The sequence below is a fragment of the Scardinius erythrophthalmus genome (assembly GCF_964197995.2).
Source record: "Scardinius erythrophthalmus genome assembly, chromosome: 1".
In the NCBI taxonomy this organism is placed as follows: domain Eukaryota; kingdom Metazoa; phylum Chordata; class Actinopteri; order Cypriniformes; family Leuciscidae; genus Scardinius; species Scardinius erythrophthalmus.
Window position 1 is genome coordinate 46,909,459 of NC_138221.1, and position 142,423 is coordinate 47,051,881.

At 38.6% G+C, this 142,423-nt stretch overlaps 11 protein-coding genes across 21 annotated transcripts; 9 read left to right on the forward strand and 2 right to left on the reverse strand.

The window, feature by feature from the left end:
• Positions 1 to 7,544: 7,544 nt before the first annotated feature.
• slc1a9 (solute carrier family 1 member 9) lies at positions 7,545 to 26,158 on the forward strand. The gene is made up of 11 exons (XM_081367448.1): positions 7,545 to 7,671; positions 11,763 to 11,906; positions 12,639 to 12,791; positions 12,921 to 13,174; positions 19,605 to 19,710; positions 19,920 to 20,046; positions 21,410 to 21,643; positions 22,286 to 22,480; positions 23,215 to 23,349; positions 23,537 to 23,969; positions 25,641 to 26,158. Exons 1-11 carry the CDS (start codon positions 7,551 to 7,553, stop codon positions 25,854 to 25,856), a joined length of 2,118 nt encoding a protein of 705 aa, XP_081223574.1. The 5' UTR covers positions 7,545 to 7,550; the 3' UTR covers positions 25,857 to 26,158.
• A 2,670-nt stretch (positions 26,159 to 28,828) lies between these two features.
• Positions 28,829 to 32,245, forward strand: fgf21 (fibroblast growth factor 21; the record flags this gene model as incomplete). The annotated part of the gene is made up of 4 exons (XM_081369523.1): positions 28,829 to 28,982; positions 29,274 to 29,351; positions 29,639 to 29,742; positions 31,792 to 32,245. 4 exons carry the CDS (start codon positions 28,829 to 28,831, stop codon positions 32,089 to 32,091), a joined length of 636 nt encoding a protein of 211 aa, XP_081225649.1. The 3' UTR covers positions 32,092 to 32,245.
• Positions 32,246 to 32,382: 137 nt separating this feature from the next.
• kcna7 (potassium voltage-gated channel, shaker-related subfamily, member 7) lies at positions 32,383 to 38,872 on the reverse strand. The gene is made up of 3 exons (XM_081369518.1): positions 38,637 to 38,872; positions 36,807 to 37,516; positions 32,383 to 34,048 (listed from the first exon to the last, which is right to left on the reverse strand). Exons 2-3 carry the CDS (start codon positions 37,500 to 37,502, stop codon positions 33,152 to 33,154), a joined length of 1,593 nt encoding a protein of 530 aa, XP_081225644.1. The 5' UTR covers positions 37,503 to 37,516; positions 38,637 to 38,872; the 3' UTR covers positions 32,383 to 33,151.
• A 3,398-nt stretch (positions 38,873 to 42,270) lies between these two features.
• On the forward strand, positions 42,271 to 45,710 carry hsd17b14 (hydroxysteroid (17-beta) dehydrogenase 14). Its single transcript, XM_081383404.1, has 9 exons — positions 42,271 to 42,757; positions 42,844 to 42,882; positions 42,975 to 43,078; positions 43,403 to 43,469; positions 43,633 to 43,724; positions 43,830 to 43,934; positions 44,488 to 44,555; positions 44,717 to 44,813; positions 44,898 to 45,710. Exons 1-9 carry the CDS (start codon positions 42,670 to 42,672, stop codon positions 45,039 to 45,041), a joined length of 804 nt encoding a protein of 267 aa, XP_081239530.1. The 5' UTR covers positions 42,271 to 42,669; the 3' UTR covers positions 45,042 to 45,710.
• Positions 45,711 to 46,208: 498 nt separating this feature from the next.
• Positions 46,209 to 61,093, forward strand: bcat2 (branched chain amino-acid transaminase 2, mitochondrial). 5 transcript variants are annotated; one of them, XR_014031412.1, is made up of 12 exons: positions 46,432 to 46,655; positions 48,113 to 48,187; positions 48,684 to 48,884; positions 49,475 to 49,585; positions 49,739 to 49,858; positions 50,960 to 51,123; positions 52,248 to 52,390; positions 53,431 to 53,516; positions 57,653 to 57,729; positions 57,850 to 57,990; positions 59,351 to 59,425; positions 59,806 to 61,093. XR_014031412.1 is itself a non-coding variant. In XM_081383355.1 (11 exons), exons 1-11 carry the CDS (start codon positions 46,638 to 46,640, stop codon positions 59,845 to 59,847), a joined length of 1,176 nt encoding a protein of 391 aa, XP_081239481.1. In that variant the 5' UTR covers positions 46,209 to 46,637; the 3' UTR covers positions 59,848 to 61,093. The 5 variants fall into 5 exon arrangements, 4 of the variants coding, with proteins under 4 accessions (XP_081239481.1, XP_081239483.1, XP_081239482.1 ...); XM_081383355.1 differs by lacking the exon at positions 57,653 to 57,729 and having other exon boundaries at positions 46,209 to 46,655; XM_081383357.1 differs by lacking the exon at positions 57,653 to 57,729 and having other exon boundaries at positions 48,521 to 48,884.
• A 757-nt stretch (positions 61,094 to 61,850) lies between these two features.
• ifi35 (interferon-induced protein 35) lies at positions 61,851 to 66,421 on the reverse strand. Its single transcript, XM_081383413.1, has 10 exons — positions 66,377 to 66,421; positions 65,844 to 65,873; positions 65,668 to 65,733; positions 65,423 to 65,581; positions 65,214 to 65,330; positions 63,891 to 64,035; positions 63,013 to 63,119; positions 62,704 to 62,890; positions 62,502 to 62,608; positions 61,851 to 62,429 (listed from the first exon to the last, which is right to left on the reverse strand). Exons 2-10 carry the CDS (start codon positions 65,853 to 65,855, stop codon positions 62,226 to 62,228), a joined length of 1,104 nt encoding a protein of 367 aa, XP_081239539.1. The 5' UTR covers positions 65,856 to 65,873; positions 66,377 to 66,421; the 3' UTR covers positions 61,851 to 62,225.
• A 3,553-nt stretch (positions 66,422 to 69,974) lies between these two features.
• grna (granulin a) lies at positions 69,975 to 84,315 on the forward strand. 6 transcript variants are annotated; one of them, XM_081363139.1, is made up of 25 exons: positions 70,019 to 70,042; positions 70,396 to 70,483; positions 71,156 to 71,293; positions 71,993 to 72,130; positions 72,207 to 72,335; positions 72,556 to 72,640; positions 73,118 to 73,224; positions 73,489 to 73,639; positions 73,742 to 73,837; positions 73,942 to 74,039; positions 74,162 to 74,315; positions 74,400 to 74,509; positions 74,625 to 74,778; positions 76,945 to 77,054; positions 78,163 to 78,319; positions 78,405 to 78,502; positions 78,619 to 78,772; positions 78,857 to 78,966; positions 79,083 to 79,236; positions 79,324 to 79,433; positions 79,556 to 79,798; positions 80,369 to 80,641; positions 81,778 to 82,020; positions 82,102 to 82,350; positions 83,342 to 84,315. In XM_081363139.1, exons 3-25 carry the CDS (start codon positions 71,156 to 71,158, stop codon positions 83,492 to 83,494), a joined length of 3,414 nt encoding a protein of 1,137 aa, XP_081219265.1. In that variant the 5' UTR covers positions 70,019 to 70,042; positions 70,396 to 70,483; the 3' UTR covers positions 83,495 to 84,315. The 6 variants fall into 6 exon arrangements, with proteins under 6 accessions (XP_081219266.1, XP_081219265.1, XP_081219268.1 ...); XM_081363138.1 differs by having other exon boundaries at positions 70,021 to 70,042; positions 70,396 to 70,482; positions 71,154 to 71,293; positions 74,394 to 74,509; XM_081363140.1 differs by lacking the exon at positions 80,369 to 80,641 and having other exon boundaries at positions 69,975 to 70,042; positions 74,394 to 74,509.
• An 8,344-nt stretch (positions 84,316 to 92,659) lies between these two features.
• On the forward strand, positions 92,660 to 96,825 carry rundc1 (RUN domain containing 1). Its single transcript, XM_081367488.1, has 6 exons — positions 92,660 to 92,808; positions 92,918 to 93,332; positions 94,531 to 94,689; positions 94,787 to 94,985; positions 95,593 to 95,688; positions 95,776 to 96,825. The coding sequence occupies exons 2-6, from the start codon at positions 92,952 to 92,954 to the stop codon at positions 96,645 to 96,647; spliced, it is 1,707 nt and encodes a 568-aa protein (XP_081223614.1). The 5' UTR covers positions 92,660 to 92,808; positions 92,918 to 92,951; the 3' UTR covers positions 96,648 to 96,825.
• A 2,202-nt stretch (positions 96,826 to 99,027) lies between these two features.
• rpl27 (ribosomal protein L27) lies at positions 99,028 to 103,773 on the forward strand. The gene is made up of 5 exons (XM_081364723.1): positions 99,028 to 99,228; positions 99,815 to 99,897; positions 100,028 to 100,197; positions 102,665 to 102,775; positions 103,682 to 103,773. Exons 2-5 carry the CDS (start codon positions 99,817 to 99,819, stop codon positions 103,728 to 103,730), a joined length of 411 nt encoding a protein of 136 aa, XP_081220849.1. The 5' UTR covers positions 99,028 to 99,228; positions 99,815 to 99,816; the 3' UTR covers positions 103,731 to 103,773.
• A 1,389-nt stretch (positions 103,774 to 105,162) lies between these two features.
• On the forward strand, positions 105,163 to 120,919 carry slc25a39 (solute carrier family 25 member 39). Of its 2 annotated transcripts, XM_081387706.1 has the most exons (12): positions 105,163 to 105,356; positions 110,080 to 110,189; positions 111,407 to 111,466; positions 112,601 to 112,651; positions 114,167 to 114,276; positions 114,363 to 114,430; positions 115,066 to 115,190; positions 117,370 to 117,543; positions 117,621 to 117,730; positions 118,446 to 118,527; positions 118,915 to 118,998; positions 119,525 to 120,919. In XM_081387706.1, exons 2-12 carry the CDS (start codon positions 110,093 to 110,095, stop codon positions 119,641 to 119,643), a joined length of 1,080 nt encoding a protein of 359 aa, XP_081243832.1. In that variant the 5' UTR covers positions 105,163 to 105,356; positions 110,080 to 110,092; the 3' UTR covers positions 119,644 to 120,919. The 2 variants fall into 2 exon arrangements, with proteins under 2 accessions (XP_081243832.1, XP_081243833.1); XM_081387707.1 differs by lacking the exon at positions 112,601 to 112,651 and having other exon boundaries at positions 105,239 to 105,356.
• A 2,635-nt stretch (positions 120,920 to 123,554) lies between these two features.
• On the forward strand, positions 123,555 to 128,086 carry rpl3 (ribosomal protein L3). Its single transcript, XM_081380206.1, has 9 exons — positions 123,555 to 123,685; positions 125,127 to 125,319; positions 125,566 to 125,734; positions 126,089 to 126,224; positions 126,388 to 126,574; positions 126,804 to 126,964; positions 127,051 to 127,152; positions 127,241 to 127,456; positions 127,961 to 128,086. Exons 1-9 carry the CDS (start codon positions 123,683 to 123,685, stop codon positions 128,003 to 128,005), a joined length of 1,212 nt encoding a protein of 403 aa, XP_081236332.1. The 5' UTR covers positions 123,555 to 123,682; the 3' UTR covers positions 128,006 to 128,086.
• The last annotated feature ends 14,337 nt before the right edge of the window (positions 128,087 to 142,423 follow it).

Below are 142,423 nucleotides of genomic sequence, written 5' to 3' on the forward strand. Positions count from 1 at the left end.
GGGTTCTCTGTTCATATAGACATAAACTGAAAAAAAAAAAAAAAATCGGATCATAAAAATTTCATAGTGAGTAATTGATGTCTTTTGGAACTAGTCAACATGCTACTAGATTCCATGCACATAATGTCAAATGGGTAAAACCTGCGGCAATGTTTGTTTTGATACAGTTTAGCACACAGAGTGCCCATTCTTCCCACATCAAATAATTTGAGGTGAGTGGTTGGAGCTTAAAAGAATTGGTTTTGCTACTGATTAAAGCCTTTAGGGCAGATTAAGTAGTCAGTGCAAGTAACGATTTTTTTTTATTTCTATTTTTTTACTTCTCAGCAGTGAATCTGGACATGTATGTTTGAACCATTACATCCAAGAAATCGAATGAATCTGTGTTTAGTATTATCATGCCAAATTAAAACTCTGTCATCATTTCTGAACCTTCATGTCATTCTAAACCTGTATGACTTCCTTTCTTCTGTTGGAAATAACTGAAGACATATTAAAAACAAATTTTATTTAGTTTATACTGTGAAAGTGTTTGGACCCCTTTTATTTTTATTGTATGGACAAAAAAAAAAACTAAAAAAACTTCTGATTCTACAAAATATTGCTGTGAATCTGAAAGATACATCAATCACCACCACATATTTTTATGAGGTTCTCAGCAGCCAAACGCAGCCATTGAAGTAAAGATTTCAGGTGACAGGAAAGAGAAAGATTGAGTAACTGTCATCTCCTATGACTAAGTTGTGAGGCATCTGATGTGATTCCTATTATGCAAATACCTGTACTAAGCCCCGCCTCCCTTCTCATCATACATATGGGGAAACAGAGCCACATCGCCATCCAGTGGGTGGAAGTGGGACACATTGAGATGAAATCTGTGCTAGATTGTAGATTATTCAGGCTTCCTTAGTTCTCTCTCCATCTTTCTTCATCACTTACATATCCCCATAAATGCTGATGTCATGCATAGTATCTATCTATCTATCTATCTATCTATCTATCTATCTATCTATCTATCTATCTATCTGTCTATCTGTCTATCTGTCTGTCTGTCTGTCTGTCTGTCTGTCTGTCTGTCTGTCTGTCTGTCTGTCTGTCTGTCTGTCTGTCTGTCTATAGTAACAGGATACTGGAGGATTACAGTTTTTCTCAGTTGCTTTGGTGCATTTCTCAGATCAGAAATGAAATTCTCAAAACTTCTTGTTCAACCTACACATCATCTAGTCACTTGTGCACATCATAAAAGCAGTTTCTCATTCTTTTGAACAAGTTGCGATTGCTTTGGTACATTCATGCATTTGATTATGTGCAATTGTCTGTGGTTTCCTACATTATCAGTTGCTAATGCCATGTTGCTCGAAATTTATTAAATAGTTCTCTGTGCAATAGTCTTACCCCTCAAAACATCTAGTCATTAGTTCATCGTATAAGTCATTAAATGCAAAATGGTTGATCTAGTTGTCATAAACAGTCAAGCATATTTTCTACACATTTCTATTAGACTTTTTGTAAATGTGCAACCAATGAGAAACCAGTTCTCTGAAATGGCTCAAAGTTGCTTCTCATGAACCTTCAATTGGCTAGCATATACAGTGCTGCATGCAAAAGCAAAGTTGGTAACACTTTATTTCGATAGTCCACTTTAGACATTCTATACTTTTCAGCTACATGTCAACTAACTGTCATTAGAGTATTAGTAGACTGTCTGCTTAATATCTGCTAACACTTTATTCTGTTGGTCCCCCAACAGACATTCTACTGACTATAAGTAACTTGGCAACTACAAGTCAACTTATTCTCCTAACCCGAACCTAACACCTAACCATAACCTAACAGTCTACTGACAGTCTACTACAGCCTACTAATACTCTAATGAGAGTTGACATGTAATTGAAAAGCTACTAGAATAGTTAGTAGAATAGCTAAAGTGGACTATCAAAATAAAGTGTAACCGCAAAGTTTCCTGTGTTTGCCTGTTTCTTTTCTATATCACAATAATATTGTAATGTTTTTTTTGTCAGACCACTAGTAAAAGTGTAACTGTGAATCCTATCCATTCTCTTTCAATCAATAACTCATGTACAGTAGTGTGTAAATTTGTACTTTTGAAATTGATGTATGGCATACAGAAGAAGTGCAGATTTGTACATTTCAATACAGTAACTGTTATCCAAACTGTTGCCATAGTTTACATACTAACAGAGTGCAGTGTTTTATTGACAACATCACTAAGCATTTTGACTATCTTGTTTGTGAACAATGACACAATGAGAGAGAGAGAGAGAGAGAGAGAGAGAGAGAGAGAGAGAGAGAGAGAGAGAGAGAGAGAGAGCGCAAGCCAGGCTCAGGGAATCAAAGCGTCCTTATTAATCTGAATTTTCTGTGACTCTCACTCCATCTCTCTCTTTCTCACCCTCTGTCCATTCTTTCCACATGTCTCTTTCCTAATGCCTCAATCTTGTTGGATGGGAGACGCCACAACAGAACAGGTAAGACTACGACAACTGCACATCACTGTTTCTGTTTAAACTTGTCCTTAGCCCTCTCAATATAACAGAACTTTATATTTTTGTTCACACTGCTTCATTTAATTCAGCTTGTTATATTCTGAAATGCTTAAACAATGTATTGGACATAAAGTCCTCTGAGTTCATGCACATAACTATATCATTGATCGTCCGCGTGCGCATGGTCTCTTCTTTTGCCTTTAAATTCCTCTTAGTCAGTGGTGTTATTGTAGATGTCATTGCTGCAAACTTAACAGCACATATCAGTTAACAAATAGCCCAAGTCTGGGATACTCTGAGTGAAGATGTAGTGTGAAGTGTCAGAGAGATGATGATGGATGGTTTCAAGAGTGCAGATTATGAATGTCCTCATGCTTCATTAGAGGCACTTCTCAAACAGGAGTCAATCAGCTGTGGATAGATCGCTAGTTTGGGTCATATATCGGTGAGAGATGATTTATCACAATGAGACCTCTGTGGCTTCAGAAATGAAATAACGAAAGAGTTGATTCTGCAGACATGGAGCTTAAAGACAGATTGACAGGGATTTAGGAAGGTAAAATGAGGGTTCCTCCGGGGCTCGATTAGGGAAAAACCTGCAGGACAGAAACAGAGAAAGACAGAGAGAGGGGGAATTGGGGATTTATAAATAGCAAAGCTTTAGCAGGGTGAGGCGAGCAGATGTGATACACAGTCTGTGCTTAAGGAGTTCAAACAACAGATTAATACACTCAGATTATAGTCAGAGATGTAGGGGTAAGGGGGGAGGGTGTGTGCAAGTGCGTGTGTGTGCGGATGTGGTTAAGCAAAGATGACCCCGTACAAGTCGTCTGCACATGCAGAAGAATAAGCCCCCAGATGGACTTACACACATACAGTACCTGCATGTTCTTACTTCACTGTGTACTTACTTCTCTTTACTTTACATCAGTTTTCTAAACATATTGCGATGTATATGATCATATTCTGAAGGAAAAAAAGAATGAGATTGGATAGCTTGAAAATAATGTGCAAGTTATCTTGAAAAAGTGTATGTGAATATGTTTGTATTAGGACTCTGGCATTCAGACTGCAGAACAAATTCTTAATCAATATTTTGATACTTTTGTCTAGTTAAACATACTTAAAATAAGATAAATCATACTTAAGACTAAAAATTTCATACTATGTTTTACAGAATATATCTAGAATTATATATTTTTTCTTACTTCTGCTATTTCATCTCCATATTTATTTATTTAATGATTATAGTAAAGCTGGATATATGCTCCGCGTCGGGCCTGATTAGCCTGTCGGTTTGATAATTTTGCAATAATTTTCTGATCCCATATTGTCCCGTACATGCTCCATCTGTGCACTCAAATAATGATGCAAGTTTAGCTAAATATAATACAGATTGTTGAATTATTCCAGTTACATTTTGCACAAAATATATAATGGAAACTCAACCAGTAGTTTCTGTACGCCACAGTGACCTTTATTAGAAATCTCTAGGATCAGTTCTAATCTCAGGCATGAAATAGCTAACTACAAAATGAATCATCAAAAATGATCTAAACTTCACCTTTTGCTTATCAGTTGAATTGATATTGTTTTAAGGCTGTTTTGTATTCCTGCAGCTCACATAGTAGACTAGAGCATGGGATGTATGCACCAAGGTCATAGGTTTGATTCCCAGGGAATGCATGAACAGATAAAATGTATACATTGAATGCAATGTAAGATGCTTTGGATATAAACATCTGCCATTGCTGAAAATACTGATTAAGAGAGCAATTTATTGCAGTGGATAACTGGAATGTAGTACAATATGATCTGCAACACAAATAATTCATGTAGCTCAAACAGTAGAGCACAGTAGGTCATAGGTTTTGATTCGTTGGGAATGTAAGATGCAACTGATCATATATAACGTATATATACATTTGATGCAAATTTTCTTAAATATAAATCTGAAATATATTTGCTATTGGTTACTGCGATTATATGCATGGTTGGATGTAGTTTGCATAGTTCATGTGTGAGGTTGAAAGACAACTGTGGTGTCCAGTCCGTCACTGTGTTGCTTCTGTTTTCTCACTAGCAGGGAGTTATAGGATTATATCTCTATCCCTTTGCAAAGCCCACACCAATCAACCTCAGAAAATAATCCTCACTCACACTGACCACACAATCAGACATCTGAACACGTACCCTTGTATTAGTGATTCATTGATGGTGGGTAAACCTCAAAATCAGTGGTGATTCTGGCAGTCCATATAAAACAATGACTCCCCCCTCATCCTCACAAAAAGCATAATAACCCACCTGCTTTGAATTTCTTTTGTTTAATACTATGTTCAAATATTTATCTTTAGAAAAAAATTTTTTGAATGAGTGATAAAATATAGACATATATAAAAATACAGAAACAGATCTTGAAGTTCGTATTCTTCAATAGTTCTCCTGTTTAGCTTTAGCCACTAATTGGACATTTTTATCTGCAATGTGACAGAAATGTGGTTGTTCACAGTATACTTGTTGCATAACCTAATAGCTGTCTGTTTGGTTTGAAATTGCTGTTTTCCACACCATCACTGACGCTCCTGCAAATAAGGGCAGCCAAACCACAAGAAAAGCATTCTTATCTCCTCCAGTTTACCCGCTGAAAGCCTAAGGTGGTTAGAGCAGGTGTCCCAGTCTGGTTTGTTTTGATGGTATTAATAATGGTTTTGGACACTTGTCAGCTGAGACTATCTAAACCATCTTAAACCAGGCTTGGTCAAGGTTTAGCTCCATCTCACTAATCACTTTCTCACTTCTTAAAGCTTATTGTGATTATTGGCTAGCTTTCTAAAGAGATTCCCCCAAGCCTTCAAGTCTTCTGATTGAAGGAGTGAAAATGATAGGCCTATCTCTCCATCTCAAAAACATCCTCTGGCACTCTGTTTAACACCCCAGACAGAATCTTTCCTTTCCACTCTGTGTGATCTAAAAGGAGGTCGACCCAGATTGGTTTTTTTTTTTTTTTTTTTTTGGTAAGCTGTAGTTTTGCCTCTGGCTAATCGTTTCATCCATTCCATTCCTGAGCATCCTGTTCTGTCATAAAGAGCTTGCCAGTGTAAATCGAACCTGTTCTGTTTGTTATGGCTGAAGTCCAGCAGCTTAGCTAGGCTAGGCTAAGCTTCGGGGCGGGCATTTGTTTGGTTGCTTGTTTGAGGAATGATCTCAGGTAATGTTCGTCAATTGTCAGTAAGTGGAGAAAATAAATGATGTCTAATGCTGTGTAGAGTACATAGTCCTAGCCTCGGGATGCAGAGCAACCAGCAAGTTGAGACTTTATTTTATTCTATTTTTGTGATTAAGGTTTTGATGTTGTTCACTGGAAATTATAACACTGAGTTGCTATGGGTTTTTAAACCCTTCAATCTTTAGTTTCACTTTGCACCCCCAAAACTATTATTTGAATAAATTAAAGACAAATCCAGACCCCTCTAAAATCCACCGAATGCTTGCTTAACACGCATGTTCATTTAATTTTTACACAGCTCTTTGGAATGCTTCATTCTGATTGGTCAGTTGTGGAATTCAGTGTTCACCGTGGCAACGCAGTATATCAGACTTTCATGTCTCTCACTGTGGATTCGATCTTTCTTGTTTCGTACCATCTTGTGTCTAATCGATTGTAAGAGCTGAGAGGACTTCAGTATTTATATTACTGTAAAATCGTTGCAGTGTTTGTCTTGTTGCTAGGCTGATTGATTTGTATATTGTAAAGAACAATTTTTGTAGCCTACATGTATAAGTATAAAACAATTTAAACACAACTTAGTATTTCATCTCCATTTGTATTTATTTAATGATTATAGTAAAGATATGTATAGATATGCACCGCGTCTGGCCTGATTAGCCTGTCGGTTTGTATAATTTTGCACTAATTTTCTGATCGCATAATATCCCTTACATACTCCATCTGTGCACTCAAATAATGATGCAAGTTTAGCTGAATATAATACTGATTGTTGAATAATCCCAATTACAGTTTGCACAAAATATATAATAGAAACTCAATCAGTAGTTTCTGTACGCCACAGTGACCTTTATTAGAAATCTCTAGGATCAGGTCTAATCTCAGGCATGAAATGGCATGTTTTAAAAGGAGAGTTGACTACAAAATGAAAATGATGTCCTCATTTACTCATTTACCGTCATGTGGATCCAAACCTGTATTACTTGTTTGTTGTAATACAAAAGAAAATATTTTGGGATATTGTGAGTGAACTATCCCTTTAATGTCATCTACTGACTGACAGCCAAAGCTTTTATATTTAGTTGGCCAATCCTTTTCACAATGTTATTCATAAATCAGTCTGGAGAAGAAAAACAGTCACATGCTATTTTGGGGGAGGGATGCATTGTGACACTAGCTGATCTTAAAACATGGCTTAAGATCACAAGAAATTATGTTTCATTGTAAGAAATAATAATTGCTTCTTTGTGTTACTACATCATTGCAAAGGCCATCAAGTTTTTTTTTTTTTTATTATTATTCTTCTGAAGTCTTTGTGATTTACTTGTTGACTGTCATTGCACAGCAATGTTTCATTAACATCCTGGCCTTTTTGAACCTGTGACCTCCCACTAGTGGTGTGCCTGAAAATGATGTATTCAGTTACAGCCTGTTACCTCCAAAAAAAGGGATTAGCAGAATGTAGCAGCGCTTCATTTTTATAGGCGCAGTTCTGGCATGTTGTTGCCTGTGTTTGAATATGAAGACCTTCGTGAAAACTGGTTTAAGCTCATGACTTTAGGGGAAATTGTGAGGTATTGTAAAAAGAGATGCAGAATCACAGGTCATAAGCTTCTCTTTCTCACTCTCTCTCTCTCTTCAAATGAGGCTTCACAGAGGATTATGTGTGTGCAGTTGAAACTTGGCAAATGACTGTCCTCCCTCCCTTTCCAAAAAAAAAAAACAACAACACATTTTAGCAATGCTGCCAATCCGTCTTTATGTCTGAGCAGCAACTGTTGTTTTAGTTTAAATCTGAGATGAAGAACAAACAGATGAACAGGACAGGGAACATCCAGAAAAAGAAAGAGAAATGGAGGTCAAAGAGTAAGAACCACACAGCACCAAAAAACAGCAAGGACAAAATGGGCAAAAAGGCCAAGACGGCGAACTCGGGTAAGTATTTCTCTCATCTAATTATTTTAAGATAAAAGAGACAAGCATTATTCTTCATGATGATGCAATTCACTAATGGTTGTTCGCAAATATAAATGTCACTCTGTCTTTCAGCTCCTTCTTTCTTCTCAACATGTGTGTTTATTCTATATGTCTCATTACTCAACCAGTTTATCTTATTTAAATCAGTGTCCAGTTTCATGCAGATGTTTTTAATGGGGCGAGGTTGATAAAATGTTTATTGGCCCCATTTGGCAGTCATATGGTTTTGTAAAGGAGCAGGAGTTATGTATTATTCCCATGTGGAGGTTTGTGTATGTGGATGTGACTGTATGTGCGTGTAAGAGAATGCTTGAAAAGTAGCAGTTTAGAAGATTAAAAGATTGGAAGGGGGTTATAATGTTTCCTTTGAGGCTTTGTGGTTTTGTTTCTTTGTGATTAGTGATCTCTGTGCCTTTCAAACCGAAGAAGGCTTTCATTTCAGCATCATTCGATTTCTCTTTCGAGTCATCGTTCGATTTTTCATTCGGAGCCTTAGGAAAAACAGCTGTAAGATGCGCATGACATGAGGAGGTGAAAATCTCTTGCTTGACTGTTTCGGATGATCATACGGATCACAGAATTGCCAACTGCTTGATGCGGATGAGAAAAAGTGGCATGTTGTGTGGTGCAGATGTCCTGGGAAGCTTTTAGTAAAGTGTTGTTTATTTCTTTTAGCAATTTAAATTGTCACTACAAAGACTTGGTCATAGTCTGTCATAAATCAATAATTTAAAGCATATAAGCTGTTTGACAGTCAAATGAGGCCTTGCAGTACATTGGCCTCCAGTGTCATGAGCACAGACCTCGACAGATGAAAATAATAATGGCCAATTATGGTATAATGGTTTGTTATGTGTCAGCATGCTCACGTAAACACAGCAGAGGGTCATTCAAGGCTTTCAGGTGCAATTTCATGAACCTATCACTCTCCAGCTGTAATATTCACCTATGTTGCTGATGCGAAACATTTGTGGCTAATCCATTCTCGTAAGGGTGATAATCTCATCCACAACTACAATGTATCATTCTCAGACATCTCTAATACACAAACTAGTTTGTTGTCATTGTGGTGAATTGTTTTGCCACCTCTGCTCATTAGCATGATAGAAAGAGAGCTTGGGGTATTGGGAAAGATACTTTTCTTTGTAATTCATCTTTGCACTAGTGTATATTTCCATGCTTTTGAGAGTCCTCCATTACTGGTATACCATATGTGTAACAAAATATTTTTAACACACTCTACCAATTCAATTTGGGGTCAGTAATATTTAAATTTTTTGAAAGAAATTTATATTTTTACTGAGCATCAGTGCATTATATTGATTAAAAGTGACAGTAAAGACTTTTACATCTTGATACAAAAGGTTTGCTTTTAAAATAAATGGTGTTCTTTTAAACGTTCATTTCAACAAAGAATGATGAAAAAAATTGTAGCAAAACTGTTTTCAACATTGATAATAATGAAAAATGTTTCTTGAGCAGCAAATCATCAAATTAGAATGATTTCTGAAGGATCATGTGACACTGAAGACACTGTGACACTGAAGACGTAATGATGCTGAAAATACAGCTTTGCCACCACAGGAATAAATTACATTTTAAATATATTAAAGCAGAACAGTTATTTAAAGTTTACAATATTACTATTTTTACTGTATGTTTGATCCAATTGAATCATTTGACTCAAACTTTTGAATGGTATTGTTCATGTTGCAAAAATTGCCAAATTCAATCTGCCTCCTAGGACGCTGATGGGAAATGCCTCCGGCTTGACCGTTGTCACTTGTCAAAGCACGACAATAACATTGGCCGGCGACAGCCTATGACGCCACTACTGGTGTGACCATAGAATAAAAAGGGGGGCTGTAGTACACGTTATCCTCTTTCTTGTCTTCAGGAGCCATTTGTTTGTGACATGTTGAAGAAATTTATGGCAGCGAAATCTTTCAGGAAGTGCATACATCTGTGTCAGTACTATCTGACAACTGATGATACATGCGATCTGTGCCTGATTTGCTTGGGTGAGGAGCTTGCTCGCTCAGTCCTTGAGGGGTCTGAATGTGAGCATTATGAGAGTTCATCAATGAAGAAACTCTGCTCTTGTTTGTCCCTTTTCTCAAGGGAATTGGGACAATCTTGGATCAGGACCTGCTGCAGCTGAGGCGAGGAGGAAACCGAGATTCTGGGACTCGCAGATGGAGCTTGCCGAGGAATTCGAGAAAGATACGGATCTTTCTCATTCTTCAGTAGCTGACGAGTGCAAGCTGTTGGATGAGGTTGTGTTATTGCTCACATCCTCTGAAATGGTAGCGAGTGTGCTCTTGGTTTCAAGCCAAGAAGAGTAGGATTTGGCTGTTGAGCTCGATGACGTCTCTGAATGAATGTCTCTTTGCCTGCCCAGTGTACGATGAGTAACTGGAGGTTATGTCCTGCTCCACATTATATGATTATATCTGCCATGGCGATGTTAGAGATGTGAGCTCGCTCACAGCAGGTTAGACGAGCGATATCTATCTGGTCATAATCGTCCAGCTCTCATGATGCTGGCCCGCTATCTCTCGCTGGGGGAGGCATCGACTTTGAAGGTTCCCACTCTGCTGACCAAACTGCTGCATGTGACGTCATGTTTAAACAGCAGAGCATATGCGGCAGCGGGTCAGCCCGGAGCTGCCCTTCGCACAATAACTGTGTTGCAGGCTTACCAGACCGATCTGCTGAAAGACCTGAACCGGGATCAGGGGCTCCCCCCTCAGGCGGTAGTAAACTGCTGAACTAACCAAGTAAACTGCTGCCGTTGTCAGCTGATTAATGGCGGCAATGGTGGCTACGGAGAGGCATCTCTGGGTGAACCTGGCAGACATCGGGGAGAAACTGTCTCCTCTGCGCCGGTTTCACCCTCTAAACTCTTCCGCACACCTGTTGAGACGGTGGTCAGGAAGTTCAGAGAGGCGAAGGTGCAGCCTTCAAGACCCTTTTGTGCCTCCTTGATAAGCAGTCATAGCATAGACCATAGTTAGGCCTCCTCTTGCCTAGAGAGTCATTTTTTGTTGTTAGGTCTCCTCTCACGTTAGAGAGTCATCCTGCTGAGGCCTCTGCTCTCTAGGGCTCTGCCTGGATAGCAGTATTTAGTTGTTAGGCTTTTTTCTGAGCCTCTTTGGTAAGCGGTCCTTAGCATAGAACGTAGTTAGTCTTCCTCTTGTTTTAGAGAGTCGTTATGCTGAGGCCTCCCTTCATAGAGCCTCCCTCCAGTTGAAGTGGTCGTGCAGGATTGTATGTCTCTCTGTGAGTCTCCTTGGCGGAACCACACTTAGGGAATTATTGTTAGGTTTTCTCTCGATTTAGAGAGTCGTTATGCTGAGACCCCGGCTCCCCAGAGCTCCTCATTAGATAACATGTCCAAGTTGTGTGGCTCTCTGTGAGCCTCCTTGGTTTGGTAGTCTTTTAGCATAGAACATAGTTAGGCTTCCTCTCTCTAAAGAGGGCAATTATGCTGAAGCCTCTGCTCTGCGAGCTCCGTGGAGGCAGTGCACTGGGTTGTAGGCTCTTTTTTGAGCCTCCCTGGTTAATGGTCTTCAAGGTGGGCCTTGCTAGGCTTCCTCTCGTTTTAGAGAGTCCTACTGAGGAGTCCGTACCCAGGGCTCTGGCTAGATAGCAGTATCAAGATGTCAGGCTTTTTTGAGCCTCCTTAGTTATTAGTCCTTAGTGTAGAACGTAGGTAGGCCTCCTCTCAATGTTATTGTTCTGTTTAGACACCGGCATTCCCCATTTGCATCCCAGGACGCAATGTCTTGTTCCCCTTCTCAGGGAACATTCGTTTGGTTACATTCATTACCCAAGACATTTTTGCAGTCGAATTGTGTAATTATGGCATCAACTAGTTGAGGCTAAGTCTAACTGGGCCATGCTAACCAGAAAAACCTTGACCCCCTGACCCCTTACATGACGGCCTGAGTTCACTGGAGACATAGAGTGAAGAGTAGGATGTTTAAATGATCATCATTGTTTATTTACCTTGGCATTTCTCCCTTTATTTCTCTTAACTCTTGCAGATAGAATGACGAATAAGCATTTGGACAACCAGACAAGGGCAGCATTGCACATGGATGATGGAGTGCAAGCAGAATTAAAAGACTCCACACACCAACAATGCGGCTGGTTTTCACGCAACCTGCTCCTTGCCCTCACTATTATAGGTGCGTGTGTGTGTGTGTGTGTGTGTGTGTGTGTGTGTGTGCGTGTGCGTGTGTGTACATGAATGTGTGGGAGTGTTTGTATACAACTTCAGACGTGTGTGTGTGTCTCCTTCCTTGGAAGTTCAGAGGAGTTTGCCGGTTAGGTCATAAAGCCAATCAAGTTACAGTGAGGTGATAAGCAGGAGACACTGTATTATTGCTAAACACTGTTGATAATATACGGGAAGAGATAAGATTATTTCATATGTGAAAGGGGGCGTTTATTAAATGCACAGCAGCTTGAAAGAGGATAATAAAAAAACTTAAACATTGTTATTTTTGGCCCAAAAATTTCTAAGTGGACCCTAAACTTATAAGTGGGTCCAAAAACTTTTAAGTTGTTTATTTTTAAAAATGTATGATATGATGCTTTAATCTTAGTCCCAGTCAGGCTTTATCTTTATCTTTCATCTACTATTTCCTTATACTTGCATTCATATAAACCTTGTCTGTGGTTTCATAACTGTGGTCATCTGTCAAACCACAGACAAATACCAAAATAGAAAGAATACCAAAAATGTTTTGGCCCCATGTAGTGACACTGTTTATACAGCAGTAGTTTGAGATGTTGCAGATGCAGGACAGTTATGCAGTGGTGCATGTGAAAAACCAAGAATTCTACAATGCTATGATCCATACACCTTTTAATAAGCAGGCCGAACATAACCGGTGTAATCGCCACACTCTCCACAGGTGTTATAGCAGGCACAGTGATGGGAATGATGCTGCGTTATGTTCCTGATCTGGACACAGACAGTCTCATGCTGGTTTCCTTTCCGGGAGACCTACTGATGAGAATGCTGAAGATGCTTATCCTGCCCCTCATCATCTCAAGTCTCATTACAGGTTAGGTCATGAACACATGCTCTGTTTTTTGCTTGTTAAATGCTGTTAAGTGTCTACAGCACAAGAAAGTAAGCCGTTTATCTTTGTTGACGCAGTATCTCTCTCTCTCTCCTTCTTCCTGGCTTGCAGGCCTGGCTGGTCTGGATGCTCGCTCCAGTGGAAGAATGGGCACCAGAGCAATGGTGTACTACATGTCCACCACAATAATTGCTGCTGTTCTAGGTGTCATCCTGGTGCTTGGCATACACCCTGGCAACCCAAAACTCAGATCTGGTCAGGTCACCTCTTCCCCCAAGAACCAAGAGGTCAGCAGTCTGGATGCCTTTCTGGATCTGATCCGAAACCTTTTCCCAGAGAACCTGGTTCAGGCCAGTTTTCAACAGGTAAAAAGTAGTGTCTGTGCTTTGAGAATTTATGTCTCTGATGGACAATTTATCTTTTTTCATCTTTTTGCTTTTCTGTCATTTGGAAAATGTAAATCTTTCAGAACAGTGGCATAGAAAGGAGCTGGTTGCTGGTGGTGTGTAAGGAGCTGTGCTTACGGGAACCTAGGTTTGAGTTCGACCAGGGTCATATTTCATTTGATCGATGGTTTCTGTCTGCAGCCAATGATTTATAGCTGTTGTTGTTGATTTTTTTCCCATTGTTTGTTCATGGTTTTTGAGCGTGAGGACGTCAAACAATCTATCCTCTCCATCTGCCTAATTTTTCTAGCTTCTATTGACAGATGAATTTGTGTAGAGTTTGTACAACAAACAATATGAGAATCTTTTTCTCTTCTCTTTTAAAGTGCCCCTATTATGCTATTTTAAATGTTCCTAATTTTGTTTTGGAGGTGATCTACAACAGGTTTACATACATCCAAGGTAAAAAAAAAACACTTTAATTTTCTCATAATATACATTGCGCATCACTTCTTTTCTTACAGTGTCTGAAACAGCTTGATAAAGGATTCATTATTTCTAAACTCCTCCTTTCCGAGAGCCTACTCTGCTCTGATTGGTCAGATGACCTCGTCTGTTGTGATTGGTTTATTGCTTACAGCTATGTCAAAAACAGAACGCACATGGCCATATTTGAATTTCAGCTTCGGATACTTCCTCAACACTTGTATAGACTATGGGTGTTTCTCAAAACCAAGAATGCAAAGAACGGACTTGTGTTCTTGGGGAGAACGCCCTTCCTAGTTGTTCTTGGAAGAATGAACTCACAAGGTGACGAGCACACAGAACGCTGCTGACAGTTTGAGACGATGTGTTCTTGCTGGTATTACGCAATAATACCCCCGCACAGACGCCGTCTGCAGTACCCAGACATAACGAGAATTATTGACGATAACAGCCAGGCTTTATCGCCTAAGCCTACCCTCAGCTCAAGGGATTACTCTACAACTGTACACTATGTAATGTATATTCATAACAATAAAGCAACCTACGCTGGAGATTCTCACTTCCGAAAACGTTTGAGCGCATTTTCGATTTGCCATAAATTTTCGAAAAATGACAATATTTGAAATATACACAGTTGATTTCACGCATCAAATGTTCTCAGAAGTGAATTTAGTGCTGAAATAGCGAACGAAATTGTAGAAAAACAACTTGCTGTATTGACCTCTCGTTCCTCGAATGCCGAAATGAATGCTGGGATATTTCTGCCGTCAAGTTCACACAAGTTACTAACCTATGCATCCTCGGTAAAATGGGCGTGTCAAGAACACTTCTGGGATTTTTAACCGTTCTTGCCAAAATGCAAACTTGTGTATTGGGACAGTACTTGGGCAGCAACTGATGACGTTTCACAAGTCCACAAGAACACAAGTACAGACAAGAACGCATATTGAGAAACGGCCCTTATGTGCCAGAGAAATGAGGGTGCAGCCATCTTTAGAATATTGTCTTTGAACTTCCGTTTTTGCGGTCGCTCTGTATATTTCTATGGCATTGCTGTCCAGGAGTAATTAGATTTTGAAGTGGATTTACTTAATGTAAAGTTAATGAAAGTTATCATGAGGATTGTAATGTTTAAAGCAGATATCTTAACAAATCTCAGTAGACCGGGAAGATTTTTAAACGAGCCGTTCATTTATAAATACGCAAGATCGCTGTGAAAATACAGACTGGAAGACAAAAGATAACGAGTGCAGCGCTGAAAAGGGGCGGGGCTACATAAGGTCTATACACAGTGATATGAACAGTAAAACTTTACTATCAATTCCTGCACGAGTTCTCATCCTTTGGAAGTGCATGCAAAGTTGAACGCAGAAAAGTGTTCTCAACATGTTGTAGCAATGTGGTGTTGTCGACATGTTGCTTCTTAGCTACAACTACAGTTTTTGAGGGTGGGTCAAAGTACTTAATGTTTTTTTGCAGGCAGCAAATGTAGACCTCAGGCTGGCATTATGCAAATTTGTTACAAACCTTAGATATGTTATTTAGATATGTTATAGAAGTGAGATTGGAGTTGCTGACGACTTGTTTCGGCAGTTCAGAATCTATTCTTTTTTTAGGAGACAATGACTTTAGGCCTATTAGTTGTGCACTTTGATCTTTAAAACTTTGCAGACATTTTACATTCATAAACAGATATATTACAAACTACATAAAAGGTAATATAAAAAAAGCATAATAGATGGCACTTTAAAGGTTGCATATTTATTTGGCCATCCCACGGATGCATCATTATGTAAGCCCGACTAAAGGCCCAGTGGCGGTTTTCCAATAATACGGGTGAAGGTTTCTGCGCGTTACTGTCTTTTCTTGTACGCAACACAACAAGATTAAATGAAATGCATGTTCTCATATGTATTACCTCGTTATTTCATCTGACTCCATAAATGAAAAAAGGTTTTAATGATATCTGAGCATCATTAAAAGTGAGCGAATGTTTGATTATTCTTTTTAACTCTATAAGTATATTTTACCCCGTTCAGATTAGGAAACTATGTCGCTCAGAGGTCCTCACGTTTTATGGTTTTAATGCGGGTCTCACAATCACAATCTCGTCAGTTTTTATCATCAAACAGAGGTAATTGGTATACACCTGAGATCGGTCACATTCACGTTTACACAATCAAAGATACTTTGGTATAGCCCCCATGGAATTGCATACATTTGAATTTAATTTAAACATTTACTTCAGTAGAGGAGGTATGGCCACTATTACAGATATAAGCTGACCAACATTACTTCTCATATAATAGCTTTGGATTGGCCATGTCATGGTTTTTCACGTACAGTTATCTAAAGTAACATTAAATTAAAACAGAGGTAAGACACACCGAAATTTAGATTGGTCAAGCAGCATTTGCTGTTCTAAATGGAAATTCACTTCTTGTCTTTGCAAACCAAGTACACTTGAATTGATGCCAAATATTAGTCATCACTAATCTGATCAAAACTTGCAGGAACATACGAATCCGTTTAATCTACTTGGGAAAACAGTTTCAGAGTCAGTCAGAATAAAATCAAATGTAACAATTTATTATGTCAGGTAAATGTATCATGCCAATTTCATAATCAGTTCAAAGATAATAAATACAAAACATCAAATGCTCTGGAATAAAGAGAAAAGATGCGAACCTGACATTAGAAAGTACATGATGCTGAGAGTCTCGGCCACTCTCAGCATCACGGGCTAATCTGAGTTACAAATCGCCACGAGCCTTCTTCAGCATCTCCCTAAATACTCAGACCAAGGCAGAAACCTCTTTTCAAACGTAAACATGAGTTCACAGTGGGAATTTGCATTAATCACCGTCCCAGACTTACTGGGAACAGAGTGTTGATTTACATGGAAACATTTGCTAACAATGGGAATTTGCTTTGAGTTTACACCTTTGAGAGCAGGATGCCATTTTCCTTGAAGACACACCCTCCTCTGTGTGCGAGTTATCTCTAAACTCTTAATTAACTTATTACCTTTTGGTTTACTTCTTTGGGAATGAGACATTTGTACCAGTTGCACTGAGAAATTTCAAATGATACCAAACATGGATAAAACTGTATGATAATAATTCACATTTAAACCATATAGATTTTTGGGTGAATTTCAGGTGATCTCAGCATGAGAGAGAGGGAGTGGGGGAAGAGGGAAAGAGATGTATTCTGTGGTGAGACTTGCATCTCAAATGGTGATGCTAACTTCACAAGAGAGAGTTCAAATGTTAATTTCCAGAAAGGTCTTTTGTCTTCTCGGGGAGTGGTTGTTCCTCAACCAGACTGCCCGGCATTTTCTTACAAGTCTTACAATTATTTTATTATTTGCATGTAAGCATATTTTTTTTTTTTTTTTTTATGTGACCTACAGCAGAAGATACAGTCAAATTATCATACTTACATTGCAAGTTGAACTATGTGTTGAGTTGTATTTCCTAAAAAGTTATCAGTTAACTAAAAGAGCCAAATTTTACTTGCATTCAGTGCTTCTTGATTTTTAATTTTGTAATGGTGCAGGCGTTCGGGTGTCATTAAAAAGTGACAAAAAATGGTGACTAAAAATAAACTATAAATAGTTAAAAAAGTCAAAAATCTCAATTTCTGTTCCGATGCTCTGCAATCCAACTATTGATGGCTGATTTCGAAACACTGCTTCATGAAGCTTTGAAACCTTTACAAATCTTTGTGTTTTGAATCAGTAGTTCAGACCATGCATCAAACGGACAAATTCACTTGATTTCAGTAAACGAGGCTTTGTTGCGTCATAACTGTTTCAAAACATTTAAAAATGTCAATGAATCACCACTGGAGGGCGATGATATTTGTGAACCCGTGAACCCATGAACCCCAGCGGAGAACCATTCAACAAGTGTCTATTGGTTTTTACCTGATCTCTGATCAGTTTTATTAATTTGTTGACGTTTTAATTTGACATTAGTATAATAAAAAGGAATAATAGTTTATAGTCTCTTATTGGCCTGTTTAGCTGAGCCATCCATGATGGAACAAACAAAACAAGCCCTGAAAATTGATAAAAGAACACATATTATACAGACACTTGATATTTAATCGTATAAGATGATCCGTCAATTGCATTTGATAGATTTTACTTTCAATAAAATATTTGCAATGGGTTTATAAAAGTTTTTTAAAGCATGTTTGGCCTGAGTTTTTGCAGGTGCCGCTAGTGTGTGGCATTTCAAACACTTTTCAAAGCTTTGTTTCTCCCATCACTAAATCCAACACGAATGTCTCAGAATGATAACTTCAATTATCTTTAGTCCATGAAACCAAAACACTGAAGAGATACTTCGGTTAATAGAAACGCACAATACACATTAAACAATGTCAGGAACCAAAAAGAGACAACAGAAACTCAGGGCTATATATACAAGGAACGCTAAACTAGACACAGGTGCAAATCATATGTAACCATGGAAACAAACAGGGACACAACAGAGAATGTCTAATAGGAAGAGAATTGGCACTCTCTGCTTACTTCCGGTTTCTGGACTGGCTGCAGTAACACGTCTCTGTCCATGCGGGGGCGCTCGCAGGCGAGTGCAGAATGAATGGAGGTCTATGGCGAAAAACCCTCAAAATCCACTTTTCTCAGGATATAATTTTTTGTCTAGTAATTTGAATGTTGTATTCGAAAGGAGATGCAAAGAAATTACACATTGCTGGGTGTTAGATTTTTTTAGAGTCACTTATTTGGTTTAAAAAGTCTTTTAAAATGTCAATGACGTCAGAAAGCTGACGTCATTAGCAGAATGCTAGCGTGTTATGGGCAACAACAACTCAACCTGTAAGAAATCGATAAGAAATAAGTACTTTCAACTTTCGACCTATAACCCATGTTGAACTTGCAAAACTTACAATAAAATCTGCGATTTTTCAAAGGCAATCGGGTGAAAGAGACACATTTAGCCGCCTAGCCCCATAGACTCCCAGTCTGCACTCGCCCGCGATCACCTCCAGTGGAATTCTAATGGAACTGCAACCAAGATCGATACAATGGGGATAATAGGAAGTGCCAAGGCTCTCCGTAGACGGGCTCTGGACACAATCAGTAACCTAGGAGACAGTTAAGAAGTGGGGGGAAAAGAAACAGGAATGCAACACAAGGAAACAATGTAATACAACCTAAACGTTAGTAAAAACAGAACAAGCCTGACACGTTCACTCTTTTTAAAATTAATTTAAAGATACTGTATGTTCACACTGTGCTTTATATTTAGTATTGCAGAAGCACATATTCTTCCATTTACTCTAATGCAGTGAGGCTTTTGAATACTTAATCTGATCACAGTGATGGTCCCTTAACACAGCAGATGATAAACTTTACTGCAATGTGTATGAGATTGATTCCAAATAACCAAGCTCTCATCTGAGGAGTCCCTTCCAGTGAATGTGTTTCAGTGTTTTAAATGCACCATTTCACAGTTAATGGTTTAAGTGGATCCACCTGAATCATGAGCTCTTTCCCTAAAAGTTTGTTTGCTTTGAGCGTGTTGGACATTGCATTTTTATTGAGCAACACCACACTAAAATAGTTTTCACAACACTGTGGAGGATAGAGACCAATATGATAAAATCAAATGTGATGTGCCATGCAGGGACTTTTGGGAACATCCTTTTCCTGTTTTTCCACTGTGAATTATTAGGGTCATATTTCTTACTTCCAAGAAAAAAAGAAGGGGAAAAAATATATATTTTACTTTAAACATATCTGCTAGACTATAAATTATATGGTAATTCATACGTTTTACTTATACTTAGCCTATAATATATTTAGACTAAAATATTCTGTCTAAAAGTGTTTTGCTTTTTACAGTGTTTTACAGAATGATCATCTCTATCTTGCTTCTCTTTTCAGGTTCAAACAGTGCTGAAAAAAGTAGCTGTGCCAGTCCAGAACCAAACAGAACCGATCCTTGTCAGTAGAAAGAAACTGGAAATGAAGTGGGGAATGAATGTTTTAGGTTAGAGAATATCCAGTTTTTCTGTATTTGAAAAAAAAAATGCAGAAAAAATGTAATTAAGTACCAAACAAATATAAAAAGTGTTGTTTCAATTCTAAATGTAGCTGCATTACTGTAAATCCAAATTATGTCACAAATTATTGGTAGAAAATAGATAGATTTTTTTTCCATTTCATTGTTTTTAATTGTAAATTTGATTTACTTGTAAGGTTTGATTGGGTTCTTCATCACGTTTGGAATCTACATGGGGAAAATGGGAGAGAGGGGGAAGCTCATGTCTGATTTCTTCAACATCCTTAATGAGATCATTATGAAGATGGTGTCCATGATCATGTGGTCAGTATTCTGCATTTATTTAGAATTGCAGTTATATATCTATTACAACTGAAAACAAATGTTGTTTTTGCCATTTTTGAGTGTCATCCACTCATAAATAACACTAATTCAACTCTGTATGTTTTGATTCCTAATACATAGAATAAAACAGGCTAGAGAAGTGTCAAAGGTTTTGTTTAAATCTGTCAAACATTGAGCGAATTAAAGTATAAAAAGTATAGCGTGTAAGAAAGAGAGAGGGGAATTTGTCAGGAAGAGAACAGGACAAGAATCTGAGAGAGAGAGAGCAGAATCATATTTGTGTTCCCATGAGGAAATATGGGAGTTTTATTCTGGATGTAATACGTCCTCCGACACACAGACCGCAGACAGATACCCACACACTGACAGAAATAACTGAAAACAGAGACTGCGCTGAATTTTTGAATCATGTCTGCAGAAATGAAAAGCTTGATCCATAAATCTATCAGGCCATTTTACAGCACAAAAGGAGTGAGATGGGATGGAACGTGTTCATTTCATATTCTAATACATTTTTAACATTAAAAGAACAAACACAGAATAAGTAAATACCCCAAAGCAAAAGCATATGACAACAAAGACAGACTCCACTCAGCCCTGAGACCGTCCCATCTGTAACTAACTGTGTCCTGTGTTTTCCGCTCACAGTATGTAAACTGTTCAAATGCTACAATAAACATCATCTGTTGCTTACCATAACAGACGATGAAATATTTATACATAGCAATTAAGATGATGAACTAAATTTAGACCACAGAAGAAGTAACATCTTCCCATTTGCTACTCATGTTGCGAAACTGGATAAATATGATGATCCTTTTGTGTGAGAATTTCTCTTTCTAAAATATAAATGCAGCTATGTAAAAATATATAAATACCCATTTATTCTGTGGACGGAAAAAAGTAAGTGTGATTGGCTTTTATATTGTCTTTGTACTAAAGGTAAAAGAAGATATTAAAATATACATATATTCATTCTCTATAAACAGCATTATTCTAATACAAATATTTTTAGAGAAATATTTTCATTGCAACTCAGGTTTATTTGTATAATACTTTTCACAATAAATATTGTTCCAATCATGTAGCTCTACAGATAATATTGCCTCAACCCCATTGACCAAGACACAAATACATTTAATAAAAAAAATGGTCACAGATTTATTGTCTGTCTGTCAGTCAAAAAACGTTATTAAAATTAGTTTTTATTTCCTATTAATGCTAGAAAAACAAAAATAATTGCTCAGCAACATAAAAAAAACCCACTTCAAAGTCTAACTCTAAACAGAGCAGCTAAAACCCCATAACTGACCTCCAAGTAACTCAACTGGCCTATCCTCAGGTACTCTCCATTTGGCATTGCCTCCCTCATCTGTGGGAAAATTGCTGCCATCGGTGACCTGGAAGTGGTAGCGCGACAGCTGGGGATGTACATGGTCACGGTCATAGTTGGACTCGTCATTCATGGCGGGCTCATCCTGCCACTGATATTCTTCGCCGTGACTCGGAAAAACCCCTTCACATTTTACTCTGGCATCTTCCAAGCTTGGATCACCGCTCTGGGAACAGCCAGCAGGTACAGCCAGCAGATTCACATCATGTGTTTATGGAAATATGCTGATTGAAGAGTTCTGGCTGCACAGACTGAGGAGTTAAAGAGGTCACATTTGGTTAAAACATTTTTTGACTTGAGTAGAGCATTACTGCAATCAATCTCTGTTTTACATATAGCACAGCCAAAACACATTCTTATGTTAAAAATATATAGGCCTATATATTTTGTACTGGGTATGCGGTCTAAGATGTTTATTATAAACTCAAACATAACCCAAAAAATCTGATGCATGACTTGATATATTTTAGACATTATCATAAATCACATTATCTAATCTGGCCAAAATAAAACACATTTTCTGAAGTTCTCCAGAATAGAGGTCTAAATGATTAATCAGTCTAAATGGAAGGGAGGGGATATTATGAAAACATATTTTACGGAGTTGTTTATGAATAAATCTGAGTTTGTGGGATTACATCTATTAAGCCAAACCGTTTACTGAATGTTAAACCAACTGTCAATTTGGCACAGAATATCCATGCAATCCTATCCTTTTTAAAATATATATATAATTACTGTTGTTGTGGGTTTTTGGACACATGCTAGTCAGGGCAGTTTTTCAAATGACAAATGAACATTTGTATATAACTTTCTCTTTCTCAGTGCTGGGACATTGCCAGTGACATTTCGATGTCTGGAGGAGAATCTAAAAATTGATAAGCGCGTGACTCGTTTTGTGCTGCCCATTGGAGCCACCATAAACATGGATGGCACTGCACTCTATGAGGCCGTGGCTGCCATTTTCATTGCCCAGATGAATGACATTGCCTTAGATGGAGGACAGATTATTACTGTCAGGTAAGGAAATATGGAACTATGGAACTGAAACCAGACAAACCGTGGCTGCTTCTGCTGTGGCTGCAATAAAGAATAATAACCCTTTCATCAGCAAAATCCATTTCTCTTTGAAGAGAAATACTTTTAGGTGGCTCCTAGTTTGTAATTTTTAAAAAGATTAACAATTAGTTTTTAAGTTGCTTATTCTGCAAATTTGTAGTTTTAAATTTTGTAATTTTATTTGATTTTATTTTTAGGTAAGACCACTCCTTGTAATCCATATACTGACTGCAAATTTGTTGTCATTTTATTTTGTTTTATTTGTTCAGATAAGAATTGATTCCATATAAATGCCATTTTTAAAATGCCATTTGTTGTCTCTTTGCACTCTTCTCACACGCAGTCTTGATTTATGAGTAACATGTTTGACTTTACTCTCCTTTGTATTGTTGTGCCTTAACAGTCTGTTTTTATTACAGTTATTATAATTTATTTTTATTACAATGGCTCTATAATTATGAAACATTTACAAAACCTGCAGATACATCGCATGCGTTCCCCTTTAACTGAAGCTAACACTTCTTCCAATCCATTTTCAGTTTACTTTTGTTGTTATTTTCCTTCTTTGCTCCATTGAACTCCATTTTTTTTCATTCTTTTCACTCCTTCATAATAGATTATATCTGTCAGTGCCGCCCCATAATGTCTCAGTCGTCATTGTAGTATCATAATCCCCTCTCTTTCTTTCTCTACAGTATGACAGCGACTTTGGCCAGTGTGGGAGCAGCCAGTATTCCCAGTGCAGGTCTGGTCACCATGTTGCTAATATTGACCGCTGTGGGCCTTCCGACTCAAGACATCAGCCTGCTCGTTGCTGTCGACTGGATTCTGTGAGTTCAAACAGCTCTGTTTGGGTTATTTACGGGGCCGTCTCTTACACCCCCAACCCCGCCCCCCCGACGACGGCCCTGGTTTCGTGTGTGGAGTCCTGACTAATTATCAACTGTCTTCGTGAACATAAACAACTGTCCTGAGCTGTTCTATATCAGCTTTTAGAGCTGTCTTTTGTGTCTTTAGTGACAGAATGCGCACCTCCATTAACGTGGTGGGCGACTCTTTCGGGGCAGGCATTGTGGACCACCTTTCACGGGCAGAGCTCGCTTTGATCGACGGGGAAATCCCCCTATCAGACGAGGAGTTTGTCCCCCCTCCACCTCTCCTCACTGAAATGGACCTTATTGATCCTCTCAAACCACCTGAACTGCCCCCTCGATCCCCACGCCCCCCTAAGCTTAATCATCACGCCCCGTCTCTGACCCCTTCACAGTCTCAATCGCACTCCATCCCGCACTCTCCCCGTTCCGTCCGCTCTCCATCACCTCACTCCATCCGTTCGCCTTCCCCTCGCTCTGTGTGCTCTCACTCCCCGAGGCCTTTCCGAACACATTCCCCTCGTCTTTTACGCGGGACAGAGCCTGGATACTGTGCCCTGCCCACTTACGACAACCAGGTGAGGCTTTAAGTCATTGTAGATTTCTTTTGATGATCAAAGTTTTTAAGCTATGATGTTCTCAAATAAATGTCCTCACACTTTGGTCTTAAAGGTATCGAAATTTCGTTCATGTTGTTCCAAACCTGCATGACTGACTTTCTTCTGTGGAACATAAAATGAACTCTTTTTCTTTTCCATATACCACAAAAGTGATCCATACAACTTGCGTGCTTTATTGCCAAGTCTTCTGAGCTAATATTTCAGAATTGTTTTGTGCCAGGAACAGAACGAGATCTAAGTCATTATTCACTGTCAAGCGCTCCTTGGCATGTTTTGGAATGCTTATGAGAGAAGCTATACTGTCCAATCGGTGAAGAAATCTTTCTTTTGAGTCAGATCTTGTCAGTGATTTGGTTTACCCAGTTCACAAAACCTCTGAATGATTTGTTCACAAATTGGACTGATCCATGAAGTCTGTTTTTGCATGCTTTTTGAACCTTTTGAATGTTTTGCTTCGGGTTGAACTGACAGAATGGGAGCAATAAAAGTCGACACCATTATGACTAAAAGTTTGCTGAGCAGCATTTTCTACTAAAGCAAGATACTTTATATCTATTTACTACTTAACTACTTTCTACTGTATAGACAGCCAGGTTTTATTGAAAGCCCATTTTTGCAAACGGTGAAGTACCCCTTTAAACGTACCTCTTTCCCCGCCATTGACGGAAATTTCCGTCAATCCATGTTTTCACTGTTATATGGTAGGGGCGCTATTATGCATCTTCGGAAAGAGTATAGAATCTCCGGATCAAAACACAGGCGAAGATGAAGCAGAAACAAGCAATAAACACGTTGATTATGCAAATTTGAAAAACATTTCTTTTGAAAAAGTCTCTATTTTCTCAGCTTTTTGTTCAAAATATTGCTTTTTTATTAAGCTTACCCACATTCAGTTGTTGATAAAGAATGCATGAAGCTAGAATATATACTGTATATGCACAATATATAGTTATTTTTATTTAATTTTTTTAAAGAAGAGGCTCTGTACATTCTTTTGATATACTGCATGTTCAGATATTCATACAACTAAATATGAGCCATTAACATGCAAAAATGCTGCCGGTGGCTGGCATAAAATCAGCTAAAAATGTACTAATAACCACTATAATAATACAGATGGTACAATAGAAGGCCTCGTGATGAATCAGTGTTCAATGTAAGGGGCCTGTCCAAAAAAAGGCATGCTTTTTTCAATGGTGCACAGAGTCATACACACAAGACAAAACACCATCAGAGTAAGAAAAAAACAAAAACAAGCATAATCAAAAGTAGTGGTATAAAATATAATGATATTTGAATTGGCACACAGGGACTGTTTTATTATTATTTTTATTATTTTACTGTTTTACACCAGTTCACAGTTGTTCCTGGCAAAAACATAAATTTTACAGTAATTTGACCGCAATGTTAAACTATTAACAGTTGTTCACTGTATATTGTACTGTTAACCAATGAACAGGTTTTTACTGTAGCATTTTTGCAGTCTTTTTCTTTAAAAAATGACAAACATTTTTTTACAGTGCGGTTTGTAAAGACATGAGTGTGAGTAAACTATACATGTCAGTCTGATCAGGTTTTTGTTGTGGATATGCTGTTCCATGACTCTCATCATCTCTTTATATCCCGCAGATTACCACACTTCCCAGAGGTTTCCGAGAGAGAGGCCGAGACCGGGAAAGAGACAGAGAAAGACAGAGACTGCGAGAACGGGAGCGCGATAAAGGGAGCGAGACTGAGGAGGATGAGGAGAAAGAGCGAATGATGGACGTGGCGAGTGATGGAGAGGAAAGTGATGACACGGCGTACGATAGACGCCATGCCATCCCACCTTGTGACCTGCCCTGAACAGGAACAGACAAAGCTTTTCCACATTTTCACAATACTTCTTCAGTATTTCAGCATCCACCTTGCTGGATGAAAGTTGGTGTGTTGATGTTTGGCAAAGACTTTGAGTACCTACGTGTGTTGTGTGTTTGTTCTGCTTTGAGAAACTTGACATAATTGAATAGAGGGTTCATTGGCAAGTATGTTTCTTAGTGTCAGCTTTATAGTCTAGCAACACAACATAGTCTAGTAACTTGTAAGTTATTTACTTTTATTGGTTATTTGCTTTTACAGGATTTCAGTAATAAATTGGAATCCACCGGACGAGTGCTTTGAGCGTTTATTGCACGTGCTGTGCCAGTCTTGATTTTATTTAGTCTTTGACTTCCCTGTCATATAATGTATCCAGGTTACTGGGAGACTGGTTATTACACTGGATGTCACTGCCCTGCACTATAAAACCCAGACTTACTCAATGATGAGCCTTGACTCATTTGAGCTAGCCTAGATGTCCTCTGTTCGCTGCCAGTGCAACATAAACAAAGAAATGACAACAGGCCGTTCAAATGAGTCGAGGCAGTTGGTTCCCATAAACAGTCCAAAGTTGTTCCGAAACTCCCGTTTTATGATTTGTTGGGTTTTTCTTTTGTTGGTGACAAGGACGTCACGAGCAGCCGTGAGTAACACAAGAAAGTTTCTCCCCGTACCCCTCATGTTCTTTCCTGTTCCTCAAAAAAGTGAATCATATACTGAAAGCATCATTTGCATTCATGGATTTACTAAAACACTGTTTAGATTAGTGGGTGTGACGTCAGATTTACACACTTCAAAGTTACTAGGCCAAGTGCAGTTACACAAACCTGACGTAGTACGTTATTGTCATTGTGCAAGTGTAACCATTAAGTTACAATTGAATGAATAATTGCAACCACATTTATAATACACCTTTATAAAGTATAATACATTAAAAAATGACAAACAACCAATTTCAGATTCAACAAAGAATCTGTGATTATTATAATGCGTTTTCACTTTGACACTTTCAATTATTTATGAAACGATATGATGCATTATAAAGTACATTATGAACACCTTTATAATGCATTACACACAAACGCTTTAAGTGAAGTATTACCAAAAAAATCTTACAGACTCCAAACTTTGAACGGCTAAAATATTGATATCTTAATTGTTTGTCCCATGAAATAAAATGGAGAGAAAGTGGAGACTTTTGCTGAAGTCAGGAAAGAGAAGAGCCTAGTAGCCTGCAGATCTACATCTCAAATGATGCCCAGATTTGATACAATAATACCACATTTCAGTATGAACTCACAATAAGCGAATCATAAGCAATGAACAATATAGTTCTGCAATCTTACTGTACGTCAATTATTGTCTCGTTTGTCTGTATTTATTTATCTGAAAGAGTTGATACTTAAAGCATAACTACGAAATCCATTGAGCCTCTTAATCTATGTAAGAATCTCGGAAAGAGCTATATGTTTTTTCCTTTACAATTTAAGTATAACTTTGTTAACATTGTTGTCATTTGCTATGATGGATTATCATTGCAAATTTTAGCTGTAGTTTATGATGTCTTTTGTCTGACTGTATTTATTATGATAGACTTTACTTAATTTCCCCACTAAATGTATCTCTGAAACGCCTCACGGTGTCCCCTTGTCCCTCTGAGTTCAGACTACCACATCAGCTGCTGTCTGTGGTGTGTGTAATAAAATCTTAACAATTTATTTGAAACTTATTGGAGTGGTTTGTGCTTTAATGCCTCTTGTGTAAGAGTCGATGTCAACGTGAAGCGCATTTAAATCCCGTCTCGCTCTCGCATTAAGACCGGTGGACGAACGAAATCCCTTCATGCACACAGAGTCAAAATTTTCTCGCACAATGATGAGACAAAGACCTTTAATCCGCTCAAAGAAGAGTGAAGGAGAGAGCAAAGGATGGGAGAGAGCAGCAGATGGCCAGAAAGACGTCAATCCTCCTCATTCTTCCCGGGACAACAGTGAGGCAGGGGACAGATGATTACAAGGGACACTGACGTTATTGTGGGGCCCCGGGACGTCAAAGACACGAAACGGGAAAGCTTAAGGGAGTTATATTAGGATGAAAGGGCAAAATGGCAATTGGAGGAAAGGATGTGAGCCTTTAAGGGCATCGGTCATCACTTACTGGAGCCCAGCTGTCCAATTGCACCTCAGTCTTTAATCATTTACAGGGACCTAACAATTATTGACAGACTAGCACGTTTGTTTTTATCTTTTCTTAAGATAAGACGTGCACACTTTAACTTTTTCATTAAAAAGATTAACAGATCATAAACTGATGCCACACTGCCCTCTCTAGCTGACGGGACGGTAGTGTAGTGTCCTCGCATCCTGTCATCTCCTAGGTGAGAATGTACAGATGAGCACGAAGTGCTTTTTATGGCCTCTTATCTGTTCTGTTTAAACTGCCACCTCCACTCCCATTTCCTCTCAATACTGGGGAAATAACTGACACATTTTATGTATTGAATAAACATTGATTAATCTCTTATATGCACACTTCTATATGTTCTCCTCTTTCTGAATGTGATCCTGAAGTCGGGGGTCCCCTGTTCGCTGAGATCAAAGGCATGACTGGCATAGCCTTGTGAGATTTACCATCATCCTCGTTCATTTCCTGAAAACAAGTTTGTTATCGTTTTTCCTTTTCGTACTTGAGTGACTCATGGATTCTCTGTCGCTCTCTCATAAATACCATATAAATACAAGTTTACAGGGACATGTCTTTTGTGGAGACCATCATATCTGGAGGTCTTGGAGATATCGCTGCTCAGTTCTTTGCACAAACTGGAGCTTAACTTAAGATTTAACTTAAGAACTTAGCTTAAGATTTATTATTACAGTTATTTAATTATTTTGAGGATATTTTTTACCTTTGGATATCACCAAACTTCTATTTCTGTTCAATCAAGTCATCAATTTCTATTGATGCCCACCTGGTCGGCTTGGTCAATCATGCTTTTTGCTTGTTTTTTCATCTTTTTTGCTCTGTTTCCAATGCTTCATTGGTGTATGTATATTCCTGAACAGAATGTGCTTCTGCCATTCAGCACACAAGTCAGGGAACGCCTGCTCTACACAGGTAATCCTAACCTTTAACCTACTGCAATGTGCTTTTTGTTGTATTTGCACTTCTTAACAGTGGGTTTCTGTTTCTTTTTTAGCTGCAATGTTTAGATGTTACTATCTGCTTAATGTGGGTTTCGTTTTTTTAGTTGGTGTGTGGTGATGTTACTATAAAACACAATGTGTTTAATTTCAGGGCAATCCTTTGCACTGCAAGTGTACTGTGATTTGTTCCTAAAGTGTCAATTGGCTTGAGGTAATGGCATTAAGTGTGTTCATGTGTTCTGTGTGTTTTTGTTCATTTTAGATAACACATTTCATGAGCTGTTCCTTGAAATGAATCCTGATGGCTCCGTCAGAGGGTCTCCGGAACCGAGACAAAACTGTAAGCAACTTCTGCAAACATGAGTTAAAGAGCACCGTTTACTTGAAGAGTATATTCATTAAGTAACAGTCAAGATATGTCCTTCAAATAAAAATGCCTCATCAGAAGAGATAATGAATTCGTAATAGCTATGATAGCAGTGATTATGCAAATAATAACACGTTTGTTGGCATTTTGGTTTTATTGTTATGAAAATATTTCATGGTGGCAGTGGATATTAATATTTGAGGTCCAAAGGTGATGTATGTGAATTATGGTAGTGACAGAGGTGTGGTGTTTGTGTGCAGGTGTGCTGCAACTGCGTTCAGTGAAAGCGGGCGAGACGGTCATCCAAAGTGTGGCTACATCTCTCTTTCTTTGTGTGGATGATGAGGACAACTTGAAAGGACAGGTCTGAAAATGGCCTTTATTATATGCATTATTTACACACAGTGAATTTTAGGAGTAATGAGTTTTGATCACTGCCGTTAAATGCATTAAAATTGATCAGTAAATGCATTTATAATTTTACAAAAGATTTTTATTTCAGATAAATGCTGTTCTTTTGAACTTTTTAATTCATCAAATAATCCACAAAGATATTAAGCAGTTTTTCTTGAGCATCAAATCAGCATATTAGACTGATTTCTGAAGGATCATGTGACACTCAAGACTTGACTTCACAGGAATAAATTACATTTTAAAATATATTGAAATGGGAAACAGTTATTTTAAACTCTTATAATATTCCACAATATTACTGTCTTACTGTGAGCATAACAGACTTCTTTCAAAAACATTAAAAACATTTACCGGCCCCTAAACATTTCAACGGTATTATAGTGTATTTTTAGCGCAATTTTCCACCGGACAAAATTGCGATTGTTAACGCATGATTTCTGTTCTGTCTGTGCGCACCAAACTTGTACTTCTATCTACTCCTCAACCAGACCACCTAGAGACTTCGGGTTTTCGGCATTATGTTAAGGAAGGTCTAATCTCGGGAACGCACAAAAAAAATCCAGGAAAAGATGTACTATCTCTTTCGCCGCCTTCACACTGGCAGTTGAAATCAGCTCCGTAAAGGCCCTTTCACACTGGACGCGATTTTTACGCACGAATAATTCGCGCAATGGTTTTATTTTTTGATCAGCTGTTTGTGTAATGAGTGCTTTCACACCGAACGCGAATGTGCTGCGGCGAAAAAACGACTTTTTTTTTTTTCGTTTCGGTGTCGATTTTTTTTTCCTTTTGCGGCGACAGAAAAGACTTCAGCCAATCATATACTACAAGGACAATGATTGTGTGGCGTAGCATTGCCAACCAACTCGGTTATCACGACTGTGAGTATGTTGTGTGATAGTTTTAGTTGTTGTATAGTCCTGTGCTGTGTAGGCTAGCAGGCTAAACTACATTTGGGATAGAAAGCTAATCGTCAAAGATAGAGATAGAGACCGTGTTTACGCGGCTCATGTGATGGGTTTTGACGCGAACTATTCGCACACGAACTATTCGCTTTTTCGTTACGCATCCGGTGTGAAAGGGCCTTAATACGCAATACGCCCCCAGCGGACGTCGTACACAACGGTGAAAAGCGTCGGAAGCACTGATCTATAGAGTGTCATTAGATATAGATCAGTGGTCGGAAGCCTCGGAAGCGAGTATAATTAAATATTGAATTATTTAATTGTATTAACTGCCCTAATAACGTTAAAACGTCATGAAAATAAAAAAATGACATGACAACTAATCGTTATAAAATCATTATTTATTTTATTAAAAGTTAAGAATCCAGGTTTGTTTATCAGTACCAAAGCAACGCTAACTTCCGTTGGGATTTTCGGAGAGAAACCGTCCGTAGCCTTTCGCAAGAGTTCAATTTTTTGAACGCATCCGGATGACCAACGGACACGATTTTTTTCGCACGGCACTCGTTCGTACCTGGTTCGGACCCATTCGCATGCGGTCTGCGAATCTCCATAGGAAATGAATGACTTCCGGTCGTTTCGCTGCCGTATCGGAGCTGATTTCAACTGCCAGTGTGAAGGCGGCGTTAGTGTTGTGATCCCATGACGTCAGAAAATTGCGCTAAAACACTCACTGAGTTTTTATTACTTGTTTAATGATTTGTTGGCAAAAAACATTTAAAAGTCATTGATATAAAATTTATTTATAAATGACGATTTTATAATTAATAATTAGCCTACTATTTACCACTACTCAAATTGTTTTTTATGTATATTTTATATAATAAAATGTATATTAATCTTGTGTTTCATATTTGTTTTCACTGTATTTCATTCATATTAAAACATGTAGAATTGCTTTGGCGTGGTTTGCAACACTTTCCATAGTCAACAGTGAATGTGCTGTTGCAGTATATTAATGAATTTAATTTACTTTTATCATTTTTATTGGAGACTTGAACACATTTGGTACTGAGTTTTGTTTTCTCTTTTAGCTGCATTACTCTAAAGACGACTGCACCTTTCAGGAATTGCTACGGGAAGATGGATATTCTTCTTTCCTTTCTCCACACACTAAGCGTCCTCTGGCGCTCCTCTCAAAGCATTCTGGACAGAAACACAAACCACTTTCTCAGTTTCTCCCCATTATGAAAAAGGTGGCAGAGGACAGCCAGATACAGGAGGTGAAACAGAAAATTCAGGATTTAAACCTGGACTCTGATGACCCACTTGGAATGGGACATCGGTCACACATACAGACTCTCTTCAGTCCAAGTCTGCATACTAAGAAATGAGGACGGGTGAACGTCAGTTATGGAGGCACACTTTATATTATCACTGGACTGCAAGGTTAAAAATGTTTTGTTACTGTATTTTGTTGCCTGAAACTGTATTTATTTGAATATATTTATTTATTTACTATGGTCTAAAATTATTTAAATTAAAATATCATTATTAACTTAAACATTGTTATATTAAACATTAAATAATTATTACTGTAAATTAAACATTACATTTTAAATAACGTGATGGATATCTGCTGGAGCAGATTCCACTTTCAGTTTGTTTGAGTCACTTCAGTATGATTCTTGTGTGATTAAAAATTTTAATAAATAGTTCACCAACATGGCTCAGAGTTACATAATTCATAGAGCATGCGCGCACGCACACATTGGATAGTACATATTTTCCTTAAAAGCTGCTTTTAAATACACACACAAGCACAGACACACACATCTCTCATCCACATCATGTCAACAGTGTCATTCAGAACAGCAGTAACATTAAACTGTTCCAGATGAATGATGCTTAAGACTTTAGCCATCCGTCGGGCACACAAATCCCTGGCACATTCATGGCTGCAACCCGGGTGACAAAATACATGACATTTAAATGACACCGCATGGCGCTTCTTCCTATGAATATGTCCGATATATATATATATGTCGAGAATTCCAGTAAAGCAAAAGTGCAAACGCTTGTATTGCACAACACAGCTCAGCGACTTTACCAAATGCATCCAAGCATTAAGGCGCAACTCTCTGAATAGATAAAAATGTTGAACAAATAAATACATACAGTGTAAAGGTTGTGAATAAAAGTTTTGTAACCGGAACGTTAGAAAAAACGTTTTATGTTTTTTGTGACTTCTTCATACTTTTCCTCTTCTAATGGCTACTGCATTTTGTACCTTCTCAGCCTCTGTGTCAGCTGTTTTCTGTTTCTTGCATTTATTCCTGCATTCCTCCTTCCCATCGTACCCAGATATTCAGAGAGTCACAACGATGCAGTGTCCTTTAAACATGGCACAGGACCACCTCCATCTATCATTCCCCCTTTTTGATCTCCAGTCTCTCAGACTTGGGTGACCAGCGGGTAAACGCTCCCTATGCTTTGCTCTCCGACCTGTCCCGCACACAGCCCAGCCAGGAGAGTCCCATTGAGAGGGGCACAGATCCCCCTGTAGGTCGTGCCTCCTTCGAGAGGAACGCAGTCTCCCTGTTCCCCAGGCTCTTCCTCTCCGTCTTCTCCTTCTTCATCACCCTCTTCCTCCTCCCAAAGGGAGGTGTTGACGTGCGTGTACTCCTGGTTGTCCACACACTCCGTCTCGCGGTGGTAGAAGTAGCTGAAGTTGGAAACGATGACGGGAACGGGAAGCGAGATGGTGAGCACGCCCGCGATGGCGCACATGGAGCCCACCAGCTTTCCGCCCACCGTCTCCGGGTACATATCACCATACCCCACTGTCGTCATGGAGACCACAGCCCACCAGAAGGCTTCTGGGATGCTGGTGAAAGCCGTGCCCGGGTTTTCCGCCTCAGCAAAGAACACGGCTGAGGAGAACAGGATGACTCCGATGAAGAGGAAGAAGATGAGCAGCGCCAGCTCTCTCAAGCTGGCCTTCAGCGTCTGGCCCAGGATCTGAAGGCCTTTGGAGTGGCGAGACAACTTGAAGATTCGGAAAACTCGAACCAGACGGATGACCCTTATGATCGCCAGGGACATGGACGGCGCCGTATCTTTAGACTTGGCCAGCTCGGTGCCGAGCGTGACGAAGTAAGGAATGATGGCAAAGAAGTCTATGACGTTCATCACATCCTTGAAGAAGACCATCTTACTGGGAGAGCAAGCGAAACGCATCAAAAGCTCAAACGAGAACCAGCAGATGCACATGGTCTCCACCAGGAAGAATGGATCGTGGAAGATGGAAGGCATCACGATGTTCGTGGTACTGTTTCCAGCGAGGTGAAGCTGGTATGCATATTGGTGAAAAAAGACAGGAAAGAAAAAAGAGAAATTAGATGCAGAAAATGGAAACCGATGGCTAGAGAATAAAACACATGTTGCATATTCAAAGTATAGTAATATTCAATATTTTGGTGCTTTTGACATTTTCTTCTTAACAACTTAATACTTTAATTTACTCTGCATCTGTGTGTGTTAATCATATTTTGAGGACAAAGTTGTACCCAGAAGTGAGTTCAATTGGACAAAACCTTTTGGGACAACCTAATTCATAATAGTTCAGGTAGTGTAGTTGTATAAAAATTGTCTATAGAATGTACCCAAGTTAAGTCTGATTTTCAAATCATTTTTTGCTTTAAATAAAAGTTTGTAATGTTATCATTTCCATCGTAGCTGGTTGGTTTATTTCATGGCTTATAACTTTTTAACAATTTTTTTGTTTTTATTTCCTGTGGGGAAAAAATTCATGGCAACAATACTACGTCACTAAGACTGGTTAAAAAAAAAAAAAAAAAAAAAAAAATTTTGAATGGACCATTGAACTCTATATTCTGCAGCAAGAAACGTTAACTACTGTGCGCCAGTCAGTTCAGGTATTTCTGTTTAATGGAAACATACCGGTTCTCAGTTCCCAACCCTAATAAGAATATTTCTTACAGACATGCTTTGACTAACAAGTGTCTGACAGAAACAATTTGGTTGTTCATTTAACAACCACTTGAGTGAAGTTGAAGGTCCCATTCTGCTTGTAAGGCCACAGTATGTGACCTTTCACTCAAAGGTCAGGTTGGTCATTATAGCTCTTTATCACCACGACTCCATAAAGAAATGACTTAGTCTAACATGTACACAAGGGCATCAGTATGTGAGTATTATGTGTCCATAAAGATGTATAACCCTACTTTAATGACCAGTGGTGGTGTGTTTGCTTGAAAAACAGATTTTAAAAGAGTAACACAGGAGATTAGATGGTATGACATGCGAGATGTGAATGTATATGCACGTGTGCTTGTGTGTGAACTTGTGTCTGGCTAGCTGGATCTTAAGTGTTCCCTATCGTAGTGCTTATTTTGATTTTTGCTAAAGTCATCATAAGATGTTGTGGGAGTGTGTCTGTTTATTAATACAAGCTCCTGTATCTGTGTTAATGTGCACTGAAGGGTTGTCCTTAGTCTAAAAATAACACCTTAGATCTCTAAGGTGAAACTTGAGAATGTAACTCCACGATCTCTCTCTCACCCGCTTTAGTTTGCTTGTCGTTAACTGTCTGATCCATGTAAAATTACTGAGCTGCTTTGGCAGCGCGTTGAGGTTGCTGGGTTGTGGGTCGCTGCTGGGAAACTAATTTGATACTCTTTACTAACTTTCCCTCCTCGCACCCTACCCCACCCTGCATTGCGTCTCACTATTTTCCCCTCACTCGATCAGGCACAGACGCTCTTTCATACTGTCACCTGTCATCTTGTCATTTCTCATCTCCTTCCCTTTTTTCTATCTGTGTATGCCGGTTGAATCTCTCCATGGAAGCGTCACTTGACTGTTTTCCAACCCCCCAGAGTCTCTGCTCCCAATCAGTGTATCAGATTTAACGACACTTCTAAAATAATCTCAGCAATAACCCTACACTCTCTCCTGCTCCCGAACTCTTCATCTGCGCTTTCTTTCCTTTTAATGTGACTTTGCACACTCTAAACTGACCTTTATTTTGTGATTTTAAAATGTGGTTTTGTAAATGAATATGCATACAGTGAAAATGCCTTAAAAAAGTTCAGCATTCAGTATAACATTGTTTTTACAATTGATAGAAATTCAGTATTCAGTGCGCATAAACATATTACACATGGTACTTGGACGATTTTGCGAAATGCTCTAAAACAGATATAATACAAACAACACTAGCCTAAGTGTTATTTCCCATAATTCAAAATGGCAACAAACCAACATGTCAACCTTTAAAAATGTAAACAACTGGGGTTTGCTCACTGGGTCACAAATGCTACAAGAACGGGAATTTCCTCATTGTTTTTTGTTTGCTTTGTTCATAGTCTAATTTCAAGGATTGGTAGATATCCACACCTGTCCTGTAATCAAAAATGACTGATTGGCTAATCCTGTCCATTCAACGCTGAAAAAATTCAAATGTGCTACTATGTGGCAACTCTGCTCGCACATGTCATCCAGTACACTGTTGAAGTGAGGAAAGTTCACTGAGAACATTTAATAAGTTGTGGTCATTAGCAAAATTTTGGCAGAATTTAGAAGACAAAAAATGTCTGTTGTCAACAGAAATGACTTTTTCACAACAAGCCGCTTTCTGTTGGTCGACGTGACAAATGAATGTGACCAACCAATCAGGTAAATCGTGCAATTGTGTGGATTCTTTGTGAAAATACTGAACAACAAAAAAATAGGACTGCACAAATAGGTTTCAAGTTAATAGCTCAATAGTATAGTATAGTATTAATGTATACTGTGTAGTATTAATAGCTATTAAAATGTAAAAAATATACAAAATAAAGAAAGGTAGCGGCTATTTCCATAAATTGTAATTCATTCAATTCATGTTGACTTTACACAATATATTAATAATAATAAATGAAGTTTAATTGAATGCATCCTCATTCATCTTAAAATGCTCAGGAACCCATCTGCTTCATGCTAACTGCAATTCTACCATTCTTTCTCATACTATGACCATTACAACCGAAAACAATTTGTAAATCCTGTTAGCTACATTCTGGTCAAATCTTTTAACTCCTCTCACCCTTTCCGTTTCCTTTTTGAATATAGGCAGCGTTTCCAAACAGAAGATCAGAATGGAGACCACAATCACCATCACACTGATGATGGCGATGATGCGGGCGCCTCCAGAGGATTCTGGGTGTTCAAAGAGTATCCACAGCTTGCGCTGGATCTCATTGTCTGGCAGGGGCCGAGGTTCCTCCTTGGGGAAGCCCTCGTCCTCCTTGAAGCGAGCCATGATATCCTCTCCCAGCTCATAAAACCGCAGTTCGTCCATGAAGACGTCCAGAGGCACATTGGCAGGCCGCCGTAATCGACCTCCAGACTGATAGAAGTAGAGGATGGCATCAAAGCAGAATCGGTTGCGGTCCAGGAAGATCTCATTGCGGAGCGGGTCAAAGTAGCGCAGGCGACGCCGAGGGTCTCCAAGCAGAGAGTCAGGGAACTGGGCCAGGGTTCGAATCTGTGTCTCGTAGCGCATGCCCGACACATTGATGGCCAGTCGTTCAGACAGCGCCCAACCTCCTCTCCCCATTGAACCAGATCTTCGATTTTCTCTCTTCTTCTCACCCTTCTCGTTGTCACCCTTTTCCGCCTTGTTGCGCTGGTCCTTGAGTTTCTTGTCACTCTCATTGACCTCTTCCTCTACTTGTTTTTTGCCCTCGATTCCACCATCAGATCCTCCTCCTCCTTCTCCTTCTCCTCCTCCTTTGTCCATATTTTTCACTCAGTCTGTTATATGGGGTAGAAACAGAATAATTTCAGCTAAACATGAACCCAGCAGTCAGAGGATTGTAGAAATGTATAATTGGTGTTAGACCGATGTATCAGCTATAGGCTGACTAACAGAAGTGGTCATTCCTCCTGGTGTCAGTTCCAATATCACCTGAGAGCCTTGTCAATACAGAGATCGATTTAAATATTGAGTATAGAAATACATTTAAAAATGTTAAAAAAAATGCACTTATTTGTTATTTTTTTAGCATTATATCATTCCATAATTATTGTGTACATCTTCACAGTAATGTTTTTACAGTGGTTCATGCTGCCTTAAAATGTCAAGTTTTAAGTAAAAATTTAACTTCACATTTCAAGTTGACTAAACTTAACATTTTAAGACAGCATGAACACGTTTTAAAGTTGAAACAAATTTTTTTTTAGTGTTTCTTGCTATCATTATAATTGTAACTAAATTACATTAAATTATACTAAATTATAAAAATCAAATTAAATATTTTCATATTTGAATGATAGCAAACTATGCACATCTGGAATGGTATGGTATATGGAATGATGTAATGCTAAAAAATATGTAATACATATAAAACATTCAATTGAATAGTTTATTCAAAATTAATTACATTTATTACTGTATGTATGTATATATATATATATATATATATATTTCATAAATGTAATGACAGCAAAAAGATTTACACAATAATTATTATGGAATTATATATTGCAATGCTGAGTATGTGTAATATATTTCCAGTTCCAGGTAGGCTTTGTAACTGAAGACGCCATCCTAACTTAAATGATTCTCCCATGAAATCATATACAAATATTTCACGCACTCCATCCTAACTCTGTGTTGACTGCACTACCACTTTGACCCACACCTCGAGAATAACACTACGGTAAATTACCAGAGCCAGTTTATATGAAGACACCAACACAACCCAGGAACAAGTATGGAAACAAGCCTTAAATGAAGGTTAGGGGTGAAAAAAAGTGTCAGAATCCCCTGAAAGTAAATATCTCCCGTTATTCTGAAATCCGGTATTATAAATACAGAGGTTTGTGTCTCTGAAAAGTTTTAAGAAAACACTCTGTTTGTCTTTCCACTTACCCTCTGTCACTGGTGACCGTAGATCCAGAACAGTTACCCCACACTATCCGTGTTTCTTCCCAACCTGCACCACACCATGAGCTGTGTATCTACTGTCCCCCCTTCTGCCAGGCGGTCTACCCTATGAGTTCAGCAGGAGGTGTTTTCTCCTGTACCCTAAACCATAAACCCTGTCCTTCCCTCCGTCAGTGTAGTAAAGGATAGCTACTTCAACCAGTTTGTAGGTCACTGTCTTCACTCCCTTTCACGCTCACTGCAGCTCTGGGGAATGCTGTCATGCTGAAATTCAATCCAGAGCCCCTCGTCCCCTCATCAGCTCACTGTCCCAAACATCTTCACACCAGCTTAAAATGCCTGTCTCACTCATTTTCTCTCTTTTATATTTTTTGTTTACAATACCAAGATTTGCAATATGTTTATTTATCCCATGCACCCCAACACTTCTGCCAGGAAACAATACAAATAAATATTCAGAATATAAAACAATTCTGAACATAACCATCCATAATAATTACTCCATAATAATTAAATTATATTTATATAGATAAATAATATGAACATTTAAATTACAACAATTATTCAGAACATGAATTAAATTTCTTGGAAAATGAATCATAAATCTTTCACCATTTATTCAATGTTTTCAAAGTAACTTTTTTTGTAATTCTTTTGTAGTTCATTAAAATAAGGCAGCGTGCAAATACTCACATTAAGTTTTCGCTTCGGGGCCGAGTTGACCGGGTTTTCACTCTGCTCTTCGATCACCGCTCCAGAGTATCAGAACGAGATACTGTTCCGGTGTTGGTATGACGGCACGTTCCAGCAGAGGTCGCGGTTGCTGAGAGTGCACAGTCTGGTTCAGACGCTCTTCCCCTGGGCACTTCAACATCTAAAAGAGCAGTTTCCCTAATAGAGTAAACACGGGTTTGACGTTACGTCTTTTTAAAGATGTCATTCCACCCGTGTGTTTCTGGATGCGGTCGTTTCCTGGCCCAGTCTGAAAGCCACGATCTCTGTCTCACGTGTCTGGGCCGTAAGCACGCTGAGGCGACGTTCGTTGTTGAGTCATGCACCCACTACGGGAAGATGACCATCGCGATGTTGAGATCAAAACTAAGATACTTAGAAACAGGTGGAGTCCCCTCTTCTATTCCCTAATCTGGATTTGATGCACACAGGGCCACTTCGGTTAGTACACAGGGTGACCTGAGGATTACAGTGGGGGTTCGCTGGTTGAGTCCCCACAGCCCCCCCACTCCTCTCATCCATCGCAGGCTGAGGAGATTCCGGCTGGGGTTGCTGGGCCTTCTCATGGAGGTCCCAGTATCTCATTTGGGGCTCCCACAGAAGACCGGATGTCGATTGCTGCATCGGAGGTCGGGCTAGAGTCCTCTGGGGATGAAGTCTCAGCTGCATTGCCCGCTTCGGGAAAAGCGTTGTTCGAGTCCGACCCGGAGCTGACTGCCATACTTTCCTGGGCCGCCGCGAGCATTGGGCTTGAGTGAAACCGTTTACCGAAAGATCGTGGCTGGACGATTGATTTCTCAGGGCGGAGCATGCTGAACAGCAGCATCCTGCTCCAATGCCTTTCTTCCCGGAAGTGCACGAGGAGGTCATGAAGTCGTGTAAGGAACCTTTTTCTCCCTGAAGCCGCTCCACTGCCTCTTCCGCTCTCACTACCCTCGATGGGGTACGTAGAGATCCCTCAGGTGGAGGCTGCAGTTGCGGTTCAGCTGTGCCATCTGGCAGGGTCGTCCACGTCTCCCATCCAAGGCCTGTAAGTTCTCAGCTACACTTGCGGCAAAGGCTTACAGCACCGCTGGACAGGCCGCCTCTGCCTTGCATGCCATGGCCCTCCTGCGAGTTTACCCGGCTAAGGCACTAAAAGAGCTACACAAGGGTAGTTCTGACCCAGGGTCGGTGCAGAAGCTGTGTAAAGCGACGGATCTCGCCATACGGGCTACGAAAGTCATTGTGCGTTCCCTTGGGCAGACAATGTCCACGCTAGTGGTCCAGGAAAGCCATCTCTGGCTGAACCTGGCCAAGATGAAGGAAGTCGACAAGGTTCACTTTCTCAGCTCTCATCTTGCAGACCGGCCTCTTCGGCGACGCTGTTGAGAATTTCGCCCAGCAGTACAAAAACAGACGGAGGAGATTAAAGACATCCTGCACCAACGGGACGCTGCTGCCAACACCCGTCCGACTGGGGCTGGCCCCCGCCTGCTCATCACCGAGGGTGTCCCTCTGTGGCCTCCACATCTGCCCAGTCGCAGCAGCAGACTTTACCTAGGCCCCAACATCGAGCTCCCCGCAATGAGGTGACGCCGCCCGTCTCAGCGCCTGCCAAACATTCCAAACGGCAGGCGAAGCGGCCCTGAGACGGGCAACCCAGAGATGGAGGGAGCTGCTCCTCAGGAGATGGTGAACTGGCTTTCTCCAAACAAAGGTTGGCCCACTGGATAGTGGATGCCACCGTCTTAGCATACCATTCCCAAGATGAGCCATGCCCCCTGGGAGTGAGAGCTCACTCAACACCGATACATTATTTGGCCCGAACTGGTTCTCTTAAACAGTTTCAATGAGCTTGTTAAAAAAAACAAAAAAACATTCACTATAGTTTTTTACCTCATCACGCAATTACTATTACTACAGTCACTAACAGGCATAATACTTCCATCCTGCCACTGTTGTGGCAAAAACAATAACTAACAAAACAGCATCACAGCATAAGAGACATCAGGGTTCAAATTGTCCTTAAAATATATTTATTCTTGCAAGAATAGTTCCCAGTCCATCCACAGTCCAGCTGCAGGCAGAGTGAGACAGGTTGATCAGCATTTTTATAGTGTTCTTTTCAAAGCTATCTCTTGTCACCCACCCCAAACACAAGGAACAAAGGGTCTTGACCCCTCCCCAGCCCTGGAATCTTCTCACCTCTGAAGTCTCACACACACCCTTCCAGCTGTATCAACATCATAAAATAAACTCAAAATACAGCCAAAGAACGCATGGCATTCATTTGTTAAATCATTGAAGATAAAATACAAAGAAAAGATACATTTTTCCAAAACACCACATTTAATAGTTAGCCTATATCATGTGTAACTTGCGCGCATTTGGCTAATATGCATTTTATTAAATTAAATAGCCTATTAATAACAATAGGCCAAATAATTATTCATACATAAAAGTTTATCAAAGCACCCAAAACAGGCAATGATGTGCAAACGCAAATGTTTTAAAAATAAACCTAGAGTAAACGCATCATTTTACAGAAACCATAAAAAAAATTACATTTCGCCCCCAAGTCCTTGATTCACGCACCATCAGCTCATCGGCCGACTTTTGTTCAGCGGAAGTCAACTTTGAAATATTTTACATTTTAGGCTACATTGATATAGGCTAGTATAGATGTTTCTATATTTGGTCATATCGTTTGAGACAAAGTATGGAATAAATAACATACATTTTATATCAATAATAAAATTAAATAAGTATGTTACAAAAAAACAAAAACAAGAAAAAAACAAAGAAAAAGTACATAGGATGTATCCAGTTAATCATGTGCTATTTGCAAACCAAATTTGCAAACCGAATTTTCAAAGCCCACACACTAAAAAAACAAAACAAAACAAACAAAAAAAAAACGGACCCCACATGATCAGTTAGGCTACAAGCAGCAGCTACTTGGACATTGGACGCTGTTTTGAGTTAAAAAAAAAAAAAAAATGGGAAAGAAGGAATAGGATATTTCAGACGATTCAGTCGGACTTGGTAAACTGGTTTATTCAATTCGTTAAAAGCTTTTCGAAACAACGATTCAACCAGGAAGCGAACTTCTCTATTTGACACACGCAAGCACGCACACGTGATATCGGGAGCTACTTCTCTATCATATGATTTCAGTGCATTAGTAACCGAGCAGACGCTGTCAGTTGTGTGCAGACACAGACACCATTTTTTTATTTTTTTTATTTCCTGCATTAGTAGGGTAACGTTACGCATAAGTGGACGCATAGCGTACAGTAGTGACATGGCTTGTGCTCAGCGGTATGTCAACAAAGTTGTCATCGTCACTGGGGGCACTAGAGGCATTGGAAGGGGCATCGTTAAAGTGTTTGGTAAGGATTTATAGAACATATCTTTCCATTAATAAATCGAAAGTAAAGGAAGAGTAAATAAGAATATTGTCCTGTTTGCTTTGCAGTTCAAAATGGGTCCAAAGTTGTGTTCTGCGCTCAAGAGAGTATGTGATTGATTTAAATATACTTTTGAAGAGATAGGTTGATTACAGCAATGAATGCAATAACGTTTCCTTCTTTTACCTATAACTGTCAGCTGAGTTTCCAGCTGGACAGTCTCTTGAGTCTGAGCTGAATAAGGAAGGGCCGGGATCATGCATGTTTGTGTCATGTGACGTGACAAAAGAGGATGACATCAAGGTATATGCACAGGCGTTCATTTTAGGGTTGCATAACTTGCATTCATAATTGTCACTCACCTCAGTCTCTGTCCTACCCCTTTATTTTCTTCCTCTCAAAAATATAATTTTTAAAATATAATTTATAAAGGCTTTATATATACATATATATATAGGCTATATATATATATATATATATATATATATATATAGGCTATATATATATATATATAATTAAATAATTATGATTGTGTATGATTTTTCATTTTATAATAACCTATATAAGAACGAAAAAAAAGTTATATTCTAAATGTTTTTTTTTTTTTTATCATATCTTACCTTGAAGCGATTAATAAGTGAGACGATTGAGAGATTTGGGCAAATCGACTGTTTGGTGAACAACGCTGGGTGGCGTAAGTCAAAGTTTGTTCTACACTATTTTGTGGTGATTATTTTAACCAAGGACTTTTACTTTTATTTAGAAAATAATAATAATTTATTTCCAAATAATGATTCAAAATAAATAAATAGTTTACTAATACTGATTTAATTTGAAATCCCTAAATGACACATCAGACCCCCCTCACAAGTCCACAGACGAAACCACTGCAGAGGAGTTTAGAGACCTGCTTAATTTGAACCTCATCAACTACTTCCTTGCTTCCAAGGTAAAATCTCAAGTAACATAACACTCTGGTCTCCTTACTTTTGCATTATGACTGATTTTTTTAATTTTATCTTTTAACTAACCTCTTTTTATTACCTCGGGGCAGTATGCACTGCCGTACCTGCGCAAAACGCAAGGAAACATCATCAATTTATCCAGCCTTGTCGCCTCAATAGGTCAGAGAGACGCAGCTACCTACGTGGCAACCAAGGTGAGTTTTTCTGATTGTGCCAAATGCAAGTGGTCCAATATTAACCAACTGCAGAACCATACGTCATAGCAGTGTGAGGATGACAGCGCCAGCCTAACAGTCTGATGCCGGAAGTGGGCGGGGTAAAAGCATCTAAGGGGTGGAGATGGGTAGGTTTAGGGGTGGGTTTAGGGATCAGGGGGTGGAGATGGGTAGGTTTAGGGGTGGGTTTAGGGGTCAGGGGTGGAGATGGGTAGGTTTAGGGGTGGGTTTAGGGGTCAGGGGGTGGAGATGGGTAGGTTTAGGGGTGGGTTTAGGGGTCAGGGGGTGGAGATGGGTAGGTTTAGGGGTGGGTTTAGGGGTCAGGGGGTGGAGATGGGTAGGTTTAGATATGGTATATGTAAGGTGGATATGTATGGTATGCGGTTCCGGCATCATTTAGTCATTTAGCAGACTGTTAGGCTGGCGCTGTCGTCCTCACACTGCTATGACGTATGGTTCTGTGGTTCTGCAGTCAGACCTATCTCAAGTGATCATCTTGAAAGTAATAGCAATACTTCCATATATCCACAAGGGGGCGGTCACTGCCATGACTAAAGCAATGGCTGTGGATGAGAGTCGCTATCAAGTGAGAGTCAACTGGTGAGTGAAATTATCACCCTGCCATCTAAGCAGTTCCTTGCCTTTTTTATTTATACCTAAACTATTCATTTATTTTCTCTGATCCTACTGAATTTCCATCTGTGAACATTTTTTTATTAATTATGTTTATTACCAGGCTTAAAATTCAAACTCTTTTATAGCATCTCTCCAGGCAATATTATGACATCTCTGTGGGAGGAGCTTGCTGGCCTAACCGAAAACCCTTCTGCCACTATTAAGGGGGGAGAAGATGCTCAGGTAAGTGTTCATAAGGGCAAATGAGCAATAGAAGAAGCTGGTGTTCTGCTGGATATGTTATAGTAACAATTTTCTACTCAACAGTTGATTGGTCGAATGGGAACGGAGGCTGAGAGTGGATTGGCTGCTCTTTTCTTGGCAGCTGATGCCACTTTCTGTACTGGGATAGATTTGTTTCTAAGCGGAGGGGCCGAACTGAACTACGGCTTCAAAAGCCAAGTTCCATAACTGAACAATGATGGAAAGGTCCTTGAAATGATAATATGGTTTCATTCCTCCTCTCAGACAGCTTGTTTGATGCTTTGGAGACAGTGCTGCTTCAAAATGCAACTATTTGCAGACAAAATATGAGATTTTAGTTACATTTTTTAAGGTGCCTTTGTTACAGTGTAACTATACAAATAAGTACTGTTGGTAATATTAATTAACAACATGTACTATATGATTAGGGTTTGTTTTAGGTTAATTTCTTATAATTATGTATAATGGTCAGGTAAATGATGTATACCTGACCATTGTTACATTTAAAGCCATCTGCAATTGTTTGCATTTCTAATAGTAATAGAATATGTGTGTGGTGGTGGTGGGGGTGTTATGCTATGTTTGAAATTTTAATTAATCTAAAATCTATTTCATTTTTATTAATGCAGATATTACAGTAGTTAAATATTATATGAAAGGGACCTGAACTGTAAATTACAGTACCATGAATGTGCTTGCAAAGACTGATGTTTACAAGTAATCATTTCCAGGCCAGTGTGTCACATAATAATCAGATTTGAACTGTGTAGTGTAATTTAGTGGTTTTGAAACTTGATAAATGACTCTTGATAGGTTGCGATTTGTTTCATACATTGTATTTCTGTAATTTTTTGTACCAATTAAATGAATTATTGTACATGTGTTGTCAAATTATTTTACTTCATATTAACTAGAAAAAGTATGACAGACCTTTAACATGTCCAGTGCCACTCAAGGGATTATTCTGAGATAATGTAAGAACACACACATAATGTGTTCACACTGTCGTGAGTCCTTTGATATCAAAATGATACAGCGATTAAAAGAGCTAGTAAATCCTTCATTTGAAAGTTTGAGACAGAAAATTCAATCAGTTAAATATGTTAAATGGAGTTCTGTTCAGGTGACTGACAGACAGCCTATATTTATTTGTATGACATCATCATCTGAAGGTATTGACATAAAACATATTTCTTCGAATTTCTAAAAGCCAATCATTAAGGCGGATCGGACCAACGCCTCACATACTAACCCATGACTGGAATGTTTCCCTCATGACCTTGTTTAACTCAGTTGATTTGACCACAACTCTTTTTTATCCAATCAGATGCGAGAGATCCGTCACTCCTACCCGCGGGTTATTATTAACCCTTTGATGGATGGGGATTGTTTTGTTTGTAATATGAATGCCTTTTTAAATTCATATAAAGACGTAATGATATAATCGATTCATACTTATGTATTAAAGATTATGGAATGAGTGGTCAGAAATATAAAAGTGTTCTAACGTTACTCGTGTGTTCTACTCATGTAGAAAGTATCTGCCTTTTGAAGGCTTATCCTAGTGGCATAACAAATAACAGCATCAAAGATATTTAGAACAAGAATTTTGATGCGAATACCACACTGGCTTGTGTTGAAAAGGATGAGAATAAGCTCCCCCAAAAATTAAGCTTTACTGTTTTATAACCCGAGCACATTTCCGTTGTTTCTTCTTTGGGCTCCAATCCGGAACGCAGAGATCCGTCAGTCTGGGGCAGTTGCTCCCACTCGGACTAGTTTACCATTCATCTCTCGGCAGCAATGGCAGCGCTCAGGACGGTGAGTTCAAAGATCATTTCACTTATCTTCGCCACCACATCTCCAAATCATTCTATTAATTATTGATGGCTCCGTAAACACACTCGACGTGTGTCTGGAGTATATTTAACAGAACTGTATTAACATAATCAGCTTTAAACTGCGGATCATCGACGACGCTGCAAATCAACAACACGCAAGTTTCAATTATCACAAGTGCAGGAGGCATACTTTTAAGTGTTTGTTTTTACATTTAGGTTAAAACGTTTTTATTTTATTATTCTGAATTTCTGTTTTCAAAAATGCCTGCAAATCGCGGGTCAACGCTTGCGCTATGAATGACTGCAGCTTTCCACGTATTTCCGGCATTCATATTTATTTATGTTGCCAGCATGTTTTTTTTTTTACATTTTTTATTACTAGTATTTTAATACTATGAGGCTGCATTTTTATTTTAAACTTTCAATTTAACTATTTGTTAGATAGAGAGACTTGTAGGCTATTCATTACAGTAGTAGTGACCCATATAATTTGAGTTGATTATTCACTAGTGTTCCTTTGCTTCTAGTCACTATCCAACAAGTAGCCTAACTTTTACTGGTTCAAAATTGCAAATAAAATCAATATGGATCTGTGATATCATCTACTCATTTCCAACTAGTAGCCTATGTAGTCTAATTGGTGCTGGTCCCTATTCCTGTTTTACTTGCGACGTGTCATTAGGTGCGAGTACTTATTCTTTAGTTACATTTTACTAAATGTTCAATCTTACTAGATTTTTAATATTCAACTAAAAAGTTCTGACTAGTATTCATTACATATGTTGGGGTAAAGATATGTTAACAAGTGAGATAAGAAATCATACTGAGTTAGATACTAAGAAATATGTGTTACTATAAACAATAGTTAGAAGTAAATATTAGTATTTATTTATTATTGTGAAGGTTATTTTTTGTGAAGTTGAAAAAGATACTAGAAACTATTAGGTTACTTGCTATTAATTAAAATAAATATTAGTTGCAATAATATAGGCTAGGCTAGTTAATCTTTCCGGAACTAATGGCCACGCATCTTTCCATAAGACGCATTGTTTGCCAAATTATGCACGGAGTTAAGAGGGTTTACCTAACAGATCGATTAGCAAGCTATCGTGTAGCCATGCTACATTATTTATTAGGCAAACAAATGCCTAATAAAACATGCAAAATGAATTAGAAGAGGAGCTGACTGGTGCGTGTCTTAGTTTATTAAGGAAAAAAAGCAAAACTTTCCTTTGCTTTGCTGATTCACTCTGGGGTTTTAGCTATTAAAAGCACGGTTACTGTGTGACCCAGCTGTCTCCTTGTGCGTAAATGCAGGTATATACAGCTAGTACATACATACTCAACCTTCACATCTCATGAGGGCTAAAAAGCAGCTGTCAGAAACAACACATGAAAGGAAATGGTTGAAGTCACACTCTGTTTCTGTGTTTTAAGGCACTAAATGGACGCTTTCTTCATCCTCTCTCCCTGTCATGTGGGCCGTTGCGGTTCGTCAGTTCCTCCTTCAAGGTATTAAAACAAACCTGTCGAGCCAGGTTCACAGCACCACTTTTATTTCTGTTCCACCAGTCTGGTCAGCCTGGGCCTCAGGTCTTGTGAATTTGTGCAGTGGTTTCAGTTTTACCTCAGAGTCGGGGCAATGCAGATCTTTTCCAGACTTGTTAAGTTTTACGGCTCATCCTGAGTTGCAATTTCTGAAGTGTTAAGCAGGCCACGGTGTCACCTTGTGGGATCTGACGTATCTTTTCTTTGTGCCTTTGCCCTCTTGCACGCTTTCTTTCTTCCAACAACCCCCTTCCCTTCTTCTCACTGCAACGTAATTGAATTCAATTTCTATAAAAGCTTGACTGGCATGATGAATCCAGATTCATTTTTCAAATGCATGTGCAATCAATGATAATGAATAAACACCTGTCCACATGCCCGCTTTACTCCCCCGCCCCTCTCTGTCTTTTCGTTTTCTCTCCCTCTTTTTTTGTCTTTCTCTCCTTTTTGTTTGTGTCAGGCTGCGGATCTTACTATAGAGAGGAACCCTGTACTGAAGCCAAAGCCGGACCCTTCAACCCTTGTGTTTGGCAAGCAGTTTTCGGACCACATGCTGACCATCAGTTGGTCTGCTGCAGGAGGATGGGAGGCACCTCAGATCAAGCCTTTCCAGAATCTGTCCCTTCATCCTGCTTCCTCAGCCCTGCATTACTCCATAGAGGTAAGGGAGTTTGTGAACCACATGGTTCTTAGCATCTTTTTTTTCTCATTTAGCCAAAAGCGACTAGGTTTTATTTTCCAACTCAGCTGTTTTTACCTGAATTCTGTCAGATGCTCTGCACCAAGACATGTAAAAATGTTGAAATATAATGACAATTTTCTCCTCTATATTATAATTGCAATTATTAATTTATAAATGTACATATCTCATTTATTATTGTCTTTTTTAAAGAAATTAATACTTTTATTCATCAAGGATGACTTTTATTCATAAGTGACAGTAAAGACATTTGTTACAATAGATTTCTATTTCAAATGTTGTTCTTTTGATTTTCTTTTCATTGAAAGAATCCTGAATTTTTTTTTGATCATATCATCCTTTCCACAAAAATTTAATCTGCAAAAAAAAATTCAACATTGATGATAATAAGAACCGTTATTAATAATTGAGCACCAACAAATATATATATATATAGAGCGAGAGAGAGAGAGCGATATATATGTAATGTATGTATGTGTATATGTATTTATTATTATTATTATTAATTTTATTTTTGTCTGATCTTTTCTGTTCTTCTGTTTTATTCTCAGCTGTTTGAGGGCATGAAGGCCTTCCGGGGAGTAGATAACCGTATCCGTCTCTTCAGACCTATGTTGAATATGGAGCGCATGTACCGGAGCTCTGAAAGGAGCTGCCTACCTGTTAGTCTTCATCTTATCCTATTAGGCATTTACAGACCTACTTTAGTTTATTGACTGATGCTCTTTGATATTATCACATTTCAAATGAGCCAATCTGTGGACTGGATCTCCTTCCATCACCATCAACATATTCTCCCTGTCTGTCTCTTCTAGTTGTTTGATAAGGTCGAACTGGTGAAGTGTATCAGTAAGCTGGTTGAGATCGACCAAGAATGGGTTCCTTACTCCACAGACGCCAGTCTGTACATCAGACCCACGTTTATAGGAACTGAAGTAAGAAACCTTAAATATTCAAATATACACTCACTGGCCACTTTATTAGGTACACCTGTTAATCAGCCAATCACATGGCAGTACCTCAATCCATTTAAGCATGTAGACATGAGCAAAACGATCTGCTGAAGTTGAAACTGAGCATCAGAATGGAGAAGAAAGGTGATTTAAGTGACTTTGAATGTGGCATGGTTGTTGATGCTAGATGGGCTAGATCTACTGGGATTTTCACGCATCTCTAGGGTTTGCAGAAAATGGTCAGAGAAAGAGAAAATATTCTCTTGTTGATGCCAGAGGTGAGAAGAGAATGGCCAGACTGGTTCGAGCTGATAGAAAGGCAACAGTAACTCTAACCACTCGTTACAACCGAGGTCTGCAGAAGACCATATCTGAACACACAACACATCGAACCCGATGGGCTACAGCAGCAGAAGATCACATCAGGTGCCACTTGTGTCAGCTAAGAACAGGAAACTGAGGCTACAATTCACACGGGCTCACCAAAATTTGGCAAAAGAATATTGGAAAAACATTGCCTGGCATCAACAGTTCAGGCTGCTGCTGGTGGTGTAATGGTGTGGGGGATATTTTCTTGACACACTTTGGGCTCCTTAGTACCGTTGTTTGAGCATTGTTTAAATACCACAGCCTACCTGAGCACTGTTGCTGACCACGTCCATCCCTTTATGACCACAGTGTACCCATCTTCTGATGGCTGCCTCCAGCGGGAAAGTCATCTCAAACTTGTTTCTTGAACATGACAATGAGTTCACTATACTCAAATATCCTCCACAGTCACCAGATCTCAATCCAATAGAGCACCTTTAGGATGTGGTGGAACAGGAGATTCACATCATGTATGTGCAGACGACAAATCTGCAGCAAGTGTGATGCTATCATGTCATTATGGAGCAAAATCTCTGAGGAATGTTTCCAGCACCTTGTTGAACCTGTGCCATGAGAAATAAGGCAGTTCTGAAGGCAAAATGGTGTCCAAACCAGTATTAGCAAAGTGTACCTAATAAAGTGGCCAGTGAGTGTAATCTGTTGAATGATTTTGGTCTTTTCATCTTTAATTGTGACCACCCTTCTTTTTTTCAGCCTTCTCTAGGTGTATCTCGAGCTGGTCACGCTTTGCTCTTTGTCATTATTGGACCCGTTGGACCTTATTTTGCTACTGGAGGCTTTAGTCCGGTGTCTTTGCTGGCAGATCCTCGATACGTTCGGGCCTGGAGGGGCGGCGTTGGAGAATACAAGATGGGAGGGTGAGTTTTCACAAAGACTTTTGTATATCACATATACATTCCTCATAAGCATATGAGCATAAGCATACATTATAAGAGTTGTACAACCGTGAATAAAATGAATATATTTTTTATTGATGGAAAAATGTTGGTGTTATTTTTTTGGTGTTAATAAAACACATTTGCCTAATTAAACCCTGCTAATTTAAAGCAGAAATGTGTCACAAATTACTCTTTTTGGTCACACTTTATATAAGGTTTTTTTTTTTTTACAACTATGTACTTGGCTAGGTACAATGTAATTATTGTGTTCATGTTGTACAGCAAAACACTTGCTGCTATTGAGACCGGTTTGGTGGTATGGCAGATTTAAGGGGTAAGGGAAGGGTCAACAGTGTGTTAGTACATAGCAGTTTTATATTAAGACACTTAATATAAAGTGGGACCTTAATATTTGTCACTGAACTCTTTGGAACCATTATCTCTGGTTTGTACTATTTCTACTATTATTGAATAAGCAAAAGCATTTCAAATGTTACTTATCTGCATTAAACTTGTATCCAGTTTCTCGTTGTTGCAGGAATAGTGATGCATTTTCTTGTTTGTTTAAATGAAGTCATGAATTGCAGAAGAGCAGTTACACTTCGGCTGCAGATTATTTGTTTGTCACACTTCATTGCCCTTTGAATGGTTTAAAGCAAATGTTGTTCTTGTTTTGCACCAATGTGGAGTCTTAAGAGTAGATGATCACATTTAGGTCATTCAGAGAATTTCAGCCTTGCGCGGGCTGCAGTAAGCTAGTCATGTGCTTATGTGGATTGTTGTAAATCCTCAGCGGTTTGCTGACCCTTCACACTAATGCAGCTCTGGCTTCTGTTTATATGCTGTATCTGTCTCAACTCTCTTATCAGTCCTTGTCTCACTGTCCCATCAAGTATTTGAGGTCCACTTTAGCAAAGCTTTTTGCTGCTTGTCCCGTAGTGTTCAGATAATGTGTAGACAGCATATGTCTGTTTAAATTATGAATCAGTGTTTTCACTCTTTGTTATAAACTTCTTCCTTTTCAAATGTTTGGTTTAAACATACTAACCCATTGTTTTTGTGCCCCGAATGCAGCTCTGTAATTGTGGCTTTGTGTTTCCCAGAAACTACGGACCGACAATCGCCGTTCAGAGCGAGGCGGCCAGGCAGGGCTGCCAGCAGGTCCTCTGGCTGTACGGAGACAATGAGGAGATCACTGAGGTCGGAACCATGAATCTCTTCATCTACTGGACCACAGAGAAAGGAGGTGAGAGTAACTTCTACAGGGTTTCTGAAGGTCTTAAAAAGTCTTAATTCATCCTTACACAAATTAAAGGGATAGTTCACCCAAAAATGAAAATTAGCCCATGATTTACTCACCCTCAAGTCATCCTAGGTGTATATGACGTTCTTCTTTCAGACGAATACAATCAGAGCTATATGATAAAATGTCCTGGCTCTTCCAAGCTTTATAATGGCAGTGAATGGCCGTTTCTGTTTTGAAGTCCATAAAAATGCATCTGTCCATCATAAAAGTGCTCCACAGGGCTCTGGGGGGTTAATAAAGGCCTTCTGAAGTGAAGCGATGCATTTACTCAGTCTACTTACACCTAAAGTGCAACTCGTGACGTCGGAAGTAGCATAAATATTAGCAGTACGTCGCATTACTCGCATAAGTTTTTAGGGGTAGGTTTAGTGTAAGGGGATAGAATATACAGTTTGTACAGTATAAAAACTATTATGCCTATGGAGAATCCCTGTAAACTGTGCATGTGTGTGTAAAAAAATCCTTTTTTTAAAACTGGGTTTCTGCAGTTCCTGTCAGGGATATCAGGAAATTAAGATATGCAGATATGTCCAGAAAAGTCTTAAAAATGAATAAAATCTTAAATTTTAACATTATATTCATTATAGAAATCTATAACTTAAATTGTGCTCTTTACTTAGCCAGAACTTGTTCTTTGTTTGTTTAAAATCTGTTTTTTTTTTTTTTTCTATCCTCATTTGATAATCATGAAGGAGCGGAAAAGCTATGGAAATACATTTATAAAAAGGTGTGAGCACTGAAGAGATAAAAAAAAAAAAAGCAAGTGTTAAAATCATGGATATTGCTTTTGGTTCATTTCTCACTCTCAGAATAGCCAGGTCAATTCAAGTGCATTGCATTGTGGGATACAGTTTCTCATGCAGTGAGCCCTGCTGTATATTTTGGCAAGATGTTAGTTGATAGTTCAGTATTCCATGTGGAATGATGATGCTTGTCTCCCCCTGCTGGTGATATTTGTGGACATTTATGTGTCTTTGTAGAGAAAGAGCTTGTCACCCCTCCACTTGATGGCGTCATTCTTCCAGGAGTCACCAGGCAGGCGCTGCTGGACCTCGCAAGAGAATGGGTAAGAGAAATCTATCTGTCTATCTGTCTATCTATCTGTCTATCTATTATCAAAAGGTTTGCTTGATTTAAGAACTATATTTATACACTAATAACAATGTCAATGATATGACAATGACACATTAAGGACATGTGCCATGCTAACACCATGCTATTCTTTTAAATACTGTGGAATACTATTAAAATACCATAGTATATGACCGGAGTCGGGAAGAACAATTTTTATTTTAAATTTTTTAATTTTTGGTCAATGCATTTTTCCCCCAAAAAAAATAAATAAATAAATAATATATATATATATATATATATATATACAGTGCTATGCATAAGTTTAGACACCCATGCTAAAGTTGACTAAAAAGAGGAATAAAAAATCATCTTTTGGAAATTGAACTTAATGCCTTAATTAAAAAAATTAGGAAAAATCCAACCTTTAAAGGTGCCCTAGAATGTGAAATTGAATTTAACTTGCCATAGTTAAATAACAATAGTTTAGTACATGGACATGATATACATTGAGTTTCAAACACCATTGTTTTCTCCTTCTTGTTTAAATCTCGTTTTTGAAAAACACCCCTGAAAAACGGGCGAATCTCCACATAACACCAACTGTGACGTAACCGATGGGATCATTAATATGTACGCCTCCAAAATTTGCATAAGCCAAGCCCTTTCAGAGCTACGGTGCTACACGGAACTGCGCTGCGCAGGTAAAGAATCCATAGACAGTATATAAACTGGACACAGCGACCCCATTGGATTCAACGGAGGCAAGTGAAGTCAATTAGAAGCACAAACTTCCTGATGGTCGAGCGTACTGCGCAGACTCAAACTGAGCTTGACGACGTAGATGTGACGTGAGCAACCCGTCTGTCTTCTAGTAGCTGTGCCAAGAGAAATCTGAATCATTCCCTTCCGAAACTTGCAGAGACGGAGAGTGTGAGTAGGAGGTGTCCATGAGCTGGAACAGGAGAAACTTTTGCTAGGTATTCTGATTAATTACTTTGCCATTTTGCCTCCACGTCCCCCCGATTGCGAGCGAGCTTCTCCTCCTGTCCATACGGTAATCTCTCTACTGTGCGACAGAGAGTCGCGTTGGTATGACGCAATCGTTAGCCTATTTTTACAAAAACTGCTTCTACGGGGCCATAACGTAAGATACAAGGTAATGGAGCCTTTTATACATTTTCGTGTTTCTTTAGAAATAAATAATGGACAAATGGAGTCTTTAAACGCCTCAGATGTAAAGTTATTCGCTGTCAAAGTGACGCCAAAATGAATGGGAGTCAATGGGATGCTAACAGCAGGTGATGGTCTGATAGCCAATGGCGGCGCCCGGGGAAACTTCAACATAATATAAAACGCTGCCCCCCTGAAAGAATCAAGCGAGCATCGTAGGGCAAATGGCTGATCATGGACATAGATGTTATGTACCAGGCTGTGCAGGGGATGTGACGGCTTTTCATACACTTCCCACAGAAAAGCAATGTCAACAGGCGTGGCTGATGTTCATCTATAATCGGATCCCGCAAGAGTTTAATTCTAAGTTGTTTGTTTGCTCTGCTCATTTCACCACGGACTGTTTTGCTAACCTTGGACAATATCAAGTAGGCTTCAGTCAGCGTGACATTCAAGTTCAGTGCCGTTAGAACCACAACATTGGTCGGTGGATAGCAACAGGTTCTCTGAAGAGAAAAGGGCAGAGGCAAATATGTTCTCATTATCACATCACACGCATAGCTTTTAATGGTGCGTTCACAACGGACGAAATTTCGCTTCAAACTTTTGTTTTTACGCGCGTCAATTTAGCTCTTGACGCGTAAATTGATACAAAAAGTGGTCAAGCGTATCACTAGACGCGGCAGGCGCGAATTTCACATAGGCTAATCCCTTTTTGAATTTGACGCGCTATGATCGCGTCCGATGTGTGAACGCACAGGCATAGGCAGTTTATATGAAACGAAATGTTTATAAATGGAATGAATAAGGCCTGTTATTATTTTAATTTCCAGTTAGTTTCTTGATCTTGCGTTTCTGAAATATTTTGCAGATGTGCTGTTAAGTGGACAAACTTTTTGAGGACTTGTAAAACTCTAAAGATTAATAATCCCCTAAAATCGCCAAAGGTTTTGCAATGTTGACTATATTCCAATGTTCTCATTACTGTATAGATTTCATACTACATTGCTATGTAAATAAGCCTGTTGTTCAAATGAACCTGATTATGCCCTTGGGCGCTTGAGTTGCCTAAATAAATAAATTAAATATGTGGCAGCCGTTGTGTGCAGTAAACTTTCCTTTAACAAGCCTGTGATGTGATGACCAGTTATAGTTTTAGTGCTAGTAAGCCTATTTAGAGGTGCAGATTAATTCAGGTAGGACTGTGTGTAGACATATTTTATTATGTGTATTATGAGGTGGTCCGCGAAAATTCTTGATTACAAATAGTGGTCCACACACTCAAAAAGTTTGAGAACCCCTGGTCTAAACAATGCGCGCTGCCATGACGACGACTCCGGTTGCCTACTTCCGTTCGTAGCGCTTGACCTGTACTGGCAGCGAGAGAATGAGTTCAAGCTCCTCATGTGCTGTTGTTATTTGTTTTAACAATTCAAAGAAGATTTCAAACTTTTTAGAAACTGAGTGTTTCGAGCATAAGATAAGAAGGAGATCATGTCCATGTCCGATTCCGTATCAGATGCATTCAATAAAGTAAACGTTTAGAGTGGTTAGCGTTAAAACTGAACTTCTCTCGCTACTAGTACAGGTCAAGCGCTACGAACCGGAAGTATGGAACCGGAGTCGTCGTTATGGCAGCGCCCATTGTTTAGAGCAGAATAAGGTGGATAGTCCAGCAAGTGGTAAGTAGTGATAATTTACACTTGTGTTATCTGAATCAAGCGTAAGATCCTAGTAAATTACGGCAACAAATAGCAAACTCAAACTAGCATACACAACGTTAGCTAAATAGGCCTAGTATGACAAAGTAACTGTTACGTTGAGGTTCATATTTATTGCCTGTATTGTCATATAACGTTAAATGTACAAAGTAATACTGTGGATGCATGTGTAAATTCCCTATTTTTTTTTTCAAATGTTACTTTCGTTTATTTCATGAACATGTCAGGGGCTAACGTAACTACGCTGTTATAGTTCCTCACAGATAAGCAGATAACTTAGCTCACTCAAACCTGCAGCCCGCAGTGAAAAGAGCCAATCAGAGCAGAACTCCTCATTACTATTCATGACCCTTCCAAATAAGGTAAAAACAGACCATTTCATTCTAGGGCCAATTTATAGGGTTGGAAATTGACCTGTTAAACATTTTCTGGACATTTTAAATGGCTTTTTAAGCCACATACCCTCTATGTAGATATCAGGGACAAAATTAAAATATTATTTCAACACATTCTAGGGCACCTTTAAGGACACCAATCTTCTTTGTGAATGAATAATGTATCGTACATAAATAAATGTTCTTCCTTGAAATACAGGGTGCATAAGTTTGGACACCCCTATGATAAATTCCCATAGAGGCAGGCAGATTTTTATTTTTAAAGGCCAGTTACTTCATGGATCCAGGATACTATGCATCCTGATAAAGTTCCCTTGGCCTCTGGAATTAAAATAGCCCATATCATCACATAGCCTTCACCATACCTAGAGATTGGCATGGAGTACTTTCCATAAGATCATCTCTCAATGCAGATCAAACCAGCTATTAGGCTAACTGAAATAAAACCATGCCAATCTCTAGGTATGGTGAAGGCTATGTGATGATGTGGGACTATTTTAATGTGTATTTGTTGTGTGTGTGTGTGTGTGTATATATATATATATATATATATATATATATATATATATATATATATATATATATATATATATATATATATATATACATACACACACACACACACACACACACACACACACACACACACACACATATATATATATATATATGTATGTGTGTATATATATATATATATGTATATGTGTATTATTTTAAAAAGTTTTTTTCAATACTAGTGATTTTTTTTTCCAGGTCCATAGACAACTAAAAACAAACAAATATACAACAAATAATAAATGAGCAATATGGAATTAATTGTGCATGGCTTTTTGTTGGTAAAGAGAGCGAGACCTGGCGAGACGTGATTTTTGTCAAAGAGCCATGGTGTGACTCACGAGTCATAGGTTCCCAACAGCTGGTAATTGTTCCAAAGCATGTTATTAATCAAGTACCAAGATATCTGTTGCCATACCTGTACATGATTCGCGCACAGTACGTTTTGTAACAGTTGTGTGTCTTTTTAAATGTTTTTTTCTAGGGGGACTTCAAAGTGACAGAGCGTCAAGTATTAATGCAGGATCTGATAGGCGCTTTAGATGATGGACGGGTTCTGGAGGTGTTCGGATCTGGCACTGCGTGTGTGGTGTGTCCAGTTGGTAGTCTGCTCTACAGAGGAAAGGTAACAGGAATGCACACTTCGGCTCTCATGCAAATGTCCATTGAATGCATTTTTACAGCTTAATAAGAATTATAATGATAATTTATTTGTACTTAAGAGGAAATTTGTTTCCACCGCAGATGCGTACATAACACAACACAAAACATGTTAACTTATCAACTTATCATAACACAATCAAAACAATCAGACATCACAAAAAAGAAAAGAAAAAGGGAAAGCATAAGATGACGTATCAATGGCCAATATCCTATGTATTTAAATCTCGTATAGCTACAGGAACAAAACTCTTACTACACATGGGTAATCTTTACCTACGGCCAGAAGGAAGTGGAATGAAATATTGATAAGAGTGGGTGGTTTAGGTCATTTAAGATTTTATGTGCTTTACAGAGCGTGAATGTGAAAACACTGTCCGATAAATTAGGGGTAGGGATGCCAATAATTTTACTTGATAAATAGTAATCTCAAGTTAGTTATCTTTTTCTTATTGGTAACTGTTAACATACGAAATAAACAAATGGCACCATACATTAGAACTGTCTATATATATACAGTGAGGAAAATAAGTATTTGAACACCCTGCTATTTTGCAAGTTCTCCCACTTAGAAATCATGGAGGGGTCTGAAATTGTCATCGTAGGTGCATGTCCACTGTGAGAGACATAATCTAAAAATAAAAAATCCAGAAATCACAATGTATGATTTTTTAACTATTTATTTGTATGATACAGCTGCAAATAAGTATTTGAACACCTGTCTATCAGCTAGAATTCTGACCCTTAAAGACCTGTTAGTCTGCCTTTAAAATGTCCATCTCCACTCCATTTATTATCCTAAATTAGATGCACCTGTTTGAGGTCGTTAGCTGCATAAAGACACCTGTCCACCCCATACAATCAGTAAGAATCCAACTACTAATATGGCCAAGACCAAAGAGCTGTCCAAAGACACTAGAGACAAAATTGTATTACAATTTATACTTTACCTTTGCAGTTTATATAAACCGCACATCTCACATATTTCAACAGGGTGTCTTGCTTTATTATTATTTATTATGAATTTCTTAAATAACCAAACTTTAACAACATAAGGGCAGATCCTTTGCGCACAGCTGATGACGCTGTGAAGTGATGCTCGAGTGATCAAGAATTCCAATATGTAAAAAAGCTTTCATTCGATTCCTCCGTCCTCCTTTTCTTTCTTTGCAGCTTTCCCTCCCATCCTACCGGGGGTGGAGCTGATACTCGAGGAAAGGGAATGAGGATGCACCAATAAGAATTGAGAAGCACCCCTAGACTGTGCTGGTTGAAGTGAAGTATATTACTACATTTATTGAAAACTTTTTATTTTTATTTTTTAGACCTACGAAATTCCTACAATGAAGAACGGTCCAGACCTTGCCAAGAGATTCCATAAGGAGCTCACTGACATCCAGGTAAAATCCTGTTACTCTACCCTGGAAATCAAGAGTTCTCGCGAGAGCACAATTTGAATTTGCTCAGCGAGTTACTCTGGCATTGAGAAATGATGCTCACTAAATATGCCCTAAATATCGCCAGAGGCGAGCTAAACGGATGACGACAGTGCTAGTGACAGCGCAGTCATGACAGTGATTGGTCGTAGTGTTATCCAATTATGTGCAGTGAGATTTTCAAATGCATGCTTGGTGGGCGATTTTCATTACTCAATGCCAGACCCTTAATCTTTCGGATTTGGATCTGGATTTCCAGGCTAGAATTACTCTTGAAATCATAATAAATTCATAATTTTTCTTTCATTCCATCCTAAACTTCTGCTCTGTTTCTCCATGTACAGTATGGGCGCATTCAGAAGGACTGGGCACCGCTGGTCATCTAACTGATCTCATGCAGGTTTCGTGTCTAAAACCTCTCATCTCACGTGTTTGTGTGTGGACTAAATTGACAGGGGTGTTATTCTACATTAACAACAACCTTTCTAAATGGAAAACCACCTATTAAATATATAGTCTTTCCAAATGACTTTACATCCTGCTTGCACTAGAAATCGTCCTTAAACCTGTCGAGCACAAGCGTCATAAGCCATATGCAAGTAGCAAGGTACAAAGGCACAAGCAAATATGTTCTCCTTGATGTAGTTGCTGGTCCTGTCTTTAAAGGTTGTTTTTTGTTTTTCCAACCAGTCATGTGTTCGCCATTTCCTATAATAGCTGAAAACGTTTTTTGTTTGTTTTTTCTACAACTTTTAACTGTATTAACATTTGGGAGGGATAAGAAACCATGCAGTTGAGAAGGATCAGACTTCAGCACATATTGATTTTAATGTAAATGTTCATTCGCTGAGCTGCTTGTTTGTGTAATGTAAGAGAACAGACTGTCATGCTTTTCTTACTATCAAGGGGACATGCATTTATTCATTTTGCTTCACTTTTAACCGTTCTGTTTTCTTTTAAAAGACACTAAATTGATCTTATGTCAAAAATGTAAAATCTGTAAATGATTGTATATGTCTATCTAGAGGAGGATGCTACTTCAAGGACAATGTATTATCACCAGATTTTAGATGATTTAAAACCGTGAGCTGAACTTATGCACGCACAAGGGGCTTCAGGACAGCCCAGACATAGCAGCTCTAGAGACCACTAGAAAAATGTTGATGTGATAATCGTAGGTGATCATCACTAGACAGTGTGTGTTGACTGATATCTGGAACAGCAATGTGACCTGTACATGTGTGTGAAATATGTAATGTTTGCTGAACATGTAGAATTTTTTGGTTTTAACTTATTTCTGGTGTCGTTTTAGTGCTTATGGCTTGAATACACATCGGCTGTCTTTTTTTATTCTTTGTGAACACCCTCTTATTTCTTTTTTTTTTTTTTTTGGTCTTCATTTTAAACTTACATTTTAATCCGTGCACTCCACATCTCTCTTCTAAGTGCCTGATGGAGTTGGCTGTTACTTCGTCTCTCTTGGGTTATCGTTCGCATTTATCATTACTGTTCTGAGGGAGCTGCTGTTGTGTTCATGCTTGTTTGTTTTTTTGTTGGTGGTTTTTGGGACAGATGTCTTTACTTTTTCTGTTACTGTATTTTTACAAATAAACTCCTTTGGCGTCCAAATGTATAACATGCCTTTTGCTTCAACCATCTACACACATTTGTTTCTGCAGGTCTAGTTTGCTTTCATGCGTGGTTTCATAAAAAATAATATTTTGTCACTGTAAAATGTTTGGAAATGTCCTGCACACATTATTGACTGAATGTCACTTGTCAAGAACATGTCTGATTTATATTTTATCCCAAAAGTAATCAAAAGAAAATCAGGTTACACTTTATTTCAATGGTCCACTTTAGACTTTCTATTAACTAGTAACTTTGCAGATGCATGTCAACTAAATCTTATTTATCTCGTATTAGTAGACTCAGGTTACGGTTAGTAGAATAAGTTGACATGTACTTGCAAAGTTACTTACTGTCATGTCTGTTGAGGGAGCATCAAATAAAGTGTTAGTACATATTAAGCAGACAGTCTACTAACACTTAAATTATATATTTTTTTCTGTGACAATTAAGCACATTTTCGACATTTCTCATAATGCCAACAAAATATGGATTTATTTAAATGGTAAAATATTAATATTTCATTGTAGTATTTGTTAGACTGTCTTTTTATGTTATTGTAATATAAAATTTAAATGTGTTTTCTTAACTGTGAGAAAAAAATCTAAACAAAATAAGATTGTGTCATGTGAAAGAAAAAAAAATGTCTTAAAAAATAACCTTCATTTTCATTGTGCAGAATATCATTTCTCTTTTCTTTTAGTCTTTTTTGGGTTTGGTTTCAATAGGTTCCTATTACTGTATCATAAACATCACAAATATGGTTTTGTCACATTTATTTAAGACTTTTTAAAATTACATTTTTTGTTGTTTTCACATAAATAGCAATAGTTTTGAGAAATGGCTCATACGATTCAGATTAACCCATACACCTTAACTCAATCTGACAACATTTTTATCATCAAAAGACAAAGAATACAACTAAGCATTGTAAATAAGAGAAAAATTGTATCCATGAATGAAGTATGCTATTGTATAATATATAGTCTATGAAGGATAATGAGGTACAGATTCATACGCTTGTCTTTTTGCAAAATAGTCCCAAATCAAAGTTCATAAAGAGTTTCAGTCTATTATGAATGAATTCTCTATTTTGTCATCTACAGGCAGTGTTAGATCTCTGGGCTGTAGAGGTTTATTGGCTGTCTTTAGGAGAGTCGTCTTCAAACAAAGCCAGGGTGGTGTGGCCCAGAGGGTTGTAGATGATGCCTTCCACCTCTCCGCCACCATTGGTTGTCTTCTGGAAGTGGATCTCCAGGTTGTCCTGTAGGTTGTCTTTCTCCATGATGTCAGGGATGCCCGTAAGCAGCACTGTGCGCGTGCACTCTGAGTTACAGATCTGAGAGGGAGCAACAGTCAATTTACATCATTAACAACACCGGTATTAACAGTTTCAATTATTGTGACATACCTTCATCTGTGAAATCTCGCCATTGAGGAATGGAGTGACCTTCACCTTGTACTTCTTCCTACCAAACTCAACCTCATGATCCTGTTTGTCTGAGAGACGTTTGGCAACTGAAGACAAATGAGAAGGAAATAAAAGAATTAGAAAAACACTTCTAGCATCTTGTGCTGAGATATGTCAGATTGCATGAATTTGGTTAACGTACTATTATCATCTACGAAGGTAATGACCACAGTGCCAGAGTCATGCAGCATGTCTGTGTCCTCCACCTCGCCGCCTCCGTTCTTCTTCTTAGAAAAATAGATATCCAGTTTGTCAAGTGTTCTGTCCTCAGGTTCTTCCTTTGGCAGGTTAGAGACCAGGATTCTGCGAGGGCACACCTGTGTTTCCATCTAACAGATGGAGAGAGAAAGAGTAAGACGTTTTATGTCATGATATTCCATAGTAACACAATGCAGTCCATAATGTACAAACAATCCATGTAGGTTAACGGAAGTCAGCTTGTCTCCATTACCTCAACATATTCAGGTACCAGGAACTGAATGGGTTTAGCCTGCACAGTGATGGCACAGTCCCCAAGCTCCACCTTATGCTCTTTCTGGCTCAAGATTTTCTGAGCCACTAAAGATGCAGAATCAGAACAGATTTGAATGAAGGAAGAGAAGTTAATAAACAATAATCCACAAAAGCCAGTGCATTACAGTGATTTAAAAAAAAATGTCTCAAAGTGTTTTGTGTTTTGGCCATGCAATGAACACTGTAAAAAAAGAAAAAAAATTGCTGCCTTAAATTTTTTAAGTACAATCACTTCGTGTTGGTTTAAGTTATTAAGTCATTTCAACTTAAATTGCATTTAACTGATTTAAAAAATGAGTTGAATCTACTATAACTTAAAAAGTTGGAAATTGCTTAACTTATGTTGATAAGTTAAAGCAATGTAAAAACATGTTATAACTTCTTGATCATATCATTTTTTTTTTTTTTTTTTTTACAGTGAATGCTTTAAAACAATAATAAAAACAACAAAAAATCTATATTTTATTTCAACAACTGTTTTTTTGTTGTTGTTTGTTTCTTTTTGTCTTCTTTGGAGAACTTAGAGTGACCATATATTAAAATAAGTTTTAAAAATAAAGATATGGTTGGGGGCCTTCGAATATTGTGGTGGACAATTAAGTCCAAAAGGGTAAAAACCACTGGTCTATGCCGTTCAGTGTTGTTTCAGGCCCCATTGACTTTCATTGTAGCCTATGGTCAAAAACACTAGAAAAATGACTTAAAATATCTTATTTTGTGCTGTGTTTATTTTGTGAAAGAAAATCATACAGGTTTGGAGTGACGTAGTGTAAATGAGTAGAAATTCTACAGTTGAACTGTGATGATGCTACATACCATCCTCTTCCTCAAAGGTGATCAGTGCTGTTCCACCCTCCATCGGATAAACAATGCGGGAATTCACATCGAAACTCACAGCATGCGCACCCTCTTGTGTCTTTCCTTGAAAAACAACTCTCCTCTCAGGCACCGCTGTAGAGATCTGTGGAGCCAACGTAGAGCCGCGTTAATCTCACAGTAGATGCATTGTTTCCATGGATTTTTTAAAGGGGTCATATAATGCCATTTTTGTACAAGCTAATATGATTCTTTAGGGTCTAAATTAAAAGTTTGTAATATACTTTAATTAAAAATTCTCATTAGTATTGTAAGAAAACACTCATTTTACCTGGTCAAAAACAGCTCTGTTTTCAGCACGCCGTTTCAGTGCATGTGTCTTTAAATGATAATGAGCTTTGCTGACCCGCCCCTCTGTTCTGTGCGTACACCGTTTCTAACACAATAACCACGCGTTGTTCATTATAAACGTGGGATTATGAATTATATTGAGAACGTCGTACATAGAAAACATGCTGTAATGTACCTGAGTGTAAACCTTAGACGCATTCATTGTGAAGCCTGCAGCAAGGTTTGCAAATTTCGCAAAGATTAATATAAATACTAATATAAAGGTTAATAAAACATTACACTCACATCTTCTGGAGGTTCAGCAGGAACACGTTGGTACCGATCCGTTTTTTCTCGTTTGTAAAGCTGTCTGGTGTGAAATGATTCGCGTAAACATGAAAGCATGGACGATTGTGGGGAATCCCTGTGAGGGAATCCCCGCGTCAATCCTTTGGGCATATCGCTTCAAAAACAAAACTCAGCTACTGCATCTTCAACGGCTCGGATTTAGGAACATCCAAATGACTGCTGTGTTCCTTATTACATCTAAGAACAGAACACCACAATCGCGTAGACGCCATTCTCCTCCAGCATATCAACAATGGCGGACTACTATGACGACGGCTGTCACAGCTTGCTCAGGGCGGGTCTTGTGTTGAAGCACAGCTGTCAATCACAATCGCGGGAGGGGCGTACGATCTTGTGACGTCACAAAATCGAACGGCTTGATTTCATAGATGGTCAAACATATAAGGAGATTAAAACAAAACCACTGGATGGATTTTAATCATGATAGGATGGTTGTGTACAGGCACTGCCAACAGACATTTCTGTGCAATCAACTTGAAAAAGTGCATGTACCATTATATGACCCCTTTAAATCAACATGGAGATTATAGGGTCAACTGTATATGAATATAAAGGAAAATACTAGTCAGAATACTAGTCAAAATAATTTTGTGGATATATTTTATATATTTTGACACTGTAAACCTCAGTTTGTTTTTTCAGACTGCTGTTTTTATGGTCCAGGCTTTGCAACTCCTCCTTCATTTTCAAGATTTCCATCTTTAGCCTGCGTTGCTCCTCCTGAATATTACTGCATTTCTCCTGTACACAGAGGAACCCATTAACATGAACTTATATAGGCTATATTATGTATATATCTCATAATGAGTGTCTGTATATTTTTTTATACAGACCTTCTCTTTCTGAATTGTCTTAATACATTTCTTGTTTTCTTCCTCAATTGACACTTTCCTCTCCCCAGCTCGTTGTCTAAATTCCTTGGCAAAGTTTTTGTTCGTATCGATGCCATCTTTCAGTAATTTTTGATCCCTCAATAGCACTTCATGCCGTTTCTGCGGACAGAAAGGACATAATGGTTAATGCCTTGAATTGGTGTGAATTGGTTGACAGTATCCAGCTTAACAAGCCACTCACAAACCTTGTATTTTTTTATCTCCTTCTGTATACTGTCCAAAGATTCACCGTCCGTAACAAGAGAGAAATCCTGAGTTGACAGACATGACAAACAGGGTCAGACTCAGCGTACTAAATATAGGATCTAATGCAAAAAACAAACAAACCAAAAAAATAACTTTGCCAGATCACTTCCTTTACCTCAGTAGACATTTCTACCAACGCAAGAACCTGTGACCAAACAGAAAGCACTGTTATCCAAGACAGAAGAAGATCATTCTTTATAAACAAAATGTGATTCTTAAAATCTAGGCCATTTTTATCCGTCCGAACTGAGCTATTCTAGTTTATAAACTATTGTTAGCCTACTAAAGCTGAACTTCATGAAGTGGCAGCACGAACGAGTTGTTGACGTCGCAAAAAGCGCTATGAAACAAACAGGAAAATACACCATTTGTTTTGTTTTCTTCATTCTTTCTTTAAAAAAAAAAAAAAAAAATGAAATATGCTGACATTAAACACTTTCACTTGTGATAGCCTAGCATACGCTGCTCTTTCGCGACTACCTTTTTAACAACGACAAAACATACAATTAACAAATGAGTTGAGTAACGTACGTCGACTTTTCGTTAAAACCACTGTAGGCTATAGCCTACTTTGTTGTGTAATTGCCTAATCATAATTTATTTTGCGCATATGTTAATTATAAATAAACAGATGAGACAAACACGTACCGTGGTGAAGCAAACAGTAGAGAGCAGTTTCGCTTTCGTTTCAGGTAAGGTAGGCTATATGGGCGGCTTTCCGAGTAATCAATATTATATCTTCGCAAGGGGGTGGTGTTGATCACATTATTTAACATAATAGCAACAGTATGCCAGTATATATCTAGGCCTACTTATCAATTTTTTATTTTTATTTTTGTCAACATTTTATATATAATCAGATAGAAAACCCCAAATTTGTCCCCATCACTCTAATTAATTATCAACAAAACAAAGCTAGACTTATGACTCTAAACTTTTATAGGTAGGTAGGCTATGTTCATTTTGTTTTTTATTTTTTAAGGGGAAATCATTTATCATTTATAGTTTGCAAATGTAACCTAAGCAACATTTACAGATGAAGAAGGAGAGCAACCTGTATTATGAGGGACCTTGCCTACCCAGAAAATGGTCCACTCCACTCTCCCTTCAGGAAGGAGGTTGCGCAGCATTAGGGCCAGAACCAGCAGGCTAAGAAATAGCATCTTTTCAGAAGTGAGACTATGATGAACTCTACATCATAATGTTTCATTTAAAATATTTGTACTCCATTGAGTGATTATGTTATTAATAATTAATGATACATGTTATTTGGACACTGTTAAAGTGAGTTTAGTCTTAATGTTTAATCTTATTTTAATAATGTAAGTGGAGGGTATTATTTATTTATTAGGCTACTTGTGTGTATGATGTATGCACAAAAAAAAATATATTCGGATTTATTCAATAAATTCTTTTGATTATTGCCACTAGGTGGCCCCAGCTGCTGTATAATTTATTGTGTTGCTTCTCAGTTTATTACAGAGCCGTTTCTCTCTATGGCTCTGGTTTATTAGTTCCACTTCCACCAGTTTTGGCCTTTTTTAAAGTCTTTTTTTACAGTCTACAATTTAAGCATGCCTCTTTCTTTAAGTTATGTTCCATCTTGAGCCCACTTTGCATGTGTTATCCTCGCCAAGAAAGCTAAGTCTGTTGTGTTTTTGGATTTGCCTTTTGTTCATCTGGTAGCTCGGCTTCCTTTTTGTTGTACTTTTGAACTTGGACTCTCTAGTAAAGCTCTTTTTGTTTCAATTATCTAAGCCTGCATGTTATTCTTCTGCTCTTGGGTCCATCTGCTGTCTGTCATTAGCCTCAGATATCCATCACAGTTGGAGAATCCAGAATCGTACTCCATATAACAGGCGAAACCATAAAGCAAATCCACACGAACGATCAAGTCCAAAAATACAGGCAAACAAGGATATCCAGGACAACAGGCAGAATAACAAGACCAAGACAAGGGAAACCAGGATACAGGCACTCAGAATAGCAGTTTAACACAAAACAAGACTACGCAAAGTGAGAATGAAAAACACATGTCTTAAATAGGCAGACAAGTCAGGCAAAACCGTAAAGCCTGACTTTACAAGCGATGAGTTTGTGTAAGAAAAATATTAATATTTAACACGTTACAAAGTAAAATTCGAGCTTCCGGCCAAATGGCCATTCGCAGTCCACTTACGCCTAAAGCGCAATTTACACAACTTGTGACGTCGGAAGTTAGTGCGTCATGGCATATCGTAGCCTAAATATCAACAGTACATCGCATAAGTTGAGTATTAGACTTAAGTCGAATCCGCATATGTTCGTTTGGCTGGAAGCTAGTTATTTTACTTAGTAAAGTTTTAAATATGAATATTTTTCTTACACAAACTCATAGCTTTGCTTCAGAAGGCCTTTATTAGCCCAACCGGAGCCGTGTGGAGTTCATTTATGATGGATAGATGCACTTTTTTGAGCTTCAAACTGATGGTTGCAATCCACTGTCATTATAAAGCTCAGAAGCGTCAGGGTGTTTATTAATAACTCCAACTACAATATTGTATTATGAATAATGACTTATTGCCTACCATGAAGCAAGGTCTTATTATTTTGATTCCAAAGCCTGGAGTGGATAAAATAATTTTAGATAACCTATATGGACTATACACTTCTCAATACTATACTTACAAAAAATATTAACTGCTGCTAAGTGTGGGTCTTCCACAAATAATTAGTGAGACTCAATCCAGGTTCCTTAAGGGTAGACCAATACATAACAATAACACAAGTTCAGTCCACATAATATATCCTAATGGAATAACCGTTGTATTTCAGAGAACAGATTGGTCAGTGCTATTTCTGCACCAAATTCAACTTTAATTATGAGAAAAAAGATTATATGAAAGTCATCAGAAGTGTACCCAATGATTAGTATGTTAAAAGTGTTTTTAACATATTCCATGCTTATTTCCAGGAAAGTTGATCTTAATTTAGGCAAAATAAGTTTTGTTGATAAGAAGTGTACTAAGAAATTATCTTTTGCAGGAAAGCTGTCCTGATCATAACATCTCAGTAGGAAATCAGTAAAGGAATTCAGAAGCAAATACCTTTTATTTCCCCTTCCACCCAAATGTAAAGAAATACATTTAAAAATGATGATATTTACCCATATATTAATCCATTTTGGAATGAGTTGCTTAATTGGATAAAAGATAACATCTTTTTTTCTCATCTAGGCCTATTACTTGGGATATGGTGAAATTTGGAGTGCATTTGGAGGACAAAAAATGTAGACTTTGTTATAAATTGTCTATTTCTTAGAATAAAATGTTTTATTTACGAAAAAGGTTTTTGATGTTGGTCCACTCCTCTTCAATGGCTGCTGCAAAGTTGCTGGATATTGGCAGGACCTGGAACACACTGTCGTATACGCCGATCCAGAGCATCCCAAACTCATTCATTCATGCTGACTGCAGGAATGTCCACCAGAGCTGTTCCCCATGAATTGAATGTTCATTTCTCTTCCATTATTCGCACATTTAAAAAAAGAGCTTGCCCTATATACAGATGCCTTAAAAAGTATGAGAATGTATAAAGCTAGGAAATTATTTGATTTTGTTTAGCCAGTATGATTTTGTTTAACCCCCTACAGAGTTTGTATTTTAATTTTATTGTTGTTTTTTGTTTGTTTTTATTATTATTATGTAGCACTATGTAATGCTAATATCTCAGTCTGTGAAAGTCTTATAGTTTTACTCATGTTAGCCTGTTATGTTAATGTTCGAATGCAATAAAAATAAATAAATAAATAAAAATTATCCACTTCCTTGTGAGTGCCATCTAGTCTAGATTAATCTGTGCTGTCGTGCACTTGCCCGAGAGCCCGCCCACACGCTGCTCTGATTGGCTATGGTTTTTGAATCGCCTTTTAGTTTTACAAATGGGGACAATCTTTGTAGGATGAACTAAAATGTTTTTGGTAATCATATTAAAAATAACATTTAAATTGGATAATATTCAGACTTTTGAGCTTTGAAGTGCTGGTTGTCTGAAGCATGTCATGTCAAGGGAGTAAGATTGGATGACATCATCATGGTCTGCCATACCTTAGCTTTTGGTGAACTGACACTCACTGCATGTGTTGTGCTCATCCTTGATCATCTTGCAATGCACATTTCCTTGGAATAATCAAACACGGATGACACGCCTCTGTGAATAATTGACAGTTACATTAACCAAAGGCTGTCCTCTAAAATAGGCGGAGCTTGAGAAGTCTGAGTTATTTAAGAGGTAAACATTTCTTTATTCCGTGCGGGAGCTTTGCGAGGAGACACGGTAGGTCTTGCATATCTTTCATTCGTCTTTGATGTCCTTTGTGTATTTAAACTGAATTGTACAAGTTTCGTTCAAAAGTGTTTTGCGCATTGTGCTTCATAAAGCAGCATCACACGTCACTCGTTGCTATATGAATTTTTTTTCTTACTATGAATTGACTCACGAAGTTATAAATTAAACTTTGATAGACTCCTTGCCCTTACACGATCGTCTGTTTAGAGTTGTAGTAGATTTGATTATTATTAGCTATTATTATCATTTCATATTAATTTATGTAGGCTAATAAAAGATAATTCAATGTAAATTTAATTGTTTATTTATTAACTATATAAAACATTTATCTCTACTCACAGATCGGTAACTTGGACCCCACGGATCCACGGACTGGTCATCCACTTTCAACTGTTTACAAATCCACCTGTTCATTAGCCTACATAAAAAGTTAAGTTGAATTAAAGAGCATTTTCTATCGTTTGCTTACTTCAGAAGATGTTTGTTGATGTTTCTGAATAAAATGATTATTCATTTTAGCATTATGTTGAGGGTAAAAAGCAACTAGGTGCGAATTTTTACCAACAGGTTAAATACGACATTCACAGTTCCTCATTTTTGCCGGTTTGGCAAACAAGGGGAATTTCCATTTGTTTAGAAAAGGAAATAAAACTGCACATTTAATTTTAATTGACAAGTTTACTTGCTGTGCCGTCAGCAATAAGACAAAGACACTGACCAACTGCATATCCAAATTTCTTTTTGCTGGATTTGAAAAACGTTCTCTAATAATGCTTACAGTTTCAGTTATTGTTTCTGAGGTCAGCACAGATTCTCTGGCGAGCATAAAATATCTAGATGTGAAAGAGGAAGCAATACCAGAATTAAAACTACATACGCACTGTTATATATATTCAAGAGCATGCATGCAGTGAACTGTATATCCCCAAAAAAAAAAAAAAAATTTTGTGACCCTGCATCTGAGATGTGAAGGTCTGATGGGTTGCGGTCTGTGAACTAGTTTTTCTCGTTTTTAAACTGTTTCCACTTAAACGCATCAGTCGCATTTCATGTTTTAAATCTGTTAGTTTTAACATTTGAACTCTCTCTCTTTCCATCCAGATGTTCAAACTGACAGTAGGCCTCGCTCTGGTGACCCTGGTTGCTTGTTCGCAGTACCCCAACAATGAAGTCTGTGAGGCAGGCCAGACATTCTGCCAGGATCCCACCGGAGAGCTCAGCTGCTGCCCATTCCATCACGTGAGAGGCTGAACTAGTGACAGATACTTAAAGGCCTGGTTTCACAGACAGTGCTTAGATTAAGCCATGATTAGGCCTTAGTTCAATTAGGACATTTAAGTAGCTTTTATAAATGTGCTTTAGAAAAAGAAAAAAAAAACATTACTGGTGTGCATCTTGAGACAAAACAATGGCACTGACATATTTTAAGATATGCCACTGCAAGTTGCTTTAAGTTACAACAGCTCAAACATGCGTTTTAGTCTGGGACTGGCTTAAGCCTTGTCTGTGAAACCGGGGAAAAGACAGTTTAATTTCAGAGTATTAGTTTCAGATACTCTTCTAGAAATATGATAAATGATGTAGAAAGCAGATCAGATTAGACCAGACGAAGTTCATTGCACATTGATACGGAAGCCAAAGTGTTCTGCGGTCACTCATTTTTTTATGCTCTGTGAGATATTCTTAAATAGCACCCTTTACTAGACACATCCACAGTGTCAGCTCCTATTTTATAAAGGTCATGATAAGGCACTCGTGTAGTATCAACATGCAAATGACTTCACTATTTTACTCGATGATTTTACTATTCAAAGAACTCAAAGAAATGAAGCCGTAATCAGGAGGTTGCCTGTCACCTGATCAGCTTCAGTGTTATATTGCTCACTGAAGTGTTTAAATGATCCGCTCATGCATGTGTATAATTGTGTGTATGTGTAGGGAGAGTGTTGTGAGGACCACATGCACTGCTGTCCTGAAGGCATGCTGTGCAGTGTTGTGGACTTCACATGTGTAAACGCCACACATACACTGCCAATGATGGAGAGGAGACCGGCTAAACAGACAGACTTTCCCAAAGTGAGAAATTATATAAAGAGATGAAATAATAGTACTCAGAGTTGTTTGTAATGTCTTAACAATTCTTGTTCCTCAGTCGTTCAGAATGATCCCCTCATTACCTGTAAGTGAAGACGACATCACCTGCCCTGATGGCTCTTTCTGTCCTGCTGAGTTCTCCTGTCTGCTGATGGCTTCATCTTACGGATGTTGTCCTGTAGCACAAGTAAGTATTTTTTCAGGAATATGAGTCCTCGTCCATGAAATGATGAATGGCCTGCATCAGGACCCTGTCCCAAAAGAAGGTTGGGTGTGGCTAAAACAGAAACCTATATGAACGGATTAATATTTGAGAGCCAATGAATTCTAAATGAATGTATAAATGGAGCAAGAATTGGTTCACTTTTTTTTGGCTGTGATGCTGACCATAGTTTTGGTGGTTTCAGGGCCTTGTGTGCTCAGACGGGAAACACTGCTGCCCAAAAGACCATGAATGTAGTGCAGACAGCAGTTCATGTGTCAAACAAAAAGGTATTGAAGAGAGTGAAGGAATGAAGGTGGACCAGAGAGTTTAATGATTAAAACATACATTATCCCACATAAATGTATTCTTGTTTTTAGGCCCGCTCACACCAAGAACGATAACTATAATGATAACTATAACTGTGAAGTCTTAATAACCATTCTAATTCTATGAGAATAGGGAAGTTCACACCACAGCTATAATGAGGAACAATAGCATTGGAATTACTTTCAGAACAATTTTTTCCAGCTGATGAACAATAAAAACATTGACAGCCAATCAGTTTCCATCCTGCTTCACAAAGCCTGAGCATTGTACAGCTTATAATAAACAGAAAGTTATCATGAGTTGGTGTGGACGCTAATATAGTTAACGTTATTATTATATTTAGCATTTACAGATTAAATGTTGTAATTTGGATGGGAAATAAATGTATATCATCTTTGTGTATTTTAACTACATTTTTGTCATGTGATTGGTTTTAGAACAAGTTGAGACTGTTCTTTGCGGAGATGGGAAGTTAGAGTGTCCTGTGGACACCACGTGTTGTGAGACAGAAGATGGTCAATGGGCGTGCTGCCCCTTACCAAGGGTATGGGTACAGTTTCGATACAGTAATATGTGCAGACATGCAATTTTTTTCACGGTTGGAGAAACATGTTTAAATAAATATGTATATAATACCTTAAAATTGAAAAAGTGACGGTAAAGACATTGTTAAAAAATTTTTTTATTTCAAATACATCCTGTTATCCTGTTCCTATTAATCAAAGAATCGAACAAGAATCGTTGAAAAAAATGACCATTCCCAAGTTTTCACTTGCATTCTTTTCTCTGTCATATGCGTTTCCTTTAGGCTGTATGCTGTGATGATAAAATCCACTGTTGCCCAGAGGATAGTGTTTGTGATGTTGAAGGCTATAAATGCATGTCCTCCACCAATCAGGAGCTGCCCATGTGGGCCAAGTTCCCTGCTCGCCTTAGGGCTGAATGGGAAGATCACAAACGTAGGCCATTGTCCCAGAGATTTATACATTTTCTGATAACTTCCAGTGGAGTCTTCCACTGATATAATTCAGCATTTTAATTTCTTTGCTCTCCTTCAAAAGCTGCAGAAATTAGGGCTGAAGCTGAAGTCACTACAACCAGACAAAACACTAATGCTGGAAACCCAATGAGCACATTGCCTGGTGCACTCCCAGAAAGTATGTGGAAATGTGTAGATGACAATACATTCATTATATGTACACATAAAATATAACACTTCCCAAACTGTTTCTGTCATTTCCTTTGCCTTCTGCATATTCAGACTCTGATGTTCCCTGTGATGACACCGTGGGCTGTCCAGATGGAACGACGTGCTGTAAGACTAAAGAAGGAGGATGGGCCTGCTGTCCTCTGCCAGAGGTAAATCACCCATTGACAAGTAGCTTGAGTCTCGACCAATGCGAGACGGAGATGTATAGCAAATCCTGATGTAGAGATGTGTATTGGGTAAAGTTAAAGTTGTGCATAAATTTTCTCTATAGGCCGTGTGTTGTGACGACTTCATCCACTGCTGTCCTCATGGTAAGACTTGTAACGTTGCTGCCGGGTCATGTGATGACCCTTCAGGCTCTTCACCCTGGCTGGAGAAGGTGCCCGTCCGACCAATCAGCAGTCAGAATGTGGCTGTTACTCAAGGTAGTTCAAAGCACTGAATCCATCACACACAGACACATGAATACTCAGATATACTCGTTCTTAATCTGTTTCTCTCAGTTATAGTGTCATCAGTGAATTCTGATGTTCCCTGTGATGACACCGTGGGCTGTCCAGATGGAACCACGTGCTGTAAGACTAAAGAAGGAGGATGGGCCTGCTGTCCTCTGCCAGAGGTAAATCACCCATTGACAAGTAGATCGACCAATACATCTCCGCCTCGCAGAGCAAATCCTGATGTAGAGATGTGTATTGGGTAAAGTTAAAGTTGTGGATTCATTTTCTCTGTAGGCCGTGTGTTGTGACGACTTCATCCACTGCTGTCCTCATGGTAAGACTTGTAACGTTGCTGCCGGGTCATGTGATGACCCTTCAGGCTCTTCACCCTGGCTGGAGAAGGTGCCCGTCCGACCAATCAGCAGTCAGAATGTGGCTGTTACTCAAGGTAGTTCAAAGCACTGAATCCATCTCACATAGACACAGTATAAAACCACTATTTTATTTGTTCTTAAGGGGTCATGAATTGAGAAATCAAATAGTCCTTGATCTTTTGACATAAGAGGTCATTGTACTATAAAAAAAAGTTTCAGAACTCAGAACTTCCTCTTTAGTCCAAAAACTGCTTTTATTGAAACCAAGCTCCGGAGACTAGTGATGCGCGGGTCGGCTTTTTTTCCAACCCGCGGGTCCCGCTTTTATGAAATTATTTGGCCCGCCCCAGCCCGCCCCGCACTACTGTATCTATTTTTACAACCCGCCCCGCCCCGCACCCGCGAACATTAAATAGACATATTAGGCATTGTAATGTAAATGAAAACAGCCTTTATTTCAGCCTGAAAGTGCTTGGAAACATCGCCAACTGGCAATAACAGGCGATTCTGAATATGAACCATAAATCAGGTCATATTAATAAGATAATGATTTAAACATTTTCAATATTTACAAAGCAGCATTTGTATTCATCTAATTCATCATTCACCTTTTTTTCTTTTAATTATGTAAAATCCCGACCTCAATTTCTCCCGCACCTCATCTTCCATCTTCACTTTTATTTCTCCGTCTTTGTTGTTGTGGCTGGCGGCGGGAGCTGCTTGGCGCGAGCTGCTTTGCGCGAGCTGTGTCACGTGACGCCAAAGGTTTGGGGAAATCACGCAAGTTGCATTGCTACGGCGTTATCAAAGAACCTACAAAAAAAATATGATTAGATTGATATTCCCAAATATTTAATATGGGCTGGACATTGCATGCAACATATATGGATTTTTATTTTATTTTGTTTTTAATGACCCGCCCCAACCCGCCCCGCAAATAAAGTGACAATTTCTTTACCCGCCCCAACCCGACCCGCGGGCTACCCGCGGGGCCCGCGGGTTATGAGACGACCCGCGCATCACTACCGGAGACTACTCATTTCAGATCTTATCATGATGTAATAGTGCGACGAAATACTGCCTCTGCAGAATCAGATCAATGCCTACTTCTACATCAACACATCTTAGGCCCGCCCACTGGCAAAAGAGAAGAGAGGTAAAAGATGACTGGACTACAAATAACATTACCTTCCAAAGGATCCTAATGCTTGGAATATGGTTATTTATTTTCAACTATGTGAATGTCTAAGTAGAGCATTATTTGTTTGTTTGGGACATTTCACTGTGGATTCTTTGGTAAATCAGTCGCAATTTCAGTGCCGGTTTTGCAAACAGACTTTTACTGTAAGATATGGACCCAACAGTAATGCCACGACATATAAGTAACCGTGTTAATTCTAATGCTTAATCTTTGATTTCTGATATGTAATGATTCATGTACAGTCAGACGTTCTTTGTCTCAAAATCGTTTACTGCTGTTTATGCGTCAGTATATCCAGCCAATAACTAAACGATCAACTTCATATTGTTCCTCTTAGTAGCATGAAAATAATCTGTTATTTAAATTGTGATTAAATTATGTACAGGAAGCGATCAAAGAATGCTTCCTTTACAATCGCTAACGCTGTCAGTCACACAGCACAAGTTTATCAGTGACTGAGTTCTGGACTCTTGCCAAAACTCCCATTATAATCAATGACACTGTCTACACTGCACAATGAATCTCTTATTTACATCATGTCTGCACTGTTAGTTATGATGACAGCATGCGTGAGATGGCAGAAATTGAGCAATGATGAGATCACTGCATTCATGAGCTCAACAGATGTATGTCATTGGCTAATGCTCATCACTGCAACCTTTCATGCATCGGGAGTAGATCTAAATATAATGCTATAATCAGCACTTTTTACGATTAGTTAATCTCGACAGCTGTAATAGTAAAAATGTAGTAAAAGATTTCAAGAGAGTTCCACATGTAATACTTATTTCAAATGCAAAGATGTTAGCCAATCACAGAAGTGAGCGTTTACACTGAAGTCTCACAGCACACACGCCCCTTAAAACAGAGCGTTCAAATCAGAGGGCTAAATTCAGGGTATAAAATGACCTTATATTTATACATTATGACAATTTTTGATGTAAAAATCATTCTAACATTATAAGTGTACCTCAAGGAAACATTATAAAATAATAAAAATGCAGTTAATGACCCTTTAAACTGATTCTCTCGTTTCTAGTGTCTTCAGTGTATTCCGATGTTCCCTGTAATGACACTGCGGGCTGTCCAGACGGAACCACGTGCTGTAAAACTAAAGAAGGAGGATGGGCCTGCTGTCCTCTGCCAGAGGTAAATCACCTCACCTGATCTATTACTTCAGCAGAATCAGTGCTCAATTAGCTCAGCCGTATCATCTCTCCAATAACTGCAGAGCCAGAGATGGTTTGCACTGGGGATGCTTGGGGGTCCATAGACAATTTCAGAAAAAAAAAAAGTAGATTCTAAAAATAAAAACAACATTTTTAGCTTATTTATTTTAAATGTTATACATCTAACATTACTCCTGTAGTAATAAAAAATAAAAAATATGCTGTCAACTTAAGTAAATATATTTTCTAGATATAATTAAAATAATTTGACAATATATACTACCATTCAAAAGTGTGTAATGTTTTCTAAAGAAGTCTCTTTTTCTCACCAAGGCTGCATTTATTTAATCAAAAATACAGTAAAAACCAACTAGTAATATTGAGAAATATTATTACGATTTAAAATAATAATTCTCCATTTGAATATATTTTAAAATGCAATTTATTCCTATAATGACAGGCTGGATTTTCAGCATCATTACTCCAGTTTTCAGTGTCACATGATCCTTCAGAAATCATTCTAATATGATGATTTGCTGCTCAAGAAAAAAAAAATGAAAATAGAAAATAAAATGGTTGTGCTGATATATTATAACATATTTTTGTGTAAACGTGATACTATCTTTAGGATTCTTTGATGAATAGAACATTTTAAAGAACATGATTTATTTTAAAAGGAAACCTTTTGTATCAAGATGTACCATCCTTGCTCATTAATTAAAATATTAATTTCTTTCAAAGAAATCTTACTGACCTGAAACTTTTGAAAAGTAGTGTAAATGTAATACATTTAATACAACACTTTTTGCTTTTAAAATATTATACTTAAGAGGTTTTTTTAAACCTTTTAAATTGGACTTTTTACATGAAAATATTTTTATATTTTATGATGGTGGCCCTTACTAGGGGTTCATCATATATATTACCATTTTTTTTGGTAATGGACCATGGTAATACCTTTGAGTAGCATGCAGATACCATGGTTTTTAGATATGGTAGGCATCCACCTCCATGAAAAGGTAATTATTTTTTGTAAATGTTGATATTTTGTGTACTGAGTTATAGGAGCACCTTCATTTTCTCTGTAGGCCGTGTGTTGTAACGACTTCATCCACTGCTGTCCTCATGGTAAGATATGTAACGTTGCTGCCGGGTCATGTGATGACCCTTCATGTTCTGGTGTGCCCTGGGTGGAGCAGGTGCCCGTCCAACCAGTCATCAGTCAGAATGTGATTGACACACAAAGTAGGTCAACAAACACTCCAAAGCACTGAAACCAAACACACATGTACACATTTAACATAAACCTGTCCATTTTCTGCATATTCAGACTCTGATGTTCCCTGTGATGACACCGTGGGCTGTCCAGATGGAACCACGTGCTGTAAGACTAAAGAAGGAGGATGGGCCTGCTGTCCTCTGCCAGAGGTAAATCACCCATTGACAAGTAGCTTGAGGCTCGACCAATACATCTCGCATAGCAAATCCTGATGTAGAGATGTTTATTGGGTTAATTTAAAGTTGTGCATTCATTTTCTCTGTAGGCCGTGTGTTGTGACGACTTCATCCACTGCTGTCCTCATGGTAAGACTTGTAACGTTGCTGCCGGGTCATGTGATGACCCTTCAGGCTCTTCACCCTGGCTGGAGAAGGTGCCCGTCCGACCAATCAGCAGTCAGAATGTGGCTGTTACTCAAGGTAGTTCAAAGCACTGAATCCATCACACACAGACACATGAATACTCAGATATACTCGTTCTTAATCTGTTTCTATAATTTTAAGTGTCTTCAGTGAATTCTGATGTTCCCTGTGATGACACCGTGGGCTGTCCAGACGGAACCACGTGCTGTAAGACTAAAGAAGGAGGATGGGCCTGCTGTCCTCTGCCAGAGGTAAATCACCCATTGACAAGTAGCTTGAGTCTCGACCAATACATCTCGCATAGCAAATCCTGATGTAGAGATGTTTATTGGGTTAATTTAAAGTTGTGCATTCATTTTCTCTGTAGGCCGTGTGTTGTGACGACTTCATCCACTGCTGTCCTCATGGTAAGACTTGTAATGTTGCTGCCGGGTCATGTGATGACCCTTCAGGCTCTTCACCCTGGCTGGAGAAGGTGCCCGTCCGACCAATCAGCAGTCAGAATGTGGCTGTTACTCAAGGTAGTTCAAAGCACTGAATCCATCACACACAGACACATGAATACTCAGATATACTCGTTCTTAATCTGTTTTTTTACACATTTTTAGTGTCTTCAGTGTATTCTGATGTCCCCTGTGATGACACCGTGGGCTGTCCAGATGGAACGACGTGCTGTAAGACTAAAGAAGGAGGATGGGCCTGCTGTCCTCTGCCAGAGGTAAATCACCCATTGACAAGTAGCTTGAGTCTCGACCAATGCGAGACGGAGATATATAGCAAATCCTGATGTAGAGATGTGTATTGGGTAAAGTTAAAGTTGTGCATAAATTTTCTCTGTAGGCCGTGTGTTGTGACGACTTCATCCACTGCTGTCCTCATGGTAAGACTTGTAACGTTGCTGCCGGGTCATGTGATGACCCTTCAGGCTCTTCGCCCTGGCTGGAGAAAGTGCCTACTCGCCCTAGAGTCGCAGGTCAAAGGTCAGCTGGGAACGTAAATTGCGACTCTAGTCACAATTGTCCTGAATCCAACACTTGCTGTAAGAATGTCGACGGAGACTGGGCTTGCTGTCCTTTGCCTGAGGTACAGTATATCTCAAAGGAAATATGCTAATCTAATCTTGCATGAGTAACCAAATGAGAAAATATACACTCTGTTTTCAACTTTGCATTTTATTGCTCTTAGTGATATCCCTCAGTCCCTGTTTTACAGGAATGTTCAAATGCCCAGCAACATTTATCTGAGAAATCAAACTGTGTAAAATAAGTCCTTTCAGTATTATATGAAATTCACACTTTCAGACAGAATTTTCTACCACTTTAAAGTGTGGGGTCGGTAAGATTTTTGAAAGAATTGTCTTACGCTAGGGTTGGCTTTATTTGATCAAAAGTTCAAAAGGACATCATTTGTTTGAAATCTAAATCTTTTTTGTTACATAAATGCTTTTTTGTTTGTTAATCAATTTAATTCATCCTTGCTGAATTAAAGTATTAATTTCTTTCAAAAACCACAATCTTACTGACCTTACTGAACTTTTGAAAGGTAGTGTCTTGAATTAAGTTTATTTTCCCAACACCAAATACTAATAGTGCACATATTATTATAATGAATTAATCATAAAAATAACTAAAAGTCAGGCTGTTTTGTCTGCAGGCTGTGTGTTGTATGGATAGATTCCACTGCTGTCCACATGGCACCACTTGTGACATTGTAACACTCACCTGTAATAGCAACACCACCTCTGTACCTATGTCAGACATAATCCGAGCCTCAGATAAGGAGGAACCGAGACAGCACAAAGAAGTGAAAGAGGAAATGGGGAAGTATATCAGGGTTCCATGTGATGCACATACTTCCTGTCCAGATCACACCACTTGCTGTCTTATTGTAAAAACCAACAAATGGGGCTGTTGCCCTCTGCCTAATGTGAGTGTGACATATACAAAATAGAGATGTTTATTTGTGCTTATTATGGCTCTGTGGAATACTTGATTCTGATTGGTCAATAGCGCCATCCAGCGGTATGTTATTCCCAGCTTCGCGTCGGGGTCCTCATCATCCTGTCGGGGGTTATTTTGAGAGAACCACCGGCTGGATGCACGTTATCCCTTACCAAACATCTTCTAAATTATCCTTAAACATGTTCTGCTGTTCTGCATGTTCTGTTGTTGTTTAACTTTGGAGCCTGTTTACCTGTTTTTTACTAACTTTGGAGCCTGTTTACCTGGTTTTTACAATCATGGCATTGCATCTACAGTGTTAAGAGGGCCCTTTGTTTCGATGTGTATATTTTAAGATACTTCCTTGTGCTTGTAACAGATATGCACACTTCTCACTGACTTGAAAATAGATACTAAATACAAAACTGTTTAAAATGTTGGGGTCAGGAATATATATATATATATATATATATATATATATATATATATATATATATATATATATATATATATATAGGCTATATATATATATATATATATATAATTTTTTTTTTTTTTTTAAAGAAAACAATATTTATATTCAGCAAGTAACAAAAGTGATCAAAAGTGACAGTAAAGACATTTATAATGTTAGAAAATATTTCTTTCAAATAAATGCTGTATTTTATAACTATCTATACATCAGGGAATCCTGAAAAATTGTCATGGTTTCCACAAAAATACTAGACAGCAAAACAATTTTCAACATTGATAATAATAAATGTTTCTTGAGCTGCACATCATCAGCATATTAAGTTAATGATTTCTGAAGGACTCTGAAGACTGGAGTAATGATGCTGAAAATTCAGCTTTGCATCACAGGAATAAATTATATTTTAAAATATATTAAATCAGTTTATTTAAATTGTAAAAAAGATAGCACAATATTACTGTGTTTACGGATATTTTTGTATCAAGTAAATGCAGCACTAAATGAGAATAAGAGATATTCTCACCAACCCCAAACTTTTGAACTGTGGTATATGCAATTTGTTTTGCCATTTCAAAACAAATACTCTGTTAAAGGAGAATGTTGTGAAGGTCAATATTTTCATCTTGAATCTATTTCTCATTGTTTTTCAGGCTGTATGTTGCACAGATGGGGAACACTGTTGTCCGACTCACTATAAGTGCGATGTGAGCCGTGTGTCTTGCATCAAGGGAGATGTTGTGATCCCCTGGTACAATAAAATTGCTGCTCAAAGTTCACTATCTCCAAACTCGGATCTCGGCACCAAGAAGTGCGACGAGCAATCGAGTTGCTCTGAAGATTCGACCTGCTGCCATCTAACCACAGGAGAATTGGGCTGCTGCCCTCTTCCTGAGGTAAAAATATGTGTATGTGGACTGGCTACAGAATATTTGTTCACGTTTAATATATTTAATAAACCTCTTATAACCTCATAGGCTGTTTGCTGCCAAGACCAGGAGCACTGCTGTCCCAAAGGCTACAAGTGTGACTTGCGTAAACGCTCCTGCATAAAGACCACCTGGCTGTTTGTGGAAAGAGTCCCACTTGCCCACATAGGTGTCCAAAAGCCACAGCCGAGTGTCTCAGAAAAGGACATTCAGTGTGGTGATGGATATAGTTGCCAAGATGGTCAGACCTGTTGTCCAACCTCTCAGAACTCCTGGGGCTGTTGCCTGTATTCTATGGTAAAGTATTAAACTTTAAATTGATAGTTAACCCAAACATGTTGTCATCGTTTACTCACCCTTGTGTCTTACTTGAGAAGATAAAAATACCTTTTTTCAGAGAATAAATCTTGAAACAGATTTATTTTCTTATTAGCAAATAGTTGTAAAAAAAAAAGAAATATATATATTTAAGCATAAAACACAGAAATAAAAAAATAATAAATGTCAATGTAGTAAGAAAAATAGATTTATAGATAGATAAGGCAGGAACTTAGCTGTTTTAAACTACAGTAGTCAACATTTGAAGTGGATCAAAACCTTTCATCAAAGTTATACATGAATATTGAACAATACCCAGTCTTGTCTTAGGACAACTTTGATGAATTTTTTTGATCCACTTCACATGTTGACTACTGTAGTTTACTTTAAGGGATATTTCAACCAAAAAAGAAAACTTCTGCCATCATTTACTCACCCTCATGTCACTCCAAACTTTTTTTCTTCTGTGGAACACAAAAGAATAATTTAGAAAAAAGATGTTTCTTTGTCCATACAATGAATGTCAGTGGGATCCAATGTTGTTTATATAGAAACAAACATTTCTTCAGATTATCTTCTTTTGTTGTAAAGGTTTTGACCGACATGAGGGTAAATAAATGGTGACAGCATTTACATTTTTGAGTGACCTATACCTTAGAATCTTACATTATTATGCAAGTAAATTATGGTTATGGTTATATGAGCACTTCCTCATCTGTCTGCATCATGTGCTAAACAGAAATAAACAAAATTTGAAGAATGCAGTTGGTTAAGAGCTCCAGTTCACAATAGCTGCACAATTTCTTTTGAATATATGAATGGAAATGAGCAGACAGATCTCAATACTATTGACTTTACTGTAAATTCAAATGGCAGTCAAACTGTAAATGTTTATCTAAGGCAAATTCCTATTCTTGTTCTTCTACTTTCCTTCACTCTATTCTTTCCTTTGTTATTGCTCTCTCTATAGGCGAAGTGCTGTGATGATATGAAACACTGCTGCCCTGCTGGATACAAATGTGGTGCGGGTGGAATTTGTACTCCAGCCGTTGGCTTTGACTGGAACAACTGGGACAACTGGAGGGTGTTCTTCTCCAAAAAGAAACGAGCCTCAACTCTATAAAAAACACCTGGGTTATATCCATATGTCAGATGTAATTTTTTTTTTATTTTTAATTTTTTTTTTACAAAGTACTAATCAGAGGTAATCAGACAGTTTACTGGAAAAGTTTGATTTTTATTAGCAGGGGAAAGTTTGATGAGGACTGACTATGATGGTTAAGTTCTGTTTACATTGTCTATCACTAATACCAACTACATTTTAGCCATTGAGCCATTTGTACATTTTAAGAATGTGTCATTATTGTAGTGTGTACACAGTGTTCATAATTTACACAAGTTTCCCGTGTTTTGGTTACTGCTCAGTTTATCTGAAGACTAATTTGACTATGGAATCATGTAAAGATGTAACACATACTAAAGCGTAGATGACCTTTAGTGGCTGAATTTACACATCAATTCACACACCGGTCATTATAATTTGCCATGTACACGTCACAGGCCTCTCTGGTTTACATGTGACATTTTTTTCAGACTTGACATCAAGCACTCTTGTGATTATGACTACATTGCCCTGGATAAGGAAATATATTAAATCAACCTCTTTATATTTTCTATGTAACTTCCCTATGCAAGTCTTGATCTTTAATCTTATTTGTGTGATTTCCTTCTTTATTGAATTAAATGCTTACTGGTTTTTAACTATATTGATTGAGCTTTGTGACAGATGACTAAGATTTCTGAAGTAAAAATGTGACCGATCTGAAACCCTGTCGGTTCTAAAAGATAAATAAAAGATAGATAAAATATTGTCTGTTCATTTTCTTTTGTATCTTCTTTTCAAATTTTTACATATAAATATATCCAAATAAAATTCAAATTTATAAATAAAATTTCACATTTATATGAATTTATTTAAATGGTGAAAAATAAAATATATAAAAATAAATTTTATTTAAGATTTCTTATGAATTTTATATCAAAATATAGTATAAATACATATAAGTAGACAAATGCCCAGTCAATTAACATGGTAACTGTTGTAACCTTCATTCTCTGATTGAAGAACGAGACGTTGTGTCGATGTGATGACTCTAAGGGGTCGTACTTGGGAGCCCCAAACACCTGATACCTCAGAAAAGGCAAATGCCAATTGGTGAGTGGAATTTGCATGCCACCCCGCTGTACATGTGGGTATAAAAGGTGTCTTGCATCCACTCATTCAGGTTTGTGCTGAGGAGCCAAGACTGCAGGGATTTCCTGCAGGGGTTCAAGCTGTGTAAAGAGTAAGAGAAAAGAGGAGGTAAAGAGAGAGAGCCCAAAGAAAGGGACCCAGAGAATAAGAACAGAGCCAGAGCATCAAGGAGACAGAGCCACAGTTACAATCTTCTTTTATAATTTCCCTGACCATGTGACTAAACCCCAAATGTGAGACATTCAAGCTAACCAATCAGATAATTACAACTTCCCTCACCGTACTAAAGGTGTGACAATTCATAGACCCCCAAAGTACACACATCTTGGCCTACAGGCCTTGATCGCTATCAGCCCCCCTGTGCCTTTGGGAACTCCAAATGGTCCTTGTGGTAGAAAGAGGGGGTGGAAAACAGTAAAGCAAATGTCTTTTGTTGTCAAATATCTTGGATTATTTTCAATCCTACAACAATTCAGCCATTTCAGCGGGCAGTGTTGTGGCAGAAGGGACACGATGCCATCAGGGAACAGAGGTTACAATAGCAACCAAGACATTCCCTATTCTGTCAGTCACTTCCGCATTGTGTTGATGTGATGACACTAGGGGTCCCTGGGGAAAACGCCACAACCAGCTGAACCACGCTACGAGGTTTGGCGGTGCTGATGTTGGCAAGCTGCTGGCTATGTACTTGGCTATGTCGTAATCTTTCCAATGCACCAGGTAAGCCGTGTAGTCCTTCATACCACGTGGGGACAGAAAGGACAGTACTTGCAATGGAATAGGTCACTTCAGGCATTTCTTGACCTTACAGTTGTGCGGACCTTTAGTTTGTGCTGGGGAAAGTGTTCTTTTTCCTATGCAGAAAAAAGGACACTCCCGAGACCACATCCTACCCATTGGGAGGTTAGATTGTGGAGAATACATCACATGGACTTTCTCACTAGGAAGTACCACACATGGAAAAAAGTCCCTGTGGAACTGTAGGTCCTACTAAAAGAGGGAGGAGCACTACAGACACAGTGGCTGGTGGCGGGGCAAAGCTCTGCCCAGGGAAAACACAGGGCATGATTTTTATAAAATGTTACTGTAACGAATGTATGTTGTCCAGGGAAAAAAAGAGGCGGGAACCAGTGAACGTGTCACACACTTTAATTATAAAACAAACACAAAACGAAAGTAAAAGCAGCAGCCCCTCATGGACAACTGCCGCACACACATAAACAAAACATCAATAGCCCCTGGTCCTCTCTCAGGGGTCGATGCTCTTCCTGTTATGCTTCTGTAGGTTCCTCAGTGAGAAATACAACGAGGCTGGTGCAGCGCGCAGGTGACGCTCATTATCAATCACGCCAACAGCTGCTCCCTTCTCACACGGCTCTCGGCCTCGCCCTGCTTGCCACAGTTACGTAGAAACCATCCTACATTTGATGTTACGATCATTTCTAACATGTGCATATGTGTGATTCAGAGAACTGTGCGTACGCCTATCTTCCAGATGTAAAATTTATAAAATCGCAAATGATCTTAATATCTGTGCAGCTGAATGTTTTAAGATCTCCGCCTTGTAAACACAGCCTTAATGTCATTAACATATAAAAGAGCACCAGTCAACATCCTAATGCTTTACTTTATAATGGCGAGCGAGCGGCAAGAATTGCTTAGATTTCCAAATACCTGCAGACTCTCTGCCACAAGGAAAAGTGCATACGTCTGCTTTGACGTGGCACTAAGCACTTTTCCACGTCAAAGACCGTTTTTTCTAAATATGAACGTTGGCATGGATGTTAATGTACGCACACTCTAAGATCAAATCTGTGCACACTCACGATTTATAAATGTGGCCCAGGGGTTTAGTGACAGGGAAACCATCGCCGAACAGTGCAAAATATATCATAAGGGATTACTGTCAGGGAATCAGCACATATGGAGCACTTAGCCCAAATACATGGGCTCACCTAAAAAAGGGCATACCATGAGTAATTGGGCCTGGTATTTCCTCCACCGAACTTGGCCACCAATGTGTGCTGAAGATTAGAAACATGCACAGGTTTCGCCAGATACTCACTCAACATGCACAGGTACTCACCCCCTACTGCTTCTCAAAATAAGTACACTCAGGTGGGATCATTAAGGCACTGATGTTTTTAGGAACACTGTATCACAAGTGGCTAACAGCACTCTGTTAACAAAGAGGAGCACAGCAATCATAATCTATAGTGCTACATGTTCACCAGCTAACACACAGTACAACAACAAGTGCAGTCAAAGAGGCAGAGAGCTCCATCCAGAGGAATTCCGGGGAATTTATAGTCCAGGCCTCTTCTCTGGTCCAACCACCAATAGCTTCTCATTATGTCCATGACCAATCCTAAAAGAGGAGAAGACAACAGCAGAAACCACAACAAAATGTATCTGCATTACGTCACAAACGTAACACAGGGAACTCACATGGACAAAAAAGCGCATGTTATCACCTCAGGGATAAAGGCGCATCTGAAGCTCTCAGTGCGGTCCAAGTAAACACGCAGGGCATGTATCAGACACAGCAATGATATGGCTGGGTCTGCCTCGTCACAAGGGAGTGCTTGCAAGTTCACCACCTGATCCCTAAAATAGAGTAGTTGGAACTTTTGGCATGAGCCCGGCCAGGGTCTCAAGATCACGCGAGAGCATGCCGGGCCGAACTCCAGACCTATGCTTTGGATGGAAGTCTCAAATGATTCCTCCAGGGAGTGACGTTTGCAGTGCACTGGGGCAGACTGCGGCTGCAAGCGGCGTTCCGAGCCCAGGAACCACTCATCTAACCGCAAAAGAGCCAGATTGGCTCCATTGACAAAAGAGCCAGCTTTGATTTTTAACTGAAATGAAAGCGAGGCTGTGAGGGATAGACATGCATACAGTATTTAATGTGATTTTGTATTGTTCTGCTGACAAAACACTGCAAAAATATCTTTCCAAGAAATTTCAGTAGACAAAAAAAGAAAAAAAAAAGCTGTGGAAAACTATAAATGATCTAGGAGCGTTATACAGCTTTTTACAGCTGATGCCATTGAAAACACGGCAAGTCTATCCTGGTCATACCTGTCATGGCGCTGCTCTGAATAAGGTCCATGAGTGCATGTAGCCTACCATCAACAAACACTGCTTCAGCATGCGGGCACAGGCTGGACAGGCCAAACAACTGACACAGCAATCGTGGCGTCTGATGGAGACAGACAGGTGTCGACAGCTCCCAGAAATACATGGGCGAAAATGCGTATCAGAGGTGTTTTATTACAGTCTATGATCAGAGGTGTTGCATGGGGCTCCCAAGTCAAGTGCGACCCCTAGTGTCATCACATCGACAACAACGAAGTGACTGACAAATAGGGAACTTTTTTCTATTTCAACAAGATTTTAATATTATGTGCTGTGACTGATCACAGTTTTTCCATAGCCTAATTTATTTAATTTGAATGCAGATCACTTTTGAGAACAAATACTCCTTCTTTCCTGTATTAGCCTATGTCATAAGTACTGCTTGTACAACAATACTTAAAAGAAAGAAAGTCACACCTAGTGGTCAACCAGAAAGCAGCAGGACACCCAACTGACAAAGAAACCTTTAACGGTTGGGGGGTCATGTCATCAATGCATTACAAGCATGTCATCTATGCATTACACACCCCATTGCCAAATCATAGAAAAATTCAGTTTAGACAGTTGTATTCATCTTAACAATACACAATAAATCAATATACAGAAAAACAGATTTCTAAAATAAGGGATAGGCCACAAATCTGTGAGTACAGTTTGCAAAACTCAACAGGTGATGTTGTGTAATATTCAGTTACTGTAAGAAACTGTTCCAGCGGGTGGAGTTTACTGGTACTGAATATTACACATCACCTGTGTATAGCCTACTCCATTAACTGGAACAGGTTTTCACTGGAACTGAATATTAAATCCAAGTATTGTTGTTGTGTAACCTGAATATCAGCAAAACAACTATTGCGAAAGAACGATTTACAAAACAATGATTGCGAAAGTGTTGCACTGATTATGAATTTGTTCAGTTAACTTGTTAATTTTACATTCTATTTTGGCTTTCTCGTGTGCGTCCCTTTCGAGCCACGGGGCGAAACGGGTGCGGATTGAAAAAACGATTGGTCACAGACACAACTCACATTTTCTTGCGTGTAACTGTAGTTTTTAAAGGAATACTCCACCGTCTTTTCATATTAAACTATGTTATTCCCTTAACTAAGACGAGTTGATACATACCTCTGTCGTCTCAGTGCGTGCACTCAATCGCTCTGGCGCGCGGCGAAACTTTGTTCACTCAGTTCATTCAATACGGGCCAAGCAGAGAAGCTACCAAACACCTCCACGGTTTCCCTATTTAAACACAGTTACTCGCGTAGTGTAACTCGACCTAGGACGGTGACACAAAACAAAACGTTGCGCTTTTCTAAGCGTGTAAAATGGATAACTATATTGTATGGCGGAATACCATAGCAAGTGCTTGTAAGCACTTCGTCTTGGCGGAGTAATATCTTCACCAGAGGGAGCGGGGGCCGGTGAGAGGATTTTTCACGAGTGAAGATATTACTCCGCCAAGTCGAAGTGCTCATAAGCACTTGCTATGGTATTCCGCCATACAATATAGTTATCCATTTTACACGCTTAGAAAAGCGCAACGTTTTGTTTTGTTTCACCGTCCTAGGTCGAGTTACACCACGCGAGTAACTGTGTTTAAATAGGGAAACCGTGGAGGTGTTTGGTAGCTTCTCTGCTTGGCCCGTATTGAATGAACTGAGTGAACAAAGTTTCGCCGCGCGCCAGAGCGATTGAGTGCACGCACTGAGACGAGAGAGGTATGTATCAACTCATCTTAGTTAAGGGAATAACATAGTTTAATATGAAAAGACGGTGGAGTATTCCTTTAAGTGTGCTGTTGGTATTTACTATGGATTTGTGAGTACGATTGTAACATGATTCTTCTCTGCCAGAGTGAACTTATTAAACAGATTATTTAGACTTCAAAATGAATCACAGACATTACAATAGCTAATTGTGTCACGGCAGGTCAAAAAGTGAAGCGAGGATTCAAGTGCAGATAAGAATATTTTATTAAATAAATAAACAAAACAAAACAAAACTACAAACAAAAAAAACGCCCCATGGGGGAAACCGAGACAGGCATCAGTCATGAACATAACACGAGGGAAACATAGACAATGAACCAGCACAGGACTGCAAACACAGGGAGACTAAATAGGAAGCAAACAAAAGAAGGTAACGAACAAGGCAGGTGGGGCAAATTAATCAATAATCAGGTAACAAGATGGAAGGGGCCAGACAACTGACAAGAAAGCACCTGGCACAAGGAATACAAGACAAGCCATGTGCTCACAACAAACCAGACTAACCAAACCAGATATAAACCAAACAGAGGTGACAGAACCCTGACAAATTGTACACTGCATATATTTAAAAATGTTAAAAAATGGGCTTTTAACACAGTCATGCATTTTAACGCTTTCTGAAAGAAATGCTCAAATAATCAAGTGAATTTCATTACAGGGCCTTCTGGGGTTTAATGCTGCGGGTTAAAAAAAAACATCAAAAAGCCTGAATATATGTCTCATAGCATATGCAAGGCTTCTTAAACAAGGCTCTTGGACTATGAGGGCTCCCTGGAAACCTCTGTATACTGTTGGGCTCTATGTGAATATGAAGGCCCCAAAACCTCTTATAGAAATATTGTCCCATGGGTTTATTTATTTGAACCACTCTTTGAGCTTCTTTCTTTATGTGAAAGAAACATAACTGTTTTCTATAAGTTGAAGACTAAATTTTAAAACATTGCCTAAATCCTAAATGATCCAACAAAATGGGTCTAGAGAGAGCAATGGATTATGTTTTAGTGCGCTCATGATTTAAAATAAAAAAATTGTGATCCGAGCCACTCTGAAAACACTGGACCTTGAGCTGATAATGTGAGCAAAGTCTGCACTTTATACATGTTTAATTTAATTGTAGCATTTTGCAATTTGATAAGGACACTATAACATATTGCGCTTTCCTTGGAGATAATTGGCCCCAGGGCCTTTGCAAGTCATAACATGTCCATAGACAGTAAAAGAAATGGACACAGCGACCCCATTGGATTCAAAAGTGAAGTCAATTAGAAGCACTCACTTCCTGATGGCTGAGCGTACTGCGCAGACTCAAACTGAGCTTGACGACGTAGATGTGACTTGAGCAACCTGTCTGTCTTCTAGTAGCTGTGCCAAGAGAAATCTGAATCATTCCCTTCCGAAACTTGTAGAGACGGAGAGTGTGAGTAGGAGGTGTCCATGAGCTAGGAGCAGGAGCAACTTTTGCTAAGTATTCTGATTAAGTATTTTGTCATTTTGCCTCCACGTCCCCCCGATTGCCCGCGAGCTTCTCCTCCTGTCCATATGTATCTACTGTGCGACACAGAGTCGTGTGGTTATGACGCAATCGTTAGCCTATTTTTACAAAAACTGCTTCTACGGGGCCCTAACGTAAGATACAAGGTAATGAAGACTTTTATATATTTTTGTGTTTCTTTAGAAATAAATAATGGACAAATGGAGTCTTTAAACGCCTTAGATGTAAAGTTATTCGCTGTCAAAGTGACGCCAAAATGAATGGGAGTCAGTGGATTGCTAACAACAGCAGGTGAGGGTCTGCTAATCAATGGCGGCACCCAGGGAAGCTTCAGTTTCCGGCTGATGTACTTATAATACTTTAATTAAATTTATAATACTTATTCATGTTTCTTTTTTATTTATTTTTATCGATTGCAAAAAATTAACTAGATTAATCAAAAATTTTTCTGTGATTAATCACGATGAATCGCCATTAAAAAAAACTAATGTTTTTAATATATTTTATAATGTAATAATTTCACAGTTAATCTCCAAATTAATGTAGAAACAACATAAAGGCAGTAGGCTATATTTTAAATATTGGTCTAAAATGTAGGAAATATACAGAAATTGAATAAAGTTATCAAACAGTTTGCACTGCATAAATGTTAAATTATATATAGATTAATCCTTATCAAAGTTACAGAAGTTCTTTAGTCAAGAGCAGTGAGTGTTTTTCTCTGTTCCCTTTGTTCTTTGATTAACTTTACTGACATAAAGCTTCATTGGCTGCTGTCCCTTTAAAACCTGCAGCCGCTGCTGACCAAGATGCGGATGTCACACGCGCCTCATTCTCTCACAACTATTTACCTTCATTTAAGACTTTATTTAACTCATTTAAGACTGCTCAGTCTGCTCTTATGAGGATACTCGTCAAAACGGACATTTTGGCATAATTGCGTGTGTTAGTGTTCGGTCAACTTCAAGCCGAAAGAGAACTCGATTGTGGCGCTCAATTTGTCTTGACTTGAATGGTTTAAAAGCATTTGCAAGAATAAGAGCGTATCATATAATGTAACGCCAGCCAAAGGTTGACAAAAAAACGGATGCTGCGTTAAATATTTACCACTGAGTCTTCTCCCATTTCTACCAGTGACGCTTATTCACATAGACATCATGCTTATTCAACTTCCCGCGTCTACTACCTGCGCAGATATCGACTGCGCAACTGGGTTATAGGTTGCCAGGTTGAGCTCACAAATGGCTTGAACTTTGTATGATGAATTGATTGCGCGAGTAGGATGGGTTTCATACAAGATCTGGCAACTGTACAACCTTGGAATAATATATTGATGTGATTATTCATATAACGACGTTTGTTTGGGCCATACAAATTATGGGAGTTTCACGGGAGAAATAACAAAACGGGAGATGGGTGTGAAAACGGGAGTGTTGACATTATGGTCGGTATAGTCCCATGTAATAAAAATCTCTGCTGGGGCAGAAAAATCATAGGGTGTGTTTGGCACCCAGTCCAATCCACTGACACGTAGGGCGTTGCATTAAAACAAACAGAGAGAGAATTGAAGGAAGAGTAAATATGGACAGAAACGCTCAACAAACTGATTTAACTGTGCGTTTCGCAGACGTCATTACGCACTGACGTAAACATCCTGCCCACACATTCGTTGATACATAGAACATATGGATAGAACGGCACGTCTGTTGGAACGCTGGTGCTTTGGTTCCATATTACAGCGAGATCTAAGTTCTTTTGATTACGTTGCAATGTTTTCTGTGGACGTAAGTATTACACCGCGCTGCACCTGCTGAAGGAGCAGTTGCGTATATTCTGAATTCACATTAAAAACTGCGCATCAATTAAGTTGATCGAAGTTGTTTTGTGTAAAAGGGCAGCCAGGCTGTCTACTTCAACTGTCAAACAGATGTCGACGGAGGATCTGTCCACTTCCGACAGCGAAGCTGCCTTCGCGGGAGCCGGGGAGCGCTGGGCGCCCGTGGGAGCCGTGGCCAGCCCGGAGGATGAGCAGTGGAAGAGGAACACGCAGGCTGGTTCCGTGTTGTCCAGCGATGCAGACATGGTAGTCAGGCTGCGGAAGCTAGAGGATGAGCAGGAGCAGCTGAATTCATCGCTCCTCGCGTTAACATCTCACTTCGCTCAAGTGCAGTTTCGACTGAAACAGATCGTCCACGCGCAGGGCGACGAGAAAGAGCGGATGCTGCTGGAGCTGGAGGACTTTGCTTTCAAAGGATGCCCTCATGTCATCGGGTGCAGAGCACAGGATGCTCAGATGCTGGAAAACTCTGTGAGTTTCATTGTTTACTGTCGTAGTGGATCTGATCTCTATCATGCAGGGGAAAACACACACATTAAATCAGCCTGAGATAGTTAGCTGGTCTCTCAGTGGGGTCAGACTAGTCTTTTGAAAGGGGCGAGTGTCTGGTCAGGCGATCCATAGCCTTTGGGCAGAAGGACCAGCTGGATATCCAGCTAAAGCTTGGCTAGGCTGCGAGTCCAGCTAGTCTTGCTGAAGACCTGTTGTTTTGGGGATATAAACCAACTTGGCCAAGCTGGAAGCAGCTAAGTTCAGCATTATTATTTATTTATTTACTCTGTTTTTCTCTGTACTTTTCCATGGACCCCAGTTTGAAAACCCCTAATATACAGTGTCATCAGTTTTTTTTTTCTTCAATAGGCCTACTTCAGTTCTCCTCAGTAGCTCCTAACAATATTCACCTGTGATACACGTACAAACAACAAGACAAACCCCCACCCACACATAATCAGCCTATACAAAGTACCTGTGCTTGCCCTCGGGAATCAGCATTCAATTTGTCTGCATCTCTTTTGTTAAAAAAAATGGTCCTTTGTGCCATTCAGAACCTTATCAACACATCCTTTAAAATAATCGGCGCAGTATTGTGATAAAAATTACAATAAACACTGCACAAGGAACATTTGAAAGTCCCTGTATTTCTTCCTTTTCCTTCTCATATGCTGGAGTATCTTGTTACTGCCATTAAAATGTCTTCCTTTCTCCTTATTTCCTCCTGTGCAACACTTTGCTTGCAGGATGAATTGGTGAGTACTATAGCATGAGCATGACCCTTGTGTGGTCTTTTCTTCACAACTTAGTGTTTATTTTAAGTATTTCTAATATGAAACAATTCATACTTGGTATGGTTTTGTTCTCTCTTTTTCTTTTTTGTATTAATCAATAACATTTTGTACCTTAGAGCCTATTAAATGTAGACATTTACAGGATTATGGTTAAACTAAAGCCACGTTGTGTGTATAGCTATGTATAGTTATGGCTATTCTGAATTGCATTGCATGTCGGGATAAGCAAAGCTAAGCCAGATGAAGCAAACCAATAAAAGCTCATTATCCTTCTACGGAGCAAATGCAAAAATCTTCAGCTAGCTACAATGTAAACATTGTGGTTATTTTAAAGTTGACTTTAGGTTTTTTTTAAGTTGTGTTTTTGCTTTTATAATCTGCAGAGTGAAAGGGAGAAGAGGGAGCGCTTGGAAGCTCAGAGAAAGAAGCAGAAGGAACTGATTTTCCAATTGAAGACCCAACTCGACGACCTGGAACGCTTCGCCTACCAAGAGGGCAGCTATGACTCACTGCCTCAGTCTGTCGTCATGGAGAGGCAGAGGGTATGACTATAAAACTGACTTGACTAAAAATGACTTGAAGATGTGAGTAATTACCCTTAAACATTTTATTTAGCGTCTGTTCACTTTAACACTGTAGGTGATCATTGATGAGCTAATAAAGAAGCTGGATGTGAATCTGAATGAAGACATTGGGAACCTCACACCAGAGGAGCTCCGACAGAGAGTGGACTCTGCCATAGCTCAGATAGTCAACCCAGCTCGAGTCAAAGAACAGCTGGTCGAGCAGCTCAAGACCCAAATCAGAGACCTGGAGATGTTCATTAACTTCATACAGGGTGAGGACGTCTGCTTTGGGCTAATGATGTGATGCTTATTTTTCTCTTAATTTATTCAAAAATACTTTCAAATGTAATTTTTTAGACTGTATGTAGTGACCTAAATATACTCCTTCTTTGATAAGCATGTTTTTTTTGGGGGGGAGGAAGTAGAGTAAACAATTATAAAACTGACCTGATATCGTTTAGAGAATATCCTTTAAAAGAACCGTAAGAACTTTTTTTGCATATTTTATTATTTTTTCTAAAAAGAAGCTGCTTCAATGCTTATTAATATTTGAAATGACGTTTGTCTGCTAAATCAAAGTCATGTGGTGCGACCAACATGCAGCATTTATTTGAAATAGAAATCTTTCGTAATATTATATCTTTGTAATTATATCTTTGCTAAATAAAAGTATTAGTATGATTAAAAAAATATTAATTACAAAAAAAAAATCTTACTAACCCTAAACTTTTGAATGGTAGTGTATCTTATTGACTCTTATGCCACTATCTGCAGTTTCCTGTGCATAAATTCTGACCTTTGTTACCTTTGAGTTTGATGTGCCTATGTAGAGTAAAATATATACATTTAGGTTCACTGTCCTGATCATGCTCCTCGCAGATGAAGTGGGGAACCCTCTGTTAAATGATGGTGTGAAGAGCCAGCAGGCCCAAGCAGCCGGACCAAACACTGGAGCCACTGGAGGGATGAAGCGAGGTAATTATACTTCACTTTATGATACCATTTTATTAGATTTTAAAGCTAAGGCGTGTAACTTTAAATTCTTTTTTTCCCCGTCCAAAGTGGATCCCGAAAAAGCCCAGAGGATACGGGAAACCGGGCTTCAGCTCATCCAGAAAGCCTTAGCGGTTCTGCAGATCTTTGCTCTGAGCCAGTTCGGATGCACTGCAGGCCACGTGCCCCAGAACATGTGGTCTCAGGGTGCCGAAGCTCAAGATTACGGCCCCTTGCTGCAGAAACTCGAAGGAGCCGTGGAGTGTGTGCGTCTGCAAGCCTGCCGCCAGCAGCCCAGCCCTCAGGAGGAACATGTGGTCAGCCACTCCGCCTGCCTGTCGCTGGAAGGACCTCGGGACAAACTCACCGCTTTGGTGCGTAAAGAGCTAGCCTTTGCGCTCCGGGACCTGCTGGCCCACGGATTATATGCTCCTTCTCAGGGCATGAGCCTGGTCCTTGCCCCCATTTCCTGCCTGCTGCCCTTCAGCTCTTCTCCTCAGTCCCTGCATCCTTGGGAACTTTTCGTCAAGTACTATCATTCCAAAAACGGCCAGGCGTTCGTGGAATCACCTGCCCGACAGCTCTCGCAATCCTTCAGTTTGCCCGTAGGGGGCGGTCCTGTGACGGTCACACCCAAGCAGTCTCTGTTATGGGCCATCCATACAGTTCTTAAAGAGCACGGACGATTCAAACGTAGCGCAGACTCTGAGTTTAAGGCCTTGGTGTGCATGGCTCTCAATGAGCAGAGGCTTGTGTCATGGTTTAACCTGCTGTGCAAGTCTGGGACGCTCATACACTCACACTACCAGCCCTGGAGCTACATGGCCCAGACAGGCTTTGAAGGTGCCCTGCGAATACTGGGCCGCCTCAGCCATCTCAAATTCTGCCTTCCTGTAGACTTGGCTGTCAGGCAGCTGAAAAATATCAAAGATGCTTTCTAAGCAAAAATATATTTGGTAATTTTGGGCGAGATTTACCCTCATAATCTTAAAATTACGATAGAAAACATTTTCTGTAATACTGTTTCTCTTTATTCAGAAGTTCAAATCATATTCCCAGAACAACGAGTACACTGGAATTAAAAAATGGAAATAAAGCAACTCGTGCACTTTTTTTGAGACACTGTGTTGCTGTTGGCTTGAATGCCTCCAGTCTCCTCTAAACTGAAGAGGGTGATTATGTAGGCAGGTTTCAATATGCTGCATCGGTCACAACTCAAAGGAAATGTGCTCAGTTTAGTGACCCTGAGCATGTGACTGCCTCCACGTAACCTTTGAGGGGGGGTTTGTTGTGTCTAGCTTTTACCAAAATCAACCACATTACACTAAATAGAAGGATTTATTACTTGAACTCTTTTCAAGGGCCATTGCAAATGTTTGAGATGCACTACTACAGTGTATGTGTGTATGTATGTATGTATATATATATATATATATATATATATATATATATATATATAAAACATACACTACTACATATACTACTTATACACACTAAGTATATATAACATACACTACAAAAATACATACGCACACACGCACACACACACACACACACACACACATATATATATATATATATATATATATATATATATATATTAGTACATACCGATAGTGCAAATTAGTAACTTAATGGTTTAAATAATTTTTTGTTATAAACTTTATGTAGCTGAATGCACTCATTTCCTGATTCCCCATTTTCAATGCTTGTACTACATTACTGTACAGTGCTTCACAGACAAATCATAAGATGTTTTTCTTTTAAAACTGGTTTCCCTTTGCATTATATTGTCATTATTTGTATTTAAAACACTGGGACAGTGCATATAATATCTGTGTTATTGCTGCTCTGTCTTCGTATGGCTTTCTGAGGAAATCATGCATGCAATCAACACACTCAGGTCATTCTGAAAAAACGAAGAGATGCTCATTGGTGTTTGTAAATCACTGGATTCAACTCTCCACAGACTTGCTCATTTCAGCCAGTTGACACTGTAAAACTGATTGTAGAAAACTGAATCTTGTGGTAGTGCTGCTTGTTCGCTGCTATAGGAGGAAGTGCATCAAACAAATGTGCAGAATTTGAAACTGATATGCTGTCTGAATTATTTATGGTCTGTTATTCTATGCCAGTGTTCAGAGGCTCTGCTTGAATACCTGTTTCCATGTCTTGTCAATTCTTCTTTACTGATCTGAAATATTGAATGTACTACAATCATTGAAATTGTATCCTGCTACTGTACACATTCTGATTCTAGATTCCACGTTCTTTAAACCCTCCTAAATCCAGATTTACTGAAACCATCATGCAGTAAGAAGGGACTGTTTGCTACCATTTACTGTAAATTGATTTGGTATTCAAAACCATTTGAATATGGAGGAATGGTTGTGATGCATTTATTAGCCCTGTTTAATTAGTCCTTTTTATTTAATGTAGCCCCCCCCCCCACCTGAATATATGAATGACCTATTTTGTTCTCCATATGTTTGTTTTTTCCCCATCATATCTATTTCAGAAATGATTGCTATCTTTGTACCTGTACTTAGACCTAAATAGCCTTTCAATAATTACAAATCAGTGTCAATTACATTCCCTTTTTTTTTAAATTGTGCCATCATTTTTAGATATAATGATGGTGTCTTTTCAGTGTTTTCATGGATTAAATGCTCTTTGAATCTGGTACAGTCACATTCTCTTCAATTCTGACTTACTTTCTTCTCATAAATCATAATAATAATTAATTAATATAATATAATTTAATAAATGAATGCTTTCCAAAATAGATTTGGTCTACTAATACTAATAGTTTAATTTTATCTCATACATATTTATAACTGATTTCTAAAAGGATGTAAAAACAAACAAACTAATAATAATATTTCCAGGTATTTTTCATATCACCCAGGGTTGGATATTAGAATTGACAATGGCTTTGGCAGTTTCTGAATTTGAATTGGGTAGTAATATGAAGAACTGTGTGTTGGTTGTAAAATCGAGGAATTATAATATGAAGAACTGTGTGTTGGTTGTAAAATCGAGGAATTATAATTAATATAGAATGAAATAAGAAATTTATTCAGTGTATTTTTTAATAATACATTATATTTTCCATTATGAATAACCCACAATAACCACATTATCATAAACGTTTGAGGTATTTCCACAAACATTAGATATAAATATAAAATAATACAATAATTATAATGTTTTGACAATAACATATTATGCATTTAATGAATGCACCATTATGTATTTTTATTCGTGGAATTGAAACAGAATCACCATTGAATTTAATTGCACACATGTGAATTAAAAGGAAGGCATTTCTTATTTTTGCCCACTCCTGAGTACATCGCATATTCAAAACGTTTATGTGCAGCTGTATTTATGCCACATTTACTCTGTTGTTTTACCCAAGTGTGCAAATCGACGGAAATACGTCACTTGCCGCGGGTGTCAAGGGTCACGATCGCGCTTTCTACTTCCTTTCCTGTTGTCGTCGGCCATAGAGCACCATCAGTAAGTTTTATACACGAGAAGTAATCCATGAACATCGACAAAGATATACAACCTATGGGGGTTTCTTTCATGTCACTTAGAGAGAGAATATCCCTGTTGCTTATTTGAAGTGTTTATTGTCTGGATATTACGTAAAGACTTGGAGATGATGGGTTTAATAGTCACTCCGTCTCTGCCTTCTTCCAACATGATAGCATTCCTGGCCGTGCCGAGGCACTAGCGGCAGCATACGTTCATTAAAACTCGTGTGTGATATACAAGTGAATATGTGTAGAAGATTACATTGTTCCATTATAAAATGGTTAATATATTTGTTTAAACTCTGGTTTTAAAATTGCTTTACAATTAGGCTACCAGTTAGCATAGTGCTGTAAGCTGACACATCTAGACTTATAACGTTAAATGTGCGGCCCCGAAGAGACACGTTACATTTATAGCCTCATTTTAACTATGATAACTGTTATGTAGTTATTATGCCCATTACAACAGTTTTGGAGATGTAAGCAGCATGTATTTTGCTACTTGGTGTCTTGTATTCTGGTTTTGCTTTTAGTGCTAATGTTACATTCATACTCATGTTTTTCAGAGATGGGCAAGTTTATGAAACCTGGCAAGGTGGTGATGGTCCTGGCTGGACGTTATGCCGGACGCAAGGCTGTGATTGTCAAGGTACTTCCATTTAACATCCCTCCATCTTCAGGGAAAGATGGCTTCCGGGGATACATTTGTATAGAATCATAACATCTTGATGATTGTTTACATTGACAGTGTTTTGTGCTCTTCTTACTCCTCCTCTCAGAACATTGATGATGGCACCACAGACCGTCCTTACAGCCACGCTCTGGTCGCGGGCATCGACCGTTATCCTCGTAAAGTCACAGCAACCATGGGCAAGAAGAAGGTTGCCAAAAGGTCCAAGATCAAGGCCTTTGTGAAGGTCTTCAACTACAACCACCTCATGCCAACCAGGTATGCACATCCTGTGAGCAGTGTGCAATAGCTCGTACAGGTTCAGAGCAATGCTTGCTCTCATATGAGTCAAGTCTCTTATACTCACCAGGGCTGCATTTATTTGATCAAAAACAGTAATACTGTAATATAATCTAAATTATGCAGATTTTCTGCTCAAGAAACATTTATCAATGTTGGAAAGTCTTGCTGTTTATTTTGAAAACCATGAGTTTTCTTTTTTTTTCAAGATAAAAAAAAAAAAAGTTAGAAAGAACAGTGTTAATTTGAAATATAAGTCTATTTCTTTACGGTCACTTTTTATCAATTCAATGTGCTACTAACCACAAAGTTGAGCGGCAGTCTATATAGATGCAACTTCATGGTGAATGATTGAGATTGAGGTGTATGGTTTTAGTTGCGATTGTCTAGTTGGACTATTTATGATCTTAAGGAGATGATACACAGGGCAACTTTTTGAGCAATGTTGCAGGGCGATCTTGCGGAGCGATTGTTGCTTGGGCACTTTCCCATTGAAAATAGGCAATAAATTTATATCTGGATAATTTAGATCGGTCGTGGGCCCTGTGTCTCATCTGGTTGCCCGTTGACAGCAACATTGCTCAAAAAGTTGCCCTGTGTATCATCTCCTTAAGATCATAAATAGTCCAACTAGACAATCGCAACTAAAACCATACCTTAAGTGCTCCTTGCTGACCGTCACATACGTTGTGCCGCTTTATGGATGGAGCTTATGCAGTTAGCACTAAGTTCACACAACAGGATTTTAAGCCCGATTTGCAAGTCAACGACCTCGCCGACAGGTCGGGCTGTTATCGGGGGCAAATCAGCGGGTGTTCAGCACTCGCCAATCTTTGTGCAAACTACTCAACGACACATCAAAGGGACTCGCTGACGCCAGACAAATGTCTAGCATTTGAAAAATTAGGAGCTCTCGGCCGACTTGACATTTTGTGGTGGCAAGTGTGTACAGCCAATGAGAGAGCAAGGCATGGGTTGAGGTCACCGAAAGAAAAACGGCAGAAGCAACATGCCAAACCATATTTTTTCATTATAAACGTTATTTTACTCCCCTCCAACTCTCTCTGTAGCACAGACAATCCCTGCTGACTGCGTGTGCTTATCCATTCTTTCACCCATATTTTAGTTTAGTTTTGGGGTTTTTCAGAACAGATCATCACGCAAACAGCTTGCAGCGCTAATTTCTTTCCGACGTCCATTTTCAAATAAACCACTCCCGTTTCCCGTCATTTCCCTCTCCACTTCTCGTGCATGTTTTCGTGATAAAACGTGGTTTGGGGACCAGATAGAGTCGCTGGGTGACAGTTGTCAGCTCGTGTAGTTTTTGCCCCCTGTTGCGGATCATTACGTGTCACACTTGTGACTGAACCTCGTAACTTAAGTGGATCCTCAAATGGAAAAACTTCATACAGCAGCTCCACCCACCTCAATCCTGAATGAAGTCCTGCATGCATTTTGGAGACTGTCTTTGCTTGTTTGCAGTGCAAGGCTAAAAAAAAAAAAAAAATGTATTTGAATTAGTACAGCATTTTATTTATTTGAAACGCGATGTGTGTAAAGGCTAATGTTTCATGTATTTGAGGAGTGGAGAAGTGTCGTGGTCTGGTATCTTTCGTCTAGTCATAGCCAACACAGCCTGTGCAAAACTCTTCATCTTTTATAACAAGCTTTTTGCCAAATATTAAACGACTGCAATTAGCTGCAATATCCTTTGTAACCTGTAAGTTGATAACTTGATGCAGTGCACTTAGTGCCTCAGATGTGACTGTTAACAGTGATGTACAGAACGCAAATCTCTCCGACATTTGCTGGTGAAAAACCTTGCAACTCCATTTGAGCTTGATTTTGGGAAAATGTTAATACTATAATGACGCACATGTCTGACTGGCAGTGTCACATTCGTATAGGCTGTACTATTTGAATTCATGATTGGGTGACTGGCAAATTAAAATATTAAACGGAACGATAAAATAACGTTATTAACCGGTTATTGGTAATTTCAAATAAGTGTGTCTGTTCAGGACATTTAAACTTTATTTCGTTTTTGTTTGTTCCTGTTAATTTAGTTCATTTCAGGTTTTTTCTTTTTTTCTTCTTCTTTGAACTGGTTCATAGCCCTGTTACGGGGTTTACATATATTATGAATGTTTTTAAATGTAGGGTTTCATTTGACCACTTTAAACACAGTGTTACAGTTGCAACAAGAATATGAGAGCAAATGAGTGAATTGAAATCACTCTGGCTCTACATGCACACTCAGTTTCCTCTTGAAGCCAAAGTGTTTAAACCAAAACAGGTTTTATATCTTAATTTTTTGTCACAGCATGTTTTGTCTCTGGGTCTTGACTGGCACATTGTTTTTTCCCCCTGTCTAATGAATGCTGACAATAACAAGGCACATTTTAATTGTGTACATTTGTCTAATCAATGCATCACCTCTCCTTAGATACTCTGTTGACATTCCTCTGGACAAAACTGTTGTCAACAAGGATGTTTTCAGGGATCCTGCTCTGAAGCGCAAAGCCAGGAGAGAGGCCAAGGTTAAGTTTGAGGAGAGGTATGTGTTTGTCAACGGATCCATCTGAACTACTTCATTTTACAATTGCAATTAAATTGGATGTTGTTTGATCTTTAATGCTTACATGTTGCATAAAGGATTATAGTGTAGTGCACAGATAATTGGCTTCCTTAATTTTATCCAGAAAAAATACTCTGGCAGAATTTGACTTGTAGTGTTGTGGTCATGTGTTCCAAAGCTAGCCTGGCAAGCCAGAGCTACATCAAGATGTTAGGTCTGGCAACTCACCATAGACACGGCTCAATCCGAGGGGCGGGATAAACGGCTGTCTTTCAAATTCCCTCTGCACGCAATAGGACAGCGCTTCAACCAACCAGAGCGTTCTCCCAACAGCGGAGCTAACGTTAGTTGATAGATTCAACTTTTGCCATATCTGGCCGGCAAAACTACGAACACATCTTCCTTTTTAAGAATGACTTAAGTGCCGTTCTTTGCTCTTTTCTCAAAGAAAAACTTAACTCCAAGTCCTCCAGAGTCGCGTCAAAGCCGATTCGAAAGACCGTTCGCCAGCGGCAGGCGCCATTCTTTGTTTTCAAGTAGCAGGGAACCGTCGCAACTCTGTCGTCATTATATTAAGCCCGCCCCGCCTATTCTATACACGATGTGATTGGCCTGACCCAATTTAGGTTTTTCCAGCTCGAAAGTCAACGGAGAGTTGCTAGACTACCCTGGCTGCAAAATAAATGTTGCTGCCGCTAGGATGCGTCTAGATTTCTAGGCTATTCCAAAGCCTGCTTAACTCTAGCTTCTGTTCAGAATGCTGACTGTAGAAACAGTCTGATCTTGTTGTGCACAAGACGTAATATTCGCTTTGCTACTATCAATATAAGCATGTATTGTCCTACATGTGGTGATAGTGATGGTAATGAATGTTTTCTTTTACAGGTACAAGACAGGCAAGAACAAGTGGTTCTTCCAGAAGCTCCGATTCTAATCTTTCATTGGTTTCACAAATAAATCTGTAAAAATCCCAGAAAGTGTTCCTTGCCTTATTTCTTTTGACTTTGGTTGCTTATCACTATGTATTATTATGAGTCATGCTAACCACTTTCAGAAGAGAATTACACACATTGTCTGAAGTTTATAATCTCATAATCAAGAGAATGAAGCAATATCTTCAAGGTTGTTACTGGTTATGTCTAATTTGACTTTGATGTTAGCATTGTAAGGATGTGTCATCATCCAGCACACAAGATATTTGTGAACAAAATGAAACTGTATAAGTTTAGTTTCCGTATGGACAAAAATAATTAGAGCAATAGAAAGTGCATCACAATTGTGACCATATCCACCTTGTGACATGTCCACATAAATGAGTGGCCTCACCTGTTGATGCTGTGTTTGACAATGAACTGCAGAATCAGACACACTTTAATATCAACTGCGGAGTGAGATCGCACTCTAAAGTCAAGACTTGCTTACAGTTTTATCTGGCTCATTGCATGTTAGTGTGAGGGAAGTGATCTCTTAAGGACTTGAGAGCGAAACCTTTTAATAAACCTCTTGAGGTTGTAAAGCTGAAAGTAAGGCTTTGTGTTTCTATTCTGCATATCTTGCTGGGTTGTAACGGATTTTTGATATTGCAAATGAAATTGAACTTGAATGTAGTTTTGACTGATGATGGTAAAGCTTTATCTCTACATGTACACAAACACGTTTTTTTTTTTTTTACTGCTCTAAACTTTGACAATTTTCTGCAAGTAAAATTAATTTCATGTCAAATTTTCCAGGTCTGAAAACATTTCAAAATTGTTTTTGAATTGCCAGCATATAAAATTATCAAGGATTTTTACCACAGCCTCCCAATTTGGGGACTTTTATAATGTTTGGGGAAACTGCTGAGGAAGCATTTTGTTACCACTTTATTTTAGCCCAGTTCCCGCCGTGTACATACTACTACTTATAGTAATTGCAATAACTGAGTAATAACTAGGCACTAAGCCTGAATCTACCTCTAAACCTAACCTTAACCCATGTATTTACCAGTACTTTCTTAGGTAAAGAACTAAGAAAACTGTAAACTAAAATATAAAAGTGTTAAATAAAGTGCAACCAGCATTTCATATTTCCCTGCAACCTTGATGGTTGGAAGGTATATAAAAAGTATTTGTTTCCTCAGTCCAATAAAAGGTACAATTCATATATGTCATTATGAAACTTATGTAACTTTTTATGTAAATCCTTTTTTTAGAAATCATAAATCATACCTCCATGTTATGCTGTCTGATAATTTCAGTTGATAGCAGACATCCTGCAGTATAATTAGGTGCATTACATTTACTTTTAACCCATTTCTCATTGCCTGCCTAGAGGACGACTTAAGAAAAACGTGACCATACTTAGCTGGGCTGCATTACCAAAAAAACAACCCTAAACGTGTATTTGGCATGAGCTGGGCCGCCAGGGGGCGCCGTGTGTTTCTCATGGTCACCCGCTCTGTGTGCTGCTGCTGTTGTGCGCATTGAGAGTCTCACTCTCCGACTGCACGACGGGGGAGAGACTCGCAGCAGAATGTCACGAACCGAGCAGATGCACGAAAACCCTCCGGTTTAGACAAAAGGTGAGTTATCTGCATGAGCCGTACTATTATTTCTTAACTAACCTACCCTTTCTGCTGCATTAGCTTCATTGGGTCTCTGCTCTGTACACAATGTGCCATGATCTTGCGCCATTGCGTTTAATGCGATCAGCGGACAGCTCATGAAACTGTGCTGATGGTGGAAGAGAGCAGTTCGAGCACAGGTATTGACAATCGAGGATGTTCGTTCCGTAATGGTTTTGTTTTTAACCAATTGCTGTAACTAGAAAAATTATATTGTGCTTTGTTCTGGACAGGCATTATTTTAGCTACCCAAGACTTGATCAACTTCCCATCATCGCCTACTAGTGTTTTGTTTTTGAGTTGACAGCCCGTTTTGTTCTTTAATTGTTTTTGAATTTTGGCTGTTCAGTGGTGTTTTTTAAGGCTTAAGGATAACAGCCATAACATTTTGTTATGCATAAAGTGCATATTACTCTTAATGTAATATAACTGAAATGTTAGTAAAATATTCTGATGTAGATTAGAAAGTACGGCTATTAAGTGACTTACTGACAAAAGGCATTGCCTGAATTCATTATTTTCAAAGTAACGTTAGATATGTTACTATTTGCAAAACTAGAGGTGTGTTTCCCCACGTCTCAACAATCTTGTTTGTATACTGGGGTTGGACCATGAAACTTAAGGGCCATTCCACCGAATGGGTGACATTTGCTTGTTGTAACTCTTAAAAATAAAACTTAATTTTTTGATTTTTTTCAACACTGAATCTAATACTCAAATATTTACCTATTCAAAATGTGTATTGGTCAATCTCAGGCAACTTTATTTAATTTTTTACAAGGTTTCCAGAAGATGGATGCATGTTTTCACAGTCCTGTTACCGAAACTCATGTGACATTTAAAAAGCATGTTTAAAAGCATGTCAATTATTCCTTTGTTTTCCCCACAAGAAAGTGTTTATTTTAAAGATATTGTTGGTTATATGTTCAAATAACTGATATTTGTGACAAAAAAATCACTATTAAGGCAAAGTGTATTTTAATAAAAAACACAAAGCCATTTTTTCATTTTAAAGAAGACCGAAGCCTCAAGTTTATACATTTTTTTTTATAATTTAATTTATTAAACAATTGTATAAATGATGGACCAAACAAAACTGATAAAAAAAGTGGTTTAACTTTATTTTTTTAGAAAATAAATAAATAATAGTAACAGGACTGAACACTTGGTAACAGGAATGAACTATTTCATAACAGGAATGAGGAACAGGTAACAGGAATGAGTGTCCATATGTGTGTGCACGAGAGAGAGTGTACATGACTGTGTGTGCATAAGATTTCTATGTTGAAGTATTGTACTATATGCTAGTAGTACTTCACAGCAAAGGAGGTGGAAAGAGAAATAATATTTACAGTATTAAATCAACAAAACAGAGGACTCTACTCACTCCTGTTACGTTAACTCACTCCTGTTATTTTTTCATATAAGTAACAGGACTGAAAGTAACAGGATTGAGTTTTTAAGCAAAAAGTTATCAAATACATGACATATGGCCACATAGCATACATGCTAATAGCATGAGGACACTGAGCAAATTCTAGTAACTTAACAAAAGTTAATATCTTTAAAATAAACAAATACATTCTAAGAAATTATTTAGGTAACAGGATAGTATGTTGAGATTGACCTTCTCAGTCATAGTTACAATTTCATCAAATATACAGAAATTAAAATAAGAGGACTAACTTATGGTCTTCCCATTGCCTTTAGAAGATCAAGATGATGCAACTTCCTGTTGAAAATGTGTCTTGTGGAATATTCCAAGTGTTTCAGAGGGGGGAATGTGTTAGGGTAACAGGACTGAGTGAAAACCCGGGGACATGACTAAAATGTGTATTTTATCTAAAATATTAGATAAAATATTTTTTTCTCATAAAAACAAACAAACATTTTAAATACATTGGATATAAAGTCACACAACAATCCCCAAAACTTAAAATTTCTGAAGGATTTTAATCATTATATTTCATGGCAAAGTTTAGAGACAGAGAGTGGGGACATGCAGAAAATGCTATTTTTTGTGTTCTATGTAGTTTTTATTAATGTTTTTAATTGTAAATTTTATAATTTGTAGTTAGCTTAATATGCAGGACATTTTGCTTAATAATAAAATGTATTTTAGAGTTATTTTCATGCAATTTTTTACATATGATGTTCTGGGGACATAAATGTCACCCATTCGGTGGAATGGCTCTTAAACCACAATAATTTGTCAGTATGGTGTAGGGCCTCCTTTTGTGGCCAACATACAGCATCAATTCGTCTAGGGAATGAGAGATAAAAGTCCTGCACAGTGGCCAGAGGGACTTTGAGCCATTCCTCTTCCAGAACAGTGCAGGTCACTATGTGATTCAGGTGGAGGAAAACGTTTTCTGTCTCGCTCCTCCAAAATACCACAAAATGGCTAAAAAATATTTAGATCTGGTGACTGTGCAGACCAAGGGAGATGTTCAACTTCACTTTCATGTCCATCAAACTATTCTGTCACAAGTCTTGCTGTTCGTATTGGTGCATTATCATGCTGTTATACCATGGTCTGGGTGAATCCTCAATTCTGATTGGCTGCAGGGTGTCCATTAAAAAGTGATAGAGGACACCTAGTAAATAAACCGTCAGGCGTAAACAGGGAAACCAAGTTATTGTTTGTAAAAACTTTAGATTTCGATTGTAAAACTAATTAAAATAAACTAATGTTTTAAAAATGTGTTATTTGGCAAGTGACCATGGTATAAGCGGGTTAATGGCCTTCGAGGTGTCCATTGTCAGGTATTAATGGACTTCGGCGGAGGCAACAACTCCGCTGCGCGTCGGACGGTTCACGCCTCGCCGTCGTCCATTAATACCTGACAATGGACACCTCGTCGGGCATTAACCCTTACATACACGGCACCCCCTTCAGGGTACAATGTTTGTACCATTAGGTGCACATGGTCCTCCAGAATGGTTTGGTAGTCCTTGGCAGTGATGTGCCCATCAAGCACAGTAGGGAATGCAATGATATTGCAGCCCAAACATCACTGATCCACCCTGTGCTTCACTCTGGGCAGTAACAGTCCGGGTGTTAAGCCTATTTTGGGCTTCTCCACACTGTAACCCCCATGGATGTGGGAAAGACCGTGAAGGTGGATTCATCAGTGAACAATACATGTTTCATATTGACCCTTTAAGACCGATTCCTCGACAGTTACTCCTGTTGGATGTGGTTCGTCCTATGTGGTGGTATGCCGACATTACCCTGGATACCATACCCTACATACACCACAGAGACTTGCTGTTCTGGTCACAGATGAGCCAGCGAGACGAGCACCAACGATTTGTCCTCTTCTGAACTCTCATATGTCTCCCATTATGTTGTGTGGATTGCAATATTTTATGTACAGCGTGTGCTATTGCTCTGCTAATTCAACCTGCACACTCCGCTTTTACTGATGAAATGTAAAATCAGTAAAGATTGGCCATCAGGCCGCGAACATATAGGCATGAAACCTCCAACACTATATTGGCCAGTGTTTCAGTCTCATTATCAAACCCCTGTATATATGAAGGGATGTGAAGGTGTGGGATAATATCTGTTTGGGTTTTGTTTTATTGCTTCTAGAGATGATGGACTGCACTTTTCTGTCTTTTTTTTTCAGTCTTATAACACAGATGAAATAAAATGAGCATGTTTACACTGATCAAAAACCCATTATGGAGTATTATCACTAGCTTCCTGTACCTCATAAATGTGTCAGGCCAACATGAAGGTCAACTTTGTGCTCACAGCTGATTATCTGCTCTCTGTTGATCTTAATTTAGCTTATGGATTTTCCTTTGTGTTACTAGCCTAAAGCTGTTAGTTGTTCTAGCTTTTGACAGTTTTGTAGGAGATAGTACCAGTTAATGTAGGTAAAAATCTCCAATCCACAAGTTTTTTCCCACCTCTTGTATTCCATTATATCCAATCTAATGCCTTGTTAGATGTTGTACTCTCAATTTCTCTTTCATTTTAAAGGGATAGATTCTGTCATCATTTGCTGACCCTCATGTCATTCCAAACCCATATGACTTTCTTCTGTGGAACATAAAAATATATTTTGAAGAATGTTCGCAATAGAACAGTTTTGGTTCCCATTGACTTCCATTGTATGGACAAAAACAAAACAAAACAAAAAAGCAATGGAAGTCAAAGGGAACCAAAACTGTTTAGTTTCCAGTCTTCTTCAGAAAAAATACACAATTTTCATTTTTGGGTGAACTATCCCTTGACTCTCCTAACTACCCCAGTTGACACTGAACATGTTTCATGCTGAATGCATCCAGGTGGCACGCTTGGTGTCGGTCAAAGTCTCATGCTAGATTTGTTTTTCATAAGGTAGTTTACTGACTTCCGCAGGAGTAGTATAGGGTACGGGGAGGGTGACCCACCCCGTCTGTGTTCTCAATAGATAAGATATCAATATGCTGTGCAGGGCCATTATAATCACGCCTGCCGCTAGGAGCTACTTTCTCTTAATATCCATGTTTATTTTTGCATAAATGTTGTTATTTAAGAGCAGATAATATTATGTTGTCTTGCAGAGGACTGAGAAGGTCAATAGGTTTCCCTGATGACAGGAGCTATAAAACGGGACCATAAACATAAATATAATCTAGGCATCTTGGATGAATGTATTCATATCCCCTCTGCTCTGTCTTTCAGGTGGGCTGACAGGATGGGGGAAGGGCCTGCAGTCAGGCCTTTGGCTGCTATTACGCCCGTGCAGCAGATGCTGGCGTCTGGCACTGGGGCTGTGCTAACATCTTTTTTTGGTGAGGAAAAGAATTGGCACAATCATTTCTCTATTTAGAGAAAATTCTGTTATTACTGTTATGTCATTTCCTTAATTTGTCCAGTTTTAGCTGGACAAAACATTTTATCAAGAGTGAAAGAGTAAACATTTTATCAAATACAAATGTTTTAGTATTAATAAATTGCATAGGGCATTAAATTCAAGAAATTATTAATACTTTTTTTTTCAGCAAGAACCCTTTAAATTGATTTAAAGTAACATTTATAATGTTACAAAATATCTGTTTCAAATAAATGCTTGAGTTTTGAATTTTCTATGTATCAAAATGTATCAGTTTCCACAAAAATATAAAGCAGGGCAACTGTTTTCATCATTGGTAATAATAAAAAATGTTTCTTAAGCAGCAAATCATCATATTAGAATGATGTGACATTGAAGACTGGAGTAATGATGCTGAAAATTCAGCTTTGCATCACAGGAATAAATTACATTTTAAAGGGTAACTCTCGCCAAAATGCAACCTAGGGTCTTTTTGGTAATCTAGTGGAGATCGACTATGTTTGACTGACAAAATGCCGGCGGACACTGCTACAGTGAGTAGCACATTTACAGTAAAATCTTTCTTTTTAGTTTTCTTTATGTTCTCAATCCTCGAGTTCATGTGTAGAGCCCCTGGTGATACTTCGAGCAAAGTTTCATGTTGTGTCGAGCCTTTTTAGTGTTTTAAAAATAGCGATTTTTGATGCTATCATAGTAGTGCCCCAAGCACTCCCATTCAAAAGGCAATTTGACCGAAAACGAAAATACAGTCAAACTTAAAAGTGCCGTTTCCATTATAATTATGCTTTTAAACGAAAGTGTGCCTCGGGTAGAATAGCAAAAAGACCCTAGGTTGCATTTTGGCGAGAGTTACGCTTTAAAATATATTCAACAGGAAACCGATTGCAATAATTTTTCCAACATTAATATTTCACTGTTTTCTTATCAAATAAATGCAGTCTTGGTCAGCATAAGAGCCTTCTCTCAAAAACACAAACCCCAAACTTTTGAAGGGTAGTGTATGTTGGGATATAATTATGTTTTTCTAAAGTAACTGGGTTGAAGGGTTTACAGTTTAATTAGACATTTCAAGCTTTGTGCCTGTGCTAGTGTTGTGCTTTATATGTAGAATCAAAATCCTAACTTTTATACAAGGCTAAACCTTAATTTTTCTCTTTCTTTTTCTCCCTCCCCTAGTCACACCACTGGATGTAGTGAAGATCAGACTTCAAACCCAGCAAGCACCCCTCTATCAAGGTACATATCTCAAGCAGCTCTTCAATTCTTGATCACAGACAGTAAACTTCATGCATTTTCTCTTGACATTATACAAGTCACACCAGTTCAATATCAGTTCCAGTGTTTCTATAACCAGTGCTTCAAATTTCACTTCAAATGCTTTAAATAAACAGTCTTCAAGTTAGAATAGATCCAAAAGCTGGTCTCATCTGAGGAATTATCTCTTGCTGCTGTACTTTGAATGTTTTTTTTTCTCTTAAAGCTAAGTGAATATTTTCTGTGCCAATAGCATTGCAAAAATCACTGATTCCAAACAGGTTTTTCAAACACAGCATGTCTGCCATTGTTTGCTAAACTCAGTCCTCGAACTCTCACCATTGGTTGAGTCGGCGTCATGTTGGGTTGGTCAGGTTACAATTAGAGCTAATGTTTTGATAGCTACAAATGGCTTACTCTCTGCATAATAAGCTGGAATAAAATAATTAGAATACTTGAGCTTTATTAACAGTGAAAATGAAGCTACACTAACGTTCAAAAGATTGGGCTCTTTAAAGTTGGCATAAAATGGAAGTAACGATAATCTTTTCTTCCCTATTGTGACGTGTATCCAAGTGAAACGGTTTCTCGAATTAGAAAAGTGTGGGCGGGAGTCGGGACTGCTGTGATGTCATGTGAGTGACAGGTTGATCCCGCCCTCACGCCATAAAGACATCATCAGAGAAGACAAGAGATGTCACTGCAAGAGGGAGAGGAAGTTGTTTTGGTTACCAAGGCACATGAATAATAATAATAAAAAAAGTGGGATAAATCATTTATAATAAATACTGCAATATTCCATAAAAAAATTGTTCATGTTTTTGAAAGAAGTCTCTTTTGCTCACCAAGTCTGCTTTTATTTGATTAAAAATACAGTAAAAGCACTAACATTGTGAAATAGTATTTAAATTTTAAATTTCAAATGACTTAATTGTCAATTTTGACAAATTTAATGCATCATTGCTGAAGCCAAACTGACCCCAAACTTTTGAACGTTAGTTTGTATCTAAAAACCTGCTGTAAGCCTTTGATAACACAGACCTCATGCTGTTTTGCATTTGCTATATGCACTATGAGCTATCTTTCTCTCTCTCTCTCTCTCTCTCTCTCTCGAAGCACTAGCAGCAGATTCAAGGCCCTGGGCTGGGGTCATCCGCCCTTCAAAATGTGAGTATGTGAAGATGAACTCGCATCTGTGCTCATGGACCTCTCCCAAAGACCAGCAGCTTGCTTCACTAACTACCACCTGAATTACAAACACATTCTGCTAAACATCTAAATCACATAGTGCTAACAACATTTTGGCTTGTATAACGCATCTCTAAAGGGGTAAATGCAATGACACGTGTGCACAAAACACCCCAACAAGTTGAAAAATGCATTCAGAAAATATTTCGGAGGTCTACTCTGCTTGAATATAAATGTTTATTCAGTGTGTTTATAGCAGTGGACAATTTACTGAACTCATGAGGACACACTAAAAGCCATGCAAGGCAGATCTACCTTGAACCTGTCTTGCGTAATATCCAAAAATAGTAGGCTTGTTTGTGCCAAGGCTGGAATTGGTTAAACTGTCGCGGCATGGTCAATGCCACGGTCACTAATATTTATAGAACCTCTTATCTAAGACCTCAGTCCTAATCACCAAATCCTTTGAACTGAATGCTGAAAATTATTCAGCTATTATCAGAAAAGCCTTGCTTGGAAAACTCAGTGTCAATCTTGTGTCACATGGCTGTTATATGTCTGCAAATACAACAATCCAGGAGTCATTGAGGTTTCACACTGCATAGACAATTAGTTTTTTTGTCTTTGTGTTTTTATTAACTGTATTGTGGCAGTTCCACCCCCCCCACCCAACATTTGGATTTAAAATAATGGCATGCATGAATGAGGAGTCATTCACAATCAGATCAATAACATTCATTTACAAAATAGATTGGGTGAATATTCATTGAATGTCAACTTCAACTCATACATGTATAGTGTCAGTGTACAGTTGCTGTCCCAACTTTAACCAATCATACTCAAAGTTTCTACTCGAAGTGCTAAAATAGCCAATTGCAAGATTAAAAATGAAGTGTTTTGTAGTTGAAAATAAGTTCACAAAAATGTTTTTTTGATGTCTATCACAGTCCCTTTCAAGGAAAGTTCTGTTCACTTGGCGGCCATATTTGCACCACCTCTAGGCATCTATTTCGGGCATCCAAGACCAAGTCCTATCTACTTGAATGGGGGAATCCTGAACTCTCAAGAACTGCTTGCTTAACTCACAATTAAATAACATATTTCAAATCAGCAAACAAAATCTGGCATGAACTGTCCCATAAATGTTGTTTCTTATGCTCATAGCATAAAAAAATCTTATTTTTTCAGGCTAAATGTGTATGTGCAGTCTTAAGAGCCAGTCTCAGAACAATAGCGGTTTCTAAAGCAACCGAAGCTTCTAACGGCAGCTGCAGTGACGCGATGACTTTATCAATCAGCGATTGGGTCTTTTATTTTAGAAGGATATTGCATGTTGCCCTTTCTCCCATTCATAAGTAATACAATAGAGACAAAGACTTTAGATATACAAAGAGAGGTATACTCCTGAGTACTTGGGTGCTTGTGGCCATTGGCAATGTATTTGCAGAAGTATTACAAATTAGGTTTACGCTACTATATTTTCGGGCTTTTTAGGGAAATGTTTCCTCTATTGTAACGGGTTGATGGACCACGTCTATGTGTGTCAGAATATGTCAAGCTGCTCCAGCTGGTACAAAACCCCCACCCATTTCAGTGGGACCGTGGTAAGAATTGATTTGCACATTTACAAATTGTGATTTCAAGTTTTTGTAATGACACATTCATGATTAATTTACTTTTTGTTTATCAGGATGCATTTGTTAAGATCACACGTAATGAGGGGATCAGGTCTTTGTGGAGCGGACTTCCCCCCACACTGTAAGTCCAGAATCATGTCAGTGTACTTTTACATATAAACTGCTTGACTTGCATACTTGAATTGTACTTCATCAGTTTTATAGGCAGAACTGTAACCGGTGCTATCAGATCTAGTCTAGTCCTGTTTTAGTGTGCCTCTATTTTTAAAGTGTGTGCTGTAACTGCAGCTCATACGAAAGACTTTGATTCAGCTGTTGCTAAAAGTAATGACTTGTAGTTTTGTAATTAAGTTAAGATTTTCAAAGATCTTAAGATTTAAGAAGAAAAATTAAGATTTTAATTCTGTAACTGCTTTGACAGATTCAAAGATCGTTGAGTGAAGGATTCTTTCAGATAACTCTCAGATAACTTAGTCATTAGTTGTGAATCCGACTACAGTGGTCATGCTGTTTACTGAATAACTGAAATGCTGTGTAAGCATATTTAACTTTGTAAATTTATAAATAACATGTTAATGATTAAACGTATGAATCAAGTCGACTGTAAATAATCTTTTTTGGGGTCAGTTGACTTGAGCGGATAGCCTGACAAACCAGCAAATAAAAACAACTCTGAATCCTTGAAAATGACACACATTTGTAATTCGTGCACAAGCTGTTTTCTGTGAATGCTCATTGGTGTGTTTGTGTTTGAAGGGTGATGGCGGTTCCTGCCACAGTCATCTACTTCACCTGCTATGACCAGCTGCGAGACTTCCTGCGTTACGGCATGGGCTATCAAGGGGACCATATTCCCCTTATAGCAGGAGGGTTAGCGAGATGTGAGTATTTACTTGCCTTCCTGTCTCACAAAAGCATCTTTTACAAGACTGCAGTTTTGTAATGTGTATTATGAAGATCTTAAAATGATATAATGTGCATCCCTAAACAAAGCTGAAAACCTGCATAATAAATCAGTTATTGGCATATTTAACATATCTGTCACTATTGGATATTTACTTATGCATTATCATTTCCCTGCTTTTACCTTTAGATTTGCTGCCATATATGTATATGTGTATGTATGTATGTGTGTGTGTGTGTGTGTGTGTGTGTGTGTAGTACCAGTCAAAGGTTTTGACACACCTTCTTCTTTTTTCTTTATTTTTATTATTTTTAACATTGTACATTTAATACTGAAGACATCCAAACTGTGAAAGAACACTTCTTTTTTAGATTGTCCAACGTACCTACATTTAGCTTTGATGACAGCTTGGCACACTCATGGCATTCTCTCATCAGATTAATGAGGTAGTCACCCACAATGGTTTTCCAACAATCTTTAAGGAGTTCCCACAGGTGTTGAGTACTTGTTGGCTGCTTTTCCTTCACTCTCCGGTCCAACTCATCCCAAACCATCTCTATTGGATTTAGATCGGGTGATTTGTGGAGGCCAGGGGTCTCATTTATAAAACTGTGCGTAGGATCCTTACTAAAAATGTACGTGCGCCCGAAAGCCAAAAATGGCGTGCGCCAAAAAATATTCAGACTTATAAAATTGTTCGTACGGCAGAATCTGCGCAGAATTCACTTTATAAATCCCAGTCAGCGGAAGATTGTGCTATTGGAAAGCCCAGATGAGTAATTAGTTGGGTTAGTAAAATAATGAAATTATAGTTTTTAAATAGAAAAAAATATTTATGTAAAGAGATATAGTAAAATAAAAAGTGTTTTAATGTAAACATCGTCAACTGCCAATTTAGGGGACATCACCCAACCCTAGTAATTCTAATAAACTTATCCTCTGCAGCAAAGTTAGCTCTTGGTCTTTCCTGGGACGGTCCTCATGAGAGCCAGTTTCATCATAGCATTTGATGGTTTTGGCAACTGCACTTCGGGATACATTGAAAGTTCTTGAGATTTTTCGGATTGACTGACCTTAATTTCTTAAAGTAATGATGGACTGTCTTTTCTTTTACTTAACTGAGTGTTTCTTGCCATAATATGGATTTGTACAGTAGTTGTAGTAGCACTGATAGGGCTATTGACTCTTTGCCCACCCTTCCCTCTGCACAAGACAACTTATGGTCTAAAGCACATTTAGGGGCTGTTTACACGACACCATTTCCAACTAAAAACTGAACTTTTTATGCATTTTGGCTGTTTGTTTACACTACAATGGCGTTTTGGGTGCCTGAAAATGCAAACTTTTGAAAAGGGGTTTCAAAGTGCACGTTTTTTAAAACGGTCCAGAACGTGTTCAAACTTTTGACTGGTACTGTGTATAAATACTACCATTCAGTGGTGTGGGGTTGGAAGATGTTTTTGAGAGAGTTTCTTATGCTCACATTTATTAAGGCTGCATTTATTTGATCAGAAATACAGGAAAACAGTAATATTCTGAAATATTACTTTTTAAAATAAATGTTTTCTATTTCAATATATTTTAAAATGTAATTTATACCTGTGGTGACAAAGCTGAGTTTTCAGCATCATTATTCCAGTCTTCAGTGTCACATGATCCTTCAGAAATCATTCTTAAATGCTGATTTAAGTTCAAGAAACATTTCATATTTTTGTTAATGTATAAAACAGTTGTGCTGCTTAATATTTTTGTGGAAAAACCAGTGAGATATATATTTTTTGATGATTAGAAAGTTCAAAAGAACAGCGTTTATTTGAAATGGAATCTTTTGAAACATGTCTTTACTGTCACTTTTTAATCATTTTAATCAAATAAAAGTATTAATTTCTTATAAATCTTACTGATCTCAAACCTCTGAACAGAAGTATATACAGTATTAAATGTGATCTTTAGTAAATCTCAAATTGTACATTATAATCATTATTATTTCGTTTTTTAAATGATTGATTTAAATGTTGTATTTTAGACAAAAAAAACCCTGCAAAATGTTGATGCATCCCCAGTTTTGTGCTTTTCTGAGTGTTCTGTTTGATCGTGACTGCTGTGTTGTGATCTCTGCTGTCACGTTATTGACGTCTCCTCTCTGTGCCGCTCAGTGGGAGCAGTGTCTGTGATCAGTCCTCTGGAGTTGGTTCGGACTAAGATGCAGTCCCGCAGACTCCCATACAGCGAGCTGATGGTGTGTATCCGCTCGGCTGTGGCTCAGGACGGCTGGTTATCTCTCTGGAGAGGCTGGGGTCCCACTGTCCTACGGGACGTGCCCTTTTCAGGTCAGTGACCTGTACATTCTCTGGCAGCGGGATGTTCCACAGATGCAGTGCTTGACTGTTTTTTCCCCCCCCATTAGCTCTGTACTGGTTTAACTATGAGCTAGTGAAAGCACAGCTGTGTGAGCGGTACAGTGCACCACAGACCTCCTTCACCATTAGTTTTACAGCCGGGGCCGTCTCAGGAGCTGTGAGTATCCCAGTATCACCTCACTCTCAAAGCCAGATATAATGGATGACTTTTACTTTATTTTAAATGACGCATTAAAAGAAGGAACTCAATAGCAGTAAATTAATATGGATGAGTTTATGAATGATTACATAAGACTACAGTGAGAAAAAAGATTAAACAATGTGAACAGAGCGTGATATCTTAACTGGCCTGACTGATTAACAATAAAGGCGTTTTACATGAGAACAAATGCCGGATCGACTTCTGTCCCAGATGAATGTGGAACATGAGTGAAACTGATCTTTTGCATTGAAATATTTGCACTTAACTAATGGTCAAATGATATTTTGAGTATTATCTTACTACAGTTGATGTTCTTTATAATGGAATTGGATTTGCAGTGATAATAGAGTTGTATAATTGTGAATATAACACTATAATTAAATTTCTCTTCTGCTCACCAAGGCTGCATTTATTTGGGGAAAATAAAATAGAAAATAAATGTCATTTATTCCTTTAATAGCAAAGCTGAATTTTCAGCATCATTACTCCAGTCTTCAGTGTCACATAATCCTTCAGAAATCATTCCAATATGCTGATTTGGTGCTCAATAAACGTATATTATCAATGTTGAAAACAGTTGTGCTGCTTTGAATACATTTCTGAAAACCATCAAATAATTTTATCATGCAGTACTGGCCCCATCAGAATATCAATTTTCTTTTTGACACAGATTGCTGCAATTCTGACCCTGCCGTTTGACGTGGTGAAAACGCGCAGGCAAATCCAGTTAGGGGAAATGGATGCTGCCGGAGGTATAGCAGCTTCTGTAGTTTCACCTGTTAATATGTTAGAGCAGGGTTCATCAATCTCGGTCCTGGAGGGCCGCTGTCCTGCAGAGTTTAGCTCCAACTCCAATTAAACACACCTGAACCAGCTAATCAAGGTCTCATTAGGCATACTAGAAACTTTCAAACAGGTGTGTTGGAGCTGGTTGGAGCTAAACTCTGCAGGACAGCGGCCCTCCAGGACCGAGATTGGTGAACCCTGTGTTAGAGTGTTGTAATTCAACCTGAAGGTTAAATGACATGATCTCATAGATGACTACTCGCTTTTAAAAACAATTCAGTGCTGATTACTTAAGCTAGAATTAGTTACATTTGATCAGGCATCAAATTTCATGACATTTTGACCTTTCTCAGCAATCTCTATGAAGAAACCGGCCTCCACATGGAACATGATGAGGAATATCTGGATTGACATGGGATACAGAGGTTTGTTTGCAGGTAAGCTCTAATTTCTACAGTCTATGCACTTCCCTAAAAGCACAATGTGCTCTGATTGGTTGGCTGGACCAGTGTGTTGTGATTGGTCAACTGATTCAAGCTTGTTTCGGAAATGTCACGGCCCTTACCATAACGGCAAGTTTCAACACGCTATTCAACCAGGCCAGCCTTATTTAAATTATTTAAATGACTAATATTGTGACGTGTTCGTTCCCAAAACAGGATCAGATTTTACTGATATAGAGAATAACTCCCTTTGGAGTCACTTTGTGCTTTGTAACTTTGCAGACCTTTTCCATGCTCAAACAGTAACACTACAGACTAAAAAAACATTGAAAATGTTACAAAGCATAATAGGATAAGGGATTTTTTTTTTTTTTTTTTTTTTTTTACAATTTCTGTCTGAAACACTGTTTTGGTGCAGGACCGAACTGGATTAGAAATTACACACCATGGCTTTAACTTTTTATTATTGAAACAGTGATATTGTTGTATACATTCAATAATCAGCTTTGCTTTTTTTCAGGTTTCCTTCCAAGAGTGATCAAAGTTGCTCCCGCCTGTGCAGTCATGATCAGCACTTATGAGTTTGGGAAGACTTTCTTTCAGAAGCATAATCTGGATCAGGCGAGATGCGGTCTTTGAGATGGGCGAGAGGACCTGTGGTTTGTCCAGGATCTATCCCTGAGGAAGCTGAGAGGGAGTCATTGTCAGCTACTGCAAACACTGATGACTTATACCAGCTTTGTAATGAGTTTTTTTTTTTTTTTTTTTTTTTATGAAACTCTAATTGTTGGGTGATGTGCCCACTGACTGGCACAAGGAATTATAAGCTGTGAGACTTTAACTAATACTTTGCGTCTGAGATGTAGGACTTCAGTTATGATGCATCAATAAATGCACAATCCTCTCCAAACCCTGTGATGCCTTAGGGAACAATACCAAAGCATGCTGGCAGAAACACTACCTCCCCACTAATGCCCCACTTATTGAAATGGCTGCTGGTTGGGCGCAACATCCAGGTTGTTTAATCTGCAGTGCTTAACTTGAGTCCCTTTTATTAAAGAGACAGTGCTGCCCTCTGCTGTTCATGTTGAGGAAACCTCAGAACGAATGGAGAAAATAGTCAGTACTGAGCTTTACTGTCTTTTTCAGCAGGGGAAAACAAATATTAAAAAATGATTTTTATATGTGATTTTTTTTTTTTTTTTTATTTTAATTATTCTTATGTACAAGACTAGTCCTTTGTATGGGCACTGTTTTTTTTATTAGTAGTATTATTACTTTTTTTTTTTTTTGCAAGGGATGTCCTAGTGTAGTGGATGGATCTTTGCTCTTGTCCTGTGTACTACACCTGTATTTAGTTCCGATACAAACAATATCTACTGTTGTAAACATACTGCTGACTTGAAATGATTAGACAGTTCTCACATTTGATCTAATAAGACATTTAAAAACCACTTCATCTTATAGGTTTCATTTTTAGCCGACTTAACGTGCATCATTTCTGTGCATTTACTGAAGCATACTACTTAAATGTGTTTTCTGAGTGAATGTTAGAGAAAGTATCTAAAAAATAATTTAATGTGTCTGTGATGGCCCTTGTGCGATGTGAGCAGAATGATTGTTCACTCAAAAATAAAAAATTCTGTCATCATTTCCTCAACCTCATGTCGTTCCATGCCGTGATACGACTTTCATTTTTTGCAAGTAACACATCAAGAGTTACCCAGCAGCAGAATGTTTAAATGACTGTTTTCTGTACAATGAGAGTGAATGGTGACCACAGCTGTCACCGGTCCCCATCCACTTCTACTGTATGGCCAAAATAACAATAAAAAAAAAATTGTTTGGAGACACTGCTGAACATCATCTTTATTCCACTCTAGACAGAAATACAGGGTTGGACCAATGTGAGGGCAAATAAATAAATGATCTAATTTTAACTTTGGTGGGAACTATGGTAGACTTGGTATGATTTTATATGATTGCATTTGTGTGATTTGTTTATAGATTCACCTCACTCCAATATAATTAAATTATGACTCCATTAAAGCTGTTATTCTTTAAAAGTAGAAGTCTTTATTAGAACTGATAGGAACATTTAGGATTTAACCTGAATGCTTAGATAACAAAAGTTTTGATTGCTTAAGCTTTCAACATTATCAGTGTAAAAGGAATCTTTAAAGCAGGCAAAGTTATTTATTACGTAACATATTTAAATACAGACATTAGAATATAACAACATCCTGTATAGAACAACTTATAACAAATGACCCACTGCTGTGCAGGAGAGGGCGTAAAAGCCTTTCTTGTAGTTTGAGGTTACGCACCGGTGTGCAAGAGTGGCAGGGTTAAAGCCTTTCTCCCCGATCAACAGTTCTCTTTGCTTCTTATACCCTGAGCAAAGCATTGTTAACATGAGTGGAATACCAACACTAAAGCCAACTGACAGGAAACCAAAAGATGTGGCAACTGATTGGTGATCAAGAGGGGGAGAAGAACATTAACATTCTCCTTGATGCATGTTTAACCCTCATGCACTGTTCGATTTCTGTGTACACCCTTTTATGGAGCGGGTCAAATTGACCCTAATTGGATTCAATACAATTCCTCAAAAATCACAATATGAAAAACAACAAAGATTCAGGTACAAACTGTAAACTTTTAATATCAACATTTGTCAAACATTACAAAAAAATGATATCTGAAAATTTGATTTATGAAAATGTTTTAAATCATTTTTTAAAACCGTTTTGTTTTGACAGAATTTGAAAATAAACAGTATACTAACTTTTTTACGGTTTCATTTTCTTTTTTTTTCTTTTTTTTTTTTACATTTTATGCTTAGAACATTAACTGAAAGATTAAATTTGGCTGTATAAGGAAAATAATGTTTACTTTTCCTAAGTTAACTTTCCCTAGTTTCCTAAGACCTAGTTCCCTAGTTTCATTCTTTTTCTGTATCTTCAACAACATTTTCCTCAATCTCTCAAGCATCCTCTAACTCTGAAACATCTTCATCTGTATCAGTATCACACTCAAAAACCTGTGAAATTACTTATTTTACTGTAAATCTTTGGGAGCTCATTTTTCCTGCTGTCTATGTCAAAGTCTCATGCCACACTGAGCATAAGTGTGGGAAAACTCATTATTCACTCACAAGGGAGTGAGAAACAAAACATAACAAAAACATACATCCAAAAAAAAAAAACTTTTTTTTTTTTTGGCTCTGTGCAGCTGCCTTTGAAGGTTTGGTTAAAAGCTAGGTATCTCAGATATATTGAATATAGAAATGAGAGCTTATTTTACTCTCTGTGTCTGACAAAGATTTTTGTCTGTAATTTGCAATTAATTCTGAACACCGTGATTTAGCTTTTTCAAGTGTGTTTGGTTAGGGTCAGAGCACTTTTAGATACACTTACACTTTAGAACTGGAGTTGATGCCCTGACATACATAAAATAAATGTTTTTATTTTGTTCCTGTACTATTGCTTTTGAATAGCTGCCTATGAGGGTCAAATTGACCCACGAACATCACAAGCGTAATAGTACTTTTTTTATATGACAACTTTGCATGCATGTTCATGATGTTAAATGAGAAAAAGTCACAACATATCAAGAAAAAAACAATAAAGGTTTAATATTATTTCAAGTAGCTTGAAAAAATAAATGATAGCTCATTTTTACCATCTGTGGCTGACAAAATATTTTTCTGTATTGAAATAAGTGTGGAAAAAGCTAATTTTTAGCTTCAAGGTAGTAAAAAAATATATATATAACCAAGAAATTTTATTATTTTGGGTCGGTACAGTTGCATTAGAGCGTTAAACTATGTGGGTCAAATTGACCCGCGAACATCACAAACGTAATAGTAATTTTGTTTGTATAAGTCAAAACACAACTTTGCATCATGGTGATAAATGATAAAAAGTCACAAAATATCAAGAAAAAACAATAATTACAACAACTAGAAAATCTAAACAGGTCAAATTGACCCGCAACATAACACAAGGGTTGCAGTAGGACCTAGATTGTAGGCTACATTAGATACTCTCTATTAAGTTTACCACCTTTCAGTTCAGTTTATAAGCTGTCAGATGAGACCAAACAAGACATAGTTATACATTAGAACACAGTAGTAGATAAATAGTAGTATGTGTCCTGTGAAGCAAATGGTACAGATTTTGTCATTGAGGTGTAATCGACTAATGAGTGTCCTAACAGTCCTCAACCAGCATATTGATGAAGCCATTGCACTAAACAGGCATTAGCATACTGTGATGAAGAAGGCCATTGTGCCACGTTTAATTCACATGTAGCCTACATCTTTAAAGGGATTTCTGAAGTAGCCTACTAGTAGGCTACAGTAAAGAGTTCTAACCATGTTCGCTCAGCCCTACAGCAACCTATTTCCGTCTAAAAATTGTGCAAAGAAAAGAAACATTAAGTAAGATTGGTTGCATATTATAGATTATCTTATTTGTGTTTGACATTAATCTCACATCGTATGGACTTCACCTACATTGAGCACAATGTATTGCTCACCAATAGATGGCGACGCCACTGAGGATCGTAACGTACGAGACGCGTATGCCGTGACGCACACGCGTCGGACGCCCGTTTTGCTTTATAAGGAAGCACCGCCTCTCAGTCGATCTCTTTCAATCGGACCGGGGACAAAATGGTGAGTTCTTGACTCTTTTTCATAATCCAACCTGAATCAAAGGCATCCTGCTTATTTTAGACTCATCATGTTCAATATATTACACATAGAAGGCAAACGACTGTTTTGCTGTGGTTATTGATTGTAATTAATCTCTGCGCCTGAGTTTATTGCACATGGTGTGTGTGATTGACCGCAGGGGAAAATGGCCGCATTCTTCTCTGCTTTGAGCTTTAACACATAAACGATTTGAATGTTTTTGGAAACACGAAGGCATTAGTTAGGTATTATAATCCTTTCTGATTGTTAAATTGGCCTTTTCTGAGTTTCATTGTTCTCAATATGGTTTATTTTTACGCTGTTCCTTGTAGGGCCTTACTGTCTCTTGAGGTGGCCAAGTAAATTTTACAGCCGCAAGTTAAAGGTGCAGTCAGTAACTTTTTACGCTGCCGTTTATGCTCCTGGGACCCAGAAATAGACTTTTGTCCTGTAGTGTAGTGGACTTTATTTCTCAATGAATTTCTCTGACACAATACATGTCACATTAAGTCTAATAGGTCTCACGACAACCTGGTCTTTAAGAATGACTTGAATGAATTTAGTGATCAAATTTAGCACTCATGGAGAATTATAATATTTTGTAATCACTTAAATCTGACCAATTTCTAAAATTGCTTGTCATAAATCAACAATTCAGTAAAATATTATGCTTTCTAATCAATATGATTTTGTTACAAAACGGGGCATTCATTTTGATGTCCACTGCATGACTTGCAGCATGTTCTTTAGGCATTCTGGGAGACAAGTGAATGGAAAGAAATATCAATATTCCTATGAAATATTAGGTATGAAAATGTTGCCCATTATTACTATTTCCGTTACATTTTGCCCCAAGAACACAAGTAAATTAGATGCATTGTGTTCTATGGGACTACCCATTTATGAACATTTTAACCACATATTGCATAAAGTAAAATGGTTTATCAACTTATTCTGTTATCTTTCATAACCGCTGATAATCATCTTTATACAAAGTTTGGTTTTAAAAAAATCAAACTTATTTTTTTAACCAACTGAGTATTGGTGTCCACTACAAGAGGACATGGCATAACATGAATAAAATAGTTAGTAGTTTTTCCATTTGTTTCTTATGCTTTCAACAATGTAATGAGAGCCTAAATTTAAAAGTACTAAATTTAAAACTTTAATTTGTGCATCTTGTCATGCATGAGATTATGCAAGAGATTAAGTAGTGCAGTGGAATGGGGAAACTGCATTGTGTTTGAGCTGGGCCCCTTCAGACGTTTGTTCTATTAGAAAATGCTTTTTTTTTTCCTCTAATAGTTTGTCCAGCATAATTACACCAGTTGTGGAATTTTACAGATGTCAGAACCCTGGGAGTTTTCACATTCAGAACTTACAAATATGATGCTGAATAACTTTTTTTTTTTTCTTTTTTTAGTCTCACCGTAAATTTTCGGCCCCACGCCATGGATCTCTGGGCTTCCTGCCACGCAAGAGGTGTAAACGCCATCGTGGTAAGGTGAAGAGTTTCCCTAAAGATGATCCCAGCAAGCCTGTTCACCTGACTGCTTTCCTTGGCTACAAGGCTGGTATGACCCACATCGTCCGTGAGGTTGACAGACCTGGCTCAAGTGAGTTAACGTTTTTAAGTGTTCAGATTTTGTTGCATGTAGAAAAGTGCTCTACTTTGCCTGTAGTGTGCCTGCCAGTGATGAAATCCTCGACGGGCGGACATATTTGGGCTTCTAATCCCTTGCTGAATGTCGAGTACTGAGAGCAGTTGCATAAAGTCTTAAACCTGCCTTAAGTAAAGCTTGGTGTTTAATATCTAAAGTCTTGTTGTCTGCAGCAGCTAACTAGCTTGTCCTTGTTCTTAGAGGTCAACAAAAAGGAGGTGGTTGAGGCAGTGACCATTGTGGAGACCCCTCCCATGGTTGTAGTGGGTGTTGTTGGATACGTCATGACCCCGCGTGGCCTGCGCTCTTTCAAGACCATCTTTGCTGAGCACATCAGTGACGAGTGCAAGCGTCGCTTCTATAAGAACTGGTAAGGCTTGGTTTTGAAAACGTATGATTGCTTGCATGTTTAGTCTGGAGCTAATAGATGTTGGCCAGATTAAACAGCCACGTTTTCCTGAGCCATTCTAATGTGTCGGTGTGGTGCAGCTCCGCTCAGGTGCCTTGTGCCCTGATGAGCTCCGGGCTCCTCTGGCCGGTGGAAAGGGCTCCTTAGAAACCGTGCCATGAGCCGAAATTACCTATTGCTGTCGACGCCTCCCCTTCACCATGAGGATGGGCAAAGCAGCTATGCCCAGTCTCCTTCCACTGGCCCGCTAGGCTATGAAGGGGCTGTGCCAACCTTTCTTTGTGCTCTTCCCCTGCCCTCATCTACCACGTTCAGGTACAAGTCCAAGAAGAAGGCCTTCACCAAGTACTGCAAGAGGTGGCAAGATGAGGAGGGCAAGAAGCAGCTGGAGAAAGACTTCGCCTCCATGAAGAAGTACTGCCAGATCATTCGCATCATTGCCCACACACAGGTGAGCTTGGAGTAGACCCCCCCCCCCCCCCCCCGATAGCTGGGGCGTACACAGAACTGTATAAATTTAAAACCTGGATTAAAGTCTTGGTTGTATGATTACTTTTCTTAAAATTGGATATGTTTTGTCATGAAGATTTACCAAACATTTGTTTTGTCTGTAGATGCGCCTGCTGCCCCACAGACAGAAGAAGTCCCACTTGATGGAGGTTCAACTGAATGGTGGCTCTATCGCTGATAAAGTTGACTGGGCCAGAGAGAAGCTCGAGCAGTCAGTTCCCATCTCTAATGTCTTTGCTCAGGATGAGATGATTGATGTTATCGGCGTTACCAAGGGTCATGGATGCAAGGGTAGGTGGATAGCCTTTTGTTCAACATCTGTCCGTACCAATGATTTTAATTTTGACTTGACAAGCATTGTGCACATAATGATGAAAGACATGGATTAATCGCGTCAGGCATGGCGCCCGAAACGCATGAGGAAACTCCCATGCTGCCTTCCTTCTGACAGCACACTTGCCGTATTATAAGCAAATGAGCTTCAAAGAGGCCTTTTCTGATCAAAGATGTGTTACTGTAGGTGTGACAAGCCGTTGGCACACAAAGAAGCTGCCCCGCAAGACCCATCGTGGACTGCGTAAGGTGGCCTGTATTGGAGCCTGGCATCCTGCCCGTGTGGCTTTCTCTGTTGCTCGTGCCGGTCAGAAAGGCTACCACCACCGAACTGAGATCAACAAGAAGGTGAGGCCTCAGAAATAGACTCAAGCGTTCCTTCGGCATCACTTTTGTGCGTGTCTTCTCTTAAAATTTTTTATTTTTTTTTTTAGATCTACAAGATTGGTGTGGGCTTTCACACCAAGGATGGAAAAGTAGTAAAGAGCAACGCCTCTACTGATTATGATCTGTCCAACAAGAGCATCAACCCCCTCGTGAGTGTCTAGATGTCTACCTGATGTGGTTTTTTGGTTACTTCAGACTATGTAGTTGCTTTTTAAACTGACTCTTGTGTTTCCCTAGGGTGGATTTGTGCACTATGGTGAGGTGACCAACGACTTCCTCATGCTGAAAGGCTGTGTGATCGGAACCAAGAAGAGGGTTTTGACCCTGCGCAAATCTCTTCTGGTCCAGACCAGCCGCCGTGCTCAGGAGAAGATCGAACTCAAATTCATCGACACCACCTCCAAGTTCGGTCATGGACGTTTCCAGACCATCGAGGAGAAGAAAAACTTCATGGTGAGTGCGTGACAACTTTGACTCAATGGTTTCTCGCTGCACCCTCTCAGACTGCGGTCTAAAGATGTTGGTCAGAATTAGCCCTGGGTCTACAGCATGGTGAGACTGACCTGACTCCCAGGCTGGATCCTTTAAAGAAGTTTTAAGTGGTAGCATTTAGACCTCTATCCCATAGAGATCAAAATTTAATGGCATTGCGTATACTTTGTTGCCTGTAACTGACCTGAAGTGACAACCTTTGCTGAATGCAATGAATCTGCTGACTCATGATCCTAGGCACATCAGTGCACTGTTCGTAACCTGTTTCAGCTAATCAGTCTGAGATTTGGGTTCCATTCCAGTGCAAAATTAAAACTCGGTGAGGCAGGGGAGTAGTGCCTCCTTTGTGCTTTCTCCCTGTTCACTCTCTGATGACATGACTCAAGTTGTACTTTTAAAACATGCAGTAATTCGTCTCAAATCTGATTTAGCTGGTAACAATTTTTTTTTCCCTCTTCTCAACAGGGACCCCTCAAGAAAGACCGTCTCGCCAAGGAGGAGATTGCATAAATGTGCTCGTCCTCTGCTCTGTCTGGTGTTGTCATGCAGTACTGCAGAGTTGTTTAATAAAAATAAACAAAATTATGTGTCTATTTGTTTTTAATATTAAATTATAGTCCCACTATATAGCTCAAATTTAAGATTTTACACTGAGCTGATTGTCCTAACAGGGCTCTTAATTGAATGTGTGGTGCTTTTAATATTTTATTATGCTGATTTAAGTTTTTAAATTTTAAACATTCTTGAGCCCAATGAAATATTTTAAATTGGCAATACATAAGTCATGTTAAATTTTTAATGACTTTTCCAGGACTAGAAGCCAAACTTTTAAAATGAGTAACCTTAAAGGAGAACTCCGGTCAATTTTAACATTGAGCTCATTTTTTTGTAAATTTGGAGTGCTGTCAATACAGAGAACAACGACAAAAATCTGTGTTGCCTACACCGTGTTATCCTCTTTTTAAAATTTGCACCCTGTTGACTTCAATGGGGTAAGTTTTAAACCAGCTTTTAGCCTCTTAACATCCTTGATGTGTCATTACAAGTGCACAGCTAATGTGAGTGATTCCTTAAGAGTGATCATGGGTGAATCTGACTGCAGTAGATGTGAAAGATATTAATAAAAATGATGTTATTTCAGCCAGCGCACATACCTGTATTTACATCCTGTTTTCGGTCGGAGTCCACAGTAATCGAATGTCGAGTTCATGTGCGTGATCATAGGTAACTAAACCGATGCGTGTGAACTCGACAATCGATTCTCTTTTTGATTCTCACACTCACTTTTCAAGTGAGCATATTTTGCCTTGTTTACCAAAATTAATGTTTGAGTTTAATGTTTATGTGATTAAAAGCCTAAAATAAATCTGTTCATCATATAAAGGGATTGCATCTCTTCAGAAAATGTGGGCTAAACTGCTCAATATGGATTACTTTTACGATCTCTTTATTTAAAGTATTTCTCAGTACTTTTTGAAGTGTCAGATGTGTAGCTGGACAGAAAGCGCTCAGATTTCATCAAAAAGATCTCCATTTGTGTCCTGAAGATGAATGATAGTCTTATGGGTTTAGAACGACATGGGAGTGAGTAAATGATGAATGAATTTTCATTTTTGGGTGAACTAAACCTTTAAGGGGAAACTATTTTTTTTATTTTATTTTTTGGCCTAATGCTTCTGTCTTAAGTCATTTTGAGGGCCCATTCATTGGTGCTCGACACTAGTTTGATCAGCTGTTTCACTTGGATATACGTCACAATAGGGAAGAAAAGAATAGCACAACGTCCTTTTCATGCTGATTTTTAAGTTTAAGTGTTCTCCAAATGCTCAGACAGAATTGAAATGTAATGTGTCCATTAAAACTGAAACCAAATAATACAATTAAAAGTTGCCATAATCTTAGATCTATGGACTCTTTTGCCAAGAAAAGTGGTCTTAACTTTGTTTTCTGTGAATGACCTCTGTGAAAGGTTGCTCCACGAAAGCAATGCTGCAGAGCAGAAAGTGGATCAATGGCACCCTTGTAGAACCCCCCGACTCAGCGAAAATCCTGGCCTTCAGGTGCTTGGTCAATAATGAATGCTTTATATACCTTAATTAGTGTTGTACATTCACATGGCTCCTGGAGGACAAAAGTTGATTCAGAACGAGGTTGGAAAAGTCTACACTGAATCTTAGCTTGAGCCTTTGACAAAATACTTGTTCTATGTGCAACTTTTTACAGTCTTCCATATTTGACAAGCGTACATCTCAAAGCAGGTGTATAATACTCTGCAAAATCACTTTAATAAAGAGCTAACTGGCTCACAGACTGACGGCAGCATTGTAATGAGAGATGATAGGACTGATGAGGGCTGTGTCAGGAATTCTACCTTCCTGAACAAACATTCATCTGTCCAACTGCAACTCCCCACAGCACTCATGCCCAGATGTCCACAGCAAAGAAACAGCTGGCTTTCTCCACTCCCTCTGGCCTCCCACCCAATCCCACCATTACATCACAGTTGGACGAGAGCTGCTGAGGACTTTCATTGCACCTCTGCCTGTTTTCTATGTGTGTAAATTTTGCTGTAGCAACAATAGTTTAATTACGCAAGGCCTGTAGGTTTTGTCCTTGAGAACCAAGCATCCCTCTGTGCATCGGGGGGTGTCAAGTTAGGATTGAGGCTTTTGTTGATGACAGAGTCCAAAGGGAGCTCACCTAATTAAGACTCTTTGTCCTCACTGACTCGTTGCAAAACTGCTTCCCCCATCATTTTACAGCGTAATAAGAACCCTGGAAGCTCTTCACACACTATTTAGGCCTTTCTCTTTCCTCACATGGTAGATTTTCTGCACTCTTGGCAAGAATTGCTTCACCCCTCACCCACAACCCTTACGGCAATATTCATAAGGATTTATAAAGGATGGCTCCGTCGTTTTGTGATGAGCTTAGACCTTGGAGTGTTGTCATCACTTTTCTGTCGCAGCTTGTCTTTTTTGTGCTTTTTCAAAGAGAAAGGCTTACTAATACTTTAACTGGCCACTTCAAGCAAGCATCAGAGAGAGATAGGGGAGATGAAAGACGGTTTTGATTATTAGACGCATGAATCCTAGAATCGACCTGGATTTCACTGGGAAAAACCAAGGGGTCAAGGTTTGGCTAATTAGCATGCTAGCCTGATCACATGGCATTTGCAGCGGTGATTGGCTCAAAGGGTGCTTTTCAAATGGAAGACTGAATGGTATTCAAGCTAGGTTGTGTCCTCAGCAATGAACACTAGAACGAGATAGGTCTAGTAAGTCTGCTGGCTACATGAAGGTTTCCACCCACGCGGTCACGGCACAAAAATACTATTAAAAATCCATTTGGGAAGAATACTTGGTAATAAAAATGTTTATATTATCTTACTTTCTTTTAAAGGAGAACCCCGGTCAATTTTAACATTGAGCTCATTTTTTTGTAAATTTGAAGTGCTGTCAATACAGAGAACAACGACAAAAATCGTTGTTCATTACAAGTGCACAGCTAATGTGAGTGATTCCTTCAGAGTGAACACGGGTGAATCTGACTGCAGTAGATGTGAAAGATATGAATAAAAATTATGTTATTTCAGCCAGCGCAAATACCTGTATTTTCTTCCTGTTTTCGGTCGAAGTCCATAGTAATCGATTGTCGAGTTCACACGCATAGGTTTAGTTACCTATGATCACGCACTTGTAATGACACATCAAGGATGTTAAGAGGCTAAAAGCAGGTTTAAAACTTGCCCCATTGAAGTCAACAGGGTGCAAATTTTAAAAAGGATAACACGGTGTAGGCAACACCGATTTTTGTCGTTGTTCTCTGTATTGACAGCACTCCAAATTTACAAAAAAATGAGCTCAATGTTAAAATTGACCGGAGTTCTCCTTTAATGCAGGAGTTCAGTGCCGACTCGTTTCCCGCCAAATCTAGTTTGTGAATTGGAATGTGTGCAAAGGATTGTGGGTGACGCAAAAGATACAAAGCCTTCCAAAGATCCTTCAAATTGACCTTATTCAAAGCAGCGCCATCTTTGATTTTTAATGGGAATGAAAGAGAGGCTGCATCTCTTTAATGGGCTGTACTGTTATTTAATGTGTTTTTGGATTGTTCTGCTCATGAAATACTGGAAAAATATATTTCCAAGAAATTTCAATTGACAAAAAACTCCCGACAATATAAGCTGTGGAAAATTGTAAGTAATCTAGGAGCTTTATACAGCTTTTTACAGCGGATGCCATTGGAAACACGGCAAGTCTATCCCTCACAGCCTCACTTTCATACCTGTCATGGCGCTGCTCTGAATAAGGCCTATTGAGATGGCTTTCGTCAGAGCTTGATGATGTGGCAGCCGTGGTACACAGCCTTGAACTGCAGTTCTACAGATTTTGAAGATAGACGTTTTTTATGCAGGTGTCACATTAAATCAGATCCTCCCTCAAAATCAGGGTTTCCATTAGGACCTCAAGCGATCCCATTGCCTTAAAGAACTTTTAATGAGTTTATAATTTTAGCACCTGATTACAGTTCCTGCAAAAAATCACATAACATTTGTCATGTTAACTACATTATAATGACTATTAATATTAATTTAAGCTAGCTTTCTTTCTAGCTGTTTACTCTACTGACAGCTTAGCTAAAACACTATACATTTCCACATATTTACAACAATCTTTAATGCAATTACTTATATATTTCAGTTATTAAAAGAAAGATGTTCAATTATTTGTTTTGTTATTCATTTATTATCAGTTAGTCAATTCAAAGAATGTAAATTATATCCATTTTGTTTTATTATAAACTATATAGAAAGAAATGTATACATAATTTAAATTAATGTCGTTACTTAGTTTAATAGCTGTCAACTAATAATTGAGGAAGGACCAGATGTTTCTGTTATTATACAGACCTCCTTGTGAGGTATAATAATGCAGTGTGTTGTAAAAGAGAGAAGAGCAGGGATGAAAGGGCCGGAGCAGTATGTCATTGTGGCCGAGGGGCGAGTGTGTGTTGGTCTCCTCTCTGCACAGTGCTCTTACGTAAGGAGCTCTAGCAGGGCAAACAGCTATTCCCCCTCACTGTCCTATCTTCTGCTCTCCACCCCTCCTCCTCTTCCCCTCTCATGTCATAACTATACCCTTCATTATAGTTTATGGTCTCTAAAAGTGTTGTTTAACATATTCAATAATATCATTGTTTATATGATTCATGCAGAAAATATATGTTATATATTGGTATGTTTTTGCAGATTGAAATTGTGAATGTATAAATGTTTATAAATATTTGTCCTTGGTTATTTTGCCTTGCATTTCAGGAGGATACAATGCCCAAATACACTTCCAACATAGCACCACTAGTGTCATAACGCACACAGATCAGATGTTGTCTAAAGGACAAGAGCATCTATGCAATATAAAGAAAACATGCTCTGGAAGAATTGAGAAATCTTTTTTATGTCGTCTCAGAATATAATTCGATGGTAATAAAAGCATAGCTAGTAAAGGAGGGTCATATTCTGTCTTGACGTTGTTTTGTTTTTTAGGTTATTATTGTTTGTAGTTTATTATCTGGTTGTATTTAAGCTCCTATTTGCTGTCAGTGTCTGGTCACAGTATGAGTAGAGCATATCTTTAACCATCTTTTTGTGTGTGTGTGTGTGTGTGTGTGTGTGTGTGTGTGTGTGTGTGTGGTCATATGTTGCCATAAATTGAATTCCAAATATAATACACATTTGTTTTATCTTGGGAAAAGAAGGAGGTAAAGACAGTGGACAGTCCTTGTCTAGAGTCTGCCTAACTGCAGCCCCGATGCACAAGTGCTGCACTGTGGAATCAGTATTCTGAGCTGGTTCCTATGGACACAGCATTCTTAAAGCCAGCAACAAACAGCATCACCAGACTCCTGAGCAGAAGACAGGCCCAGCACGCGCTTTCTCAGCTAACCGCTAGAGGGCGAGTGGCGCACTACAACTGCACGACATCCCACCTTGTATGTACATGTGAAGAGAGACAAAGGACAGGGTTGATCATCGTCGCGCTAAGAAATGGGTGATATATTCCCAGTACGAAGACGTGAACAGGTGTGTACAATTTGAAGTCATGAAGTGGCGCTTCGCAGACCGATCGGTATATGACATCAAAGTAATGACATCAAAGACATTGAGCGATTCGAAAGCGGAGCCCGCTCTCTAATAGCTCTCGCGGTACTTTGATGTCATACACCGACTGGTCTTCGCAGCTCTGCTTCAAGTCGAACACACCAAACAGCTCAAAATTGAACTTCACCCGTTGTCATTTTGAGACTAATTACGACATGGCGTGATGCAGCATTGAATGCAACAAGCTTGTTCAAAAGTGTGAAGGACATTTCCGATAACACGTGAAGGCAGCATTATTCTAGCTATGGAATGCCGATAACCACGATAAAACAAAAAATTAGAAGATGCTTTTGTTTTTATGAAAAAGGCGGAAAAACTATTTCTTTACTATTTAAGACATAATAGGCCTATCATAATTTTTTTAACATAATAGTTATTAATATATCACACACACACACACTCACACACACACACACACACACACACACACACACACACACACACACACACACACACACACACACACACCCCCCATTCAAAAGTTTGGGGTTGTTAAGATTTTTTTATGTTTTTAAAAGAAGTATCTTATGCTCTCCAGGGCTGCATTTGTAGGATCAAAACTACATTAAAAAAATAAATATTGTGAAATATTGGGGCCATCCCCAAACTGTTCCCACAAAGTTGGGAGCATGAAATTGTCCAAAATGTCTTGGTATGCTGAAGCATTAAGAGTTCCTTTCACTGGACCTAAGGGGCCAAGCCCAACCCCTGAAAAACAACCCCACACCATAATCCCCCCTACATCAAACTTTACACTTGGCACAATGCAGTCAGGCAAGTACCGTTCTCCTGGAAACCGCCAAACCCAGACTCGTCCATTGGATTGCCAGACAGAGAAGCATGATTCGTCACTCCAGAGAACACATCTCCACTGCTCTAGAGCCCAGTGACGGCGTGCTTAGTTTACACCACTGCATCCAATGCTTTGCATTGCACTTGGTGATGTAAGGCTTGGATGCAGCTGCTCGGCCATGGAAACTGGGCTGAACGATTAATCGCACTTTACATGTAATCGCACTTAAATCGAGATGACTTCCTGCGATTTTAAAATCGCAAAGGCTGCGATTATTTTGTATGCGCAGCTTGTCATTGATGTACGGCTCTGTAAACGCTGCTCCATCTGAAAGCACTGTGAGTTTGAGTCACTTTTAACATGCATTTGAAAAAACAACACGCGTCAAACATCTTTCCAAAACATGAGAAGCATTTATGAACCTCTTGTCCAACAACAGAAAACATAACATGCATTTACTCCAAACTCACTTCATAACAACAGTTGAGCTCCTCCTTCTGTGAGATGATGTGCCTTCTTACACAGAATAAGGCAGTCGTGTATATATAGGCTAAGTCATGTTTAAAGGTGCATTGCGCAAGTCTCTGAGTTTTTGCAGAACTATGCCCCCTCTGGCGGCAAGCGAAACTACAACCAGAAGTGTGCACGCTCACGGACAAAAGTTTTCTTTTTTTTATCTTGCGTGGAGTTTGCGTTGGTGTTTGAAATGAACTACAAGCCGGTCTCTTAGAATCCATCTTCTACGGAGAATGGCGGCGAATACACAAACCTGCCAGACATAGCCATGGTGAGCGTGCCGTGAACGCGCATGACGTCACGCCCAGTCTAAAATTCCGGCCCGAATCCCTCTTATTTATTTTACTTTACAGGATTATAGAGACAATCTCAGTGATCAGAGAAGGGCTCATTCAGCCCATCAGGCAATTGTTTAAGCATGTATGGGTTAGAAAACGGGTATTTTTAACATGAAAAGTTGCTTTATGCACCTTTAATCAAAGCGTTTCAATCTTCTGTTTATTCTGCTACAGCGATGGGGATTTCCTGGAATGATACGCATTATTGTACTTCTGCGGCGGGGCATATTTATCGTGTTTGCATGAGAGCACCCTCTGGCGTTCAAACGGGGCAGTATTTACTATCCAATCAGCCGCACTCCACTGACAAGCTGCGCATAAAATAATCGCAGCCTTTGCCAAATCGTGTGCGGTTTTATTGCAATTAATCGTTCAGCCCTAATGGAAACCCATTCCATGAAGCTCTCTACGCACTTTTCTGGAACTAATCTGGAGGCCACATGAAGTTTGGAGGTCTGTAGCTATTGACTCTGCAGAAAGTTAGCGACTTCTGCGCACTGTGCGCCTCAGCATGCAGCCCGCTCTGTAATTTTACGCGGCCTACCACTTCGTGGCTGAGTTGCTGTTGTTCCAAATTGATTCCACTTCGTTATAATACCACTAACAGTTGACCGTGGAATATTTAGTACTGAGGAAATTTCACGAATGGGCTTATTGCACAGGTGGCAACCTATCACGGTACCATGCTTGAATTCACTGAGCTCCTGAGAGCGACCCATTCTTTCACAAATGTTTGTAGAAGCAGTCTTCATGCCTAGGTGCTTGATTTTATACAACTGTGGCCATGGGAGTGATTGGAATACTTTTGGCAATATACAGTATATATATATGTATATATGTAGCCTATGTATATACATGTGTGTGTGTGTGTTAACACACTACCTTTAAAGAAAGTTTACATTTTAAATCAAGGCAGCATACCACTCTTTTTCCGTGTTTTTCCAAGTTATCATTTCAATAATCTTCGAGTCTCCTAAACTTTGCCTGACCTGGGTGAACTCAGCTGAGCTCAGAATCAGATGCCAGCTGCTTTATGAGCATCACAAGCTCAAGACCCCCCAACAGATACAGCACAGCTCTGTGGCGCATCTCAATCCCGACTGTCTGAATGGATGGAAGAGACATGCTGAATTTTAGGCTTGCTGGACAGTTGGCTTTGTAGTCTGGGCTTATATAAGTGTGGTCAGGGGCTAGAGACACAAAGGCAGCAGCTGTGGGATTGTGCCTTTAGTATTCCCAGCCAGAAGGGGACAGCATGTTCCTCGGGTCTCGGAGAAACCAACCACACACACAGTCTCTCTCTCTCTTGTGCTCACTCTCCACTCTGATCACACAGCACTGCAGAGAGACACACAAGGCACGTTTGATCACCACAACAGGAGAGAGAGAGGGAGAAGGAGAGGGAGGGAGAAAAACAGATATGCGTGGATAGACATACAGCGACAGTGACGGGAAATAAGAATGAAGAGAGTGAAAAGGTGTCAAAAGGAGAGGTAGGAGGATAGAGAAGGCTGGAGATGGGCAGACAGACACTGACAGGTACACAGCAAGAGGCTAATACCTAACATCATGTCTCACAGCATGATGCAGATATTGACACTCGGGTAAGAGAAAGAGAGAGACGGATCCAAAAGAGATATCCCATGCAAAGAGAATATACAAATCATTTAGACTGATAATGATTTTGTTGCTAGAGGTTACCAGGTCGCTGGATTGTTTCTTGCTGGAGGTCTGCATATGGCCAACTGGGCTGCATGACATTGCTGCTTAATATTAACATTTTGCAGAGAAAATAAACATAGAAATTGCAGCAGTGAATAATGCATTGTATCTTGAACAAGTAGAACGATTATCACAAACAATTTCACAAACTCTGACATGATTTTGCATGCATCATTATTTTTCTATACGTGGACAGAGACAAATCATATACATATTTCATTTAATGTTTTTAAAGGGAATTCCATTTCCAAAAATGGAAATTCTGGCATGATTTACTCAACCTCGTGTCGTTGAGGCCATGATTTACTTCCTTCTGTGGAATGTAAAAGAAGAAATTTTAAAGAATGGAAGTTAGACACACACTTTAGATGTGGAATATCTCTCCTTAATACTCTAATTCAGAGCTGGCAGTTTGTGCCTCCCGGCCACAGAAGGGAATCATTGGACAGGGAAATGTAGGTCTCGCTTTATGCCTTCAGCCATGACACCAATGTCCAAACACACACACACACACACACACACACACACACACACACACACACACACACACACACACACACACACACACACACACACACACACACACACACACACACACACACATCACTGCAAACCCTGCACACAAAATTCAGTGCAAATCAGCGCCTGCTGTGCATTGTACTTTGAGTAAATCAGAATAGTTTCAATATTTGTTTACTTATTTGAATTGCATATGTGCAATCCCAAAGGGAATAAAAATCCTAAAGAAAAGTTGCAGTATTTTTTTTCCTTTTTACAAAAAAGTTTTACACCTTAAAAAATAAATAGTATTTAAAAAAAAAAACAGACAAGGCCAATGCAAACAAAAATGACAGAGATAATTTTGCTGCATTCTAATTACAATTGAATCGTGTTTCTATTCGTATTTGTATTAATGAATTTAAAGAGAAAAATCTGAGACAAAATTGACACACTTTAGGATTTACATGAACTTTGTTTGTTTAGTGTGACTAAAACACCACTCGCATGAACTGTAATAGATATTAACACAGTGGTTTTCAACCTTTTCAAAAGTCAGAATAGTAAGATATAAATACAATTACAAGGTTTAAAGTCAGAATAGTGAGATACAAACTCACAATTTGCGAGTTATAAAGTCAGAATTCTGAAATATATACTCACAATTGTGAGATTTTAAATAAGAATAGTAAGATCTAAACTCACATTTGTGAGGTTTAAAGTCAGTATAAGATATAAACTCAATTGCGAGTTATAAAGTCAGAAAAATAAGATAAAACACAATTGTGAGTTATAGTCAAAATAGTGAAGTATAAACTCACAATTGAAAGTTATAATCGCATCCAATATTGTTTTTATTGTACAATATTGGATGACCCCATTACTTTTCCATTTTTTGGGATTAAGAATGAGGATTGAAAATAATGTACTCACAATTTCCACCCAATATTTTTTTTTTTGAGCTTGGCATAATTAGAAAAATGCAAATTCACTATATATATTAAATATCTATGTTATCTACAGATATTAAAAATATCTATAATTAAAAATTTCTTGATTTTTTTGTTGTTTTGACTTATTTTATTACCTGTTTTTACTTAATTTTAAGTCATCCCGCTGCTCCCTTGGAAGTTTACTGATGGCCCCTAGTGGCCCCCGGCCCCTGTTTGAGAACCATTGTATTAAAGTTTTTCTGAATTGCTAAAACACTAAACCCCATTCTCTGAACCAAATTTTCAATAGCCTAAACCAATCTGTCGAATAAATCACTCTTTCTGTAAAACATTAAACAAGTTCAGGTATAGTTAAAACACTGTTTGCAAATCTCATACACTCTTTTTTCAAAACTCTAAACACATTCTCACTCACTAAAACACATTTCGCACTGTGATGCACTTATGTTTTAAAAATGCTAAACACAGGCAGGCAAAAGTTAAACATGACTACAACACTGTTGTCATCGTTTGCACACAACGACTCAAAATTGTTCACACTTATTTCTAATGATGTGATCAAACCAACAGTACATAATACAAGTCAGTTCAGAGTCCCAAAACTGACTCAAAATGTTGCTCTGAATGTTGATACCATGGTAACAATATATGAGAGAGATGAGGAAGAGTATGTGTGTAAGAGGTGGTGAACAAGGAGTAAGAGGATGAGGACGAGAAAGAGCAGGTGTGGAGAATGTTGTCAAGGCTGGATCTGCTTTAGGGTTTTTCCCTTTGCCTGCAGAGATGACATTGTCTGTGATGTGGACAAAGTCCTCTGGCCGGACCAAACATGAAGACATGATGCTGAAGCAGAATCAGTCTCTCAATGACCTTGATTCTGCAGTTGCACAAATCTTCTGAGTGACTATAACATGCTTTTCATTTAGAGTTTTTTACTGTAACCTTTTTGGCTTTTGCAGTTGGGTCACTGTATTTTTACAGTATGCAAGAGCTGAATATACAGACATTCGATGGGCCTACTATACAATATCCACTACTACACTTGCAGTGCATACAGTTTACCATTTATTCACCTTACTACTGTACGTTGTCATTACTATACTTTTTTATGTAATTGGAAAATTAGTTTACTTTGTTACAATATACTTTTTTTCCTGTAATGGCGTGCTTTGGATTCTGTGTTCTCCATTTTTTTTTTTTTAAAGCACAGATAAAATGGTTTTGAGGCAATTGTTTGATTTTCCTAGAAGATTCAGAGGTTCTCTGAATGTGGTTTGAAAATTTGCCTTTGTGTTTAAGGTTTTGAGAAAGTGAGTGATGGTTTCAAGAAATGTGTTTTAGCAATTCAGAAAAACTGTAACAGATAAATTTGCAAGATAAAACATAGTTTGCAAGATAAACACAAATTAGTAAAGCACAGAAAAATCTAACATGCTGCTTCAGTTTGTACTGCCATGCCACAGTCAGAGAGACAGCAGCTCATTTAGAGGAAACTAAAGAGTGAGCGTGTTCATTCATCAGCCGGTAATCTTGATCTCCCGAACGAAGAGGCTATTACCTGATGATTGATTTGTCTGTTTAAATCTGTTGATTTTTTTTTTCCTTTTACCACAATATCGTAATGAGGAGAGAGGAAGGTGGGGGATAGAATTTGATTTGCCGGATGAGAAGAATGGGAAAGTTGATGCGAGAGACGTCGGAATGTGATGAAGGAGAAAAAGGACAGAGCGAGTGATGAATGTGTAATGGAGAGGAGGATAGATGGAAAAGAGAGCGAGAGGAAAAGAAAGGAGCAAGAACGATAGATGGGGGAGGGGGTGTAGTATGCAAGATGATTCACAGAGGGAGGGAAAAATGAGGGATTGTGCAGGGGAGGCAAATTAAGGACAAGCATGTTGGCCCAACAAGATGGATGAGGGAATACACGGAGTGGGAGAATGAGGGAAGCATTTTAATTCAGAGAAGAAGTGAAAAAAGGCATAAAACACTGCTTGTGTGTGGTTGTAATTTCACACTCTCTCTGCCTCCTCAGTCGAGGGAAGATTCACAAAATGGCTGTCGCTTATGATGCGAGTCAGATTTCGGCATATATTAAGAAGGCATGAATCCAATATGTATATTCATTCCTCACAGGAAAGCTTGTTGTCTAGATTGACATATCCTCTTATTGAGCATGAATTTATGCTTATATGAACTAATTCTCAAAGTAAAACTCGAGCCCTTTGCTGCTCTCTGAGGCGATTCTGTCCTACGCATGAATCCGGACCTGTTACACGCAAGTCTTGTGAAGTGATGCTTTTAGCATGCTGGTTGTAGGAGAACGCTTGAGTAGGTCACGTTAGCCTATATTACAAACCTGTGTTGTTTCTCGGGAACATGGCACGTCTTCTCGTCGGTGTTTTTTTCCCTCCATTTTTCCGGGTTCGCTCCATCAAAGCAAAACATACTGAATCATTCACACTCATTATTAGCGCAGCAGATACATTACATATTTAAGAGACCGTTTCCCACTTATAGATGAGCCTGGAACAGATGAGTAATTACGTGGCCTGTTACTTCACTTCCCTACTGTTACTTACTCACGTCTGACTCATTTGGAAAGCCTCATGCTCGCTCACAACACGGCCTGCTTTCCCGCTGAATAGTGCTCGAGACTTCGTCAGGTGCGTGAGGGTTCGCAAACACAAAGAAAGAGCGAGTTGGTTCCCCCTTGGGTTTGTCTGTTTATTCATCAGGACTTGATGCATCCAAGTTTAGGATCATTCTGTTTTGGCACCTTTAGATTTCATTTCAAATAAAACGACACGTTTAAAATGAATCCAAAGAAATACGAAATGACTAAGGCGTGTGTTTCTGAGAAAAAAAAGAATGAGTAAAAGAAATACATGTGGATACAAAGAAACAACTCAGCATTAAAAAAGCAGTTTTGTCGTAATTTGTTTGTTTGGCTTATCGCCAAATGTATGTTATTATAATGATGAATAATAATTAATAATAAAAACCAAAACAGAAAGAGTACACAAAACATTAATATTTAACATTTTTAACATTGCTTTTCCCTTTATAATTATCATTATCCTTTAAAACTTAAGTTTCAAGAGCAGGTTTGCTGTAAATTTATAGCATGCATTTAATCGTTGTATTCGTGAGTCACTTAGCTTCGTTTCTCGTAATATTTCGTACTTTATTTGTCGCTTGCGTTCTTGCAAGTATTTATTTAGAGTTCAGCATCCTCTTCTTTTCCTCCCCCCCTCCTCCTTCCTTTTTTTTCGTCTTGGCAGTCGTTTCTGGAGTCTTTCAGCGAACTCCGACCCCTTTTTTGTCGCTCGTGTCAGCGAAGGGCGTTGCGTTTGGTTTTCTGTCGTTCGCTCCCATGACGACCGAATGCGATAGTAGAGAAAAAAAGGAAGCAAAAAGGGACTGAGAAAAAGATGAGAAGGTTCTTTTAAAAGAATAGAATTTTGTCTAAGGTTGAACGTCTTTGTCAGTCTCGTGTTACAGCAGCTTTGCAGTGAAGATTCTCTGTGCATCGTCCATTCGTCCAGCCACAGTCGCAGCTTAGGGACACAGAGTCTCTTTTCCAACAGATCATTACCCAGCAAACAGGTTTAACTTTTTTTTTTGCCTCTGAAAAGTCTTGATTATTATGTTAATTTATTTATAAAATTAATAGCCTACATACATATATGTATGTTATATATATATATATATATATATATATATATATATATATATATATATATATATATATATATATATATATATATATAGTACCTTTTGAAAGAGATTGCAGACCAGGCTATTTCTTACTGAATACCCTACTGCTGTGGTTCACAGTTTTTTTTTTTTATGCAAATACCAAATTAAAAATATAAATAAATATGATGAATATAGTGGAGAGGGGAAGAAGACTTATGAGGGAGCAGTAGCTTGCTGATCCATGTAGAC

Bases quoted from the DNA above. Each gene is read 5' to 3' on its own strand.
- slc1a9 (XM_081367448.1), top strand. From the start codon at position 7,551: ATGAACAGGACAGGGAACATCCAGAAAAAGAAAGAGAAATGGAGGTCA. The intron at 21,644-22,285 runs GTACAGCCAGCA...TCTCTTTCTCAG, and splicing joins GCTCTGGGAACAGCCAGCAG to TGCTGGGACATTGCCAGTGA. The intron at 23,350-23,536 runs GTGAGTTCAAAC...TTGTGTCTTTAG, and splicing joins GTTGCTGTCGACTGGATTCT to TGACAGAATGCGCACCTCCA.
- kcna7 (XM_081369518.1), bottom strand. From the start codon at position 37,502: ATGGACAAAGGAGGAGGAGAAGGAGAAGGAGGAGGAGGATCTGATGGT. The intron at 34,049-36,806 runs GTGAGAGGAGTT...TATGCATACCAG, and splicing joins TCAAAAAGGAAACGGAAAGG to CTTCACCTCGCTGGAAACAG.
- hsd17b14 (XM_081383404.1), top strand. From the start codon at position 42,670: ATGGCTTGTGCTCAGCGGTATGTCAACAAAGTTGTCATCGTCACTGGG. The intron at 43,079-43,402 runs GTATATGCACAG...CTTACCTTGAAG, and splicing joins CAAAAGAGGATGACATCAAG to CGATTAATAAGTGAGACGAT. The intron at 43,935-44,487 runs GTGAGTTTTTCT...TATATCCACAAG, and splicing joins CTACCTACGTGGCAACCAAG to GGGGCGGTCACTGCCATGAC.
- bcat2 (XM_081383355.1), top strand. The intron at 48,885-49,474 runs GTAAGGGAGTTT...TTTTATTCTCAG, and splicing joins CCCTGCATTACTCCATAGAG to CTGTTTGAGGGCATGAAGGC. The intron at 51,124-52,247 runs GTGAGTTTTCAC...TGTGTTTCCCAG, and splicing joins GGAGAATACAAGATGGGAGG to AAACTACGGACCGACAATCG.
- ifi35 (XM_081383413.1), bottom strand. The intron at 65,582-65,667 runs GTTTGTGAGTGG...TTCTGTCCGCAG, and splicing joins AGGAGATAAAAAAATACAAG to AAACGGCATGAAGTGCTATT. The intron at 62,609-62,703 runs GTACGTTAACCA...ATTTGTCTTCAG, and splicing joins TACCTTCGTAGATGATAATA to TTGCCAAACGTCTCTCAGAC.
- grna (XM_081363138.1), top strand. From the start codon at position 71,156: ATGTTCAAACTGACAGTAGGCCTCGCTCTGGTGACCCTGGTTGCTTGT. The intron at 78,320-78,404 runs GTAGGTCAACAA...CTGCATATTCAG, and splicing joins GAATGTGATTGACACACAAA to ACTCTGATGTTCCCTGTGAT. The intron at 82,021-82,101 runs GTAAAAATATGT...ATAACCTCATAG, and splicing joins GCTGCTGCCCTCTTCCTGAG to GCTGTTTGCTGCCAAGACCA.
- rundc1 (XM_081367488.1), top strand. From the start codon at position 92,952: ATGTCGACGGAGGATCTGTCCACTTCCGACAGCGAAGCTGCCTTCGCG. The intron at 93,333-94,530 runs GTGAGTTTCATT...TATAATCTGCAG, and splicing joins CTCAGATGCTGGAAAACTCT to AGTGAAAGGGAGAAGAGGGA. The intron at 95,689-95,775 runs GTAATTATACTT...CCCCGTCCAAAG, and splicing joins CACTGGAGGGATGAAGCGAG to TGGATCCCGAAAAAGCCCAG.
- rpl27 (XM_081364723.1), top strand. From the start codon at position 99,817: ATGGGCAAGTTTATGAAACCTGGCAAGGTGGTGATGGTCCTGGCTGGA. The intron at 100,198-102,664 runs GTATGCACATCC...ACCTCTCCTTAG, and splicing joins AACCACCTCATGCCAACCAG to ATACTCTGTTGACATTCCTC. The intron at 102,776-103,681 runs GTATGTGTTTGT...TTTCTTTTACAG, and splicing joins AAGGTTAAGTTTGAGGAGAG to GTACAAGACAGGCAAGAACA.
- slc25a39 (XM_081387706.1), top strand. From the start codon at position 110,093: ATGGGGGAAGGGCCTGCAGTCAGGCCTTTGGCTGCTATTACGCCCGTG. The intron at 112,652-114,166 runs GTGAGTATGTGA...CGGGCTTTTTAG, and splicing joins GGTCATCCGCCCTTCAAAAT to GGAAATGTTTCCTCTATTGT. The intron at 118,528-118,914 runs GTATAGCAGCTT...GACCTTTCTCAG, and splicing joins GGAAATGGATGCTGCCGGAG to CAATCTCTATGAAGAAACCG.
- rpl3 (XM_081380206.1), top strand. The intron at 126,225-126,387 runs GTGAGCTTGGAG...TTTTGTCTGTAG, and splicing joins GCATCATTGCCCACACACAG to ATGCGCCTGCTGCCCCACAG. The intron at 127,153-127,240 runs GTGAGTGTCTAG...GTGTTTCCCTAG, and splicing joins ACAAGAGCATCAACCCCCTC to GGTGGATTTGTGCACTATGG.